This window comes from Eucyclogobius newberryi, unplaced genomic scaffold, assembly GCF_026437365.1.
Source record: "Eucyclogobius newberryi isolate DKJ021-1_F unplaced genomic scaffold, fEucNew1.0.hap1 SCAF_15, whole genome shotgun sequence".
Classification (NCBI taxonomy): Eukaryota; Metazoa; Chordata; class Actinopteri; order Gobiiformes; family Gobiidae; genus Eucyclogobius; species Eucyclogobius newberryi.
Window position 1 is genome coordinate 8,323,595 of NW_027315779.1, and position 144,179 is coordinate 8,467,773.

Genomic DNA, 144,179 nt, shown 5'->3' on the forward strand with positions numbered 1-144,179 from the left:
ACAGCTGCGTGGTTCAAACTCTTCACTCTAAAGGTCACGCTCAGTGTAATCCATGAGAAGTTGTGAATTTCAGACCAAAGGTAGAACCAGGAATGTCAAACCATTCGCCTCCAGAGAATACTCAAGTGGATGAGCGTATGCAGGATAACTGTTAATTCAAAAGTAAAAAAAATACTACACCCACTTCCAACGGTTTTGACATGTCACGTTCTAGGGCTGCGAGCGGAGAAACCCTCACGTTTACTACGGCAGTAAAAACGGTTCAACATTGGAACAAACATTCAATTCAAACTGAAAATTTCAAGTTCATTTCCTCAAAAGTTTATTTTTTGATTATGTTTTTACATGATCCCAACTGAGATTAGCACAGTGTTCTTTGTATATTACATCCTGTACTTCTGATGCATGTTCCTGCTGAATATACAGTACTGTGAATGGTTGAAAATAAATGTGAATGTACTTAACACCATCACATTTTGAACCTTCAGGCGAGAAAAGAAATGTTAAATGTCGCACGATGGAGAAAAAAAAGAATCAATTGTTCAGCGTGCAATTTCCAGAGCGAGTTGAATTAAAGTTCATCGAATGCTTCTGCTCAGAAAAATGTAAAGATTTAAATCTTCTGCTCTGTACGGACTTGTTTTCCTGTTGTAGACAAATATAACTGTGCATACATTTATGGATACAGTAATATAACATAAAAACAATGCCTAATGTGACACTGGATAAACAAGAATGATCAAGCAAGTTTAAATGACAGTAATATATTGTCAAAAAATCATAAAAAAGGCATAACAATTAAAAGGAACTTAATCAATTCCTTAATGATGCACTGTGTAACTTCTGCAGACTGTTTTTCTGCATGAAAATGTTATTGGACTCGTTTCAGTGTGGCATTAAAATGTATCTATCTCCATGGAGACGAGCAGGAGCACCAGGTCAGGGTCTCATTTATTTACACAAGTTTCCACGTAGTTTTTTTTAATCTATAAAAAAAGGACAATTTGACACGGGAATGAGTCAAAAAATTGTTAAAAAAAATGGTCCAAAAGCTGTTGATTTGTCACGTGAGGGTTTCAGGAACGGAGTTTGTTATAAATGAGACCAGATCTGTGGAGAGGCGACCCCTGCTCACGGTAAGAATACAAGTTTAAGGGTATTCCAGCAATAAAAACACCTGTAATTTAATAAATGCAAAAGTCTGCTCCCAATGGCAAAAGTCACACAGTGAATGGAAGAACAAAAACTATTGTGCAAATGTCTCGTCGAGAGGAGAGCTTTATTCATTATTATGCCGCGGAAATGTCAGAAAAGGTCAATAATGGGTCAACGCGCGAGAAAGTGATTAATGGTGGTAATACAAGTTTGAGAGAAGAACTCCTGCTCCGCTGGGGCAAAGAGCGACGCTAAGTAGATGCCACCGCTCGACTCGTACAAGTGTTTTATCCCATCGAGTGCCTTTTGAAAAATACATACTTTATAAAAACAACATTGAAAGTTGGTCCAAACACTGAAGTGCTGAGGAGCAGAGGTCAAAAACTGAACGGAAAAGGTTTCGACTTGTGGAAAGGTGAAACGTGGACCAACAAGGTTTTGTATCTAGCTGAAAAACAAATGTACAGACACGTTTTGCAGTCATTTCAACTTTCGTCTTCATCCTCGTCGTCCTCGTCGCTTTCCGCCCGCTTCTTCTCCTCTGTGTTTTTGGGTGCGGCGGGAGGCGGGAGGTCCAGGCGAGCCCAGGACATCGGCTCGGACTTTTTCATGGCGATTTCGATCTTGGACGCCATCATGTTAACCTGACTCTTGCTGACGTCGATCACCTTAAGACGCATAAACGGAGGGTGAGCGTGTGATTTATTAACCTTGTTTACAACAGTTACAGTTACAGTCACATGACTTACTCCCCAGAGGCTGATTTTCTGCTTGAATTCCTTCTCTCCTTCAAATATAATATGGATATTGAGCTGTGGGGAAAAAAAGACATTATATAATCTTTATTTCTGGATAATACACTGAAATGGACAAGAAAAAACACACACACAAAAAATATGAATATAAATATGAATTTTAAGCTTTTTTATTTTGTTAAAATTGGAAAAAAAAAAAAAAAAAGGTTGTGTTTGGCCTTTACAAGTCAGACTTTCATGTGCTCAAGACAAACATTATTATCATCTGTATTTTAGTACGGCTTGTGTTGTAATACTAAAGATTTGCTCTTTTATCCATGCGAAAAAGAAAAACACAATCCAGTTAATCCAGTTCTGTGCAGTGTAAATGTGTTCAACAATGAAACAGTTTACAGAAAAATGTCCTTGATCTTAAGACAGTTTTCAAACTCACTGAAATAAACCGTACGTACAGTGGTGCTGTTGGCGTCCACGTAGCTCTCTTCTGGAATGGCGTTCTTGGCGTAGATGGAGATGATGACCTGCGCTCCCGTTTGGTGCCAGTCGAACCGGCACGGGACGACTTTCAGACCCTACGAAAAGTACACAATACTATCAGCCGTAACGCAAACTCACAGCCTCAGTTTAACCAGTGCTTTGTGTCAACGAGTAACTGTACAAATTAAATATATCGTACGTGGAACACTATTTTTGCACAAATGAATCGGAATATCGTTTCATAACCAGCGTGTGGCTTTTCCAGAATATTTCTCGACTACACGCGCCTGTACTTCACACGCCACTAGATGGAGTTCCTGAGGTTTGCCAGCCACATTTGGACTGACACTACAAACAGATGTCTAGCGGCGTTGCCCACCGTCTCCTTCTTCTTCCATAGATGTGTCCCCTTGGCACAGCCCTCCTGGGAGAGGAAGGTGTTAAAATCGGAGGTTTTCCGCTTGCAGCAGCTCCAGTATTTCATCCTGTCCAAAAAGCAGCAACAGGAACACGCTGTCAATAACGTGCTATTTCAGACAAGCGGTAAACAACAGACGCAGAAAGAACACAAGCGTTTCCACTAAATTGTTTTGCTGCCAACAGAATTACTACTCGAAACATGTCAGCGCGAGAAGGAGAAAATCTGTTTGAGTGTAAGACTGACCCTTCGTGGAAGATTGGGCATCCGGAGTGGTACATGCAAGTCTCCGAGTCGCTTGCAGGGCCTTCAAAACTCTACCAGCAACAAATGTACTTGGTTAAAACAACTCCAAACACTTCTATAAAACAACATGTTCCAGAATCAAATGAGCCATTGTATTTGGGACAAAACCATGTAACGAGAGCAGACTAATTAATGGCTCGTTTCCAGTTTGAGGCCTCGTTGTAACTGATTGGAAAAGCTGCTCTTGAGAGAATACGGCATGATTTTCAAATTGGTTGATGAACAATTATGGAAATAATGAAATCCCCACTTCAGCGTGTATTATAACCCGTTTCTGTAAATCGACTTCAGAAATGTTCTAGGCTTTTTGCTGCTCATCGATTCAGGAGAAATGTGTATATACGGATAGACAAGGCTTTAAACACTTTAAACCTTTAAAAAGCAGCTCTGTCATATTTTACAGGCTGAACACAAATCTATAAACAGAGTTACACCATCTCTCAGTAGAGTTTAGGACATTCACTTAATGTATTTTAAGCTTTTTAAAGTACATTTTCTGGCATTTAAAACCAATTTTTTTACACCTTAAAATGAATACAATAAACTCAAATGTATCCGGTGTGATATTCAAAGGTTTTGTTTGCAACAATGTGCTAATTATGATGAAATTCTAAATATTTAATTGAATTCAATTATCTTTCAAGTTCATTCACTTATTACTAATTTAGGCCATTCAAAAGTGGATTTACAGGTAAGTTTAAAACACATCTGCATTTGACCTTGAATAACGCTGAACAGACTGGCCAGGAGCAGTGGGACTGATCTCCAGCTCTTAATGTTTACACAAAAGAGTAAAGCTCAAGTTTTGAATGCGTTTCCAAGAATACACAACATGAAGCGCTGTTGAAACTCTATTTGGCCCTGAACAAACTGTCAACAAAGCCCCTCCGCACGAGACCCTAGAGTGAATGTGTATTACAACGTGACATGTCGACCTACTTTGGTGCATCCTCCATTTTTACAGGATGTTCCGATCCTGATCTCGTCGCCGTCTTCCTCTGCAGAGACACAGAAAGACGCTGTCAAAGACTTGACACTTAAAAGCTCTGAAGAGCCTCTCAGAGATTCTGACGTGTGGGCCCGTCCCGTCAACTCCTCATCAAAACTATAATGTGAATGACACTAGTGATGACATATTCCCCATCGCAAAACCATCCCAACCCCGCTGTCAAACTGTCCTTCCCGTCTGCTCGAGATGCATGGCAGCTTCAGAAGAGGAGGACAAAAGTTACACGGCTGCACCGGCGTTTTAAAGAAGAGAGGGAGAGTGCATGAATAACGTATGCCCACCTTTCTTTTCAGCGGTGTTCTCCGACAGCTTCAACTTTTCTAGAGCCGTTTTTAGAGACGAGGCGACTTTATGCTGCAATCTCAGCGCGGGCTCGTCGGGGCTGTGGGAGACAGATACGGGCCGTCAGCCGTCATTGTAGCAGCCGAGCGCTCCGAAAACCTGCGCTACTTCTATCCAAGAACCGGTACTCGAGTCGTTTTTAGTATCTGGACGATGAGCATTGCAATGTCTTGGTTACGGCCTTTGTACATCAAGTGCGAGCTCGGTCTTTAAGGTTCACTCGAGCCCACGCGCCTCCATAGCGGCTCGATAGCTTCACATGCATTAAACACCTCTTGAATCCGTGCTTCATTATCATACATTAACACAATATCCACCGTTATATCCACTACTGTTCGGCTGACATTATAACTCACACATTATAACGAACATTCGGGAAAATGGCTTCAAACAAAACTGATTCTTTACTTTAGTAGTGATATTTTTTGGGGGGAGAAATGTTCAGTTGAATGGTAAAGAAACATGTACTTAGTTATGTATTTAGTAGTTTATTCATTACCATGTGGCCTTATAGTTCTGTTATAGATCAAGACTTTTCTAATACTACTCAGGAAAAGTGCAGTTTTGTCTTGTTTATGTGATTTATTTCAGTATCTAAACCTTAGTATGTTACCAAACTTGTGTCTACTGTACTTTAACCTTCAAAGTACAATGTTTTCCCAGGGACTTCTCATACCTCGGTCTGTTGATAGCGTCTATGGGCTTTGGTGCAGAGATGATGTACTCATTAAACTTTGGCTTTAGTTCCTCTCCCTCTTTCTTCTCTCCAGACGACTTCACGTCTGGCTTGACCGGCTCCGGGGGCTTCTCTTTGTTGTGGGGTCCTTTTGTGCAGCCCTGTTAAGCCCAACGCCAATGTCTTAAGGTCAGTGCGACGGCGGACAACAATGGACAATGGGAACCAAGAAAGCAACGTATGGATTTGAAGTGAACTTACGGCGATGCTGAGGAAGTCTGAGAAGTCCGTGGTCCTTCTCTTGCAGCAGGACCATCCCTGGGGAAAGCACACGCACACTTTATGTTGACTGAAGAGGAACTCAGACTAGCAGATGCCTCCGCTTGCACTGCATTTTTGCCGTTTACCTTTAATGCATCGTGGAACACTGGGACTCCTGGATGATACGTACATCCATCTGTGAAAAAACAGATTTGATTTAATTAAGATGAAATGATGTTTAGTGAAGTGGGCCACATGAGTAATCTAAAAGCTCTCGGATGTGACCGTCGTGTCGCTTACGTACAACAAACAATGCAGATCAATTATTCACTCGCGTCGTTTGGGTTATTTCCGTTTTAGACCGTGGTTAATGGGACACATTTCAACTTAAACAATAACACAAAATCAGAACATATATATTGAAATATGCGACACAAATGTATTTCAGACTAAAACCTCCCGCACTACAGAGACATGATTTGGAGGACATCTGCTTAACATGTATGAAATAAAACACCAGAAACGCACTCGACAGTGAAGTGCTTAAACCCTTTTTCAGTCGCTCTCAGAAGCAAAACATTGACGTTAATGTAGAGATTTAAATAACTCATCAACACTATAAATCAACTATATTCTTGGTGGTCTTAGTCGTGTTCCTGCCGCAGCCGTGTCCGTGACCAAGAAATCCCTTACGCCAGATAATAATATGCTCCATTTGATATGAAAGTGGCATCCTATTAAAATGGAAATTAGATAGACCTGACGGAGTGTTTGTTATAATACTTGGAGAATAAGGAGGACAGTTCTAAAAAGGATGTGAAGAGTGAATAAAAGACTCATTTGAGGCTTTCGCTGTGTGGGCAACGTGGACACTTTGAAGTTCAATTATTTTTTTTTTTAGATAAAAGGGGTTCAAATAAACACAAGAGCAGCAGGTTTTTTGTTCTTTGTCGGATCAGATTTCGTTAGTATTTAACACTTGAATATGTGTGAGATGAAGGAGGTCATTTCGCTTTTAAAATGTGCGTCATAAATAAAATGCATTATTATTATTATGATCAAATGAATGGGGGCTTCGTCTATGGATCCTGGAATGGTCAAAATAGGTTCCATTTAGGGCTGCAAATAAGTCTATTAGTTCACTATTCAATCATTTTTTTCTTCTGTACGAAGGAGACATTTTAAATACATTATCAACCAAATAAAGGTTTAAATAGACATATAATTTATTACATTTTGATTTGAAAATGCAGCTGTGATCATTATAAAAAAGGTATTTTCTTATATGACTTATATTTTTTTTATAGTCGACTCTAATAGATTCAACACAACACATAAATAACCTTTATAGAACTTGTTGCGTTCAGATGGAGAGCAGGGCCCAATGTAGAACTGATATGGAAAGAAATATTGAACCATTGGTGTGCGATCGCGTCCACAAACGTGCCACATTCATCTTAAGCCTCCACTTCTCTCTCATACACACTTTGACTTCTACTACAGCTTTTATTTAGTTGCTCGTCCCAACATTGTAGCAGGATTTGGGGAAAATGTCAAATTGCAATTCTAAATTATAGGATTATTTTGTTCACATTTTAAAACATATCCAGGTGAATTGACAAGAAGAAGCTGTGTACTGACAAATAATGAAAAAAAAAAAACATGTTTGTACAATCTAAACGGGGAAAGCGTTTTTACGCAGAATAAAACGGGATATTTTGTAGTTTGTGGAGGAATTATGGTAGTTGTGTCCATCCATTACTGAATGCAAGTGCAGAGAAATATATATATAAAAAAATACATTAAATTAGTTTATTGTTGCAAAAGGCTCAGTTGTAGTTATTAGATAAAGTCAAAGTGTGACTTAAAATAGTGTCTGAAAAAGAAACAGCACTGACAGAACGGTGCAAACTGCAAAGTCGCAGCGCAACGAGATGAAGTAATGTTGAAGTGACTAATTAAGAGCGACAGCTGTAATCTGCTGTTAATTGAGTGTTCAAAGGCAGACGAGAAGAAAATGTTCTTGTGGTGGAATGTTCTGGTCAGAAACTGTACCCTCATTATTATTATTATTATTATTATTATTATTATTATTATTATTATTATTATTATTATTATTATTATTATTATTATTATTATTATTATTATTATTATTATTATTATTATTATTATTATTATTATTATTATTATTATTATTATAGATTTATTTTGCTGTAGGTGTGGAAAGAGATAGACCCAAACTTATGTCAGAAATATAAGTTTGGGTCTTTATTTTATCTATGCAAGATCATGCAAGACAGTTTAAGTAACAGTAGAAGTAGTAAAAGTGGGTTTAGTCTTTTACAAGTTTAGGATTATGAATAAAGGACTGGAGTAACATATGTTGCTATAGTAACAGCAACTCATTAAATATGCCAAATGACACAAAGAAGTGAAAGGACCAGGTTACACTATAAATGTTTCAAGAATGAAGTCTAGGGGGTAATAAAGTCTAAAGAATAAAGTCTTGAAGTATAGGCGGTCTAGAAGTAGAAGTGTATAATAACACACCGAAAGTATAGTTTTAAAGTAGGTTTTTACATGCAATCTAACTCTTTTAGCCCACACGGTGTAAAAAAAAGCTCAAGGGGGGAAAAAACAGCAATTCAAAATATACTTTGTGCTTGAAGTATAGTCATAAAGCTATATGTAATCGCGTATAGTCCAAAATATATGATTCATAACTTCATTCAGATATGGCTCTTCACAGTTGCTTCAGTGTACTGTACACCCATGAGAACACTGAACGTGACTCCAAAGACTGTAGACTTATCATTTAGCTTCTACTTCAGTCACTTTCAGCTCAGTTTAATCAAAATGACTCGAGATACACTTTGATCACGTTTGATTGTTCACGAAATGGCGTTAATGTGTGCGGTCTTTACGTGAACGAACGCAGCGGATGGTGTGGAATATTCCAGATAACATGAGGCTAGCATTAGCATGAGATGAAACTTAGCTTGCAACTCACCTTCAGGGTTATTTTCTGGCTCAAATCGCTGTCCGCAGCCCTTATTGTAACACAACGTAGACATGATGGACGTCGAAATGCTTCAGACGACTCGTTAAAAGAGGTCGGAAGCGATGAAAAGAGGGCGATGCACTCACACACTGCCCGAAACGCTCCGCTCCGCTGTGCTGTGTGTGGACCCAACGGTCTCACTTCCGGGTTTGCTTTCCGGAAAACCTTCGGAGACGCTCGGTAAACTCCGGCGCTGTCGAGCCGAGCCACACTCCCTCCATCCGGCGAGAGGAGCGCACCGGAGCCCATTATAAGCGAAAACTGATGCTGTCGGGCTTCCAAACTCGCGGTATTCACGAATGCCATTTGTACCGACTCGCGTCTCCGACTTTAATAAGTGCAGGACATAGATTTATCAGTGTTTGCATCAGTTTGACGCGTCTCCCATTAGTTCGTGGCTGAACATCCCATGCTGGCGGGCGCTGGGTTGGAGTCAGGTGCACGAAACTGGGGCAATAGCTGTTTAGTTTGGATGCACCCAGCGTGTCACTCGCCCGCCGGGATCTGTACGTATGTTTTCGTCCGTGACATCTGGGTCCCGTATTTGGCAACTGGCGAGAGGACGGGACAGACTTCCACTGAGGGTCGTGTGGACAAGGTAAGATTTGGGAATCACAGAAGCGACGGAGCGACCGATTGCAACGCGTTTAACTCGCGCGTGCTGTCGAGTTATCTGAGCAGAAATGAAGATTTAAGCCCCCCACGGGACAGTAACTCCAGCAGGAGACGTTCAGTCTGTGAATAATGGTGCTCAATATCCACCGGCTACTTTTATGTATCACCGTCTATAGATAACCGGGGCTGTCAATTTATCCCGCCTATGTTAAATGAAAGAGATGAGCATATGCCTCATATCACATGATTTAGTGACAGCATCATTGTCACTTATAGAGAAGTAATGGGGACAGTTTTTCAAGAGGCTCTGTAACTAGGCTATAACAAAATGAAAATGATTGTAGGCTGTTCAGTGACATGCATAATAAATTGCTCTAACCTATATTAAATGCACTGACAAATGTATGCTGCATTCAGTTTTCAATTCACTATTACACAGTATCCATCAACTATTGAGACTCATTATTTACAGTAGGCCTATTATTACATGACTGGCCTATATTTAGAGTATGCAACACCGATATAATTTGATCATTAATGTACTTGCTTTGTTTGCTTTGAAAATAGGCTTTTGAAAATACATTTTAAGAAAGTAACTTTTATTTTTTTTCTCAACGCAAGAAAGCAAGTTGAAACATTCACTTAGGAACAATGAAAGATTATATTGTACAGGAGAATCAACTGTGTTTGTTCACGATCTCCTTTGAAACTAACACTAGAACAGTCATTTTGACTGCTCCTAGATTAGGAAGTCTTTTTACACTGCTTAGTTAGGTTTTTAGTATTCCTCACTTTTGGACTTTTACTGTATCTGTATATATTTAATTTTTATGTTATGATTTTGAGAACATTTTCAAATTTAAGTGAGATTTGAGAAGTTCTACCTTTAACTCAGTCAATCAGTCATTTTGACGGCTCCATTCATTTCAATGTCATTCAATGTAAATGCAACAGTTTTCCAACAAACATTCTTTTATTTTTCAGGATTTTTCATTCTTCATTAGACAGGACATTTTAGTGTGAAATGGGGATTAGAGAGAAGGGAGGACATGCAGTAAATTGTCCGAGCAGGGATTCGAACACACAACACGTGCCAGCTGCATGTGGAGGCTGGTCTATGTGGTATATGTGCAGTATATGTGCTGCCACTTGGCCACCGTAGAGCACAGCAACAAACATTCTATGGCAGTAACTCTCCACAGAATTCCTTTGGTTTGAATGGGAGCAGTCATTATCTGGGAGTTCTAGTAGCTTCAAATCTCTGGGAGTCCTAGTGCTAGTGGCACTGTGCAGTGCAAGTGTTATGCTTTGATTTGGTATTGTTTTAAGACTTGCTTTTCTCATGCTTTTTGTTCAGTTTTGTGCTTCTGTAATGCTCTGTCTCAAAACAAACTGTTAGAGCCCAACATTGAGTATGCTGTCACAGTAGTCATAAGCAGTTTCCCTGAAATGTGTTTGCAACCTCTATTCTTGAGTTCTCTATCTCTTAGCATGCAGAGTGCCTGTTTCCTTCACTTTATCAACTGACTGTGCATCTTGGTTTTTTTTTCTCTTCTTTTCAAATGCAGAGTAAACTGGGTAATGGAATAGCAATGAAGAAATGACTTCTCGTCATCGGGGAATTATGCATATTTTTTCCAGACTTTCACATTATTTCCACCTCATCTTATTTTTCCTCCATATAGCTTTACCCTATGCAAATCTTCAGTTTCTCCTCGAACCAAGGTCAGGACAGGCCCTGCTGCTTTTTACTCAGCCGGCTTACAATGCGTCTATCTTTGAAAACTCTGCTGCCAGAACGTATACGTGGAGTGATGTTAAGATGGGTATTGTGCTCAACCCCCCGTATTCCTTGGACATCAAATATACCATCCAGTCTGGAGACAATGACGGCATCTTTCAAGCGGATGATTTTACATTCGGAGACTTTTGCTTTCTTCGATTACGCACTAATGGTGGAAGTGGTGCCATTTTGAACCGAGAAGTTCAAGATAATTACACCCTGACTGTAAAAGCATCTGCCCAAGGAGGTCTAGAGGCCTTAACCACTGTTTATATCACAGTTTTGGACACTAACGACCTTCGCCCGCTCTTTTCCCCCACCTCCTACTCATTTGTTGTTGCAGAGTCTGCCCCCATAGGCACCAGCATTGGCCGAGTTACTGCCACAGATGCGGATGTTGGCTCAAATGGAGAATTTTACTATTTCTTCAAAACCAGAGTGGACCTTTTTGCCGTTCATCCAACCAGTGGGGTCATCACTCTCACACGACGGCCTAGAATAGACAAGCAGGATCGCTATGAAATTGAGGTGCAAGTGATGGACAGGGGAATGAAGTTGTATGGAAGTAGTGGAATTAGCAGCACGGCTAAACTGGTGCTAACTGTGCAGCGAGTGAATGTGTTTGCGCCTGTTCTCAATGCTGTTACAATTGAGCCTTCGTGGGATGACAAGGATCCCATCTATGCAGCTATAACTGTGGACGATAAAGATGAAGGGGTTTCTGGTGATGTAGAATGGGTTTCTATCACTGACGGAGACCCCTTTGAACAGTTTATAGTAGAACGCTCCTCATCTGGGAAAGAGTACAGAGTCAAAGCTTTAGACTTGATAGACTGGGACAAATTTCCCTTTGGTCTCAACTTGACAGTTCAAGCTAAAGACCGGGGTGTCCCTGCCAAGTTTTCTGAGAGTAAAGTTGTTAAGTTGCTGGTTACAAAGCCTCTTCCAGTAGCAGTCAATTTTGAACGAGATGTTTACGTAGTCAAACTGAGTGAAATCGCTCCCCCAAGCACTTTTATTGAGGTGGTGAGAATCTCCCCAGCTCCTACGAGTTACAATTACAGCTTCACCAGGCTCCCAGATCCAACGTTCTTTGATATAAACCCTTTGACTGGAGTTATTATGACCACAAGGCAACTGAAAGGGATATCACAGGATTTCATAGAGATGGAGGTAGCTGATATTGTCAGCCAGCAACGCGCACGAGTCAGAGTAATTATAGAGGATGCAAATGATAACAGCCCAGTATTCGGCAGGTTGGCATATGATGTTGCTGTGAATGAGAGCTCACCTGTGGGCACAGTGGTTATTACTATCTCAGCCACAGATTCTGATAAAGGTGAGAATGGATACATTACCCACGCAATCAGTAATGATCAGGACTTGCCATTCAGCATCGACCAGGCCACTGGGGAGGTGAGAGTCACTAAGGAGTTGGATTTTGAATCTGCAGAGGATTTTTATACCTTTGCTGTGCGGGCCTCCGATTGGGGCACTCCATACAGAAGAGAAAGTGAGGTTAATGTTACAATTCGTTTGATCAACATCAATGACAACCCTCCTCTGTTTGAGAAAGTGTCTTGTAGAGGGATGATAAGTCGCGATTTCCCCCTCAACCAAACTATCGTCACAATGTCTGCTGTTGACATGGATGAGCTGGGATTAGTCAGGTACCGAATAGTGTCTGGTAATGAGTTAGACTACTTTACTCTGCACCCTGTTTCTGGTGCTCTGTCATTGAAAAAACCATTAGCCATACTTAATATAAAAAATGGCATATTCAACCTGAAAATAGTCGCAACAGATGGTGAATTGATATCAGAGCCTACATTTGTCAATGTTTCTGTGGTGAGGGGTAGAATGCCACCCGGGGGGTTTAATTGCAGGGAGACCAAGGTTGCCCAGATGTTGGCTGAGAAAATGCTCTCCAAAGCCTCAGCAATGGCAAAGCCGAGTTATTCTGAAAGGTACACAGCCGACCTTTACTCTGCAAACACACAGGCACCGCAATTTGAAGCTTTACCCATGAGCATTTTAGTGCGGGAGGACCTGCCTGTTGGTGGCAGTGTCTTCCAAGTGAGAGCGAGGGACGGCGATATAGGCTTCAATGGACGCGTGCTATTTTCAATATCTGAAGGAAATAAAGAAAACTGCTTTAAAATCGACATGGACAGCGGACTGATAAGTGTGTTACTGCCACTTGACCGAGAAAGAACAGATCGCTACTTCCTCAACATCACCATCTACGACCAGGGCGATCCCCAAATGTCAAGTTGGCGCTTACTGACAGTGATCATAGAGGATGCAAATGACAATGACCCACTGTTCTTACAAGAAAGCTACGCCGCTATTGTGTCGGAAAATGCAGTTATCGGATTGGAAGTCATCACTATTATGGCGTTTGACAGCGATATGGGTCCAAATGGACAGCTCGTTTACATCATGCTGACCAGTGTCCCTCAGTTTGGTATAGACAGCGAAACTGGGAGCGTGTTTGTGGCCAGCAACTTGGATAGAGAGAGCTCCCCCACATTTACGCTGAAAATTGAAGTGCGGGACAAGGCAGAGCGAGGCACCCGAAGGTCATCTGTGACTACATTAAGTATTATAGTGGACGATGTTAATGATTGCGCCCCGGCTTTTATACCGAGAAGTTTTAGTGCCAAAGTCCTGGAGGACCTTCCCCCTGGAGCTGTCATTAGCTGGGTCCAAGCACAAGACCCAGATGTTGGACCTGGTGGACAAGTCTGGTACTCTCTGATTAACGACTTTGATGGCACTTTTGAGGTATGTATTTGTGAAGTAAAGTATTATGTAAGTTCAGATTGCTGTAGCTTTTCCCCTTATAGGCAATATAAACCTAATTCCTCACCCCTAATTTAAAGTATGCAACAACAACAACATCTCTGAATTGCACTACATGTAAAAGTTGTGCATGATTATTAGACAGTAAGATTCCAAAGTTCTTGCAAGTTTAAGGCCCCACAGCCAAACTGGAAGCTTGTGGATTTGAATTTCTTACGGTTTTCAGTAAGACTTTCCTGGTTCCATTTTAAAAACACTGATCCCCGTGGAGTGACTGGAACAGCAAATAATCCCTAGAGACAGTTCAGAATAACCCACTGCTACTTTGTTAAGGTAGGCATTGCAGTCTAGCTGACTTTTTCACTGTGTTTTAGTAGATGTGTGTAAAGAGGCACTTAACAGCCGTTATTAGTTGTTTCTAATACATGAGCTTGTAATGTTTTGTTCAGATCGATGCTGTAAGTGGATCCTTGAGAATAAGGATGGAGCTGGATTTTGAAAAACAACAGTTTTACAACTTGAGTGTTTTGGCTGAAGACCGGGGAGCACCAAGTCTGAGTGCACAGACGTTTGTGGAGGTGGAGGTGAGTAACACACACGCTGTTTACTAATGAGCAGTTTCATCAATTAACAACCACTACTGTAGTCTGTAGCTGTGCCTTGTTTATTGATTCCATTGTACTGCACTAAGTACTGTGCTAACGCCGCTGCAGAATTGGAAAAAGTGACATATCACTTTTTCCCTATTGTTCACCTATTTTTAATCAAAATAATAAATACTAGTTTGTGAAAGATATTTATGCAGATGTTGAAGACAAATTTAAAAATATATCTGTTAATATACTTTACAACCCATTTCATACTCAGTATCACTAAAATGGAGTGACTGATATGTCAGAATGTACAATACTTCATGACGCATCAAATTATTATGCTTTTCGAAAACATCTTACCCACATTTTAATGCCTCATTCTCTTTAGAATGTCAACATTTTATTAGATGTTGACTAAAAGGATTTCACAAACAAAAAATCTTATCCTCAAAGGGACTGAAGATGGAATCGGAATCAGAAATCGGAAATGAGCGACTTTGGCTATAATCTTTAATAATAAGTGTTGTGCCTTTATAAATAAATACAAATACAAAATAGTTTGCCTATATTATAATACAATATGTCACCTAATTGATATTCATTTAATCCACTATTCCAGAGTAAATTGTGTTTGGTCAGATTAGAATTTATAATGCGCTGAACATGGACTTGGAATGAGTATAATTTTCATGCCACTGAGCCAATATGTACTCTGTCAAATGATGTTTAACTGCATCTCTTGCGTTTAGGTGGTGGACGTGAATGAAAATCTGTACGCGCCCTACTTTCCCGAGTTTGCTGTGAGAGGCTTGGTGAAGGAGAACAGTCGCATGGGCACCAGTGTCCTGACAGTCAGCGCTCAGGACGAAGACCGCGGACGTGACGGGCAGCTGAGGTACTCTGTCAGAGGAGGCAGTGGGCTCGGCACTTTCACCATCGATGAAGACACAGGTGAGACACAAGATCAATTCCAAAGACCATTTATGTAAAGTAAAAACCAATAATGCAAAGAGCAATGCTTGCAATGTTAACCATGCCACTCGCTCAAATTATTTTTGTCAATTTTTACACGTTAAACTAAAAAGTTGATACAATATGTACAATATTACAAAATTGAATGGTTTTCCAACCTTCAGGCATAAATCATCAGGCACTTAAAAATAATAATAAAATAAAAAATAAAACAAGAAGTTTTACAATACATAGACATCACAGACAACCATTCACTCCCACATTCATTCACTAATTTAGAGAGAACCCACAGTAACACGGGGAGAACATGCAGACTCCACCCAGAGAGATCATGTGATGTCTGTCTGGTCCGGGAATCGAACCCTTGATCTCCTTCTTGGGAGGCAAGAGTGCTAACCGCCTTTGCCACCGTGCACTCATACAATTCATTAAAACATTAAATTAAAAAAATAATGTCAGTAAAAAAGTTACAGCTAAAAAAAAAATCAATTAAGAAAAACAATCCAATATTGCTACTAAATATCGCATCCATTCTGTATAACTACAGGAAATAACCAAATTCATTACAGCATATAACTTCAACAGCCTTTTCTGATTACATTTTTTTTATTAATGTAACTTTAATGAGGAATATGTTCAATTGTTGCACTCCGTGGTGCCCTGACCTCTGCATGTCTCTGGTGGGTCTGTTTGGTGGACACAGGGAGACACAGGGTGGTGTATTTTAGTGCTGGTGCAGGGATGGGCCTCACGTGGGAGATCATTACTGTAATGAGGCCAGCGTGGCAGCTACACTGGCACAGGCCCCAGGCAGCTTTGTACAATACGTTCAATGCCGTGCAGATAACATTGATCAAGGATTCCTCTCCAGTGCACTCCTGTCTTTCCTAAAATGTAAACTGTGTGACTTCTTTAAAGAGTCTGACCCACAAAAGGTGTCTCTGAGTGTCCTGCAGTGTCTTAGAAGAAAACAACATTCCCAGAGTTAACTTTCACAGTTTCAGCCACATAAAAAGAGTTTATGTCTGTTAGATTCAACTTTGCTCTTTTTCTGAGTCCTTCACTAGTTTATTAGCCTCAAAGAATGTAGAATATATAATATAAGAAATATAGTATATAGCCTTGACTCTTTGCACCAATCTCCTTTGAACAAATTGAATAATCCAATTCTTGATGGATTTGCTTTTTTTCCACAAAATTCACAAAATTCATTGAATGAAAACCCACAATGCTTTATATATATATTGTCCAGTAATGTGAACAGTGGACACTATAGCACTCAGCTAGTTTAATAGTAAGTCGCTTTCCAATCAGCCCTTACGTGACTTTCCTATTCCCCTGTGTCAGGGGACAAAACACTGAGGGGTCAGATGAGGGGCAACTACAGGGGAAAACTACTGTAGACTAGGTCAATAGTTGATCCACCACAAGAAAAAAATAAAACCTTTTTACAATCCATTAAAGCAATCTATTTAAAACATGTTGCCATACAAAACTATGAATATCCAACTTTTTTTGTTTTATTTTGCCTTTGTCTAACAATAAGCAATTGTTTCACAAAGTCAAAATCTCAAGTGACATTATGTATTTGGGAAAAGAGGGACAGTTTACACTAACACAACACAATTGCTCAAATCTGTGTTTGGTGTTAATCCTTAATCTTGACTCTGTATGCCTCTCTCCATGGTGCTGAAAAACTCACACTGCATGCATCCCAAACAGTTTTGCCATTCACTCTCTCCCTTTCTGTTCTCTGCATGATAGACTTTGTTATAGTGAGCAGTTCATTTAGATTTTTGACACTTCTCAATCAACGTATAATTACATCCAGTGATTATTAAAGTGTCAGCGGCGGCACGTCTCTTATAATAAATGGGAATAGCGTTCGTTTGAAGCTGGTCCCTACTGTACTGTACAAGGCGTTTGCACTGGAGGCCTTTTTCGACCTTTAACTAGGCTAATTAGTATTGACTGCAGTTCTGAGAGAGCACTAGCAATACAGTGCACAATGGACCTGCTATACACATGGATCATTTTAATCATTGTGTACTCAACTGCAAGAACTAGGAGCGATTGTCAAGCTTTTCAAATGAATCACCATTTCAGGAGATAAACATATTCCCAAGAACTTTTTTGTAATAAAACGTGTACGAACTACTAAATAAGGATCAAAAGAGGAACATGATTTATTGGTCTTATGAAAGTGGATCATTTTCTATCAGGGACAATTTCTGGTTGTCTTGAAACCAGAAGTTAAGCTCCTGTATAGGACAAAGAGAGGAGTTGTTTATTGGGCACAAATGTCTCTGTTAAATTGGTGTGATGGAACTTTTTGTTGACTCCCTAGAAAACCTCCAAGTAAACTCAACTAGTTAATAACCAATTTATCTGATACTAGGGCTGCAACTAATAATCATTTTAGTAATAGAATGGTCAGCAGTGCTGCCCGGTGGTCGAGTGGTTCAGGCACAGACCACGAAGGCCGGGTTCCAGACAATTTGCTGGATGTCCTCCCTTCTCTCTCATCCCCCATTTCACACTCTCCTTTCCTGTCTAAAAAAGCTTTTGGGCAACAAAATCTAAAAAAAGAAACAGAAAAAAGAATTGTCAGATTAGTAGATTTTTTTCTGTTTTAAGTATATTATCAACCAAAATACATTTGAACAAATAATGTATATTTCATCAAGGTGTTTTTTAACATTTTGATTTAATAAAAGGTTATGGTACACTTTATTAATCTCTCATGAGGGAAATCATTCTCTGCTTTTGACCCATCCTTCAATGCCACTGGGGCTGCTTCAGGGGCAGTGAGCAGCTGCAGTGCAGCACCTGGGACCATCCCCAGATCATGAGCTCAGCTTGGTCAGGACCATAGCTGGAGGATTCCTATTGTGCATATTATTAGGTTCATGGGGAAAACAGGATTACCCAGAGAAAACCAACCCAGACACAGAGAGAAACATGCAAACTCTGCACAGAAAGGCCCAGGAGTTGAACGTCTTGCTGTGAGGCATGAGGGCTAGCCACTCTTTGTTGTAAAAAGGTATTTTTTAATGTTTGTATAGTCCAGATAAATAATACAATGATCAAAATAAGACAACAATTATTTTATAGTCGACTAGTCACCATTAGTTGATTAAATGTTACAGCCTTAACTGAAACTCATGCTTGTGTTAGTTTATCTGGGAAGTTCAGCCAGCTTCGTTGTCTAAAACAAACCCGAATGATAGAAAAACCTGGAATAAACTCAAAATTACTGTCCATGAAGTACTACCTTTTAAATGTATTTCAAATGAATACCCATCCATTACAGGACCGACATGTTACTACCTTTAAAATAAAGACGTTTGAGAACCATTCCTAATAACAATTTATCTTGATCTTAAAAGATGGCTACATTATTTACTTTTCTATTAAAACTCCAGTTACCACCAAGAAACTTTAACAGATTTTTCAGGGGAAATCAGAGTGCTTGTTAGAGCAGAAAGCAGAGTGTGGGAGTGGAAGTGATGCGGGAGAGGAAGGGAAAGTGTGCAGGGGGAGTTGAGTACATAAAAAGTGTTGAAAGAAAATATAGTGTCTTTTCCCTCCCTAGACTTTTATCACCATTTCTTCAAAGTTGCAGCTATTGTTTTTTATCTGTGCTAAAATAAAGAAAGGGGAAAAAATGAAAGACATGATATATACTGTTATATATTGTATATATTGGATGATGTTTTCAAAAGAATGAACCAAAACAAAGTAAAACATAAATATCAAATATGACAATACGCAGACACTAATCAATACTAAAACTTGTACAAAAACTAGATACTCATTTAAACAGATATTGTTACAAATAAAAAAATACATACAGGACAAAGTTGGACCTAAGAATGGTCCTACACCAGACTTTTCAAACTGGTATGTAAGACCACATCATGAAGAAACTGCTGTTATTTTGTGTTTACAAAAATACTCTATTATTCAAATAGACAGTCTTGAAATGATCACAGTAGTACAAAGTAATACAGTTACTTATTTATCTTTTATCTATTGTTTTCAGTAAGTTAAAACAATGTTAAATAATGTAATATGTATCACAACAGATCAAATATTAAACAAAAGTTAAAATTTTAATATTTAACTGCCAATTCTCATTGTCAATCACAACACTGTTGGCCTTTACAAGTTTATGACAGCATCTGGAAACAGCCCATGGTGCTGTGCTATTATGTATTGAGGTGTAATACGTAGTTGTCAGGTGCATCACTGATCTGTCCTCCTCCTACATTTGCCCCTTCTTGCCAGCAGTAAGTGCATGTAAGAGTGCTGTGTGGAAGCCGGGAGGGATTGTAAAAAGGGCAGAAATAAGAGAAAGGGTGGGAAATCCATTTAGTTTTAACTTATGCACGGCCTTGCTCTGTGGATATGATATGCTGCTGTGGTCAGCAGATTGTGAGAGTCCGGTGACACTGCCGCTGTATGTCATGTACGCCTCCAACAAACGCCCTTCTTTCTCACGTTTGATAGTTAGATGTTTCAGATGACTCACTTTAATGCAGGTGGGAAGTGCAGAGGGTATCAATCAAATGATAAGTGGGATCTTTTCAGGCTTAAAATCTTAGCACTCCAGAGCTTTGAACAAAAATTTGTATTCTTGTCATTGGGAAGGGTAGAAGCAAACCCTGCAATTTCTCATGGGCCAATGACAGAAGCCACAGCTCTGCTATTAGTGCTTTTGCAAGGTCCTGGATTTGTCACAGCAGGATGAAGCTTTCTTTAAGTCTTAGACTAACTTGCCTTTTATAAAGAAATTCATTTCGGTTTTCTGTTTCCCTCTTCTCCCCTGCATTCTCACCATAAAACTATACATCATATTTTCCATCCATCTTGTGACTGATTATTCAGTGTTGTGGCATAATTCGAGAGCTGGTCCAAAAATGCGTTTTTGAGACTCTCAAGTGATGGAACGCTGTGACAAATGTAAACTTGAGGGGACCAGGCACTCCTACACTGGAAAACATTCCGTGACCCTCCAATTTTTAGTTCAGTCTTTGAAGTGTGTTATTTATGGTGAGAATGGATGCTGTCAAGACAGATTTATATTGAATTCAGTGAATGGTGTCTGTCGGTCTTAAAGTTCAAAGAGCTTTCGAAACAGCCAGCTCTGTTTTCTACGTCTCTCTGACGGAGATGAGATGTGGCTTGAAAAGGACATGGTCAAGGACAAGGGAGCAAGGATGAGTTTGAGCACGTTATGCACAAAGCCTGGTGTCTGGAACTATAGTGTCATAATCAGAGACTATTTGTACTGATAAGGACATAGGACACGCAGCTGAGGAACCAGGACATCTCACACCTCCTGTCACAGAGCACTCAACTATTAGCTCCAGGGAAATATATATGGGACATTTCAAGTTCACGCTGGAGGAAGTATATACAAATGATGAATTAGCATTGTGTCTACTGTAAACGTACATTTGACCACAAAATCAGGCCATTATCTGATTTGTATATCAGAAAAATGCAAGTTAATACTTAGTTTTCTATTTATCAATGTTATTTTGGTTGGATCAACTGCAATGTTTGAATAAATTCAGTTCTAACAACGATTTATCTTTCTACAGAAGTCTTTAATTCTTTTCCAAATCAAGCTTTTGAAAGATGGAACTTTTAAAGCATAACCTGATATTTTACTCATAGATACATAGGTAACAATCACAACAAAAGAGTAGTTATCTTCATCTTAAGAAAAGCAGGTCAGTCTTTCCAAACGGGAGGTGTAATTGGTACGGCTGCACCACATAGCAAATGTATTTTTATAATTTATTTGCGGTACACTGAATCCAAATCAAATTACCGGAACGTTTCGACTGCTATTTTGACAACATCTTAGCATTGTAATGTTTTTTCCTGTTTAATCCAGCTGTTCAGACACGTTTCTCTGCCCATTCCTCTTGGTCAACTTTAGGTCAACAGGTGCTTTAATCATTTAATTGTGATAAAAATGTAAATGTTTAATCCAGGCTGTTAAATGTTTATTTCTTTTTTTCCTCATCTGTAACTGAATGTATATTGTTGTATATCTTTATTGCTGTCTCTTCTTGTATTGCTTTGTACTGTAACTGTGGGTGACTCCTGAATCTTAGAGTGAACTTTCACTAGCCCTTGTCATTTCTTGTATGCACATTGACAGCTCTGCAAAACCTATTGTTTGTGAGCCTCAAGAGGTCACTGTGCCGACAGCTCCTCGTCAGCCACTTTGTGTGTGTGTGTGTGTGTGTGTGTGTGTGTGTGTGTGTGCGTGCGTGCGTGTGTGTGTGTGTGTGCGTGTGCGTGCGCGTGCGTGTGTGTGTCGTGTGCGTGCGTGTGTGAGGTTATTGGCGTAAGGTCAATGCCTATTCCGTTTAGCGCCATGCCAATAACAGCAAGAGCCGTTTGGTCAGCAGTGATTAACCAGAAAAAAAGCTGAGGCACTGAAGGTGACTAAACATAATGCCTGTGAAAGTCAGTGAAGCGAGCCAGGACACAAAGTTTTCTCTGAATTTGTCCCTTGCGCCTTTTGAAACTTAAGTGTTCCTTGGCCTCTGGAGATGTTTTCTTGATGTGCTTCGCCGACGACACCCACCACAGCCCAGGACCTAATAGATATGTATTCTCAAGCCTGCCTAACAAGTGCATTTATCTTTGTGTCTGGCTGAACAGGGGTGATTTACACAGCTGCTATCCTGGACTGTGAGAGCAAAGACTCCTATTGGCTTACAGTGGACGCCACAGACAGGGGGGTCACGCCTCTGTCTGCCGCCATCGAAGTCTTTATTCAGGTAAGCGCACGCTGCATTTCAATATCATACACTACTCGAGAATGCTTCATAGTGCATAAGAAAGTACCCCACGCCTTTGATGCCGGTTCTTTTTATAACCTGAGAATTAAATAACGACTGAATTACTGTATCATGTTTAAATGAGTATAGTCAGTGCATCACAAATAGCCAGGATTTCTGCATAGGAATACTAATAAGACACGACTTCTTTGCAAATTCCCTAGCTAGCAATACGCCGGCATTGGGAAGAAGTGTATTGCTAATAGCTTGACAATTTATGGATGTCAAATGTGGATTAATTAGGCTGTGATGGACCCGGAAATTGGTTTTAGTTTAATTATCTGTATGTAATGATGTAATGATTTATGATGTAGAATGTTTCTTCTGTGGAGAACCAGAAATTTAGACAATATCCTGAATATCGTTATTTTAGGAGATATCAGATTATTGACCATCTCCTCCCGTGTAGTTGCTCACCTTCCTATCATCATTGAGACCCCACAAAGGGAGAACATGCCTGGAGCCCCAGTCAGAGAGAGATTGACAGTCATCTTTAACTTCTTCCAGTTTTTAACAATTGATCTTTTTTCACCAAACCTCTTGCCAATTGCCCCGTAGCCCTTTCCAGCCTTGTGGAGCTCTTCAATTTGGTCTGTGGTGTATTTTGACAGCTCTTTGCCTTGCCCATGGTAGTAGTTCGAGTCTGACTGTATGTGGGGTGGACTGGTGTTTTTATGCAGCTAACAAGCTCAAACAGATTCGAGGTGGACTTTTTAAAGAAAGACTAACAGGTCTTTGAGGGTCTTTGAGAGCCAGATTCTTACTGATTGGCAGATGTTCAAATACTTATTTGCAGCAACAACATACAAATAAATTATTTAAAAATCATCATGTATATGAAAAAATGTTGCTTTTGAGATAATTTTACCGACATTTCACAACTGTTTTATAATTAAACCTCAACTAACACGTTTAAATATTCTTTTTTACCACATTTTTGTTGGGTTGACATAATATTGTCAATATCGCCCATCCTTTTTGAAGGTTTGTTTCTTCATCTGCCTCCAACGTCCACCAGAAATGGAAAGAAATGCATTTTTAGTCAAATTGTTGCCTCTTTTTTGCTCCGAAAATGCTGAGTAATCAAATGGGTATTTGATCATGTTCTTGTTCCTTTTATCCACTTAATCATTATAAATAAGAAATCTTTGCTTTTTAGATTTCTCACTGGATATGCACTTAGTATCATTGTAAGTGATAAATTAACAATGTGCTGGACAAGGAGTGATTGAATTGCTTCATATAAAAGGATCAAAGCAAAGCGGCATAAAAGAGGAAACAGCACATTTCTGCTCCATTATTTACATACTAAGTGTACTTACCACTGTAAAAATAGCAAAGCATATTTTTCATAAGTACCATGCTACATGCTTATACATATTGCAGACAGACTCGTGGTAAATGCATTTATACAAGTGGAAGAAAGATTTTCAGATTGTTCATTGTTCATATACAAGATGGTTTTAGGGGTTTAGTCATTGTGCTACAATTAAGTTGTAAACACTTCATACAACTATAACACAACATTGCCAGAATATAGTGTATAGTAGTAATTATTCAGATCCCAATATAATCATAAGAACTAAAAAAAATTATTACAATGTTAGCAAATAGCTTTTTATCAGTCTGTTTTTGAAAGTTTGATTTAAAAAAGCAGGTCACATAAATGAGAAATGGTATTAGACCCTCAGATTTCACAATGGGATAATGTTTTCAACTATGTTAAATCGTGATGTTTCTTCTCACAATAATCAGAACACTGAATTATGATTTTGTCACATCCCTAAATTAAGTAATATTACATTATCAGTGACCAACATCTGGGCTTTAGGTCACAGGAGACACCACAGATATCGGGACATTGCATGAGGACGCTCACTGCTCCTGACAGGTTTCCCAGAGGCACTGGTTAAAGGACGGGTCAAACACAGAGGACCAATTTCCTCATGTGGACAATGAAACTAAATCAACACTGTTACTGTCAGGCAGGTGTTAAAAGTCCCAATGGCCCATAAGAACTTATGAAATACATGATTCTTTCCAAATGGCATTGCCTCACTGAACAACATTTATAAGTATTAGTACTTCGTTACTGTACTTAAGTAGATTTTTCTGGTATCTTTACTGTAAATTAACGTTACTGCCGACTTTTTACTTCAATCCCTTAGTTTTTAACCCTAGTATTTATGCTTTCTAAATCTGCGCCTTTTATTTTTCCTTTTACGAAGCCAATGTGCGCCTGAGTCATGGCCTTTTTTCCTTTTACTGTTGAAGAAATATAAGCCAATTGGACTTAAGGCCAAGGGGCTGGGGCGAGCGAGGCACGGAGGTAAAAGAGGCGGGGCCCGGTTAATGCATAAACAAACTGACTGATCATCTGGATCATATTTTCGTGGTGTTTGACTGCAGTGTTGCTGAGAACTTGTGAGATCATAAACACAGAGCAGGCTTCAGCTCCTCTGCTAAAGAAGGAACAGGCCAGTCAGTAACTGTCAGAGGCTTTTCCTTTTATTTAGCCTTCATCATCCTGATGTGTCTTATCTGATTTAAAACCCATCATTCAATTGATTCAATTTGAACCCAATGGTGTTTGTACTTTTACTCAGGTAAAGGAGTTTCAGCTGTACCTTGACATTTTTATAATTCTACTTTTACGTTTATGCCACCTGTGCATAACTGATGATAACCAATGAGCTCAGACCACGTAGCTGCTGCTGTCGTCATAGTGAGATGTGCTTTTAACGTCTCACAATGATGAATGTGTTGAGCCTTGTCAAAGAAGAATCAGCTGCTGGGACAAACAATACACTTTATCTAACACAAAATGATTGCTTTGTCTGAAATTTTCTGCAGCTTCTCTGGCATTTACTCAATTGCCGGTGTTTTTATTGGTTAAATGCACATTGAAAAACATGCATTCTTACTGTGTGCAGGGTCCCCCTCCACAGATCTGACCTGTAACTTTACCTGTCATTGGACCTGGTCACGTTGGCTGCTTGTTTCCATAGAGATAAACGTGAATGCCATGTCAAATTGAGATATGCAGTGTATCTTTAAGATCTTCCATAGTTGAATGCTTTGGTCCAAATGAGATCTTTGTATAAATGACTTCAGTAGTTGCTGATAACACTTCCCATTGTTTGTCTTTGAGTTAAAAGTCTGTATATTCAGCCCAGAGATCAGCAGTGTATGAAAACACAGACCAAGTGCCGCTTGGGGGAATTCAGCTGTGGCGTAGTGGGAATCTTGGCCTCTTTCCCTTGAACAAAACTAAAGAGATTAATCAGACGCTGGTGCTGTTGCTCAAGTGCACCGGCGCTCACGGCTCCTGGCAAACAATCCATCAATGCTGCGTTTTTGCCATAAATATCGTAGATCTATGTGGTATAAAATAGATTAATTTGGAGTGCATTTAACGCTCAACGTCTGTGGCATTTTCTGCTAAATAAACTTCCATTTTGTGATTGATAGCCAAACAAGCGCCCGAACTGGAGCTGGAGTTAGTCTACAAACTGCAGATTAAAATAGACACAGCACAAAATATGTAATTACAGTTCATAGAGCCGAGATTAAAGTGATTTTTGGCTAGAACTTTCCACAGAGGAAATAGTCAAACTAGCGATAGCAGCAGTAACTGTAGTGTATAGAAACTAATGCTGTCAATTAATTAAAACAAAATCAGATTAATCTTACTTTTGAACCTCTTAAGTTTGACTAAAATGAGCCCTAATTCAAACTGAAGCTGTTCATGAACTCTTTGGAGTACAAATAATTGGCTGAACCGTGTGAAGTGGAGATTCTGTAATTTATGGCCCCGGTTGTCTGAAGTTCTGCACAGAACATTTTCCTTGTTAAATATATGAATGATTGAACACTAGTTTGGATATTTATTGAATATATATAAAAAAATATCAGCATTTTGTCAAAACGACACCACATTATTTGATTTATCTTATATTTTGCCGACTCACCAACCATTTTTTCCCCTAAAGTGCCGTGTAGAATAAAGTTATGGCGCTGGTCAACTTATATTTCATCCCAAGGGATAAATAACACATTGCACGACGCATATACAATATCATTTTCAGTCATTCATTTGCTTCTGTATTGAACAGTCCATTTAGGATTGAACCTGTATTTCCTTTTATTTTGAGAGTTTGGCTCTGTCCGTCCACTGGTATTACCACCGCTCACGTCGTTCTGCATCATGGTGTCGCTTCATATTAAATTTGACCTGCGCTTTGCATTCTGTTGAGGCCTGACTCCTGGACTGTTGAGGCCTGACTCTTGGACTGTTGAGGCCTGACCCCTGGACTGTTGAGGCCTGACCCCTGGACTGTTGAGGCCTGACCCCTGGAGTGTTGAAGCCTGACCCCTGGACTGTTGAGGCCTGACCCCTGGACTGTTGAGGCCTGACCCCTGGACTGTTGAAGCCTGACCCCTGGAGTGTTGAAGCCTGACTCCTGGACTGTTGAGGCCTGACCCCTGGACTGTTGAATGATGAATTGAAAAATGGCGACGATTTGGATCTTTTTTTTTGCCTTCAAAGTAAAAAAAAAATTGAATTTACCTACTTAGCCACCCAGTGGTCAACTCCCTCTTGTGAGGAGGACTCCCACTGTACGCCGATTTTTAGGTCAATATTTGAATTGAATATAACACAAAGCATTCTAATTAGACATTTTTATTTTGTATTTTATTATTTCACAAATCAAAATAAACTGGCTATGATTTATGTTTTAATTTTGTATTTGATCTTCTTTTACCACGTCACCTTGGACAGCCCTAATAGTCTAACATTTACAACAAACATTATCTTTGCTATAATTATCTATAGCTATTATTATTATTATTATTATTATTATTATTATTAGTCTTTCACGATTATGCCCGTTGTTATCTCCACTCTGTTCCTATTAAATCGTCGTATTGCTTCCAATCCAGATATCTATCAATCTAATTTACATATAGACCTCTAATATCATTATACACTTCCTCTCTAAGGTTGAAGATGTTAATGACAATGCCCCACTGACGTCAGACCCCATCTACCATCCCGTTGTCATGGAGAACTCCCCCAAAGATGTGTCTGTGATCCGGATCCAGGCGCAGGACCCTGACCTCACAGCGATGCCCAACCGTCTCTCCTACCGCATCAGCGCCGGCAACCCACAGAACTTCTTCACTGTCAACGCCAAAACTGGTGAGGAAGAACTTCATAATGAACGTTTCATTCAAAGATCCTTTAAATGACAAAGAGTGGTTCAAGTCATTAGAGGCTGCAGCAGGCTGTCATTGTGTCCTTGGGCAAGACATTTCCCACATCTTTCCTGTGTATGAATGTGTGTGTGTGTGTGTATGTGTGTGTGTAGTCTCTGTTTGTAGTGTGTGTGTGTGTGTGTGTGTGTGTGTGTGTATGTGTGTGTGTAGTCTCTGTTTGTAGTGTGTGTGTGTGTGTGTGTGTGTGTGTGTGTGTATGTGTGTAGTCTCTGTTTGTAGTGTGTGTGTGTGTAGTCTCTGTTTGTAGTGTGTGTGTGTGTGTGTGTGTGTGTGTGTGTGTGTGAATGTGTGTGTGTTTGTGCGTGTGTGTAGTCTCTGTTTGTAGTGTGTGTGTGTGTGTGTGTGTGTGTGTATATATGTGTGTGTGTGTGTGTGTAGTCTCTGTTTGTAGTGTGTGTGTGTGTGTGTGTGTGTGTGTGTGTAGTCTCTGTTTGTAGTGTGTGTGTGGGTGTGTGTGGGTGTGTGTGTGTGATTGTAAGCTGATGGTGCTGATTGGCTTAATAGCGTCAGTCTACCTCAGCGAGGCGTGTTGACCACAGTGTTGACCACAGTGTTGACCACAGTGTTGACCACAGGGAGAGGCTTGTAAAGCGCATGAAGGTATTATTTTGTATTGGACCCTCAATATATCAAAGCGCAGTTCATTTTTTAAATTCTATTGTAGGGCTGAGCAAAATAATGTCTGTTTGCCGTAACCCGACCGACCCGGTGTGAAACTAGCCGACTGAATTTTTTCCAGCATTTTGTTGAAAAAACGTCATATTCCAACCGGCTTCACTCCAGGGAGACTGTTGGTCTCTGAAACAACAACAACTATTCTAGTCACAAAGACATATCATGACCTCATGGGCTTTGTAACACCAAAGCAATGGAAGGAGTACTTTTACGGACTACGACAGAGTCTGAGGACTACGAAAAGTCTGAGGAATAAAGTCTGGCGGTAATGCAACAATTGGATGCCAACCGCCATAAAACAACAACAACAACAACAACAACAACCGGCTTTATTCCAGGGAGACTCTTCTTCATCTTCCTCTCCTTCTTTGACGTTCGGTGCTTCCACCGTACAGCTTTATTCTTTAGGCTTCATTCTATAGGCTTTAATATTTCCACTGATGTCGCTGCTTGGTAGCCGTGCGTCTACGAGACTGGGCGAGGACAGGAGACCACCCCCACCCCCATCTCATCACTCTGATCACTCTGACTCCCCACAAGCAGACCCCCATCACTCCGACTGCCATTTAGCGCCTTTAGCCTGTTTTCTATATCTGCCCAATCAAGCTCCTTTGTTCCAAGGAATCTCCCTGCAGCTTTAGCAATGATCCTGATCCTTTCAGTTCTGCTTTGAGTCTGAGCAGCACAGTTTACAACATCCACCATAAAGAGTACAAAATCCTCTCTATCCACAACCAGGGTATTCTCATTAATTCTGGAACCTGCACACTTGGGACCTCCACTCTTGAAACCTTCACACTTCTTGGGAGCCACGCTGGCCTTTCTCATTTCGCCCTGGCTGGGAGCAGCACTGGCTCCTCTCTCTGTATTTACTCTAAACTTGTTACTTGAAACTTTCTTGACTGCATCTGCATAGGATATACCTTGAGAGACCTTTATTTTCTGCACCTCAGCAGCTCTTTTGCTAAACCTGCATCCCCCGTAGGCAGAGCTATGTTCTTCCCCACAGTTACAGCACTTCAGTTTTGCTCCCACGTCACACCTCCCATACTCGTGATCTCCTGCACATTTACCACATCCTTGCCTCCCTCTACAGCCCGCTGCAATATGCCTAAAGCGCTGGCACTTAAAGCAACGCAGGGGCGGTGGAACATATGGCCTAACGTTATGGCACATGAACCCAATGAACACCTTACTAGGCAGGCACCTCCCTTCAAGTGTTACCATTACCGACAAGCTGTCACACCTTACCCCAGACCGGGTCACCATCAACCGCCTAGCGTCCAGCACCTTAGCTCCAGTCAAATTCTCCTTAACTTCATCCACAGACGTCGCCGTAGGGACACCTACGATAACTCCTCTGACCGTGTTTCTTTCAGCATCAGACACAAGAATGTCCTTTCCACCCAGACGTTTAGTTCCAATCGCCTTCCGTTGCTGAGCCGCGTCCTTGCACACGACCAGCAGCGAGCCATCTCTAAGGACACTCGCACTCTTGATCACTCCCACAGCTACAGTTAGGCTCTTTGACAATGCCACTGAATTCCACTCCTTAAAGGATGCACTATCCTGTGCTAGCTTTATGATCACCTTACAGTCTCTGCTCTCACCCCGGATATCAATAGCTTCAGCCTCATCCTGCTGCTCATTCCCAGAACCCTCGGACGAGCTAAGGGACTTTTTACGTTTCCGGGCACGTGCAGCCAGAAAAGACTGCTCCTCCATGCCGTCCAGAACGTCTTCGACCACCGATCCACTCTCCTCCGGTCTCTCCAGACCGGAGTTGCAGTGTCTCGTTGTTGTTGTTGTTGTTGTTGTTGTTTTATGGCGGTTGGCATCCAATTGTTGCATTACCGCCAGACTTTATTCCTCAGACTTTTCGTAGTTGCAGTGTCTCTGTCGGCGCCACTGAAGTTTCCATAGGACATGCCAGGCTCTGTCAGGGTGTTTTACGCAATGCATTCTGGGATTGACACACGCCCAGTAGCGTCATCACAGCCCAGTAGTGTCATCACAACAAACATGGCGGCGCCCGTGTCCCCCGCATGTTCCCCCCGCTCGCCGGCGTACAAAAGGTCGATTGAAATGTCTTAAAATCGTGAGATTTAGTCTCCTGATCGGGTTGATAGAGACGTTTTCCGTCATTGACTGTTGAAGCCTGACCCCTGGTGGTCACTCCGACTCAAAAAATGGCAAAATTTGGATCTTTTTTTTTTGCCTTCAAAGTAAAAAAAAATAAGAATTTGCTTACCGTCCGAGCCACTTGAAAAATGTTGACTCTCAACTTGTGCTAGTCTCTATAGCGTGGTTAAAGTGCAAATAACAGTATAATAACAATAATCTATAGAGAACATTATTATATAAGATTTCACTGAACCTGTTACTTCCTGATTGGACATGAGCAGCAGATGAGACATAATAATGCCTAGTTTAGTTTATAAACCATTCTATTGTAGAGTCAGATTGCAGATTTGTAAACCTGGTTTATGGTTCATACCTCTGTAATTACTGAGCCTATTCACATTTGATCTCATCTCGTTTAGAGTATTGTAATGCACCTTGTTCTCGCATTAGCCACCATGTCACTTATAGTGTGTCCAAACATCTGCAGCACGCCTTTTAACTGGACCCAGAAAACAAGAGCACATTACTCTGAGCCTTTTTGCACTGGCTTCCAGTTGATTTTAAAATGTCATTGTTTGTTTTAAACACTTTGAATGTACTGGCCCCACAATGCACCTCAGAGCTCATCCAGACGCACACGCTCTGAAGTCCAAGGACCAGCTCCAGCTCGTGGTGCCCAGGATGAGACTTAAAGGTCCCATAACATGCAAAATCGACTTTTCAGAGCGTTTAACCTTCTTACATTGCTATGTGTGCTTCATATATGTACCCAGAGTGTTTTTTTTTTTATTGATTCCCGCAGTTTTTAGCTATATCTCCTTTTCGCGAATCTCCAAACTGACGGGCGGCCGCCTCCCGCCTGCCTCCTCCCGGCCCCTTCCCCCCGGCTCCGCGCTGTACCAGGCTGCCGTGTCTCACCATACAAGCCCATTCCGGAGTTTTTCTGCTTCGATTTACGACGAAACACGGTTCAAAGAGGCCCAAAACTTCATTAATGATATCGCACTCTTTACTATTATCACAATGGTGAAGGTTTATGTGGCAGTTGATGCAGCAACCAGGAAAATAAACGGAGAGAAGTTCTATCCGATACCGAAAAACCCGGAAATAAGAGCGCGATGGACATAAGACTTTTATATATATTTACATATATATATATATATATCTATAGATCTGTAGATCTATAGATATATCTGTTCTGTGCACGCTGTAGAATTAACACCAGTTTTATTTAGGCTCAAAGTAGACTCGTTGATCTGAAGTTCTATCGTTTGTCACTCACTCGTGCGGCGGGAGCGGCGCACGGCGGAGCAGACAGCTGTGGGGCTACGTCACGGGTGGGCGGGGCACACACGCGCTCTGAGACTACGTCACAGGTTGGGCGGGGGAGCCAGATCGCTCTTCGCAAGGGTGGGGGCGAATATCAAACCAAGCCGTCTGCATTTCCGGGTTGGTGAGGGGGTCCAAGGTCTGGGTGATATTTCTTAACTATTATGTTAAGGGTGTTGCACAACCCTTATTATTATTATCAATTATACACTTAGGATAGACTACGAAATGTGAAAAAAAGCATGTTATGCCACCTTTAACCCCAGGGGGTCAGGTCTCTTCAGTCGGGCTTTAAGCTCTGGAACACTCTTTCTCTTCTTACTTATCTAATGCTGTTGTTTTCATGATTTTGCTTTGATTAGATTTGTCTGTTTTAGGATTACTGAAGTTCTTATCTTAGTAATTGAGCATTTGTTAGACCTTTTGTTTTCTGTTGTAGGTTTTGTGTCTGTGCAGCACTTATATAAATACAGTAGATATGGATTAAGCAAAAACTAGCATAAAGTTCAACGTCTACTTTCTCAGTTTAAATAAACAAACCTAAAATAGTTTATAAAATAGCCTCAGAAAGTGTCATTATTCAATACCAAAGATTGAACTCTGTTCCCTTAACTGGAGAAGGGTAAACTATGCTATAAAGTAGATTTGTGTAAAATGTCCAATGTTCATGTGACCTATAAATCAACAATGCACTGATTCCCTGGGCCTGAAAACGACTTTTTAGTCTGTGTAGAACTTATTTCCTCTGGAGGTTGTCAGCCCTATGTTTACTGATACAACTGGAGGAGGATTATGTGGAACGGTGGCGCCCAGACGGGCTTTTGGAATAAGGTCAACAGAAGAACAAGCCTGGAGGGTTTTGGGGATCTTCAAGTGCACTTCACATGGTTAATGCTGTTGCATCATTCACACACATTTGGTATAACAAAAGACCGCCCACTCCACAAATAAAGTTGACATCCGTCCCCACACACAGACTATCCCTACAGACCCAACTGTAACTAATATTTCTGTCCGACTATTGTTGGTGTGTAAGCACTTTGTGGTTGATGAAATGATTGCACTCGGTTCTTTATTAAAATGGCGAGTTTTTTCTAATCAGACCGGAAACTTTTCCACTGTATTAAGACTCTGTATTTGCCAAAGCGATTTTCTTTTTTTAATTCCTTTTTTGTCCCTAGAGTCCAGCCGTGGTGTTACTCATTCCTGTTACAAATGATGTATTGCAAGAGAAAATCCACACTTTTCTTAGTGAGATAAAAATGTAAAAAGTGCAAAGCTAAAGTTGGTTAAAGGTTTTCCGTAGTATTAGAGGGGATTTGAAATACTTTTGAGTCCAAAGTTGTGCCAACTGCTCCTGGGTTTACCATAAGCCCGTGACTATAGGATCAAGCTGACTTAAGGAGTCTGAGCATGTAATGTGATGTTCACACAGCCCAGGGGAAAGCATCATTTAAACTGACACTGTTGAAGCACATGTGGATTCAGACCACATACAAGGTGTTTATTTACACATTCAATTACTTTCTTCCAGCACAAAACATACCTCTTTTTACACTAAGATACCTTTTATCATTGATTAAAAACAAAATAAAGTTTTTAAAATGCTAGTTGTGATAGATGTAGTTACCATGGTGACAGTGTTTGCAGTTGAAGATACAATTGGAGCTGTGGTCTTTTATTTTCATCTTATTCTGGAGATTATGCATAAGCCACAATACTTGTATCATAGATGGAACTATTTTTCAAACAAAACTAGAAGCAATTACAGTAAGGATGATGATGATTAGTAATAGTGATGTGGGAATGCAGGATTGTGGGACTATAATATGTCAAATAATAATGTATATTGATTACCTCATTGATGTGAAATTTAGCTTTTTTTTTTATTAGTATTGAGGCGACAGTTGTGGGCCAGCTTCGGGGATAAGAAGTAATTGTAGTAGTAAAAGTAGTAGATTTTTAGCATTTTATGCACAATGCTGGTGCTCAGTAAAATCCTGACGTCTACGCTGTGTGCGCTCTGCTTGAAGGCGCCATGAAATAATTATTGAAGAGGTATAATGTTTTATTCAACTATAGGAAAAAAGGAGAACAATGTGAGAACTCTGCTCCAGATAGTTGTGTGAGAGTTTGGGGAAACATATTGTATTTGTATCTGCGTCGTTACTGGGGCCTGTTTTCTGATTTAAAGAGACATCAGTGTCAGATCAAAACGCCTGGTCCACACGCCCCGCGCTTTAAAATAGTGCTCCAACTCCAAGTTACTCCAACTAAAATAAAGCGGACAGCAATTAGTCCCATTCATTTAAGTACATTCATTTAAGTTTGCATGAAAGGTCTATTTTAATGAAACATTTTCAAACTCAAATGGTCCAACTTTGCAAAGTAGTTGACGTTGTAGACACTGACAAGAAGAAAAAAGCTTATTTTTTTAAATGACATTTTTCAGAAACTTTAAAAGACAAAGATCCGGCAATTACTAACAGTTGAAATAATGAATCTCTTTTGTTTTGGGGAATGCCACATTGAACCAGTGGCTCAATGGTTTGCAGAGTTTTTTCAACTGATGCGCTTTGTTGCTATAGCTACGGCGGACAAGGCTTGGTGGGTCGGTAAACTATCCTTAACTCACTTTCTCATTGTCGCTATAGTTAAAATGAAATGTTCTTAAGCCTGATTTATTACTTTACATGTTGTAATTAAGGTCAGATCAATAACATCCTCGCTAAAGCTGGAGTGGGTAGTACTTATATTTACTCAGTTATACTAACAAAGGTTTTAAATCAATCAGTCAATCTTTTTTTTTTCTTTATTTATCGAGCCCTTTACAACACTCAATGTGACCAAAGTGCTTCACATTCAAAATTAAGGCAATACAAAACATAAAAACTAAGTAAAAACAATCAAAATAACAAAAATAAAGTGTCACTACATTACAGAGTGTTAAAATCCAGTCTGAATAAATACATTTTAAGCCTGGATTTAAAAAGAAAGAAACTGTACTTCTTTGAGTATTTTTGGTCTTCTTTTGTTTCTTGCTCAAGCATGTTTGCTCTACTCTTCTTTTACATTACTGTACCAACAGCTGCACTAGAGTCTCTACAGCTCAGATTTAATAAAAACATCTTTATTGAGTGGCAGTTTTGTTTCTGCAGCGTACATGACTGGCTCTGAGCACTTTCCCTGCTGCGTTGTGTGCATATACACTGTTTTTATTAAGGCTTTTCAGACATTCTATTTGATATGTAGCGGGGCGGAGTGGCACAGGGTGAAAAGGCTAATATTGATCTAAATCGGGGCAGACTGCTGTTCCCTTACAGTTATTAATGTGTGTGAGAGCAGAGAACATGCAGAAGCTGGTGACTGGCATTTGAATCAGGAAATTAACTATGATTCAACCTCTGTTAAATAGCTTCTTAGCAGCTCATGTTCAACCATGTGGACCATATTTCCCGTATCTTTCCTGTGAAAGTATCTGTTGCATAGTACTGCATCTGTATCGATATATAGGTATTTTAAAGTGTGTCGAGTTGAGATTTAAGCCGTCTGCGCCTGCACCGTTATCTACATTATTTTGCAATTGTTTTTGCTCATTTTATTCACATTAGCAATAATACATGTTGGAAAAAATAAACCAATTATTTATAAAATGCAAATGAAGATCATTCTTATAGGCATCTTTCCAACGCCCACTGACATAACTTGGTATACTTGCAGAGGTTTTAAAAGAGTAGTGCTCTCAATTTGAATAATAATTAACATAATTTTCACACCAAAGTGACTGACGGTGCCACTCAATTAGTGAGTAATAACACATGCATGAGTGAGGGAGGGGAGATGCATTTAAAGTGATTAATACCACACTCTTCACAGAGGTGTTGAACTTTGCAGACAGTTTGTGGCTTGAGAAAAAAAAAAAAAGTACATTGATTTATGTTTACAATCTGACAGCATGGAGTGGTGCCCCCAAAAGACTTCCAAATGTCACACTCATTCTCCAAGTGTCAGTGTGATGGTGAGATATATATTTCAAGGGATAGTTCTGATGAACAACTTTTGAAGTTTAAGCTATAGTTGCACAATTTTTAGTGTAACTCTAGTCTACAATTTTCACTTACCTTTTTTATTGTGCTGGCAGCTGATCAGTTGAGGCCTAGTTCTGAACTTGAACCATTTTTATTTGTGATTTGTTATCAGTCTCAGCAATTGCTTAAAGCGAGACATAACAGGCAAAGGTTTTTATTTATTGGTAAATTTAGCCTCTCAACATGTTTGCCTTAAGCAAAGTTGTTCAAACTGCACTTAAAATGTTTTATTATTTAATTTAACACACTTGCGTCCATAGATTTTTATGGGACATTGTAACTCCAAATGCATTTCCCCCCAAAGTAGCACCTAAACACATCAAACTTTAGAATATTTTACTTCACCAGATTTTAATGGATTGCACAGAAAAATGTGTTGATATATAAATCTAAAACTGTGTGCAGAAGCTCTCTGCTTTTTCTCTTTCCGTCTCCCTTTTTACTGTAAGCGTAAAACACTTTGGAGACGAACAACTACAGTAGGTGGCAGTAAATGCACCTTTTAGGTGGCTGCTAACTGCCATTACAAGCACCATCAACACTACCACCACCACCACCACCACCACCACAACAACAACAACAACAACAACAACAACAACAACAACAACAACAACATCAAGTCTAAAACTGATTTATCAAGTTAAGTTAACTCCAAAAACGGAGGCAAATGTATTTATTTATTTTATACCACATTTCAGAAAGATATAATTTAAGTACATAATGAAATATCCAACAAAATTAAGCTAAATATTTAAACTTGACTCCAGCCATTTTTCAGATTTATATGTCCCAAATATGCTCTCTTGATATGCAAATAGTACATGGTGAAAGCAGTTTAAAAAAATGTCTTACATTTATTGTAGAAGTTTGAAATTGATTATGTTCCTACTCAAGTCCATATGAAGGGTCTCTGGATTTTCTAGTTTGGTGGAATAGCGCCTGTGGTAAATATATTTCATAGGTCCACTTCCATTAAGTTGCGGTCTGTGAAGACATTTTGAAGATTAAAAAGACAGAAAGTAGTGCTGAGTTCTAAAACTGTGTCATCAAAAGGCGACGTGCCATTGAAAACACAGACAATTTACACTTACAGGAACTGACCATTTCTGACCATTGAGATGTAAGAGGCCCATATAGTTAGAAGGATCATTGAACAAAATAAAGGCGATATCATGTTATATTTATTGTCAAATCATAAACTATTGTTTTCAGTAGTTGCTTGGTAACAGTTGTGGAATTACATATTTGCTGTTCATGTCCAACCAGGAATTACAATTATAAACTTCAAACTGGGAACAAAAAGGCAAAATGTTTGGTGATATCTAATCAGTTCCCTACATTTTAACTGTAAATGAACTGGAGCTTGTTGGTGATATAGAAAATATCCCATTAATCATAATCAAGGCTGTGTCAGTTACACATGTGTGCCCACACTGAAGATACTCATGATGTAAGTCTTAACCACGGTGCCTTGAATGCAGTGTTGTTATTTAGCAGTGTTTGCTGATTCACTCTGTGGCTGAGTGACCTTTGCAAACACCCCTTTATTTGACTCTATTGGTGATGTACCAACAACAAATCAATGCTGCATAGTTAAGATGGTTTTACGAGCAAGGCCAACGCTTTTAAACAGGTGATTTATACTTACACACTGCAACGAAGAACTGTGTTACAGATTATTAGGGCAATTTATAATATTAATGTTCGCATAAAAAGCTCTACTTATTTAAAGCGAACCACCAGTGCATTTCATAAATTCTCTACACTATATTTTAAGTATGGGGTTTCTTAAATAAAATGTTCTGATGTCTAATTACACTGGATGCAGTTCTGTAGAACGTACTTCATAGATTTCTTATATCAGAGAAGTAACTTGCACTCTTCATGTACTGCTCCATAGGCCCCGCCCCTGCTCATGACTCCTGATTTACTCCTAATTTGCCTAATTGAAGTTAGCCCCCATAACAGGCTGAAGGTGACATTCAGATCCGCCTCTGTGTGTGTGATGCTGACTGTGCATGTGCGAGACTCTCCACATATTTAACATCCAAAAATAATCATATCATCTCTTAATCTCATCCCTAAAGGTTTCTAAAAATGCAAAGACGCGGGGAGTGTCCTTTGTGCCTCTAAAACCATGTTCAAGAGTAAATGATTTGCATAACATGTAGATATTTTTATGATGGATAAAAGTTTATTGATCTTGTGCTAAAGCTAGAGCTATGAAACGTTTATATTGTGTGGTTTATGGGGTTATAAAAATAAAGTGGAATATGAATTATGTTCATGCTTATACAATAATTACACAGTAATTAGTCAGTGTAGCTCATTGTGTCATTCCATCTGTACAGCTGTAAGTGTTCAATAAAAACAGTTATGGATTTTACCAAGAATGAATAGAATTGTTCAAAAAGGTTCAGGAAAAATTGCCTCAATTGATAGAGCATTTACCCCTGAATTAGAATATTTAAAATGGGTATTATCAGTTGTGTGTTTACCATGAGGGGATTCAATTAAATGTTGTTCAACATAAATTAAATGATTGTTCAATAGAGTGTACACTTTGAATATGCGCTGTATACTGATGAATGCAGCTGGGAGATACTAACTTCCATTATTTAAATACATAGATTAAAGCTTACCGTACATGTATTTGACAATGATATAGGCTAATGTATTTGCAAGTCATTCCATCTGAATAATCTAGTTCTGTTATAACATTATCAATACTGTTCCTCTGAACTTGTCTGAACTGTCCTGGTGGCACAAGTGACCCCAGTGACCGCCAATGTCCCACACAAACAAGGGTCAAATGTCAGCGCTGCTACAGTCGCCCCGGGCTGTGCTTTCTACAGCAATATGAACTTACAACCAGAGGCGGGTGAAGTTTTCCAAACGTGTAAGAGTAATGTAGTGGTCCAAGTAAGAAGAGTAACTACCAAGATATTACATCTGATCTTTAAGTTGATTTACCTTATTAAAAGGAGAAAACCTTAAATACTGAACAAAATCAGGTTTCAAATGATGGACCAAAAAATTTGAAAAATCAAATCAAATCTGTAGAAGCAGCGCAAGAAACGCAAAATAGTAACATCGTCAAAAATAAAACGTACTTTACTCAATTAAAAAGTATAAGTACAAGTATGCAGTCCATAAACTACAAGTACTCGAGTAAGTTTGTTATGTGCGCACTCTTTAAACCTGAATAAAGCCTGTCTCAGTCTAATTTGTAAATGAGTAAATATAACTGAGTACAGCCCTCTCTGGTTAAAACCAACACAATAAAATAGCAGATTCCAGCTATTATTCTTAATCTTGTATAATCTAAAGCCTTATTGTTTTCAGGTTTGATTACTACAACGGCGAGGAAACTGGATCGGGAACAACAGGCAGAGCACTTTTTAGAGGTACAGTTTAAAAAAAATGTGTTCTGTGGCTCTTTATGATGTTATTATTTATGCGGCTCTGACACCTGCCACAGCCCACTATTAACAGAGACAGGGTGGAGGACATTCGTGGCAGGCCCTGAAGGCTCCATAAACTGTGATGAATAGCTGTAGTTTGGAGCCCCCTGGTTTAGGATTTTCTAAATGTAATCATTTATCATTTGGTTATCTGCTCCGCTCAGGATGGGGAACAGGGCAGGGAAGGAGTCGCTCTTGCCCAGGCGTTTGATAAGCACAGACACTGGGCATACAGATAGCCGGGTGATTACCATTTTCGGTCGCTCTCTCCGCTCTGAATGCAGATGAACGAGATAATCACACATTCAACACTTGAGAGGCAAACTTTTATACATCCTTTCTCGCCTCATACGACTTAATAAATGTTGAGCTCTATGCCCTTCGACAAAATGGGCTGAAATAGCCCAAAGTTGACTCATGGTAATTCTCTCACTCGCTGTAGTTGCCATGGAAGACTGGACTTAATAACTTTTGTTCTGCACCGTACATACAGTGTGATGGCAACAAAAGTACAAATCCTTGAAGAACAATAGGACTACATAGTACGCAAAAAGAGACAAATATATAAACATATTACTCATGTACTTAAAATAACATATTTTACATATTTAAGAAAGGTTTAAAAGTTAGTTGATATTACAGTCTTATCCTGTCTTATTTAAGTAGCTACACCAGCCATAGCTTGCCACGCACCACTCAGGCTGCCAGTCTGTGCTGTAATTAATAGTCTAGTGAGCAGGCCGGCCGGCAGCGGGGGCGTTCACCCTTATTTGATCCAATTGATCAGTGATCAGACCTTTGCCGCCGCCTCCAGGGGATCAATAATACACAGATTACTCGTGAGCGCTGGTCCACGTGGCACAAAACTCTGTGACCACAGTAAAAGCAGCGATATTAGATAGTATTAATGGGAGGTATTGACAAATCCATGTGCGTTTGATATGATTTCATGACACAGTTCTGCCAGGAAATCAGACAAGGAGGACAGGAAATATATAAGACTAAAATGTATACTCATTTTTTCCAAGACAGTCATTCTTCATTTGTCTGAACTAATAGCTGATAGATATGAATTGTTACAACAGAGTAAAAAGTAAAGTTTTCATAATCACAATAATTAGGGGAAAATTGTATATATTTACTATATATGTATTATAGTATTATTAAATCCTGATAATTACTCCTTAATCCTGATATAACTTTATTTATTGTTTGGATTGGCTATTTTTCACCTATTTTCACCAGGTCACAATCATAGACGGTCCGGCGACGACTCGACAGTCCACAGTCTGGGTCATAGTCCACATTGCGGATGAGAATGACAACCCGCCCACCTTCCCAGAGCTCATGTACCGTATCCGACTGCCAGAGCGAGATAGAAACAAACGCGGAGAGGCAGTCTACCGCGTCTTTGCTTACGACCGAGATCTGGGCGGGAATAGCAACATCACCTACAGTATTGTTGCCGGAAACGAGGAGGACAAGTTCACCATCGACCCTCGCACTGCCACGGTTTCATCCAAGAAGATGATGGCGGCAGGCAGCTTCGACGTCCTCACGGTGAGACACCAAAACATCCATCAATCAACCAACCAACCTTTATTTATAGAGCCCTTTGCAACACTCAAAGTGACCAAAGTGCTTAGAATAGAATAGAAATAGAAGGCAATCAAGGCAATACAAAAACGTAAAACAAAGTAAAAACAAAGAAAATAATGCAAAATACAAAATAAAGTGTCTCTACATTACAGAGCGTTAAACCAGTCTGAATAATATAAGCCTAGATTTAAAAAGGTTAAAATCTGTGATGGTGCGACACATAATGTGAACCTTACTGTGATCGGCGAATAAAAAACTGCTGCTTGTTATTGGTGAGCATTTCTCTCTCTCTGCGAAGCTCCATTAACTGCAAACATCAATTGAGCTCAATTCATCACTTCTTTGTGACCATTATTACAGTTCTTCCTGTGCAAGTTTATAGTTACAGACCAAGGCAGACAATAACCGACCAGCCACATAAGCTGCAGTTTAAGAGACCCTTGTCAAGTGTGTTCCAAACCTGCTACACCCAATAACAACAACAACTTCAGCGGCAACTGTGTTATTTACTTGTGTGATCATAAAGGTGTGCCTGATCCACAGTGCATCCTGCTCCAACACTTTATACCTAATGCATGTTCCTTACGTGCTGTGCTGCTGCATAGAATCCAATTAACTTAATGTAATCCCGGAGCAGAAGGTCACCTGTGCTGGGGAAACACCCTCTAAAATGAAAACAACATGGCTGACAGAGGGGCCAAGACCTGAACAGTATACGGGCCGTTCTGTGGGCCAGCTCATATTAGACTCCTCAATTTAAAGAGCATTAGAGGTGAGCCTTCAAGCAAACAAAAGAACTAGCAAACCTAATTATTTCCTCTCACTAAGTAAACGATTCCTTTTGGACTCAATTTTCAAATACTTATAGTTGTCTGTTGGGTCAAATTTCACAAATCTGTAGAATACCAAACAACAATCAAAAAGCAGGAGCTCTGTCGGTGAAGAAAGATTAAAAAAGTCTCTATTGCATCTTGGCTATCAAATATAAAAACATTCACACCAATTTTGCTCTCATCTTTCGGGGTCATTGTGGTTTCAAGTTGGAATGCTCTTTGTGCTACTCTGAAATCCTTTTTATAAGGTACCCAAACAAATGCCAAGTATAGTCGGTTTCTTATAGTCATATCACATACACATGATACAAGTGTTTCTGTTTCTAATGTTCATTTGTCTGACCCGGGCAAATGCGTAAATCTGTGCTGAATAAACACGCACTAAAGTCTCGATGGTACATTATTTGTTCCCGTGACCTCTAAAGGGACAAGCACAAAACAGAGAACTGCATCTTATATAAGGACATCTTTAGACAACCTCTTTAGTACAAATAATGTGAACGCCTAAATGAAAACATCTAGGTTTCCTCATATCTCGACAATAGTAAGACGGAGCGGTGTGATCTTGTGCAGCTGGGTTCATCCCGGCTGCAGCCATCACTTATGCAAGGGCCTCCTCCAGAACATTCCTTTTGTTTTGTTTAATGACGTTTCTATTTGTTATATGAAATAGAGAGCATGCAGCTGCCGGGGACAGCCATCCCATTATGCTGTGAGTGCTCAGATCAATTTGGAGGTTGGAAAAAATATTATTAATTGTCAAAAGCTACGGCTCAGGGCGATGCAGAGCGTAAGTGATTGTTTCTGCATTGTCAGACGCTCAAACATTTCATTAATAACTTTTTGAGAATGGATGTTAGCGGCCAGTTCCCATTTCAGCCTTTGCTATTGTGGTTACCAACTTAAAATAGCCAGAGCCTTTAATTAAATGATTGGTCCCAAGCATGGAAGAAGAGAAAGGCATCTGACGTCAAATCCGCCATATCGATATGTTACTGTGACGATGTATCCGTCTAATTGTCTAATGTCTAATTGAACTATTTAAATGTTCCACAGATTAAAGCTGAAGATAGCGGCGAGCCTCCTCTGTGGTCAACCGTCAAACTTTATGTTGAATGGATTCGTAAACCGGTGCCCTCCACTGCGCCCCCGCTGTTCACCCAGAGGTACTACAACTTCTCTGTTTCGGAGACAGCTGCTGTGGCTCAACCAGTGGGCGTCGTCGCCGTCAGCCAATCGAACGCCCCGGTCTGGTTCACCATTGTGGGTGAGAAACTACATTATACTCATAACATTGGGAAAGTTGTCTGGGTAAAACACTGGCCAAAAAATGTAATGTAGGATTCTGAATTACAATATATAGCATAAGGAGAATATGGATATTATTCAGTTTTCATGTTTGCAATGGCCTAACTGTAAATGTAACTTTGCCAAGACATTACTTTACAGCAATTTGTTCCCATTTTAAATATCTGTCTGCATTGAGATATGTTTACTGCATTTAAGAAAGCCACACCACTGAACCATGTTTAATTGCTTAGATAATTCTGTCATTTGTTCTTTCAGGCTTAAAGGTAATCACATTGAAGCCTCTATTAAAACATGTTTAGCTTGCTTAGCTTAGCTGTTTAGTATTCCTCACATCATTTTACTGCTAGTACAAGAAGGGGTGATGGTTTCTCCTCTTAAATCTCCACTACGAGCTCCGATAATAAATTAATCACATCTTCTACGCTGGGCTGGTGTATTCTGGGGAAAAAGCCAACTTCTATTACATAATAGCGGAGAGAAATGTGAAAAGTCTCAAGAGGTTGTCTTTTAAGAGTGCTTTTAACAAATGATTTGGACCTTAGATAAAACAGGTATCTGTCATTATTTAAATATTTAATTGTATTTTCCTCTCTCTGCTGCTTTGTCCATGTCAAGGAGGACGCCTTGCCAGAGAAATGTTCTACATCCCACAAAATGCATGTGGAAGGAACTGCTCACTTGATACAGGTCTGGTCAAGGCCAATTTTTACAAAACTTGAATTGCATGCTCTAGATTTGGACAAGTTGGGGAAGTTGAGGAAATTGGGAACCAAAAACTTGTAAACCCAGAGGTAGAATTCATTGATTTTGAGTTCCGTCTCCTGTATATAATTTAATAATACATGCTGCTCGCTTGAAAGGGGAAACGTATGAGGAAATAAAATTGTTCAGACCCAATGAGCTCACAAAATATATCTTCACTATAGTGGTTCATACCTAAGGCTGTCACAAGGCAAACTGATCAGGAAACTTTAGTCTGAAAACTTTTTTTCTATTCAGTATATTTTTATTGCCGCACAAACTGTATGAAAAATCCTATTTGATTGGACTGTTCAGCACCACGGACAGCGCTATCTATTTTTAATGCCATACCATGATCTTTACTACTTTGTTAGTATTCTGTCTGGGTTTTGTCATTCGACCAGACCACAAAAACAATCATGATATGTTTCGAGGCCATTTTTTCAATATACTTGCTGAACTGTTGCTTTCTCCCTGAACTCCCTCTCTACACAAATTGGGTGTTTTGAATCAATTTCCCAGAGCTCACTTTATTGCATCCGGAAATACTCAGCTTGGCTCCCTCTGCCTGGCCATGCTTAGGAAAGGCATGCAACTTATTATGTGTGACAGATCGTAAGTAAGCTGCACCACCTGAATATGCTGTGATAATTCCTATGACCGTGATTATATCCGCTTGTTTGGGATGCTACTCTGATTTGTTTGGGAGATGATAATATGAAATTACTGTGACAGTATCCTGACATCCTTATTTATGCTTCCCTAGAACGCACCATCAGGCTTGATACTTTCTATGATTTTCTGCCTAGACTCTACTGGCTAATTTGTACAGATTTATAAGCTGTGTCTACAGCTGAAAACAATTTGGATAGTCTCAAAGTAACTATGAGGCATCGTCCTGCCCCTAGAGTCCCTTGTTTCTGTCTGGCACTAAATTGGATATTTCTTCGGTTTCATTGGACAGTTTTTTTGAATACTGTGTATTGACTGTGTACAGTGTGTGTTCACTCCTAGTAATATCAACTTCCTTTCTTTAGTAAAATGTTAAAAGTAAATCCCAGTGGCTCCAACTCAACACGCATCAGTGACTCTGTGAAAAATGCCCAATCAGTATTCATACGCCGAGAAGTGCCCGAGCTCCTAGATATCTCCAGAGAGGAGCGGGAAGGAGACGAAGGATGGCACTGAATACCTAACATGTATCAATCGTCTTTCTGGCTCTAATCTAACACAGCCCCTCTAAACTACACTGGTCGCCGGTGGAAAAGACCCGGCTGTAGATTTTTGATCTCAGAGATGGTTGTGTTTGGAAGTGATAAGACTGATGTTTGTGTGGCTGTTAGCGGCTCTCAGGGCAGTGAGTGCTACATTGTGTAGCAGTGCAGTTCATTTTATTTCACAGAGCCCCCAGCCTCAGACATAGGCATCTAGCCAAAACAATTACACAGTAATAACTTAGAGCACCTGAGTTTCGCACGTAGACTGAATACTTAATGACCAAATCTCATACGTGTCTTTTTGGGTCTCGCTTGCAGGGAGCTTTGACATGCAGTTTGACCTCCAAGTGGGGGTGGGGACTCTGGTGGTGGCCAGGCCCCTGGACGCAGAGATGCAGTCGGTGTACAACATGACTATCCAGGTGACAGATGGCAGCAGCCTCGCCACGGCACAGGTATGCACACTTCTGATTTGTTATGCACTGGCACCAGTTCTTATACGCTCATGACCCACATCAAATTAAATTATTGTTAGTCCTTCCCAGGGAGAGTTGTTTACTGTCATCTGTCATCCTTCCTGTGCTTGCATTTTCTGAAATGATCTCTTGCTGACTATGAAATGTGCTTTTGTCAATCCCCGTTCTGCTCATGAAGCCTTAGCTGCCCCGCTAGGACTGACTTGAAAGGAAATCCCTGATAACAGTGGATTAATGGGATTAGCCTTGCCATAGAAAGGTTGAGTGCAACAAAGCTTGTCCACAATATTGTTTTACAGTGTAATACTCTGACCATAAATCATTTCCCAGAGTCTAGTAGTTTCACCTTGTAGCCCCAAAACATAAACAGACTTCTTTTTGATTTAGGTTTTCATCCGGATTTTGGACAGCAACGACAACCCTCCAGTATTTTCTCAGTCTGCGTACGATGTGAGTGTGTCAGAAGATGTTCCCGTGGACACTGAGCTTCTGCGTGTGCGGGCGACAGATGTGGACGAGCACGCACGTTTGAGCTTCTCCATTTACAGCTCAGTGGATCCTGCCAGTATGAGGCTGTTCAGAGTAAACCCTGGGACGGGGGTGGTTTACACTGCAGACAGGCTGGACTATGAGGCGCGGACACAGCACATTCTCACTGTCATGGTAAGATTTGTCTCGCTAAAGAAAAACAAACTCTATGACATAATAGAACAACAGACACACGTGAATATGTGGTTTACCATTACTATCATTGGGTACATTTACATAGCCAGCAATAATCAGATATCTAGAAAAATCAGATAAACCAAAAATGGTTCACAATTTTGTCACAAATGTGTTTGTATTTGAAATTTGATGATCAAAAACACTTGGTGACATGTGTCAACTGTTGTACTTGGAAGACAAAGTACTTTCAGTCTTCAACATTTTCTTATTCATTTTTGTCTTTGTCACAGTAGTTTGCCTTTTAGGGCTTTATTTGTGATTAAGTCATCAATCAAAAATAACTCAGATTGCCGATAGTCACATCAGATGTAACGTTTACATGATATTTCAATAATCTGATAACACTAGAAATCAGACAATGATCAGAGTTTGAATACATTTAAACAATTCACAAAGCAAATGCATTAAATAATACATGTTTTCTGTTATAAGCACATATGTTAATGACTTGAATATAATTGTTATTGGTTTATTGACACTCGATATATTGATATGATATATTGATAAACCATTTAGAAAGGCCTTTAAATTCCTGATAAAAAGTTCACTCATGAATTTTACTCATGATTTGTGATGAACTAATTACATTAAGCAACCACTTAACAATAAATGAATCAATATAGTACATGTTATATCATGAACATTGGTGTAATCCCTCATTTGTTCAGGAGTGATTCATCTGTCGTCATCAGGACACGGTTTTTACAAGTGAATCTTTTTCCACAATATATCATGAACTGTTTTTAATGCTACAAGCTTCAATACATTGAAAATAATGAATAAAATACATGTGTTTACATCTCAAAAACATCATATGCATTTATTTTCAATTAAGATGAAATACATTTGTAAATTAATATCTAAATAAAATAAGGTGTCATGGAGCCAAGCCTTGATAAATACATTAATGCAAGCATGTTTTAAATTACTATTAAATAATTCCATCTAATATATAAACATAAATATGATATAGTTTGCTTCTTACTTTGACCACTCTTCCTTGAAGTCACTGCACTGAGAAATGGTAGCATCACTTGCTACGGTACAAATTCTGCTTATCCTGCATTATTATCACGGGAATAACAGTCTACTCCATGTTTCATTTGGTGTATTTTTTTGTACTAAAAATAATCTTCCCCACACCTGGCTTTACTGTGTGCTGACTATCCACGTGTGTCCTTGTGCTCGCTTCCAAATCGTGAGCCCTTTGGCTGCTCCGTCTGCTGTGCTAATTTTAGCTCATTTCAGTTATTGCCCCCTACAACTTACCATATTCATCTCTGATTTTCCCTGATGTTGCCCCAGGTCAAGGATCAGGAGTTCCCATTTAACCGTGACCTGGCGCGAATCCTGGTTGCCGTGGAGGACTCCAACGATAATATCCCTTACTTTACCAGCACAGTGTATGACGGCACGGCCTACGAGTCTTTCTCTGTAGGCACCTCTGTTCTGCAGGTCACAGCTTTAGACAAAGACAATGGGATTAATGGGAAGCTTGCATACAGCATAGAAGCAGGTACAGAAGCAAAAATAAATCATTATTATTCGCATTTGTCAGCTGTTATTATCATATTTAGCCTAAAGAGAACAGATTTATGTTTGCTAATCAGCTTTTTGGATTTGTCAGTAAATAATGCGGTTGCTATTCCTCGCAGGTAACACAGGCGGTGTGTTCAGCATAGATAACGGCACAGGCCTAATATTCATTGCCCGGGAGTTGGACCTGACTGCTGTTAGCTTCTACACCCTCACTGTTCGGGTCACTGACAGTGGATTTCCTCCTCTAATGGCCACAGCCACAGTCCGCATCGCTCTGACCCTCTCAGAATTCTCCACACCCCAGTTCACTCAGAGGGAGTACCAGGCTGAGGTAAAGACTTGCTTTTGCAATCAAATCAACCATAACATTATTTCCACTCAAAGGTGGAGTAAATAGAGGGGTTTGACTGCTGCATGTGAAATTAACCTGATTTATAAGAAGTGCATGGTGGGAAAAGCACTTCACACACACACACACTGGAACTTTAAACCGCTGGAGATATATCAGCTCATACCCTTATTTGAAAGATGACAATAAAGCTTTTTTGTTGATTTTTTTAAACTATAAACGATAAACTCAATATTGAAATTTTGCAGAACAATTTATACAATATTATCTTGTTAATATTTCCCACCTCTAAAGAAGTTAAATAAATAAAAAAACAATGTTGTGGAGGGGACGCTGGTCATATCACATTATAAACACTATTAGTCCTTATATTATGCCTGATTAGTGTTAATCTCTAATATTCATGTTATAAGTAGCTTTATTTATGCTTGTGCATGTATAGATCATGGAGAACAGCACCATTGGAACCCATGTGACCACGATTAGCGCTATAAGCCGCTCCTCTCTTATTTATGACCTTGGCCGAGGCAATGAAGATAACTGCTTCGACATCAACCATCACACCGGTGTAATCATGACTCGCAAACTGCTTGACTTTGAGGTACGTAAAATCCCTTGATTTTATTCACCTTGTGCCATCAATGCTGTGAATGATTTTATCTTAATATATTCAGACAGATGTGCGAAAGCCACTTTATGCTAATGGCAATTTTGTTGTTTTTGGCAGCAAACAGCCTCTTACCTCCTCGTGGTGAACGCTTTGAGTATGTCTGGAGTAGAAGCCAGCACTTCAGTCCTCGTCCAGGTTGGAGATGTCAATGACAGCCCCCCTGTATTTCAAAAACTCACGTACGTTTCCATGGTGAAGTTACCCCAGGCTCTGATGTGTGTGTCCTTAAGACCCTCCGCATTTTGACTTATTTTCCAGGTATGTTGGTGTAATCAGTGAAGCGGCGCCGGTCAACAGTGTTGTTCTCGGAGAGGATGGAACACCGTTAGTCATCCAAGCCACTGACATGGATCGTAATCACAACGCCTTGTTAGTGTTCCAGATTATAGATGACACCGCGCGCATGTTTTTCAGCGTGGACTCCGGGACGGGGTCGATCCGGTAAGACAGCGTCAACACAGCAGCAACAGCTACGACTGATTTACCCCGACTTAACCGTAAACCCCACAGGGAAAATAGGATACAAGATACTTATTATGGAGCGTCAAATGAGTTAAAAGTTAGGTGTAATTGGCATATCCACAATATCTCAAACTTTGTCTTCCGATGGTGTATCACAAATAATTTCACTTTCAAAATCACCATATGTACTAATGAATTTAAAATGTACCTTTTCTTTAATATATTTCTTATATTTTTTGAGTGACTGCATACTTAATAGCTAATATTGACCTTTCCGATTCTTACTTTTCAGGACAATTGCCAGTTTGGACTATGAGACCTTCTCTGATTTCATATTTCGAGTCCACGTCCGAGACAGCGGCCAGCCTCCTCGAACTGCTGACAGCCCCGCCCAAGTGATCATAAAAGTTGGTTCATGTGTAATCTTTCCAAACCATAAAGACATTTTCACTTGCCTGTTTTGATTTCTTGGATAGACTTTACTGCTAAATTGTTTTGCCCTTATTAAATCTCAGTGCATTTGCTGTCTTAGGTGATCAACATCAACGATTCACCTCCAAAGTTTGCTCAGGACAGTTATGAGGCTGTCCTCCTTCTGCCGACTTATTTGGGCGTTGAAGTTTTGCAGGTTGAGGCGTTTGACCCTGATATGACCTCTGAACCCGACAGCTCCATGACATCACAGCTAATCTACTCTCTGGTCGACGCTGAATATTTCTACATTGAACGCTACACTGGCATTGTGACCGTCGTAAATCCTAACCTCAATAAAGAGCGCTACCGTTTCAATGTAAAGGTGAGTTATTGGCCCTGTACGGCTGAAAGTTCCACACCTTGGACAGAATTTCAATTAGGTTTTTTCCCCTCAAAGCTTGGATAGAAAGGAGACAATTGGTCTACAAGAGCTTATAAAAAACGATTTCCTCGGGGAGGTCAGAGAACAGCGTTAGGTGTCTCCCTGTCGACTGGTTGTCTGGCTTGTTAACAGAGTTTCTTCAATGAGCTCCTTTCATCCCGTTGCCCTTGTTGTTTTTAGTATAACGAGCAGAAAGGGCAATGTGTGAGCTGTGATTATGAATGCTCATTAGGATCCTGATTAAGGGCTACAAAAGTCTGGCAAATAGGACTTTTCAATAAGACCTCCAAAAATGAACCGACCTCCAACTTTTAACACAGCATAATGTTTAGGTATAAAGTATGATCATCATCAGACTAAAATGACCCTTAAATCAATCTAAGTAAGGTCTACTCAGGGCAATCCAGTCATTCGGGTCCATAGCAAAAGAAGGTTGAATTCTATGATCTGGTCAAAGGTTTTTAGAGTGAATACGTTTTGCCACTCATCCAAGAAGCTCCTTCAGTTCTGACACAGTTCTGGGGCCGGTTTAAATATATCTCTGAAACAAGAAGCGATCTAACACACGTAGTTGTGGACAGTAAGGAGCTTCGACGGTCCGTGCATTGCCTCAGACCCAAACCAAAATAAGGGAAACAAACTATGGTGTGTTTTTCAGACAGATATATAAATCAGTCCCTTTCCAGCGCTGCATCAGAACTGAAGAAGCCACTTGGGTGAGCAGTGAAACATATTCACTCGAAAAATGTTAGTCCAGTTTAACCATTGTTTGCGTCCTACATTGGGTAGGGCATGTAAGGGAAAATGCACTAAAGATTATGACTAAACAAAGGCAAAACAAAACCCTGAAAACTAGGATTGAAACCTAGGTTCTGTCACGACTTTCTGTATGGAGCATAGAATTTCTCCCCAAGTTCCCATACGCATAAGTCTCCCCCACCACGTCACACTCACTTTGTACACCAAACTAAAGATGTACAAAAAACAATGTCACTTGTTTTGTTTTGAAGGTTTGGGATGGCCGCTTCTCCAGCATGGCCTTAGTGACAGTGCTGGTCCGTGAGGCTCTGGACAGTGGTCTTCTTTTTACTCTTCCCATCTACTCCGCCTCCATCCGCGAGAACACGGCTAATATTAGCACGCTAACTGTGGTAAATACCATCAGCCATCGTCTGAATGAGCCACTCAAGTACTCGCTCTTGAACCCCAGTGGGCGATTCGAAATCCGGCCGACCTGTGGAGCGCTGTTGACCACAGGGAGGCCCTTCGACAGAGAAGAGACTCCAACCTACACACTGGTGGTGGAGGTGCGGAGAGAGGAGGAGGTCCTGAGGGTGGCCAGAGTCACTGTGCAAGTGCAGGTGAGTTTGTCCTTTTTGAATTAATGCAAATGCAATTATTTGACAATACATATGTATTTGAAAAAACAATGGATTATTTTCTGAGCCATATGGACGCTCTTTCTCTCTCCACACAAGGGGAAAATCATTTATTTATTCAACTGTGCCTTTTTAAACATGAATTAGGCCTATACAACATGCAAGTAACTGTAAGTGTACTAAATAAAACCATTCAAATAATCATGCTTTCCAATATAACTCACATATTTTGTTTGCCATAATCAAACCTATATGTGTGAATGTATGTGTATATGATTTCTATTGTATGGTTGTTGTTGTTGTTGTTGTTGTTGTTGTTGTTGTTGTTGTTGTTGTTGTTTTTTGATCTACCACAATTCAGGACATTTCTTCAAACTGTACATAACTTCATATTAGAATTTTTCGGCATATGTTGTAATATATTTGACGTTGCAGATCAATGCATTTTTAAACATACACACTAATTAGAAGTTTTTGGTCAAAGGTCAAATTTTTGTGAACGCTATTAAGACTTCCACACTCTCTAGACTGGACATAGGGCACGTTGGTGACATTGTGTTTTCCAAAACTCAGTTGATCTCTGACATCATGTTTTGCTCTATAAGTTTGCTTTGTAACCTATATCCACTTTTCAGAACAGCGTCATTGTGTGATTCATTACTCTGAGCACGCCTCAATAACCTTACACTGTTCTCTTCAGGTGGAGGATATGAATGACAATGCCCCTGTGTTTATGAATCTCCCATATTACGCCACAGTCCAAGTGGAGGCCGAACCCGGGTCGGCCATCTTCACTGTCTCCGCCTCAGACTTAGACAGTGGAGTGAACGGAGATGTGACCTACAGCCTGAAAGAGCAGCACAGAAACTTCCAGGTACAATGTCATTTTAAAACGGTTAAAAAGTCACTTATGTCACTCACAAATTATGCAAAACACATGTATTAATCATGTTAAAACTCAAATTCTCGTATATATTATGCCATGTATGTTTAGTGGTAAACTAGTAGCACTGGATGAAAGTGAACACAAAATGAACAATTACCAAAAAACGAACAGGGACTTTAAATTAAATTATTTGTTATTTCATGTATAATCTGTTTTATTTTTTAGTGGCATTAAAACTCAGAGGTACACTGCCCATGAAAAGAACATATGTGATGCTGTCTGCAGGTGAATCCAGTCACAGGAGAGCTCACTCTGCAGCGAGCTTTCGAATCGGATCTGTCTAACGCCGAGTATAAACTGACCGTTGTGGCCACGGACAGAGGATTTCCCCCGATGTCCAGCGAGGTCGAGGTGCCTGTAAATGTAGTGAACAAAGCCATGCCGGTGTTTGAAAAGTCCTTTTACGGCGTCACGGTCCAAGAGGACGTGTCCGTCTTCACCGCCGTCCTGGGCATCAACGCCTCCACTCCTGAGGGTCAAAATGTCATCTTCACCATCACCGACGGGGACCCTTCGCTGCAGTTCGACATCGGTTTCGATAGTGGCATCGTCTCTGTGATCTACCCGTTGGACTACGAGACCAGCCAGTATTACAGGCTGACAGTGAAGGCGACAGACATATTGACCGGCGCCAAGTCCGACGTGGACGTGGACATAGTGGTGCTGGACGCCAACGACAATCCGCCGTTGTTCCAGAATAATTCCTACTCTGCCGTTCTGTCGGAAAATGTCATGATTGGGACCACAGTTTTGCAGGTTTGCATCTCTACACTGTTGCAGTGACTACGTGCATGTACTATTAGACACGCAAGAAAGGCAGCGCATGAATAATGTACGTTTTTACATATTTCATACTATCGACTGCTTAGACATATACAATGAACTGTACATTTCTTTTATTAAGATGGTTAAAGCTTGAGTGCCTGATTTTTGAATTGCGAAAGGAAGAAGTATGTACTTAAATCTAAATAATACCTCGCTCTCACAATACTTTGCCATACCATTAACATTCATATACATTCATTTTTAGGTGCTTGCACAGCTATACTTGGGAAACTATTTTTATTCTCATTTAAGAGAATTAATCGCAGCCCTAATTGTGCAATCCCATAACAGTCATTACCAAAAGACAAACTAATTAAACTGATTAAACTCTAAAAATCCTATGATTTGCTGTGATGCTGTTGAAGAAGAACACTGCTTTTGTTATAGTTTCAAAATAATATGTATTATTTTCTATTTTAGTTTACAACATCTTAACTCTATATGTGTGAAACAAATAGTGGAGGTTTTCAGTGGAAGTGGAGAGTAAACCTGCTGTGAGAACTGTCCTCTTGCCAGAAACTGGAATACAAAACTTAATTTATTTTTTCCACTTGCTGTTGCTGTACTACTTTAAACTGCATCTAAAGAAACAAATCAACAGTTTTTGAATAATACATGAGCTGCTTTCTCGCTCGCTCAGACTCTCATATCGTGCTTGTTCTGTAGGTTCTCGCGCTGGATCAAGACACAGAGAAGAATGCTTTAGTGCGTTATCAAATCCTCTCAGACATTTACAACAGCTCAGACTACTTCCAGATCGACGGCAGCAGTGGCCTCATATACACTGCTCGTCTCCTCGACTACGAATTCATCCAACGATACAACTTTATCGTGCGCGCGACGGACAGTGGCGAGCCGGCCCTCAGCAGTGACGTCAGCATCACAGTGGCTGTAACAGACACCAATGACAACCCCCCGAACTTCAGCCAAACCCTGTACGAGGCCTTTGTGAGTGAGCTGGCGCCGAGAGGACACTTTGTGACGTGTGTCCAGGCCTCAGACGCAGACATTTGTGACGCGAATAAGCTCAGGTATTACGGTTACACTGTATTCAAGCAGATTCAAAATGAACCCAGTCCATTTCAAATCATAAGCAACAAGATTTTATTCACACAATGCTTAAAGCAACTAGTGCTGGTTTGGATCACTGGAAAACATAATGCTTATTGTGGCACTTGGGAAATGTAAATTTATTAAAAAAATAAAATAAAGTGTTTTATTTAAGTTTTAACTCAAGTGTGTGATAAATGTATTACCACACTTTTGTTTAGTTTATGACATTGTTTTGGCTAATCTCTATGGACATTTTGCACTGCTGCCAAAAACATGGCACATTAAGTAAATAACGGCCACTTTTTCCCCCTTTGATCCCGAGCCGTCCGCATACAGCCAATCCATTAAAAGAGTTTGTTTAATGCAACTCAAGCTGCAATTCTGTTGCTTACTTTTCTTGGAAGTTGTTGGATGTTTCGTGCATCAATAATGAATAGTGATGATCATGTGTTTGCACTGTTGCATTAAAATAAGGTTACGTGCTGTTTGCTACTGATGCCAGTCTGCTTTAAGTGCTGAAAGTTCACATTTTTAACTAAACTTTTTGTCTAGAGATGCACTATTGTACTTCCGACCGTTGTTTATCAGAAAGCAACATGCATTCAAACTTTTTACTGCCTGCAGGTACAGTATCCTCTCTGGAAATGAGCGCATGACTTTTCTGATGAAGGCAGATACAGGAGAGCTTACCCTGTCTAACAAGAGGAGACAAGGCATGAAACTGTCCTATCAGCTCAATGTGTCCGTGTCAGATGGAGTCTTCACTAACACGGCTCAGGTGAGAAGCCCCAATCATACTCTCATTTACTTCTGTCAGATCACAAGATGTTTACTTCATTTTGGCGCAGATACGGAGTGGCCTGTCTGTTGACCCGTGACTAAACGTTTAAAACATGGTGTGTTGTGAAGTCTGCTGCTCCACCGTTTAATGTTCCTGAGGTTAGCATATGTTTGCATCGGTGCAGATTTGTTGCAGACAAGCTGACAAAAAATGCCAAACATAAATGTGAAAAATACGCTTGCTAGCTTTACTCGATGTAAATTACAAAACAATATTTAATCGTTGCTATTACATTATTCAGTCTAATCCTCCATATCAACCGTCAATCTATTCGAAAGGCAAAAACTGGTGTTTCCCGACATTAACTACAAGATATCACAAGCGAGTGCCTCCGTGCCGGGCTAGGGCTGTCAGACTTTAGATGTTTAGTTGTTTAATTGGCCAATGGTGTTTTAGATGATATGGATTCACATTAGCAGAAGATAGAAGGCATGGAGTGAGCCAGCTGAAGATTTGTGAATCATGAGTTTTTACATCTAAATACAGTTTACTGGTACTTTTCTGTAAAAATAGTTGTTTTTTTGTGGGATTGTAGTTTTTTTGCAAGCCTTTTGGGTCAGATAAATGGTCATATAATAGATTTACTGAGAGTTTTGAGAGTTTTTACCAGTTTCATTGTCCCCTTTAGTCCACTAATCAAACAGAGCATGTCCTTTAGTTGACCAAGAATTAGTCAATTACGAAACTGTCCTTATGCCAGTTGAAATAAACCTAAATACATATAATAAAGATAATAAATAAAAGGGAAATTGGTATCCAACATATTGATTATCACCGCAGTGCAATTATTTCGACATGACAGAATTCTAATGATTTTCCATATTGACCTGATAAGGACAAACTATTATTGATTGCTATTCAGTTCTAGTTCAGTTATATTTATTGCTTGCTAGTGACAATTATATTACGGAACATTTGTAATCAAATAATTGAAGTGGAGTGAATGAAGTGTTACCATTTACTGTATTGCCATGTGTGTATTCCATTAAGCAGCTGTAAAGTGTGTATGTCAACAACATATTATGGGCCATTTAACTAGAAATTAAGTGTTTTTTCTTTTTCTTTCCAGGTCATTGTCCGTGTTTTGGGAGCTAATTTATACAGCCCTGTCTTTAGCCAGCGGTTCTATCTGGCCGAGGTTAGTGAAAACGCACCTCCAGGCTCAAGGGTCATCCAGGTACACAACTTATTTATTTTGCTCTGTACATACACTGCTGTAGGCTCAAACTCATGGTGCATGCTTTGCTTGTACTCCAGGTCCTGGCGACTGATGAGGACACGGGATTGTACGGTCAGATCACATACTCCTTTGTGAACGACTTGGGCAAAACGCAGTTCACTATTGATGCAGCTGGAGTTATAGCTTCAAATCAGAGGATGGACAGAGAAAACCCCCTGAATAAAGATCTGGTGCTGACTGTGATGGCCCTGGACGGAGGAGGTGGGACTTTAATTCTAAAAACTGCACAAAATATCTTAGAAACTGAGTGGTCTGAGGTAGAAAAAGGAGGTAGAAAAAGGAGGTAGAAAGAGGAGGTAGAAAGAGGTAGTTTCTGGCTATAACCCCTGACACTTTTTGTATAATTCAACTACAATAATTCAAAGAAAATTACAGGTCACAAATAATGACAATGACATCTGGAAGTTTTATTTTGCTGAATTTCTATGGTAAAATTCAAGACAGTTTGGTCCTGTTTTAGTCCTGGGCCTCGTCCATGTTTAGTCTGGGTTTAGTCATAGTTTAGTCACAGTTTCCATGTGGTGTACAATTAATACATGTTTACTATGCGTGATGTGAAGATGCAATATGAGATAATATAAGATTATGCTTCAGACGTGACTCAATCCCATAATAACTCCCTGCATCATATGTTGTGTCTCATTATATCATGTCTAAGCTTCATGGTATTTAATTTGTTTTATTTTGACTTTTGATGCATGAAAAATATCAAAGCTGGGTCTCACAGATAAAAACACTTCTGTGGCATATTTGAAATAATAGAACAAAGTCAGTTTAATATGTTTCATGTATATTTGAGTGCTTACTTCTCAATTCCTTTGTTCTCTGTTGCAGGCCGCGCCTCTTTCTGCACAGTCAGGGTGGTCCTCGTGGATGACAATGACAATGCCCCCCGGTTCAGGGCAGTGGAGTACAGGATGAGCATCAAATCCAACGTGGCAAAAGGCTCCCTGGTCACTCAGATCCAGGCCACAGACCCGGACGCCGGCTCTAATGGACGCGTCACCTACTCCCTGTACAGCGAGGCGCGGCTCTCACTGGTCGATGTGCTGGAGGTCAGTGCATCGGACGTTTGATGGACTTTAATATCAGACTTTTAATGGCACAGTTGCATTCGCACCGGGGCATTTGATATTATATTAGGACAGCACGTTGTGTTGCAAATCTATTGTGGCATACTCGAGCCTGTAACATGTATTTTATCTAGTCCACATGTGGAATTAGATAATACATAGATAATATAGAGATCGACCAATGGGGTTTTCAGGGTTGATGCAGATTGTTTAGATCCAGAGAAAACAGTATGTAGGCTCGATTTAGATACATTTCCCCAAATGATGACCACAAACGCATCCACCCATAAGAGTGCAGCGTAGTCCCGTTTTGTGCACTGTCGTCCCGTCCTCTCTAAAATAAAGTTTTTTTCTTCACACAGCAGGTCGTCTAAAACTAAATATTGGCCTATGTTGGAGAATTAAAACCGGGGTACCTGATTTTTTCTTTGGAAATGAGTACATTTTCCACCAAAAAAAGGTTGTAAATGCAGCTGTTTGTGAAAAAATACAACCACTATGCATTGTCTGCACAGCCTGGTCCACCCCACTTTCACTGTGTTGTCTGAATAAAGCTATTCTAAAGCTGTGCATGCAGCTGAATATTTATACATGTGGATATTACTCATGTGCCAAAGGGTTTATGGGAGTGATGTACTAGTTGGACTGATATATACCTATTTCTGGTTTCAGCTAATCTTTAAGGCCAATAGCCGACAAGATAAAAAGTGCCAAAATATATCAACCAAACAATGTATTAGAAGCTAGTACCATCACCCTGTCAAGGGACAACAGATGGGACATTACCTTGTAGCTAAAATCTTACATATTTATCAGTATGAACTAATGAATTATCTTCATGAATGTACTGTCCCTTCTAATAAAGACATAAGTGATATTTTAACACATACTTCCCCCTTTATCCAGGTTGAGGCGGACAGCGGGTGGATGATGACTAAGAGCACAGTGGACCACCTCCAGGGGACCGTCCTGTCTTTTTTTGTCAAAGCTACAGACGGTGGCTCTCCCCCAAAACACTCTCTGGTCTCGGCCTTTATCCACGTGGTCCCGCCCGATGCGTTTGTCCCTTCCTTCAGCCAGCCACAGTACTCCTTCACCATCCCAGAGGACACTGCGGTCGGGACAGCTCTGGGCTCTGTCTACATGGCCGCGGGACAGTCCGGCTTCTTCACTGCTATAGCCGGAGAGACAAAGGACAGTAACCAGGAAGGGACTTTTTTAGTGGAGAAGGATACCGGCTTGATCAGATTGGTCCTGCCTCTCGATTATGAAGAGGTCAGCAACTTTAGATTCAAGGTTTCCGCGACGACTAGAAGAAACCTGATTGAGGCTGTGTCTACTGTGGACGTGGAAGTGAAGGTTAGTTAGTGATGAAGGAGGTTAATTTTCTGTCTCAGGTAGCTCAGCCCCATAATATTACAGATCTTATCGTTAATTGTATTTATTTATACAGGGAAAACCCAATGAGTAAAGCTGTTTTCCATGGATACCGAACACAACACAGAATAAACGACAAACAAACACAGTATATCCAAATAAACACAATTAAAACATTCATTAAAATTAACAAAAACAAACTGTACATAAAAACACATTTACACATACACTATGAGATCAAATTATATAAAACAGGAAGAGAGCAAAGTTGCTGAAAGGCTTTATTCCTGTCTCTCTGTCGACACATACTAAATAAGCTTTTACAATAAAGAAATAATGTAGAAGAAGATTGATCAATTCCCTGCTCTATTGTACAAAACTGTGACAATAATAGCTGTATTCTTTTTTTTTTTCAATTTTGCATTTCCAGATTCTTGACATCAATGACAACAGACCCATTTTTGAGACAAACCCTTATGTAGCCACTGTGATGGAGGGCATGCCTGTTGGGACCAGGGTGGTGCAAGTACGAGCACTCGACCCAGACTGGGGCGCCAACGGACAGGTCTTTATTTGTTCCACCTGCCACGCAATATTCTGCAATACGACATGTTGAAACTGAATACACTGTATGTTTTGATCACAGGTGACGTACTGCATTGGGTCTATTCTAACCAATTCAGAGTTAACGAAGGAAACTGGCCCCTTCACCACCGGGGACCGAAGAGCCTCATTTGCCATCGACAGTAAAACGGGCTGGATCACCACGTTGACCCAAATGGACCACGAGTATTGCTCCAGCTATAGTTTTGAAGTTGTGGCCTCGGATTTGGGAGAGGTGCAGTCGCTGTCCTCCACCACCGTTGTGACCATCACCTTATCGGACGTCAATGACAACCCGCCCCAGTTTGAGCGGGAGTTATACCGAGGGGCGGTGAAGGAGAGCGACCCGCTGGGGGAGGTGGTGGCTGTCCTTAAAACCAGGGATCGTGACGGGACGGACCAAAACCGAATGGTCAGCTTTTACATCACCGGTAAGAAAATGACCGCACGACGCCCAGGTAATCAAGCTTGATATACTGTCGACTAAAGGCATCACTCACTGTGCAGTTAGATTAGGTTGAGCTACTTGGGAATTAAACTTTGTTCTCAATGAAAGTTTTATTAAAGGTCACTTTCTAAATTAATTCCTATATTACTAACCTTTTCCTTTTTATTGGTGGCCTAATTTCTATATTAAGTGTCACACAGCATGTTAAATCCTCCAAAGCTAAGGCAAAAATGCACTTTCTAAATTGAAAACTGTATCAACTGCCAAGACCATGCTTTTCACTGCACTTTGCAAGATCAACAAGAAAAGTATTAGTCAAAGAAATATAATAAATGTAAAGTACAATAACTACTAAGGCAAATTAAAGATGATAGATGTGGATCCAAACATTGCTTTGCATCATTGATTCTCGTCACAATTTTTAAATAATACGTTTGTCCATATTTCAATATTTATGTGTGGTCGAAATACAGAAAAGAAAAAAAAAAATACAAAAAAATACAAAAAACATACTCTTCTGTATTGTATCTGCACAAAAACTCATAGTTATCTACGTTCCTCACCTGAATTAAACTTCAGTGTAGTACTGTACAACATCAGTGTAAAACAAGGTTAAGGACATTAAAGGCAAGCTCGTCTTTTGTATTCATGTTATGTTTCTGAGCGTGGCTGTGATTTAAAACAGTGATAAAGCCGTTGTCATAAAAGGTCAATTTTTATGCTTTGATAAGCTGCTACCTCAATCTGCGATCAAACTTGTGAAGATAGATGTTTATTGATTGGGACCTGCATCGTGTTGGCAGCTGGAGAAAAGGAGTGGATGCTTTTTGAATAGACAAAACTGCCTTCTGCCAAATATAATGAAATCCCGGGTCAGACGTTGAGACACAGAATATAAATACAACCATAATGTAATTCAAATCCAAATAAGTGAATACAAAACACATAATCATGCAATACAATAGCATTTTTAATTGTCATGGAAACAAAGTTGGGATTGGAAAACTTAACCATATACTTTCAGTGTACTTTTGTGTATATCAGATCAAGCGATACGGTCTTCATATAGTAATAAAAGTGGGTGCAATCGTTAAAGGCCGCATCAATCTTAATTTAACTTTGGTATTATTAATATTAGTTTATTTTCTCAGAGTCCAAACTTTTCCATAGCATATGTTCAGACAGATTCAAGCTGTGCGTTTCTCCTCTAGGGGGGAACTTGCGAGGCGTGTTCGGTTTGGCTCTGGTGCAGGGCGAGTGGAAGGTGTACGTGAGTGGGATCCTGGACCGGGAGCAGCAGGACTGGTACCTGCTCAACATCACCGCGAGCGACGGACTCTACGTGGCTCGGAGCGCTGTGGAAGTCACTGTCATGGACGCCAACGACAACAGCCCCATCTGCAACCAGGTCCGCAGCCACGCTCAGCAAACACAGAGCAGACACAGAGCAGACGGGGCAAACAAAAGGGGAGGCAGGTGGTGATGAGGAGACACTAGAGCAAAGTCTGCGTTGGCAAATCTATGAACTGCTTTTAATCCTTTAATTGTCTCTCGCTACTTTTTTGATTTACTGATTTTATCTTTTAGGGTTTTTGTTTTTTTATTGTCTGTTTTTATTACCGTTATGTTATGTAAATTGTCTTTAAGTGTCTCGAAAAGTACCAAATAAATAAAATGTATTATTATCATTATTAATATTATTATTAAAAAAAGAACATAAACTGCTGAATTTGATATATTAAATACAAACACAATTCCAATCATACTTCAATAAATGTGACGTTATCATTTAATCCTTAACATTGATTCTTTGAGTGTTAGATTTAGTTATAAAGTTATTTTTGACAATTTTCTCTTTTTTAAAATTTGGTTTAAAATAAAATAAAATTTAATTAAAAGACGCGCTACATCAAAAAACCTAAAATAAATCACATTTTGGAATATGTAATAACATTTAAAACATGTTTAGTGCTGGGCATGGGTTGGTTTAGTCTTTGCTTCAAGGGACAATGTACAGAAACATTCATCTTAAAAAAAAGATGTTCAGCACCAGATTAAATTGCGAGTTACCATGCACAGTTTCTGATTCCATCTACTGCCGAGGCGCTCGCAATATTCATCCACTGGCAAGAGTTAAAACTATCATCCGGGGTCGATTAAATGCATCCATTTTACAAAACACAATCTAGGAATGAGTCAGCAGTTCAACTTTCCAGGTTTGAATATTAAATTTGGCTTTGCTCTTCGAGATATATGGAAGAAAAAAGAGAATTGAGCCGTGCAGCTCTCGGACTAATCCATAATGCTGCCATTTCAAATCATTATTGGAGGAAGTCTTTCGCTTTTTATTAAACTTTTACCAATTCTGTTTGAAATCCGTCATCCCTGTCTCAGCTCTTTAGTGTTTAAACTGGCCATAAAAAAAAAAAAAACAGTGGAGGAATCCATTTGGAATACTTCTACTATCAGTGTCAGTGAAGATGCAAATGAAAAGTAATGAATGATTAAGTATTTGGGAAATGACTGATAGTGGATCGATGGAGGTTGATTTTGCACCTCCAGAATGTTCGGTTTTGTGGATTATTCCTGTTTTGCATGGTTCAGTAACAGGTCATATGATAAATACATTTCCTTCACATTTGCACTTCCATTTAGGTTGACTTTTTGGGCATTTTGGCGTTGTCTAGCACAGTTTGTGGCTGTGACATAAATAATCACAACTATCGATTAACAAATACTATTGACATCCCTAAATTGTACTTAAATAGCCTCAAAGTGCACCACAGGTTACGTTTGATGCTAGATTTGAAGCAGAGGGTCGCCATGTCACGTCGTATGTGTCATCTAAAACTGCTTTGTACTGGAAATCAGCAATTAACACTTTTAGTCAAACCGTTATAGCTTTTGATCGGTCCATAGTGTTTTAGTCTACGTGGGTCAGTCAGGTCATTTTCAAAGAAGCAGAGAAGCAGAAATGGAGTCAGAGAGGGTAATTAACTGTACAGAAAAGGGCAGCATATTTCTTCCATTGAAGCTTTTGAGCAACTTATTTTTGTTCTTCTTCTGGTTTAATTTTTTATCTCGTCATATTTAATCCAGGCTGTCTACTCTGCGTCTTTTCCCGAGGACATCCCCACTAACAAGGGCATACTGATGGTGGGAGCAACAGACGCCGACTCAGGATCGAGCGCAGAGATCCAGTACTCACTGTTTGGAATCGGTGTGGAGGATTTCTACATGGACGCCAACACAGGTAATCTGAACACACCCTCCACTACCTCTCAGAGGGGCACCATGCTTTAAACTTTGGTTTTTAGTTGTAATTTTGTTGAAAACATTGATCGCACATATTTAGCAACTAAACACTTCTACTACTTGTATATGTATTTCATAGTATAATTATACTATATAATTATTCATATTTTGCTTTACGTTACGTTAAGTCTATTTAATAATTATGTATTACATACATATATGTGTGTGTGTGTGTGTGTGTTTTTATATATATATATGTATATATATATATATATATATATATATATATATATATATATATAGTACATAAAATATATATACTATATTATATGTACAAAAGTGGCTATGACTATGATTGCATACAGCGCATACCACAAAATTAATGGCAGGAAAAGTGACTTTACCATAACTATCTTTGACTATAATTATGTACAGCGCAGCAAATGTACAATATTAAATGTCAGGTAAAGTGCTTGTGAATTGTACCAGAAATAGTTCACATTATGTGACAGTATTGCACATATTACTGCAGGTGGAGGACACACGTACAGGGCCAGCAGTGTTAGCAGTGTTCACTAAAGTTATTGAAGCTTTTGTACGACAATGTCTTCCTGTTAATACTGCTGATGACCATATATACAGTAGACTAATCTTCATGTTGTTATTTGTAGGCGAGCTGCGTACAGCCACCACGATAGACCGTGAGGTGACACCCAGCTACCGACTCATCGCCCAGGCAACAGATGGAGGAGGCCTGTTCTGCCGCTCTGACATTTCCCTGAAGGTGTTGGACGTGAATGACAATGCACCGTCTTTCTCCTCCTCTCATTACATGTCAAGCGTGTACGAGAGCGCGGCGCCCAAAGCTTTGCTCACGCGCCTCCAGGCCAGTGACCCAGACGAAGGTGAGACCAGGGACTGGTGAATACTTCATCTGACAAATCATTTTCACAGAGCAATGTCGTGCCAGTCCATCTAATTGGTTGTTTTCACAATTTTGTAAAAGTCAAAAAGTCTTCTCATAACTTGCTTTAAGGGTTTTATTCCTTAACAAGTGATTTCCCAGTTGCAACGATGAAGCAATGGATCGCTCTTATTTTTTGGGGCATTATTGATTGACAAAAAGATCCACGGTTTAAGCCCCGGCCCTGCATTGAATCTAGGATAAGGAGAAACCTGGGGTCTTTTTTGGGAACTCTTTTTTGGGAACCTCGCACTATTTAACTTGACAAACTCTTTTGCTTTGCCTGGAATGATCCACAGTATAAATGTCTTGCTCATGTGTTTAATTAAGAAATACCTTCTCGGCAGGGCCGGCCCAAGCCTTCAGGGGGCCCTAAGCGAAAACATTTTTGGGGGCCCCTCACCACGTCATCAGAATCAGTTTTATTGCCATTGACAGTGAACAATTCACATATGGGAACTTTCTTCAACGCAAACAAAGCGCACCAAAACTCCAGGGCATCTGTTTGCCAGTTAGTTTATTCTCAACACCTCACAAGCTCAAATATTGATAACTTAAATCCCACAATGCAACTTGGTATTCCGCTGACATCACCTCTACTCCCTGTACAAATAACACACGTCCCAGATATGTTTTTGGGTGTATTTGTGGGCGTTAAGGGTCGACAGCCACATTAGCACATTAGTTTAAACTAATGAACAGGGGGGTCTGGGGGCCCTCCCCCAGAGATTTTCAGACCTTTTTTGGGTCTTCTGCTGCATTTTAATGTGGTCCAGCCGGCTAAAGTAAGAGTAAAATGTTGAGGTTGTAATGCTATAAAATGATGATGTGATGAAACTGGGCCAGGAGAAAATGACTAAAGCCAGTTATTAATATACAATACAATAATTGGCTATGAAAAATAATTATGGTCAAATTGATTCATTTTAACTGAAAATGTAAAATTAATAGTTATCCTATCTTTTACTGCTCCCAACTGTTCCTTCTTGCCAAAGTGACAAAACAAGTTATATTAAATTAAACAAATGGCATAAGCATTGCTTGATTAACAATTAACACTGATAAAACAGTGCAAACATGTTTTTCCCAGAGAATGAACAGAACTAGAAGTGAAGGTCCAAACCTAGCTATAGTAAAGAGACTGCGTTTCTGCAACTTTGCCACTTTTATATAAAAATGTATAGTATTATTCTATAACAGATGTCATTTTAATATGTCTGGTTATTTTTTCACTGTCAATTTATTATAATTTATAACAAATAGTCTAATGATGCTTTTTAAATAAATTTAAATGTTTTATTGCTCTATTAAAAGTTAATTACAATATAAATGTTTGTTCTAATCAGAACATCACACACTGGACTCCTGCATGAAACAATGCTGCGATGTGATTGGCTGATGGACCTTACACGCATAAACCTTTACGTTCCTCTTATTGCACTTTAAGAAGTCAAAGTAAAACAGACATCACGAGTCACGATTGATCTCACACATGGTGATGTGAGAGAGATGGAACGCAAACTCAAACCCGCTCATCTCTGACTGAGGCTGCTCAGGGCTGCACACTGTTCACTCCAAAGTCTCACGTCAGAGGTTCTGGACGAGACGGCGCTGGTCCGGACCGGATCTCCGCCTCTTAGTGACCGGGGCATAGACGCCGCCTCACCGGCCTCACCTGCAGCTAACACTCCTGGGCTGGTGTAAATGTTAAGCTTATTATCTTTCATTCACACATATTGTGCGCGGGGCAGAGCTCTCGTCGCCTCCAGCCTGATCGAACTAACGTGACAGAATCGTGTTGTTTCAAACAGCAGCATTAACCGTCTCTTTGTAAGAGAAGTTCAATACCTGGAAAGTGTTGTTGAGTTTGCAGTTTCTTTACATTGTCAAGAAGTTTCTTCTTTCGTTTTTCGACATCGGGGGATATATTCCTCTGGACATGAGGACCACGCAGGGACCACGTTCTGTTGTGTTTATGTTTTGCTCTCGTTCTGCTCGCGCACAATGAAGTTGACCAATCAGCGCAGGTTTGGTGTCTTGGTTGCCAGATTGTCATTACAAATAAATGCGGTTTGTGCGTTATATTACCGCTGTGTGCGCTGCCGCGCCAGCAGCGCTACTACACTAGTGGCTCACGCTGCGCTTGCACTTCGCATAAAACGGGTTGCCAGATTGGGGGCCCTATTAACGCCTCGGGGCCCTACGCGGCTGCTTAGTTCGCTTATAGGCTGGGCCGGCCCTGCTTCTCGAATAACTTCAGTTCATGCTGACGAGCAGGTGACACACCCGCCACAGAAAAGTTACATAGTGCACCTTTAAGTATGTGATGTAGTTACTTTTGTGCTTACATCATATTCAATCTTTTGTAAATACCCAGGTTTCAATCGCACCATCGTCTACTCTTTGGTGGATTCTGTCAGTGGTTTCTTCTCCATTGACCCTATTTCTGGAGTGGTCATTCTGGAGCGGCCTCTGGACAGAGAAAGCCGCGACTCTTACCGCATTCGAGTTCAAGCCACTGACCAGGCGGGACAACAGGGGGCGCTGTCCTCTCGGGTTAGTGGCAGTAGATGTACTTAACACTCTGATATTATGCATTGTGCTGGCGTAGTTCCTTCTGTCGAGTCATTTTAACACATCAACATCTCCATAATGTTTGTGCTGTGCAATCAAAGGTAGATTATGTAGATATCAATCCGTCTTCCTGGCCATTTGCCGTCTGTTTTTCAGTCCTTACGCATGACTAGAACACAGACCAATGAATAAAAACATGTTTGTTGACTGCTGGGATCAGATAATAAAGCTAAGATTTTAATTTAGATAAGTCCTCACAAAACGGGATGGGCCCATGAGGAAGGTTATAGAGAAGGAAACATAGCTATAGGAGAAACCTAAAAAGGGCGATAAAAGCGAAAGATAAGAGCAGCTCAGGCCTCACTCTAAGGTCATATCATGGCTTTATGGCAAGATAAATCTGTCTTTTTTTTTTGGTGCACTATGACATTACTAACTTTGTCCAGTAGAATTTTAAACAGTGCATAAGCTATAATCAGTATCATAAAACCGTCTTTCTCTCAGGACCCAGCGTGCCTGTTTTATTTCACTGAAGACGAGTTGTAATATGTAATTAAAGTGAGGAGCATAAATGTGTCTCCAAGGCAGAACTTGTACTAGCAGTGAGAAAAGAATGAAACATGCACAAAACTTGAAAGAAATGAAACATTTTTGAAACACATTTTTAAATAATTTGTTGACCTTCCACATAGTTTTGAGTTATGGTCAGCTGGAGACTTTACCAGCGACGAGTGAGGGCGTTAAGAGCGCAGCTTATTCCAGTCATTCATTGATAATAACGTCCAACTACATGTCAATGTGTCGCTTGGGAAACCCGTAGTAACAAAGACGACCTTCAGTCTCAATGATCGCACGCTGCCACACCCTCTTGTTGACTGGTCTGTGATCAGGCGTTCTTAAAAGTAATTTCAAATAAACTATTGTATTACGCTTAGAATGAGTATATGCATCTTTTTTTTTTAATTCATGTATAAATAATAGGAAAAATAGGAAAGGTTTCCCCTAAATACCAGTATTCTGTCACTCTTTTCCATTTTCCTTGTTAATGTTGAATCAAGTGACAAACTTTTCTTCGGATCAACAAGTACCGACATATTTATTTAGGCTTTTAGCATTTATTTCATGTTTCTTTTTTTGTTTTGAGCAGATGCTTCGCTTTAAAAACCCAATCCGACCCATATTGACTTTGTGAATAAAACAATCCCAGGGGGCCGCTAAAATACCTCGATTAGCGTAAAGAGAGAGCGCACCGTACGTATTGTTGAGTTATCTCGTTTTTATCGTCACTGTTGTCAGTAGCGGCGCACTCTGTCTCTGGACGGCGCCGTGACTCTTTTGGCTATCGGGCTTTTCCCCGGACACATCGCTCTATCGATTTCCCCCCGTCATTCATCTTGTTAGCAAAGTGTTCAGTAGTTGTATTAATGTTTATAGCCCTTCTGTCTCCCTGACGCTGGTGCCCCACAGCCGGCAGCAGTGACAGCAGATAGTGAGAAACTCCATTGTGCTGTGTTTTCTTTTTATCCCTCCCTCAGGTGGATTTGACCATTTTAGTGCTGGACGTGAATGACAATGCGCCGGTCTTTCAGAGGAGAGATTATTCGGTCACAGTTCCTGAAGACGTTGCCGTGGGGACCGAGGTGACGCGTGTCCTTGCGACCAGCGCCGACATCGGACCAAACGCAGAGATCACATACAGCATACGCTCCGGCAATGAGTTGGGCAAGTTCGCCATAGACAGACGATTGGGTGAGTGCTGAGGAGACTCTGGCTATTTCAAGCTCCAGTGCAAAATGACATGGGCTGTAAATTCATTAGTTATGTAGTTTGACGCCATAACATTATGACCACTGATGGGGAAAAGTGAATGTTATTATCCTATTATCTTTCCCATTTCCTGTAGAAGGGATATATTGCGTGCATGCCGTCCTTAAATGACTCTTTGGTGGTAGATAAAAGCAAAAGTAGACTCCTGCACACGTAGTTTTGCACTTTTAAAGGTGCAATATTTACGTTGCTTGAAAATGTCTTAAAAAATTCTGCAGTGTGAAATAAACAGAGCTTTCATTTATTCAAATACAGGTGTTAAATTAAACAAAAGTATTTAGTTTAGTGGAGTCACATGTTTTAAGGCCATTTTGAGGAAGTATAAAACAACAACGTCTATGGAGAAAAGAAACAAACGTATATATTCCCTCTTTAAAGATGCAGTCTGAAAAGTTTATCTAACTCACATAATCACCTTCTACTTTTAACGTCCTTTTTACCTCGATACAAATCAGGTTACAATATAATCTGAAAAACATAACAAAATTGTGATATTTTTATCTGGCTGTTCATGTAAACGTTACTTTATCATTCAGAACTGTTTATTGCATAAAGCTGGTCACATATTTGAGGGACGGTAATCTATTTGACAATGGGAATATTCATTATTATTTGGTCGAGATGTCAATCATTTCTCCTCACAATTGTAACTGACAAACTTGATCTTGTGACTTTGTTAGTCTATTTATTGACATTTTATGATAGGTCACACCACACATTACTGACTAACTAACTAATCCAACGCTTGTGTGTAATACTGTAGCTGCTATCTTAATGTTAATGTTACTTATTATCAGTTCAAACGGGTTAAATGGGTAATATGCCTTGATAATTACATTTAATTGTACAACTATTTGCATGTTGTTGTAGGCTCTGTTTCAGTGGCTGATGACCTGGATTTCGAGGTGTGTAAAGACTTCTACCTGACGGTGGAGGCCCGGGACAGTGGGAGCCCCCCTCTGAGCACGGCCCTCATGGTCACCATCGAACTCATGGACGTCAACGACAACGCTCCTGCTTTCAGCCAGGACATTTACAACGTTCTGGTCAGCGAGGACGCGGCTGTTGGACAAACTGTCACCAGGGTAAACACAATACTGAAAATAACAATTTCGGGCAATTTATTGTTATGGCCTTGTTCAGATGAGATGCCAAAGTGTAAGAATGAGAACTGTAAGTATGAGAACTGTAAGTATGAGAACTGTAAGTATGAGCACTGTAAGTATGAGAACTGTAAGTATGAGAACTGTAAGTATGAGAACTGTAAGTATGAGCACTGTAAGTATGAGAACTGTAAGTATGAGAACTGTAAGTATGAGAACTGTAAGTATGAGCACTGTAAGTATGAGAACTGTAAGTATGAGAACTGTAAGTATGAGAACTGTAAGTATGAGCACTGTAAGTATGAGCACTGAAAGTATGAGCACTGAAAGTATGAGAACTGTAAGTATGAGAACTGTAAGTATGAGAACTGTAAGTATGAGAACTGTAAGTATGAGAACAAGTATGAGAACTGTAAGTATGAGAACTATAAGAATGAGAACTGTAAGTATGAGAACTGTAAGTATAAGAACTGTAAGTATGAGGACTGTAAGTATGAGAACTTTAAGTATGAGAACTGTAAGTATGAGAACTGTAAGTATGAGAACTGTAAGTATGAGAACTGTAAGAATGAGAACTATAAGTATGAGAACTGTAAGTATGAGAACTGTAAGCATGAGAACTGTAAGTATGAGAACAAGTATGAGAACTTTAAGTATGAGAACTGTAAGTATGAGAACTGTAAGTATGAGAACTGTAAGAATGAGAACTATAAGTATGAGAACTGTAAGTATGAGAACTGTAAGTATGAGAACAAGTATGAGAACAAGTATGAGAACTTTAAGTATGAGAACTGTAAGTATGAGAACTGTAAGTATGAGAACTGTAAGAATGAGAACTGTAAGTATGAGAACTGTAAGTATGAGAACTGTAAGTATGAGCACTGTAAGTATGAGAACTGTAAGTATGAGAACTGTAAGTATGAGAACTGTAAGAATGAGAACTGTAAGTATGAGAACTGTAAGTATGAGAACTGTAAGTATGAGCACTGTAAGTATGAGAACTGTAAGTATGAGAACTGTAAGTATGAGAACTGTAAGTATGAGAACTGTAAGAATGAGAACTGTAAGTATGAGAACTGTAAGTATGAGAACTGTAAGTATGAGAACTGTAAGTATGAGAACTGTAAGTATGAGAACAACGATAGAACTGATTTGGGGCTAAGCATAGAAGATTTGCAAGTTTCAATGAAATAAAAAATATGGTAATGGGAATCGAAACGGTAAATTCTTTAGACCCAATAACTCCCAATATAAAATAAATAAATCATAATTTCAACAATATTCATTTTAGCTTGCCCCATCTGTATTAACGTTATTGGTCAAATGCAAAGGTTGTAAATATATAGAAGATCATACATCCAATGTTTCCCGTAGATTTCTTTCAGACCGTGGCAGCACAAATAGTTTAGTGAGTTATAATTTTCTCTCAAACTATTTGTGGTATATAAATGTCAATTAATGCCTTTATTTCATATTTAGACTTTTTTTTAAAGAACAGTTTAGCTATATATGTATGTATATGTTTATAACAACACAGTAACGTGAGGTTTTCTGTCTATAATATTAAATATAAATTATACCGGTGCTCAATTTGTTTGTATTTGAATAATAATATGCATCGCTTGTGAACAGAATATTTAGTTTTTCGGATGAATTGCCAAACCAGTGATTGTTAATTGTATCCCCGTGTGGGACAATAAAGGATTATCTTATCTTATCTTAAGGTTAGTTCTCTTGCACTGTTGTCTCAGTCGTGCTTCATCCACTCCTCTTATATCTCGTGCTTGTCAGTTGTTGGCGGAGGATCTGGACAGTCAGGTCAACGGTCGAATCACCTACTCCATAATGAAAGGAGACCGCAGTAACCACTTCTGGATTGACCCCGTGGCAGGCCTGCTCAAAGTCAATAAGCGCCTTGACAGAGAACTAGTAAGGATAAATCTTTGTCTGCACCGTCTCATAAACAATCAATGGCAATTTACTGGTTGATCAGCTCGAGCGAGAAGTGCTCAAGGTCACGCTCCCGTGTGATGCAACTGTGACAGGGGAGCTCGCAGTGCACGGCGCCGCAGACGATGAGTACTTTACGCTTTGTTTACTATCTCCAGGCGTCCAGGTACACCCTGTCTGTGCAGGCCTTCGACAGTGGCTCCCCTGCCATGTCGTCCACCGTCACAATTAATGTCGATGTGGCAGATGTGAATGACAACGCCCCGGTTTTCACGCCTCCCAACTCCACCGCCATCATACAGGTGATGTCCCACATGGCGTACGCTCTCCAACACCATGGACATTTCAGAACTGTTCTAAAAGTATTTTCTTCTTGTCTGGTTGAAATTGTATAGAAAAAATGGTACAAGTCAAATAAAACAATAATAATACAACACTCATTTCAATAATACCGGTAATAACAGCTGACTCGTAAACTCCTAATGTAATTATTCATTGCAGCCCAATTAAAACAATTTATTACCGTGTACTCATTTGATTTAGACAACCAAAGGATTGGAGTTGGATGAGTTCGACTTAACGCTTGTTTGCCATTTCGAAAAGACACGTATTAGCTGTGGCCAAAAGTATATATTTGATCAGTACTTATTCAAACGGAACATTTTATTGAACAACAACAGAGTTTTCGTCCTAAATGAGCCGCAACAAATGACAGAAAATTGGTTGAACAAAATGACTCCGCAATTGCAAAAATGACTTGGTCTGTGGAAGGTTGACACAGTGGAATAATAAAGAGTTTGTCTGAGCAAAACAAAACACCTCAGACTGATGGGACCAACGGTAACGTCTGTGTTTGTGTCATATTGGTTTTGACAGGTTTGATAAATATAATATAAAAAGCTACTGACTCACAATATGTACTTAATAATAAAACAATGTCCTAATATGTACTTAATATACTTTAGTCATAGAAATGTCAAAATAACTCTATACAATATTATACAATCTACAGTAGAGGCGGGCAATATATTGAAATTTAAATAATATTGTGAAGGCTGAAAATGTTTAAGATATGCAACATTTAATTATCAAGTATATATATATAGTTTATAGAAAAATGCTAGAAAACAGAGCTGTTATATATGAAAATGAAGGACGTGATGAAGGGGACATTTCTGCACGTTTATGATTCATTTGACGTGATTCATTCTTAGACATTTCACATTTGTCTGATAATTAAACCTGACACGTTTCTGTGGGATTGGGATAATATTTGTCTGCGTATCGTTATCGAGACACTCATTTGATATACTATTCCTTTTGGTCAATATCCCCCGCCCTTAATCAGCAACAGAATATACTGTTTATGGCACGTGTTGAGAAACGTCCCGACTTCTGTCTCCAGCTGAACCAACCGGCCGGCTCTGTTCTCCAGCGAGTGTCTGTCAGTGATAAGGACTCCCCCAGAAACGGCGCCCCTTTTGAGTTCGCCGTCGTTTCCGGGAACGAGGGCGACTTCTTCACGTTGGACCAGAGCGGCACCCTGAGGTCCAGCCGCGCGCTCGGACCCGACTCACCCAGAGAATTCACCTTAGAAATACAGGTCAGGCTAAAAGGATCTCCTGGGACCGCCCCGTGGAGGAACGTTTTTGTTTGTTTGTTTGGTTACACGCTGCTGTTTTAATAAGTCACATTTATTACAACTTCCGTTTTCCATCCGAGCTGTTTATGGGAATCGCGCGCTTAAATATGGTCTTGTATAATTCTGTTGGACCATTGGAATTAGAAACAAGCTCTTGTCCTTTTGCTTTTATTGCCTTTTGCCTGAGGACACAGCAGTTTTATTAGGACTCTCTTTGTGTGTTTATCTTGTCTGCACCAACTTACCTCATAAAGCAGTTTTCAGTGATGCTATTGGAGCTTTTCCAGGAGTTTGAGGTGATAATTTGTTCTGTGATTTTAACTTTAACTTTTACATGTCATGCATTCATTCATTTGACAACAATTACAGTGTTAAAAGCTTCATATTGTAAGATGTGGAACTGAGAACGGGGAAATGAAATGATTATTGTGGCCTTAGAGAGAGAGTTTGTCCTTTAGGTTTTAATGCTTTTTGCCTAAGGACACAGGTTTATATTGGGATAGACTTTTTATTTGTTTTTCTGTTTTGAGTGTTGATAGAATACTTTAAAGGAGTTAAATGTGCAAAGCTAATAGCAGATGTATCTTTGTAATGTGCCCCATTAACTTTATCTTTTGGAAAGTGTGTTTATATATTAGAGCAATGAGAATGTGTCAGACAATGCGAATGAAAGAAAATTAAGGATTTCACTGTCAATAATTGGGGGTAATAGTTCATTTGGGATCTTCTTACAACAATTGCGACATTTACATCATAATTACAGCGTCCTAACCATGTTCAATCATTCTACTTCAGGCAAGTGATTCGGGAAAGCCTCGTCTCACCACCTCCTCCTGGCTCTTCCTGAGGGTCATCGGGAACAGCCAGTACAAGCCCGCCGTCTCGCCACTGGAGATCTTTATTGTGATGGTGACGGACACGTTTCAAGGCGGCCCCATCGGACAGATCTACGCCACCGACCGGGACCCCAGTGATGTCCTGTCATTTACCCAGAAGTCACCGCCCAAAAGCATGTTCAGCGTAAACAGACAAGACGGCGGCGTCATCGCACTGCCAGGACTCGAGCCGGGCAGGTACGTGCGTCTGCAAAGTAGGTCGTACGCGTGTGCTGAATGTGCTGCGGGAAACAGAAGCCTCAGCAGTGCAGAAGTGCTCAAAATCACAAAAGAAAAATGAAACTGTAGTGGTTTACTTTAATGCTGCGTTCATGTGGTCCTTGGGAACTCTGGAAAGTGTTTTTTTTTCGTGATCACGCTCGAAATTCAGAAGAACAACTCGGGTCAAAAGCTGCCGACGTCACCTGTGAATATCTGTCTGATTTGTGCATTTACCTTAAACATTTGAGATCTTGGATAAAATTTACTGTCAGTTATTTATATCATCAAGACCCAACACTATTGTTTAAAGGCGCAATGGGCGATTTTCGGCGATTTGAGAACGCAGGCGGAAGTGCGCATGCCACTCCCCCGTGCACATGACACTCCCCCGTGCACATGCCACTCCCCCGTGCACATGCCACTCCCCCGTGCACATGCCACTCCCCCGTGCACATGCCACTCCCCCGTGCGGACTGATACAACACACACGTGCGTTTGTTTATTAGCGCGACGGATCACATCGCATCTCTCGTCTCCCGTAGATTTCAGTCTCTTCTGAGTCAGCTCGAACTGTCTTTCTCCGTCTTCATTTTGTCCCGTACACTGAGGGAACTGTATTATGATAGATCAATGCGCTTAGACACGCGGAACCGTGCTGCTCTCGGGGGACGAGCCACACGCGGCTGCAGGTGAGCGGTAGGTGCGTTTTATGATTGATACGTGGAAGGACTAATCGGCAGTCCACGCCACGAGGAAATAAGACTCAGATTTGGGTCCAAAAAAATCGTCCATTCAACCTTTAAGCAATTACAGTAAAAATACGAGGAAGTTTTCCAAAACAAATAAAGTTCAGATTTTGCGCAGGGTAAGAACAAAAAAAATATGACTGGTTAGCTCTATTAAACACTGGTAAAGAGCTTACAGTTTTTGGTCAAAATCCTGACTTTTCGAAATAAAAACCACATGAATGCAAGTCACAACCTCTACTTTTCATAAATGCTGCATAACATACATTGTAAAGTGACAGTTTTTCTTGACGGTGTGAAGGTTCTTTCAGTTGCGCTTTGTTATTTTTCCTTTTTTCCTTCATACTTTGATTGAAATATGAAAGCACATTCCATCCCCTTCACAGGTACCAGATGAACGCGACAGTGAGTGACGGTCGCTTTGCGGTGATCGCGGACGTGTCGGTCGTGGTGGAGCAGATCACAGATGTGTTGTTACGCAGCGCATTGACCCTGCGCTTCAGGACGCTCTCTCCTGAGGACTTACTCGGGCGCTACCTTGGTCAGATCAAACTAATGTTGCGTGGGATCGCCGGCTGGAAGTGGTCCCCGGGACAGCCGGACCCTCTGCACATCCTCAGTGTACAGCCCGTTATTGGGACGCCGGACGTGGATCTGCTTTGGTCCTTGGAGAAACCGGAAACAGCAGGTAAAGGAGTGTAATGAAGTCATATCATTGTAGTACTTTTGAGGACTGGAAATCAACGTGTATTTGTGTGTTATTTGATCTGTACACTCTTGTTTGTTTTTTACCCTCAGAAAATCCCTTATAATAAATAACACTGCCAGCATTCGTGCTAATTATGTCTAATTGATGGCACTTGTTCTGGTCCAAAATTTGAATCAGGAAATGCATATGATCCTTATAATCTAAATGACTATTACCGTATGTAAATAGAGGACATGAGCTGTTTAATCATCATTTCGAGCACAAACAAGCAAGTTTCTTTGTTCCCACTTGTTGCAGGCAGTGGTTTCTTCTCACAACCGGAGATGTCTGTGAAGCTGGAGGACGCGTCTTTGAAGGGGCAGATACCGGGAGTGCTGTCGGGAGCCGTGCTTTTGAGCAACGTGTGCTCTGGAGATCTGGACTGTGGAGATAAAGTGTGTGAGCCGAGTCTAGTGATGGACGGGGCGTCTCTGGTGACCTACAGCACGGAGAGAATCAGCCTGGTGGCACCACGATTTGGACGAACCGAGACATGCACCTGTTTTGGTGAGACATGAGACAATCATTACAGCAAACGAGGGATGTTGAGGTGATAGAACTGTGATTAACCAGGTCACAATCAAATAAAGAAAATGATAATAATCGTCAGAATTATAAAGGCTGGAATCTGTTTTCCAATAAAGTGAAATGCAAACCTAAATGTAAAGTATGTAAAGTATTTTTTCATTCAGAAAATGTGACTCTCAAAAGCTGCTCTAGAAGAATGGTGATCTATTCAGACAATGTGAATAAATGATTGGTCAAGATGATTATTAATATCATTAAAATGTGATATTGTAACATTCCTACTGTTTATGTTTGCACTTGTGGTTCTCCATGTCAAAGACCTTTAATGCCATTTTAGTAACGTAGTCCAATCTGTTGTCTCTTAAATCTCTTCTGTCCTCTCTAGCGCAGTCCGGTGTATTTGTATTCCCGTGGTGTTGTCAAGCGTGTTATGAATGATCAGTAAGAACTACACAGTAAATTGATGTCGTAATAGTAACACATGATTTCTTTTCCAGGAGGGATGTGTCGCGCTCCACTAGAGCTCTGTGAAGGCCAGTCCTGTCCTCCAGACATGCAGTGTGTCCGCTCTGGTCCTACAGCGCCCTCTGTCTGCCAGTGTCTGCCTGAGCGGCTGGACAACTGTGCAGGTACAATCACACACAACTTACAATCACACACAACTTACAATCACACACAACTTACAAACACACACAACTTACAAACACACACAACTTACAATCACACACAACTTACAATCACACACAACTTACAAACACACACAACTTACAAACACACACAACTTACAATCACACACAACTTAACTCTCCGTTGATTTAATACGTCTCAATGATTTAAAATGGTATCGTCACAGGTCAGACCTCCTTGAGTTTTTCTGGAAACAGTTACATCAAGTACAGAGTGACGGAGAGCGGTCAGAGTGGAGAAATGAAACTTGGTCTGAAGATACGGACTCTTCAGAGACGAGGGGTGATAATGTTCACTCGTGTTAATCCCTGTACAATGCTTAAGGTAACACTGTCCTGGATGATTGTAACTAGTCGACTATAAAGATAATCAGTCATCTTTTGATCATCGTAATCGTTATCTGGACTATATGGACTCTAAAAAAAAAACTGAAACATCTTTTAATAACAAAGGCAGTGGCATTGTTCATTCAAAATGTCAAAAAAACAGTAAACAATTCCTGATTTTCATTGATTATACACTAAATATTGGCTATCTTGAATTCAAAACCTTCAATTCAAACCTTTATTTGGTGGATAACGTATTAAAAATGTACAATAGAAATAATAATTTGACTAGTCGATGAATCAAAAGAATTATTGCTCACTTCTAAAATAGCCGATAGTCGTAATTTTGCATGCATGTGTTAGGTAAGATTGATGACTCTAAATTGGCCCTAGTGAATGAATGTGAGAGTGAAGTGTCTGTTATGTCTATGTCTCTGTGTTGGCCCTGCGACAAGTTGGCCACTGTCCAGGGTGTACCCCGCCTAAGGCCCAAAGTCACTGGGATAGGCTCCAGTCACCCGCGACCCCAAAAGGGAACAAGCGGTAGAAAATGGATGTATACTGTATTGTTTGCATTTACACTCATGGGTGGCTGACATTTTCCTCTGGTTTGACAGATTGAAGAAGGTCGATTGTGGTTCCAGCTGGATTGTGACAACACTCTAGGCATTATGGGCATTTCCGGGCGACCCATAAACGACGGTCTGTGGCACGCGGTTTCGCTGGAGTTGACCAGGAACTACACGCTTCTGTCTTTAGATGACAGCTACGTGGAGCGGCGCCGAGCTGCCAGGGCCCCTGTCCGCCTCTGGCCTTTGGCTCCAGACTCCTCCTTTTTCTTCGGAGCCCAAGTACGACCCCCAAACGGTTTAGGGGAAAGGCCAAGTGCTGGAGCGAGCAGGAGCCAGGACGAACGTGGCGATCGTGCGACAGGGGGTCCACCCAGAGCCCAGGACGGTTTCCAGGGCTGCCTCGGTTCGCTCACGCTGAACGGGAACGAGCTGCCGTTACAGAACAAGAGGAGCAGATACGCCGAGATCGCAGGAGTGAGCGAGGTCAAACTGGGATGTGTGCTGTACCCGGACCCGTGCGTCAGTCAGCCCTGCCTCAACGGCGCCGTCTGCAGCAGCCGGCCCTCCGGAGGTCTGTCACCTATTCAACCTATTCAACCTATTCTAGGGGACATTTCACAGACATTACACCATTTAACATATAGGATCATTAGAATTGAGCTGTTAATTGCTATGACAGGAGTGCTGATTTTTCATCACTCTGAAACCCATGGATTGGATACTTAAGTGTATCATTGATCATGCTAATGCAAACATTTAAAAAAGACTGAAAAATTATTGTTTCCAAAAATCGGTATTTAAATAAGTATGAATAAATAAATTCCAAACAATATAGAGAAGGATGAAACAAGGCTATTTTTATTATTTTTACTCAAAATTACGAAACAATAATTGATATTAATAAGTGTCATGGTATATTCCCCTCTGCTCTCCAGGCTTCACGTGCAGTTGCAGTGCAGGTTTCACTGGGGGTCGCTGTGGAGTTGAGCTGACGTCATGCATGCCAAACCCGTGCCAGAACAACGGCGACTGTAAGCCTTTGGGCAATACATTCTTCTGCTCCTGTCCCAAAGGACTGGGGGGTCTCATGTAAGTAAGAAGAAGACGCAGCCACAAACACATAAAACGATGCTTTAGGTTTAATTACTCACGGCACAAAGTGTAATGGCAAAAAAACTACAAGTTGCACAGAAGACACAAGGAGATGAGCTCAAGTCTCCATTTTTTCTTATTGGGAAAATCAATAAAACCCATTCATCAACACAAAAATAATAATTAAATGAGCACTTGCCCCAGCTGTGTTGTTTTCACAGTTCTTTTATTAATTGCATTGATGTTTCTAATTCAAAAGAATGTGGGTGTGCAAAGCCTATAATAATTATCTTGCTGCTGTCCTAATTATGACTCTAATTGTCTGTGTAACCTGGTGCTGTATGAAGCAGTCTCCACAAGGGGGCAGTATTAAAGAATAAAATGTTGTAAAAACATGTACATATTTATTGAAACGCATATTTCAAATTTCAAACAACTCTGTATCAAGTTTGTAATTTTATTTAACAGTAATGCAATATTGATATTTTATTTTAAAACACAATTTTACGTCTGTAGCAATAAATGGTCAAATATTTGAAAACTTAAACTCTTGTTTCTCATAAGGGAGGTGAAGTATGCAGATGTGGTCACTCTAAAGCAGGGTTTACTTATATTGGGTTTATAAAGATTTTGAAAACAGCAGTAAAAAAAGTACTGCTTTTGGTCATTTGGGCCAATTAACCAGGAAGCATGAGGTTCACGAGAAGTCTGTGTGAGGGCCTCATTAGGCCCCTGAGCCCAAGTTTGGACATGCCTGCCGTAAATAGTGCAATGATACTGATGACTCTGAAGTCAAAGTGTGTAGATGATGTACCTGGCAGAAAATGAGTCTGTATAAGTATAATACAGACTCATTAAGTATAATAACGCCAGATAACAGCGACCGTAATCTCCCTCATTCAAGCGCTCGTACACAATCCCACTACAAGAGCTCTGCTATAGGGGCTTTTACCACCTTCTGAAACCTCTGCTTTGAAACGATTCTTGCATTTGGTGTGTCCCAGCAGGGTGCATATGTGAGATGAAGAGATCGTGATGTGAAAGTGTAATCCTGCTACTCAATACAAGCTCATGTCTTACAAGAACACAACAAGTACATTCAAACATGATGAAGAAGAATAATGAATGAAAGACTTGAGTAATATCATGAGTATTGTTCTTTTACTTGTTAGATGTTGCATAATTACTCTCATGGTTCCGCCGCAGCAATAAGAACAGATGCCGTATATAACACCTTCATTTGTTTGTCTCCAAATGCTTTTCTGATGATTGTTGCTTCCTCCTGTTGCTCCATTTATTGATCTGTTTTATCTGCAGATGTGACGAAGATGTTGATGAATGTGAGGAGGAAGAGTGCGGTGAGAATGGAGAGTGTATCAACACGTTGGGGTCATTTTTCTGTAACTGCTCTGACGGCTTTGAGGGCTCGCGCTGCAGCGATGAGGCCCCGGGAGAGCTGCAGGACGACACACAGGTACAACACCACTCTAAAGTTATTTAGAGTTATTTTAGAATGTTGTCCAGGGGTGTTTTGATTGGTTGCCATCATGATCTAAAAATGATACCATAAAAGATAAAATACCATACGACAAACCCAAATAAACATCAAACTGAGCAGCTGTTTCCTAAAGTGCCTTTTAGCCTTTTAGTTATAAAATCCTGTTTCATAATCATCATTAGTGTAAAATTGCAATATTGTATACATAATGTACAATCAAGCCCATGTTTAAACGTGTCCAATTAATCAATTCAAGATTCTGAAAGGAAAAGGTTCAAAATCTTTGTCTTTAAATTTGACGTGTGAATTTAGGACATTTTTATGAGAAAACGTTCTTGCTGTGAAGTCGTTTACGCACTTCAGAAATAGTGTAGTTTCTATTTGATTAATGTTTTATCATCCAATTAACCATCAGTGAGATGAAAATTCTACCTTATGTAATCAGATGCAGCTCTGCTGGAGCTGCTGATGAATCCAATGATCATGATTGAAGTCTTAAGACTGCTGCACTTCAAAGAAACTATTCAAATGCGTGACTAAAAGACTATAGCAGTAATACGTTCTTTATAATCCAATTATATTTCTGATATTAACTAACAGTTGGGCCGCACGGGTTCGATGTCTTCTTGTGCCGTGTCTGAGTGTGTTTCTGGCACGCTTCTTTTTCATTTTGCATTCTCTTAATTGAACTTGGCAGAGTGGGTGAGGCTGAGGAGAATTTTGAGTGAGCTCTAGCCTCCCAAAAGGTCTGCACAGACTTGGGTCTCTGCGGTGGTTCAATGAGAGTGTGGAAACAGGAAAGCAGAGTTTGTTTTTGAGGTTTTTATGCAGTTATTGACTTAATATTGAATTGCACACCAACAGTGAGTCTCCTGCCACAATAGGAAAACTGTATAGGAGAGATATATGTTTTCTCTGGGAGGTACACAACAAGACACAGCAAGACACAGGCTGCAATCCTTTCCACTTTACTTTCCACTTCATACTTCTAAAAATCTTAACATACATGATCATGTGTAACATTGGTGATACATACACTTTCTCTCAAGATTAACTGATACAATTTGTTTTATGTAATTGTATTTGCTTTACTTAAACCTTTTTTTGTCTTTGTAGTTTTGGATGGTAAGTAAAGTAAATTGATTAAAAAGGAAGTGTCCTACAACACGAGATGTCAATTTATGTAGATTGTGATTGCTTTTAGATGACATTTGACATTGGGGACTTTTTCAACGTTTAAATGTTCACTAGCAAGGACCAAAACCCCAGATACGATGCAAGGTGTTTATTGGCAGGGGAGAAACATGAACAACACGAATGTACGAAGTTGATGCCGTTTTGGGTCTTCTTGCGATGAGGGCTGAAGGCTCCCGGGCCTCAATACCCCCAAAAGAAGCTTAACGAGGCAGTGCGGATTGGCAGAATGGAGGACGAGGAGGTAATGGTGTGTGTAGACCTGGAAAGTCATGGAGAACCAGTGCTCCACGATACAATGAGGCGGTCAACGACTCCTTAACTGGAGGCAGATGTGGCAGCGCCAATGTGGGAAAAGTTTGGTAGGAAATGTGGGGACCAGACTTTAAGTAAAGGATGAACCAGATCCTGAGTCCTGCTGGGAAGTGCCACTTGACGACCAGTGCACAAGGTCTGGACGGATTGCAAAGGGGCTTGGAATAGATCGTGTTACCACAGTAGTCCTGCTGTTTTAGGGGAAGACTTAAGCGTTGGTTGGAGGTCCTTGATGCCGGGGTGAGGAGAACTATTGTGGACAAGACGGCCTCTGAGCAGGGGAACGCGCCTGAAGAGACGTCGATGCCACTCGGGTAGGTTTGAGTACTTGCAATGTGACTGGTAGTCGAAGGTGAATGGGAAGTAATTAGTGAGATAAGAATAAGACTGTTAAACGTGGTGAGGGTAGAATGAAGCCATGATGGAAGGAACGTTAACTGAGCTAGATGGTCTAGGAGGACTGAAGCACCTGAAGCGGAGCTTATGTGTGAAACGTGGTAGCTGAGGTTGGAGGAACTGGGGTCTGTGATGTTCCACCTCGGTAGTAAATGTTCTGAATGTATTTGTTGATGATACAGGGTCATCGGACTGGACGGCCATGAACATGACAGGACAGGAAGACAACAATCCTTATAGCATTGGTCTTAAAGAACCCCCAAACCAGCTGATAGAACGGTGTATCAAAGTGCAGCAGCAACTTGATGGACTGGATGAGAATGACGACGCTTTGGAGTGATGAACCGAAGACGTTAGGGTCGGGAGGTGGGAGATACAGGGCTTGTCCCAAGGGAATGATCTGCAAGGTAAAGTTGGTATAACCAGCTGCTGTTTGGAGGACTCCAAAACATGGCATCCCGGTGCCCGAAGGGGGAAAAGGCGCCCTCCCGGTGCCCGAGGGGGGAAGAGGCGGCATCCCGGTGCCCGAGGGGGGAAGAGGCGGCATGAGGGAAGAGGCGGCATGAGGGAAGAGGCGGCATGAGGGAAGAGGCGGCATGAGGGAAGAGGCTGCATGAGGGAAGAGCGAAGAGGCTGCATGAACCTCACGGAAGGAGGAGACATGGCATCCCGGCGCCGGGGGAAAGGGGGAGGGGGGTTAGAGGTGGGGGGATGAAAGTAGACCTGGCATCCCGGTGCCGAGGGGGGAAGGAAATAAAGTAGACCTGGCATCCCGGTGCCGAGGGGGGAAGGGGGGGAAAGACAGTCGACCTGGCATCCTGGTGCCGAGGGGGGAAAGAAAGTAGACCTGGCATCCCGGTGCAGAGGGGGAAAAGAAAGTAGACCTGGCATCCCGGTGCCGAGGGGGGAAAGAAAGTAGACCTGGCATCCCGGTGCCGAGGAGAGAAGGGGGGAAAGAAAGTAGACCTGGCATCCCGGTGCCGAGGAGAGAAGGGGGGAAAGAAAGTAGACCTGGCATCCCGGTGCCGAAGGGGGAAAGAAAGTAGACCTGGCATCCCGGTGCCGAGGGGAGAAGGGGGGGGGGGGAAGACAGTCGACTGGCATCCTGGTGCCGAGGGGGGAAAGAAAGTAGACCTGGCATCCCGGTGCAGAGGGGGTAAAGAAAGTAGACCTGGCATCCCGGTGCCGAGGGGGGAAAGAAAGTAGACCTGGCATCCCGGTGCCGAGGGGGGAAAGACAGTAGACCTGGCATCCCGGTGCCGAGGGGGGAAAGAAAGTAGACCTGGCATCCCGGTGCCGAGGGGGGAAAGAAAGTAGACCTGGCATCCCGGTGCCGAGGAGAGAAGGGGGGGAAAGAAAGTAGACCTGGCATCCCGGTGCCGAAGGGGGAAAGAAAGTAGACCTGGCATCCCGGTGCCGAGGGGAGAAGGGGAGAAAGAAAGTCAACCTGGCCTCCCGGTGCCGAGGGGGGGGTTAGAAATGGGGGAAATAAGACCTGGCAACCCGGTGTCAGGAGAGCATGAGAGACAGGGGGGGGGATCTGGCATCCCGGTGCCGAGGGGAGGGGTTTGGAAATGGAGGGAATAGAAAGACCTGGCATCCCGGTGTCAGGGGGAGCATAAGTGAGGGCATGAGGTAGAGATGTTTAGTAAAAGGTAGTGTTCATTGTTAGGGGGAAGGGCGAAAAGGAGATCTGGCATCCCGGTGCCTGAGGGGGAGATATTTAGTAAAGGTAGAGTTCATGGTTAGGGGGAGGACGAGATCTGGCATCCCGGTGCCTGGGAGAGAGAGCATGAGGGGGTAGAGAGCGAGCATGAAAGAGGGGGCATGAAGAAGAGACATACTTGTTCGGATTTGGTTTAATTTAGAAATAAATGAGAAAGTGAGGCCTAGTGATCCAGGAAGAGAAAATTGCAACCTTTCGCTGGATAAGAGCGGGGCCTGGCATGAACCCGGCGAGAGGGAGGGAGAAGGAGGAAGGGGGAGAAAGAGAGCGCGGGTGAGCGAGAGCGAGGGTAAAGGACGGGAGGAAAAGGAATGGAAGGAATGAGGCTGGAACCTGGCGACGTAAAGCCAGAGGATAAGACGCTAGAACCTGGCGACGTAAAGCCAGAAATGAAACGCTGGAACCTGGCGACGTAAAGCCAGAGATGTTGTTGTTGTTGTTGTTTTATGGCGGTTGGCATCCAATTGTTGCATTACCGCCAGACTTTATTCCTCAGACTTTTCGTAGTCCTCAGACTGTCGTAGTCCGTAAAAGTACTCCTTCCATTGCTTTGGTGTTACAAAGCCCATGAGGTCATGATATGTCTTTGTGACTAGAATAGTTGTTGTTGTTTCAGAGACCAACCGGCTTTATTCCAGGGAGACTCTTCTTCATCTTCCTCTCCTTCTTTGACGTTCGGTGCTTCCACCGTACAGCTTTATTCTTTAGGCTTCATTCCATAGGCTTTAATATTTCCACTGATGTCGCTGCTTGGTAGCCGTGCGTCTACGAAACTGGACGAGGACAGGAGACAACCCCCACCCCCATCTCGTCACTCTGATCACCCTGACTCCCCAAAAGCAGACCCCCATCACTCCGACTCCCATTTAGCGCCTTTAGCCTGTTTTCTATATCTGCCCAATCAAGCTCCTTTGTTCCAAGGAATCTCCCTGCAGCTTTAGCAATGATCCTGATCCTTTCAGTTCCGCTTTGAGCCTGAGCAGCACAGTTTACAACATCCACCATAAAGAGTACAAAATCCTCTCTATCCACAACCAGGGTATTCTCATTAATTCTGGAACCTGCACACTTGGGACCTCCACTCTTGAAACCTTCACACTTCTTGGGAGCCACGCTGGCCTTTCTCATTTCGCCCTGGCTGGGAGCAGCGCTGGCTCCTCTCTCTGTATTTACTCTAAACTCGTTACTTGAAACTTTCTTGACTGCATCTGCATAGGATACACCTTGAGAGACCTTTATTTTATGCACCTCAGCAGCTCTTTTGCTAAACCTGCATCCCCCGTAGGCAGAGCTATGTTCTTCCCCACAGTTACAGCACTTCAGTTTTGCTCCCACGTCACACTTCCCATACTCGTGATCTCCTGCACATTTACCACATCTTTGCCTCCCTCTACAGACCGCTGCAATATGCCCAAAGCGCTGGCACTTAAAGCAACGCAGGGGCGGTGGAACATATGGCCTAACGTCATGGCACATGAACCCAATGAACACCTTACAAGGCAGGCACCTCCCTTCAAGTGTTACCATTACCGACAAGCTGTCACATCTTACCCCAGACCGGGTCACCTTCAACCGCCTAGCGTCCACCACCTTAGCTCCAGTCAAATTCTCCTTAACTTCATCCACAGACGTCGCCGTAGGGACACCTACGATAACTCCTCTGACCGTGTTTCTTTCAGCATCAGACACAAGAATGTCCTTTCCACCCAGACGTTTAGTTCCAATCGCCTTCCGTTGCTGAGCCGCGTCCTTGCACACGACCAGCAGCGAGCCATCTCTAAGGACACCCGCACTCTTGATCACTCCCACAGCTACAGTTAGGCTCTTTGACAATGCCACTGAATTCCACTCCCTAAAGGATGCACTATCTTGTGCAAGCTTTATGATCACCTTACAGTCTCTGCTCTCACTCCGGATATCAATAGCTTCAGCTTCATCCTGCTGCTCATTCCCAGAACCCTCGGACGAGCTAAGGGACTTTTTACGTTTCCGGGCACGTGCAGCCAGAAAAGGCTGCTCCTCCACGCCGTCCAGAACGTCTTCGACCACCGATCCACTCTCCTCCGCCATCTCCCGTCTCTCCAGACCCACTACTCAGGCTGTAGTCCTCAGACTCTCCATAATGATAATGACGGTTATAGAGATGACGCATAAAAGACCAGAGAATTGTTCTAAAGGTTAAAATCAGATGACCTTTCCTTTATGACAAAAACAATATCATTATAAAAAGAGCTAACTTGGCACTTGGATGCCAACTGCCATAAAAAACAACAACGACAACAGTTTGGATATTACGGCAACATAGAGGAACGCCTCGGTCCGTATGACGGGGAAGAAGAAGAGGAAGCGTGACCTGGTCGGTGACGATATGAACAGCGGGGAGGACTCCCCTGGAGCCACTGATCCTGTGCAGCGAAGGGCGTCTTCTTGCTCGTCTATGGAGGGCTCTCTCAGTGAGGAGCAGGGCAGGGGGGTTGCAGATGTCGGGGATGTGAGTTCAGAGTGTAAGGTGTTCATAAAGCTCGCGCAGGATAATGCGTCCTTTAAGGGGTGGGATCCGATGGCGTTGACAAGGAGCCTGACTGTAGCTGTGGGAGTGGTCAAGCATGCGAGTGTCCTTAGGGATGGCTCGCTGCTGGTCGTGTGCAAGGACGTGGCTCAGCAAAGGAAGGCGATTGATTGCTGTAAGAGGCACGGTCAGGGGTGTTATAGTAGGCGTCCCTACGACGACATCTGTGGATGACATAAAGGAGAATTTGACTGGAGCTAAGGTGGTGGATGCTAGGCGGTTGAAGATGACCCGGGATGGGGTAAGGTGTGACAGCCTGTCGATAATGATTAGATTTGAAGGTGGGATCCTGCCTCGTGTGGTTTGCGTTGGGTACATGCGCTATGGCGTACGCCCATATGTTCTGCCGCCCCTGCGTTGCTTCAAGTGCCAGCGCTTTGGGCATATTGCAGCGGTCTGTAGAGGGAAGCAGAAGTGTGGTAAATGTGCAGGAGACCACGAGTATGGGAAGTGTGACGACGGAGCAAAACTCAAGTGCTGTAACTGTGGGGGAGAGCATAGCTCTGCCTACGGGGGATGCGTGTTCAGCAAGAGGGCTGCTGAGGTGCAAAAAGTTAGAGCCTCTCAAGGCATATCCTACGCGGATGCGGTCAAGAAGGTGTCTGGTAGTCAGGTGACGGTGGATGCAGTGGGGGCTGCCAGTGCTGCTGGTGTCCTAGGCGACAGGGGAGGGGGCAGCGTTGCCCGCGGCCAGGGGGAGGTCCCCACTGGGATGCCTGTGAGTGTGGCTTCCACGGGCAGAGGCCCTGTGGGTGCGGAGGATGTACTGGTTGTGAAGAGGAAAGATTTCTTCCTCTTTATAGTGGAAGTGATTAACTGTACTGGGCAAACCAAGAAGAGATCCGAAAAGACTAAGATCATCGCTAAGGCTGCAGGGAAGTACTTTGGAGCTGGGGGCCCCGAGTGGACGGAGATAGAGGATGCGCTGCGGGAGGGCGCCCTGCCCCATTCTGGCAGTGGGAGTGGGGGGGCTCCCGATGCGCCGTCAGGTTCCGGGGGCTCATAATGGCGGTGGTTGTCTTGCAATGGAATGCGCGTAGTCTTCGTGCTAATGGCCAGGAATTTAAGCATTTTGTCTCTACCTTGTTGAACAAGCCTCACGTTATGTGCGTGCAGGAGACTTGGTTACGACCTAGGTGGGGTTTTGGGATACAAGGGTATGTGTGTGTTAGGAATGATAGGGTGCAGGGTAGAGGCGGAGGTTTGGCTGTGTTTGTCCGAGATGACCTAAATTACGTTGTTGTCAGTGTGAGTAAAGCGCCGGAGGCCCTGGCGGTGAGGGTCTGGCTGGGTGGTGAAGCTGTTACTGTGGTTAACCTTTATAATCCGTGTGGTGAGTTAACGTTAGAGTCCTTACATAGTATCGGTAAGGATGTTCGGGGAAAGGCCGTGTGGTGTGGGGATTTTAATGCGCATAGCGCTTTGTGGGGCGGTAGTGGTACCGATAGGTATGGGCAGGTGGTAGAGGGTTTTATCAATCAAAGGGAGTTGGTTTGTCTGAATGATGGGGGTGGGACCCGCTATGATATGGGGACCGGTGCGGAAAGTGCAATAGATCTTACACTTGTGTCCAAGGAGTTAGCTGGTGTTTGTAGTTGGGAGGTTCTTGGTAATCTTTCTTTTGGTAGCGATCACTATCTAGTCCGCACCGTGATTGGCTTTGGGAGCTGTGTGGTCAGGGGGACGAGGATCCAGAGGTGGCAGTTGGCAAGGGCGAACTGGGGGGCTTTCCTGAGGAAAGCTGATGATGGTTCTAGGGTTCTGCAGGAAGGAGGATTGACTCAGGTGGATGATCTCAATAGTGCAATTGTCTCGCTCATCACGCAGTCAGCGGTAGGCACGATTCCTAAGAGTGGTGGTAGTGGACATAGGAAGCGGGTGCCGTGGTGGACTGAAGCATGTGGTCATGCTGTTAGGGCGAGAAATGCGGCGTTTCGCCGGCTAAGGGTTGCCCACACTGAGGGTGCCCTCATTGACTACAAGAGGGCCCGCGCTGTTGTGCGGAAAACTGTGAGAACGGCCAAGAGTGCCTATTGGAGGCGGTATTGTTCCAAAATTGGGAGAGAAACGCGTCTCGGGGATGTTTGGGGGATGATTAAGCGGATGCATGGGGTTGAGCGCCGTCATGGGACCCCGGTCCTAATACTGAATGGTGTTGAAGCAGTCAGCGACGTTGACAAAGCTGAACTGTTGGCCAGCACCTTTGTGTCGGTGCACAGCTCTGACAATCTCTCACCTGCGGAAAGGCACTACAGGGAGAGTACTTTGGCCCAGAATTCTGAGCTGATTGGGCACCAGCCTTCGACTCAAGATGACCTTGACCTTCCGTTTAGTTTGTTTGAGCTAAGGAGAGCACTTTCTAAGGCGAAACAGACAGCCCCGGGTAAAGATGAGGTGTGCTATGACATGCTCTCTCATTTGACTGATGACACGCTTGGGCTAGTCCTGGGTCTTTTCAACCGTGTTTGGGATTCAGGTTGTGTTCCATCTGCGTGGAAACAGTCTACGGTGGTGCCGGTTCTGAAGCCGGGTAGGCCAGCGTCTGACCCTTCAAGTTATAGGCCGATTGCCTTGACGTCGCAGCTCGGGAAAACGATGGAGCGCATGGTTACCGAGCGGTTGGATTACTTCTTGGAGAGTCAGGGTTTGCTTCCCGCGCACCAGAGTGGTTTCCGTAGGGGCAGGAACACCATGGATTCCGTGTTGTGTTTGGAATCTGATATCCAGCTGGCCAGAGCTCAGAAAGAAAAGGTTATTGCGGTGCTCTTTGATGTGGAGAAGGCGTACGATATGGTTTGGAAGGATGGGCTCCTCATTAAGCTGCGGAAGTGTGGTGTGAAGGGTAAACTGTTTAACTGGGTCCGGAGCTTTCTGTCTGGCCGGCGTATCCAAACCAGAGTGGGCGCTGCTTACTCTGGGGTCTATGGGGTGGAGAATGGGATCCCGCAGGGGAGTGTGTGTAGCCCTATCTTGTTCAATGTTATGATTAAGGACATCTTTGACGACGTGGATGGGTCTGTTGGGAGGAGCCTTTATGCTGACGATGGCGCTCTATGGGTGAGAGGGAGGAATCTCCGGTTTTACGAGGCGAAACTGCAAAGGGCGATAGAGCAGGTGGAGCAGTGGACCCTGAAGTTGGGGTTTAAACTGTCCGTACGGAAGTCTCAAGTGATCTGTTTCTTCAATGGGCATAGGGACGTCTCCCTTCGACTGCATGGGCAGGTGCTCGAACAGGTCAGGGAGGTGAGGTTCTTGGGGGTCACCTTTGACGAGAGGCTTAGTTGGCGTTGGCACATTGATGAGGTCAGTGGTAAATGCAAAAGGGTGAATAACTTGCTTCGTTGTCTATCCGGCCAGGACTGGGGGGCCAGCAGAAGGTCGCTCCTGGGTATTTATCGGGCCGTCATGAGGGCGGCTATTGATTATGGCTGTATAGCCTACATGTCTGCGGCTGAGACTAACTTAAAGAAGCTTGATGTGGAGCAAGCCCAGGCCTTGCGCATCTGCTGTAGGGCTTTTAGGACCTCCCCTGTCTCGGCGCTGCAGGTTGAGTTGGGGGAATTGCCGTTACGGCTCCGGAGGCTAGAACTTCTGTTGGCTTACTGGGTGAATGTGCAAGGTCATACGAGCTCTCACCCGGTGAGGGACTTTCTCAGGGTTGATGGGGGGCAGAGTGAGGCTGGCGGTATGGTTTTCAGCCAGGTAGGAAATGCGAAGGCGCGGCTTGCGGGGGTTGGTGATCTGCGTGTGAGCCCGTCGGTGGCTTTGTCTGCTATAGCTCCGTGGAAGTTTGTCCCGGCTCCTGTTGATGTTAGCTTGCATGGCAAGCTTAGAGGAGTCACTGGGAGGGCACCGCAGTTTGCCGTTCAAGCGCTCATCGATAAGCACTCAGGTGATGTGTTTATTTATACCGACGGGTCTAGGGATCCTGAGAGTGGGCGTACTGGCGCCGCTTATTTTGTGCCTGACCTGGGGCTAGCGGTCAAGAAGAGGTTGACAGATCGCCTTTCTGTTTTCACGTCGGAACTTATAGCGATACGGTTGGCGTTGGAATGGGCGGAATCTGCTTTGCAGTGTTGCGGCATTGTGGTGGCCTCTGACAGCCTTTCTGCATTGCAAAGCATTAAATCTGGGAAATCGGATTGCAGACAGGATGTGTTGAATGGCATCTTCTGTCTGATGCTCTCCCTGTCCAGGAAGGATGTGAGGGTTTCCTTCATTTGGGTCCCTGCGCATGTGGGGGTGGATGGTAACGAAATGGCTGATGCACTGGCTAAACGTTCCCTTCGGCGGCCATCAATTGATGTGGCGGTTGAGTTGGGCAAGTCTGAAATCAAGCCCGTTATCAAGAGTCATGTGGTCGGCCTTTGGCAGGAATTTTGGAGCCACTGTGTTACTGGACGGCATCTCTATCACATACAGGGTAGTGTGGGTCCTTGCGGGTCTATGGGCAGGAACGCGTGGGAGGAAAGGGCCTTCGCCCGCATGAGGATTGGCCATACTGGACTCAATTGGTCACTGAGTAGGATAGGCAAACATCCGACCGGTCTGTGTGGTCACTGTCGGGTGCCAGAGACTGTCGAGCATGTGCTGATTGGCTGTGAGGCTTATGATAGGGAAAGGGCCGGGTTGGCCTTGTGGTTTCGGAATAATGGGCGGGAGTTCAATCTGCGGAACGTTCTGGCGATCCAGTCACAGGGTTTGTGTCAGGCTGTGGTTGCTTACTTATGTAGCACAGGGCTGGGTAAACGTTTATAGAGGTGGGGGGTGTTGGAGACTGAGCCGAGGATGAGGAGCAAGAGGATGTTCTAACGCGCTTGGACTTCATGGGCCTAGAAACGCCAAAGTGATGGAAGAAGGACTTCTAAAGGATAAAACGACAAAGACGTCCCATGACCTCATGGGCTTTGTACTTCCAAAGCACCGAACGTCAAAGAGGGCGAGGAAGGTGAAGAAGAGTCTCCCTGGAATAAAGCCGGTTGGTCTCACACACCAACAACAACCTTGCTCAACACCCGGTCTGGAGAGACGGGAGATGGCGGAGGAGAGTGGATCGGGGATGGAAGACGTTCTGGACGGCGTGGAGGAGCAGCCTTTTCTGCCTGCACGTGCCCGGAAACGTGGAGGGTCCCTTGGCTCGTCCGGGGGTTCTGGGAATGAGCGGCGGGATGAGGCTGAGGCTATTGATGTCCGGGGTGAGAGCAGAGACTGTGGGGTGATCATGGAGCTTGCACAGGATGGTGCATCCTTTGGGGAGTGGAATTCAGTGGCATTGTCGGGGAGCCTGGCTGTGGCTGTGGGAGTGATCGAGAGTGCGAGTGTCCTTGGAGATGGCTCGCTGCTGGTCGTGTGCAAGGACGCGGCTCAGCAACGGAGGGCGATTGGAACTGGACGTCTGGGTGGAAGGGACATTCTTGTGTCTAATGCTGAAAGAAACACGGTCGGAGGAGTTATCGTGGGTGTCCCTGCGGCTATGTCTGTGGATGAAGTTAAGGAGAATTTGACGGGAGTTCAAACTGGTGGACGCTGGGCGTTTGAAGGTGACCCGGTTTGGGGTGGGATGTGGCAGCTTGTCGGTGATGGTGACATTTGAGGGGAGGTGCCTGCCTAGTGGGGTGTTCGTTGGGTACATGTGCTATAGCGTCAGGCCATATGTTCCGCCGCCCCTGCGTTGCTTTGGGTGCCAGCGCTTTGGGCATATTGCAGTGGTCTGTGGAGGGAGGCAAAGGTGTGGTGGATGTGCAGGAGATCATGAGTATGGGAAGTGTGACGTGGGTGCAAAACCGAAGTGCTGTGACTGTGGGGAGGAACATGGCTCTGCCTACGGGGGATGCAGGTTTGACAGGGGAGCTGCTGAGGTGCAGAAAATAAGGGTCTCTCAAGGTATATCCTATGCAGATGCAGTCAAGAAGGTTTCGGGTGGCGAGTTTAGAGTAAATACAGAGAGAGGAGCCAGCGCTGCTCCCAGCCAGGGCGAAATGAGAGAGGCCAGCGTGGCTCCCAAGAAGTGTGAGGGTTTCAAGAGTGGAGGTCCCAAGTGTGCAGGTTCCAGAATTAATGAGAGTGCCCTGGTTGTGGATGGAGAGGGTTTTGTGCTCTTTATGGTGGATGTTGTGGGCTGTGCTGCTCAGACTCAGGGCAGAACTGAGGGGATCAGGATCATTGCTAGAGCTGCAGGGAGATTCCTTGGAACAAGGGGGCTTGATTGGGCGGATGTAGAGAACAGGCTTGGGGCGCTGGGTGGGGGTCAGAGTGATGGGGGTCTGCTTGTGGGGAGTCAGGGTGATCGGAGTGACGAGATGGGGGTGGGGGTGGTCTCCTGTCCTCGCCCAGTCTCGTGGACGCACGGCTACCAAGCGGCGACATCGGTGGACATGTTGGAGCCTATAGAATGAAGCCTGAGGAATGGAGCTGTGCGGTGGAGGCACCGAGCGTCAAAGAAGGAGAGGAAGGTGAAGAGGAGTCTCCCTGGAATAAAGCCGGTCACAAAGACATATCATGACCTCATGGGCTTTGTAACACCAAAGCAATGGAAGGAGTACTTTTACGGACTACGACAGAGTCTGAGGACTACGACAAAGTCTGAGGGATAAGTCAAGAAAGTTTCAAGTAACGAGTTTAGAGTAAATACAGAGAGGGGAGCCAGCGCTGCTCCCAGCCAGGGCGAAATGAGAAAGGCCAGCGTGGCTCCCAAGAAGTGTGAAGGTTTCAAGAGTGGAGGTCCCAAGTGTGCAGGTTCCAGAATTAATGAGAATACCCTGGTTGTGGATAGAGAGGATTTTGTACTCTTTATGGTGGATGTTGTAAACTGTGCTGCTCAGACTCAAAGCAGAACTGAAAGGATCAGGATCATTGCTAAAGCTGCAGGGAGATTCCTTGGAACAAAGGAGCTTGATTGGGCAGATATAGAAAACAGGCTAAAGGCGCTAAATGGGAGTCGGAGTGATGGGGGTCTGCTTGTGGGGAGTCAGAGTGATCAGAGTGACGAGATGGGGGTGGGGGTGGTCTCAGGTCCTCGCCCAGTCTCGTAGACGCACGGCTACCAAGCAGCGACATCAGTGGACATATTAAAGCCTATAGAATGAAGCCTAAAGAATAAAGCTGTACGGTGGAAGCACCGAACGTCAAAGAAGGAGAGGAAGATGAAGAAGAGTCTCCCTGGAATAAAGCCGGTTGGTCTCTGAAACAACAACAACTATTCTAGTCACAAAGACATATCATGACCTCATGGGCTTTGTAACACCAAAGCAATGGAAGGAGTACTTTTACGGACTACGACAGAGTCTGAGGACTACGACAAAGTCTGAGGAATAAAGTCTGGCGGTAATGCAACACTTGGATGCCAACCGCCATAAAACAACAACAACAACAACAATAAAGTCTGGCGGTAATGCAACACTTGGAAGCCAACCGCCATAAAACAACAACAACAACAACAACAACAAAGACGTCCCATGACCTCATGGGCTTTGTACTTCCAAAGCACCGAACGTCAAAGAGGGCGAGGAAGGTGAAGAAGAGTCTCCCTGGAATAAAGCCGGTTGGTCTCTGACACAACAACTATTCTAGTCACAAAAACACATCATGACCTCATGGGCTTTGTAACGCCAAAGCAATGGGAGGAGTACTTTTACGGACTACGACAGAGTCTGAGGACTACGAAACGTCTGAGGAATAAAGTCTGGCGGTAATGCAACACTCGGATGCCAACCGCCATAAAACAACAACAACAACAACAACAACAACAATAAATCCACATTTATTCAAGAGTTTCAGCTTCCTGTTATGCACCATTTTGAGTGTTTTTTTTTCCCATTCAAAGACATCTTTTCTTTTAAATTGTTAATTGCAGTGGCAACTGTTCTAATTTCTCATCATTCTGACCCCCACGGATGCTTCTGCTGTGTAAAAAAAATACTTTATATTTCAAACTATATTTCTGTCTGTTTTTCAGGCTGAGCCTTTGTCGTACGTGGGACCAGGAGAGATCATTGGCATCGGGGTGCTCGCTTTTGTCATCCTCCTCCTCCTCATTCTCTTCATCATATTTCGCAAAAAGATAAAATTTAGGAAAGATTCCGACTCGGGACCTTCACATACCATCTTGGGGGTCTCTGCCATCTCCACGGAAACGAGCTACATGTTGCACAAGACCGGGACGGGCGCCGAGGGCATTGAGTTCAAAGCAGTGCGAGTGTCTGGTTCTCCTGGGACGAGTACCTATGGGGAGGTCGGAGGAAGCACAGGGGGTCCTCCTCAAGTCATGGTCCGCCCCAACGCCCACTCGCCCCTGCCTGGATCTCTGGGAGGTCCCACCCTGAGGGGAGATAAGACAGCATCCAGTGACAGCAGCCAGGTACGCCAGACCAAAGACACCTTAACAATAAACACATTTTTTTTTTTTTATTGAAACCAACATGCAAAAACAGCCATACAGAAGTGGCAATAGGCAACAACAGAAAGTAAATACAAATAAATACATACAAAGTCTAATGTATGACTACAAAATGACAGAACATGGCAATAGCAGAATAATAGATAAAATGAATGGATTAATCAGTAAAACAAAACTAACATTCTTTAGTCTGTAAATTTTGTGTTTTGAATCAAGGCAAGTTTATTTGTAGAGCACAATTCATACACAAGGCAATTCAAAGTGATTCACACAACAGGAAGAAATGCATTAAAATGATAGAAAAAAATAAAGAATGAATTGACTCTTAACAACTGCAAGTATTGACTTGGTGCTGCTCTTATATTACGCATTCTGACAGAACCTAGTCAGTGTTTTTGTCAATGAAAAGAGAACATGCTTTAAAAGACCATTCACCACACAGGGAGTTATAAAACTATTTTAAAACCGTAGTGCTATTCATATGGTATTCATGGTTAAGAATAATGAAGCAACTTCCTTGTCTATACATACATTATAACTGATTACTGATTCACTAAATACTAATTAACAGTTGGTCCATTATTTGACATACTAAACTGCATACATCTCCACACTATTAAGCTGCATTAAAAAGTAACATTTATCCAGCCACAGTCCCAGCTGGTGCACTCTTTAGTTTGGTCCCGTGGGCTTGTGTAAAGTGCATTCAAATGTACAGATCTTTTACACATATATATTACAAAGTAAAAATGAGAGAGAGAAAAAACACAGGAGAGACAAAAAAGAAAGAAAAAAAAAATTAAATATAAAAGAAAAATAAGACGTGGCATGATGGGGCTGGACAAAAGACAGATTGATTCAAATTGAAAATGCAAATGTAGGAAAAGTAAGAAAAATTTTTTATTACCCGTAATTTATTGCCCGTCTCTGTGCCAGCTCAATATTTAAATCACTGCAGTCGAGTCGCACCAAAGAAAAAGGTGTGAAACCAGGACTAAAGCTGAAATAAAGTTATAGCACTAAAGAAATGTTTTTTATTTAATTTTTTAGGAATACAAGCTAGGCGGTGTAGCTGCTAATGAACACAAACACCCTCTCTTGACATGCAGAGAACATGCAAATTCCACACACAATGCGCTACCAGTGTAAATGATCCAAATTAACTCGTGATCTAGGTTATGGATAAGTCGTTATATGTTTGTCTTGTTCCGTTGCAGATGAGCAGTTTCCTGTCTGACATGTCCAACATCAGCCGGGGGACAAACAGACGGGGTATTGCGGTGTGCAGCGTGGCCCCGAACCTGCCCCTGTCGTCCCCGCGCTGTCCGGAGCTCAGCCCCGTCCATAAAGTGTCCTGGGACGTGCCACAGCCCCAGCAGGACGCTTCAGAGTCCGGTCCTCCTGACAGGGACCAGAGGGAGGAGCAGTGGAGCCAGAGAGCGTTCGAGATGGAGCGAACGCACAGAGCGCCCAGTCCACAGGGTGAGACGCGCTGAGCAAGCACCTGATTATTACACACAAGAAAATGTATCTGTGATTAAAATATTCAAGTAAAAAGGACAGAATTGTTATGAATTGTTATTATGTTAATTTGTGAATGACAGGATAACATTGTGCATCTACAATTGAAGTCTGATCAGCACAAGAATATATGGAAATTGCTTTTGCTCAATTCAATTTATTAAAACAAATATTAGATTGCACTTAAATTTTAGGCAAGGCAAGTTTATTTGCACAGCACAATTCGTACACAAAGCAATTCAAAGTGCTTCACACAGCAGGAAAAAAATGCATTAAAATCACAAAGACAGAAATCACAAAACCTATTTTACAATCCATTCGTCAAATCATCATTATCATTCTTGAACGAATTACAAATACATATCATTTTTGTAATTTTGCCCAACTCTAATTCAGACCAAATCAGATTAGTACAGCTCTAAGATTTAATGTGAAAGTGAACGATGAAAAAGTTTTTTTTCATCCACGAAGCAGAAGTAGTACTGATGCACTTATCATACTTGTTATCATACTTGTTATCATACTTGTTGTGAGCAGTGCAGTGAGGCCCAAACTCTGGCCCCTGAAAGTTGTGAATGGCCCTCTCCTCCCTCAACACTGTGGGGCTCCAGCCACTCGCGTCACTGACATTGTCACTGCGTAAAAACAACAGTTCCTTCATATGAATGTAAAATACGACTAAATCATGACTCCTTTCTTACATCGCATCTTGTGGCGTGACGTGCTGTACTCGTCCCACTCATCTGTCCTTCATATCCTCTCTCGCTTTCATTTATTACCCAAAATAATGCAGCACGGGCTATTGTCTTTCATATTGTTCAGTTCTTGAAACCTACTGCTCTGTGCACTAAACACTAAAATCCTGCCTGGTAAGGCCAAAAGTGCTGTGGCTCAGGCTGCTGTCCCCTACAGGCCCTTGTAACAATGACACTGAACTTAAACTTAAGCTTACAAAACACAATGTTTTGCCTCCGTGACATATTTAGTCAATTGCAATAATGCATTTTATTATATCTAGTAATCTATACTAAAAATCTATATAAAATTGAGAAACTTACATTGTGCTACCTTTTTATATAATACAAGAAGTTAGTGAGTCTTGTTATTATCATCAGATTAACCATTTGTGAATTTGCCTTAGATATTTCATAGCAGGTTTGTATGAGTAGAAATAATACTGGCAAAATAATAGTTGTAGGTTTTATCGTCTTCTTTACCATCTTTTTCACTTGAGATCATTCTGGATTGCTTGTTTTAGGTGACATGAACATTGATTGGTTGTCCAAAACATCTGATTGTCTGAAAACGATTGTAATGAATTAAACCTGACACAACACCTGACCTGACCCTAAAGACCCACTTAAAGCAACATTACTGGACATTATCTTAAGCAACAAGCCTCAAAACTACCAATACAACTGTGTTTCTGTTTGACCTGTTCTATAGTGACATTGGTTTTACCACTAGAACAACACAGCACTGGACTTTTTCATTAAAACATTTAATGCTATTACTGACAAACACGCCCCTCTTAAAAGAATAATTCCTGGTTTTGTCCCGACATGGCAGCATTAGCTTGAGAGCGAGTCAAAGCCTGGGCAACAGAATCAGCTGCAGATTGGCAGCAGTTTTGTGATAACCGCGTTTCTACTTTTTGTAAAGCCAAAGCATCTTACCCCCTCAATACTTTTCACCGAATCACAGGGCAATTCTGCAAATTTTGGCAAACACTTAAAACCTTATCGCAAAAAAGATGTTTGTGATGCGTTTGACCAGCACTTTGTTGACACTGGGAATGTCTTTGATGCTGCTCCACCTGGTGATGTTTCCCCAACACATGTGAATACACCTGATGAACAAGTATTCTCTCTTAAGCCCTTTACACAGTACAATTCAAAATGAAAGTATCCCATTACTATTGAAAACTCATTTTGTTCTCCCTTTGCATAAAGGATGTCAGAAAAATGATCTGAAAAATGTCCGTCCAATCTCAAATCTATCCTGCCTAGAAAAACTCTTGGAGAAACTAGTGCTTTCATTTGCATCCACTCATATGCAAATGATGTGGCTGTGTGGGGCGCCTTCTGCAGCACAGGTTAGTCAAAGTATTCAAGAGGATGTTCTCTTCCTTCAACAAAACCGTTTTAATTTAAAACTGGTAATGAATTCAAGTAAATCAAAATGTCTGCTGTTCCCTAAATTGCACTCTAGTGACTCAAAACATGTATGTATTCTTATGCTTGATGGTAAATGTGACTGAACAAGTCCCCTACTACAAATGCATCTGGATCAATGATAAACTCTCCTTCAACAAACATACAAGAGCTGACAAATATTCTAAGACAGATTGTCATTTTTCTTCAGAAATAAAAAGTGCATTCCTCTTAATAATTGTTGACACTGTAGATTCTACAGGAACATATTTAAACCCCCATTCCTGTCAAACATGCTGAATAGAGTAAATAGTCTCACTTCATCGATCATTTCATATTACAAAATTAGCACTCTATGTTGTTAAATGACTGTATTTCTAACAAACCTCTAATTATTAGAAACATGAACAGAGTCTTAACTACAAAGACTTGTCTCTAAAAGATAGTTTTTAAGTCCGTTTATTAAAACTTGGTGCTGCTGTTGCTTCTCTTGTCCTTGGTCCATGAGCTGCCACGGCAAGATAACCCATGATCTTTCTAGTATGCATAACATAACCCATGATCTCTCTAGTATGCATGATAACATAACCCATGATCTCTCTAGTATGCATGATAACATAATCCATGATCTCTCTAGTATGCATGATAACATAACCCATGATCTCTCTAGTATGCATGATAACATAACCCATGATCTCTCTAGTATGCATGCTAACATAACCCATGATCTCTCTAGTATGCATGATAACATAACCCATGATCTCTCTAGTATGCATGGTAACATAACCCATGATCTCTCTAGTATGCATGATAACATAACCCATGATCTCTCTAGTATGCATGATAACATAACCCATGATCTCTCTAGTTTGCATGATAACATAACCCATGATCTCTCTAGTATGCATGATAACATAACCCATGATCTCTCTAGTATGCATGATAACATAACCCATGATCTCTCTAGTATGCATGCTAACATAACCCATGATCTCTCTAGTATGCATGATAACATAACCCATGATCTCTCTAGTATGCATGATAACATAACCCATGATCTCTCTAGTATGCATGATAACATAACCCATGATCTCTCTAGTATGCATGATAACATAACCCATGATCTCTCTAGTATGCATGCTAACATAACCCATGATCTCTCTAGTATGCATGATAACATAACCCATGATCTCTCTAGTATGCATGCTAACATAACCCATGATCTCTCTAGTATGCATGATAACATAACCCATGATCTCTCGAGTATGCACGATAACACATTGGGGAAAGGTCTTCACAAAATCCTTGAAACCAGGAAGGAATAATTTGCCATCTGAAACCCACATATAAAGAATAGTAATAGTAGTTATTAAAGGTAAAAGTAGGAATTAAGTACTGTTGCCTGGTTTTGCAATGCATGTTGTATTTTACCTACGAATTATATTAGCCAAATATATATTGCTCATCTTTTGTTAGGAAAAGTATATAAAGAGTATATATACCAATTATAGTCGACTTCCTAATCAACCGTTTCCACTATTTTACACACAAAAATAACAAAATCAGCCTACAACCAAATCAATCATAAAGCTCTGATTGGATTTTCTTTAGAATTCATAATTATATCCCATCCTATTTAGTTTGAAGCACTCGCTTGTTTTAATACCTAATTCTACATGTGTCTAATGAGTTCTGTCTGCACGTCAGCTTGAACTCTAAAGTAAGCAGTGAGGACAGAGTGAGCTGAATTCTGCCACTGCCATATTCAAACAAACATGCAGATCAACTATTCCATTTATTTTTTTCAATCAGAAAATGTACAAAATAAAACAGTTTACAACTACACACTTAAAAATGCCATCTTGAAAATGTACTAGAATTAAAATGTAATGGCCACAACAATCCCGTTATAAATCAGAACCCGTGTGCACACTTCAAACTTCAGATCATAAAAGGCCCAGAGTACAGTCATTGTGCTCCACCATCTCCCTCCACTTTCAGCCTATTTCACACTGATCTATGCTTTTTGATCACACACATCAAAGAAAATGGCCTAAAGTAAGAAGCAACTCTATGGTAGTTAAAAAGTCCTATATTTATATTTGCCTTTCCATTTCAAATTCATCTTCATACCTCTTCGAAAGTACTACATTTTCCTAACCAGTGACAAAATTGGCAATTATGTCCCTGTCGTTTCCCCAAAGTGAGTTTCCTCCGTCCGCGGTGCACTTCTGTCCGAATGGTCAGGGTAATCAGCCAGCACTGATGCCCTATGTTCTTGTCCTACTTTTTGCCTCCCCTCCCAAAAAAAGTTATAAAAATCAAAGTAGTCCAAGCTCGTCCACTTAAAGAAGAGTTTTTGCACTGCTCTTTCACCACAACAAACAGACGGAAAGTGGTTGAAAATGACGCTTTAAAGTTCACAAAAGAGTTGGAGTGCAAGTGGGCACAAGGTCTTCTTCTTCTTGTCTTTTCACGAAGTTTAAGGCACATATTAACCTTTATGTTATTATGAGTTCTTCTCTGCTCTTGTGATTTCTAACAAAGAGTACAAACAATGTTATGTCAATCACAAAGTTCACAATGTAATTGAGCAAGACGGAAGGATGTTGACACGTTTGCTGTTGACACGTTCTTTTCACCCTATTTTATTAAGAACTGTTTTTTATTGTACTTTGTTGACCTACTGCGTCAAAGTAATTTCCCTTGTGGACCAATGAAGTTTGTCTAAGTCTGAGCCAGGCAAAACATTACATAAATAATGACAAATCCATGTACCGGTTTTGCCACTTCCAGGGCTGCAACTGATGATTATTTCAAGTCAAACGTTAACATCTGTTGTGCCTCGGAGATTTTTTTTTAAATTATGAAAATATGCCAAATGAAGGCTTTTTGATTGACAATATTCACAAATAAAATCACAAAATATATGGTCTTCTTGTCTCATTTTGATTTAATAATGGGGCTACCATAAACGCTTATTAAAGTAGTCACACAATAATCATTTCAGTCGACAGTTTGTACTTGTTGCAGTCCCAGAGCCACTACTCACCACTGTTATTATTCATACAAAAAATGTCAATATGTTTTTCTCCTGCTGCTCAAAATATTTTACTTGAAATGAAAAGTAAATTATAAGTTGTGCTTTGCAATTACAGAGCACAAAAATAACTAACTTTAACTTTAATACGTTTGTTTTGCTTGAATAACTATGTGTCCACTAATGAGCACGAGACCAAGTGTGTCATTATCTTATGAATTAATGAACACCGATTGACCAGATATCTGAATCAATACAAAGCACTTATTTAGCCCAGACATAAACAAGTGTATTATTAATAAGCGATGCTAACAGACCTGGATACCAGTTGGTCGTTATTCTGTCACTACCTGCTGCAGCATGAATAAATCAAACACTCTGAATAATTAAATGTGTGGAAAACACTTTAAAAGCAAATCAGGTTGGCATATCATCGTTCTGGTTTTGGGAACAGCGCAGTAGAAAATAGGTTAACTCCGAATTAGACCGGTTGTGTTAATGCTATGGATTAAAGATGATTTTTGAATAGTTATGTGCCACAAAAAGAAGAAAAATAATGTTGATTGCTGCCAAATGGAAAAACATGAATTGACACTTTCTGTTAACGTCATCATACTCACATTGACTTGAAAGGTGCTCTATGTAACATTACTGTCATTACTGCTCGTCTCCATGGAGATGTAACCGCTTTTTTTGCTTTGAATGTCTCAGTTTGGCATTTTACTTATCCATCTTATCCAGTCACCTTGAAATATGTACAATACATTCTTACTGGGCGGCCTCTCCACAGATCTGACCTGTAACTTTGCCTAGTAGCACCACCTGCTTGTCTCCATGGAGATAGATACAATGAATGTTAAGAATTTCTATTGTAAATGGATTGTTTACACAGCTTTTTTTACTACATTACTTTTCTTCAGGTTCAACTAGGGATGCGTACCGCTACGATGGACCGGATCTGGACTTGTAAAAACGTTTCGGTTCAGGTCCAAAAAAAACGAAACCCGGGTGATTCGGTTCTGGACTCATATAAAATATAACACTGACATACTATTTCCTTTTCGTTCTAGAATCTAAACCATCTTAAACTTTCCATTGATCGCGAAATTCGCGCTGGAAAACACGTAAACACTGCCATGCGCCGCTGTCACTAGCGCACACGGACGCTAATTAGCGACGCACGCGTCTTCCGGGCATAAGTTGAAGCCGGCGAAATACGTTTAAAGATGCGAGAGACAGCGCGGAACCGTGTCTCCACATGTGAACATTGAAGTGAACCGTGTCTCTACATGTGAACACTGAAGTGAATCGTGTCTCCACATGTGAACATTGAAGTGAACCGTGTCTCCACATGTGAACATTGAAGTGAACCGTGTCTCTACATGTGAACACTGAAGTGAACCGTGTCTCCACATGTGAACATTGAAGTGAACCGTGTCTCCACGTGTGAACACTGAAGTGAACCGTGTCTCCACATGTGAACATTGAAGTGAACCGTGTCTCCACGTGTGAACACTGAAGTGAACCGTGTCTCCACATGTGAACATTGAAGTGAACCGTGTCTCCACGTGTGAACACTGAAGTGAACCATGTCTCCACATGTGAACATTGAAGTGAACCGTGTCTCCACGTGTGAACACTGAAGTAAACCGTGTCTCCACATGTGAACACTGAAGTGAACCGTGTCTCTACATGTGAACACTGAAGTGAACCGTGTCTCTACATGTGAACATTGAAGTGAACCGTGTCTCCACGTGTGAACACTGAAGTGAACCGTGTCTCCACATGTGAACACTGAAGTGAACCGTGTCTCTACATGTGAACACTGAAGTGAACCGTGTCTCCACATGTGAACATTGAAGTGAACCGTGTCTCCACGTGTGAACACTGAAGTGAACCGTGTCTCCACATGTGAACATTGAAGTGAACCGTGTCTCCACGTGTGAACACTGAAGTGAACCGTGTCTCCACGTGTGAACACTGAAGTGAACCGTGTATCCACGTGTGAACACTGAAGTGAACCATGTCTCTACTTGTGAACATTGAAGTGAACCGTGTCTCCACTTGTGAACATTGAAGCTAACCGTGTCTCTACATGTGAACACTGAAGTGAACCGTGTCTCTACATGTGAACATTGAAGTGAACCGTGTCTCCACGTGTGAACATTGAAGTGAACCGTGTCTCTACATGTGAACACTGAAGTGAACCGTGTCTCTACATGTGAACACTGAAGTGAACCGTGTCTCTACATGTGAACACTGAAGTGAACCGTGTCTCTACATGTGAACATTGAAGTGAACCGTGTCTCTACATGTGAACACTGAAGTGAACCGTGTCTCTACATGTGAACACTGAAGTGAACCGTGTCTCTACATGTGAACACTGAAGTGAACCGTGTCTCTACATGTGAACACTGAAGTGAACCGTGTCTCTACATGTGAACACTGAAGTGAACCGTGTCTCTACATGTGAACACTGAAGTGAACCGTGTCTCTACATGTGAACACTGAAGTGAACCGTGTCTCTACATGTGAACACTGAAGTGAACCGTGTCTCTACATGTGAACACTGAAGTGAACCGTGTCTCTACATGTGAACACTGAAGTGAACCGTGTCTCTACATGTGAACACTGAAGTGAACCGTGTCTCTACATGTGAACACTGAAGTGAACCGTGTCTCTACATGTGAACATTGAAGTGAACCGTGTATCCACGTGTGAACATTGAAGTGAACCGTGTCTCTACATGTGAACATTGAAGTGAACCGTGTCTCTACATGTGAACACTGAAGTGAACCGTGTCTCTACATGTGAACACTGAAGTGAACCGTGTATCCAAACGTGAACATTGAAGTGAACCGTGTCTCCCCATGTGAACATTGAAGCGGGAGCCGGAAGATCACTGGCTTTTTTTAAACTGTTTTAAGCTGTGGCCGCCGCGTGTGATGTTGTGATGGTTAACGTGCTACGTGCGTCCTCGCGTGTTAAAGGGGCGGGGTCAGCGTGGTTTCTTGTCTGAGTCTTTGGTCTGGATGTAAATGTGAATGAAATAACTTAAGTGTTATGTTTTGGTGTGATGTATTTACAAAGTAATATTGCTTAATTGCTGCATTCATTAATTGAAGTTTATATTTTGTAATAGTATTTTGTATTTGTATTCTACAGTTATTAAATATGGTCTGGTGTTTAATGCTGCTAATATGATGTATTTATTTGTTGTGTAAAATATTTTCATATTCTACTTTTGATACTGCTAAGTTGATTGCTTTGTAGTGATTTAAGTTGACTTTTATGCTAGTTTTTGTAACTCTGTTATTTTACACTGTGACTTAATTACTTACACTGGTGTTTTGTCTCTTTGAAGGTTTTTACCTGACTTTTGATGCTAATGGATCTGAACATTAAAATGGAGTGGAAATGTGTCTAAAGGCAAAACATTGTATCAGATGAAACAGCTGCTTTGACCCTTGACCCAGACTGACTCTTGTCAACAATACTCAACATGCTCTTGTTGTTGAGTTGAGTCTTAGCTAGTAACTTGTGATTTGTAAGTTGTAACTTCTGTTAAAAACTGTGAATAAAGTTGAAGACAAGTTGAGTTTATTTCAGTCTGCAGTTAAGCCTTGTGTTTGATAGTCGTCCTTGTTCAAGTGTCTTCAACTTAATTGAGCGAAGTAGCTTGTGTTACGCTGTTGTAACATTATGCAAATATGGTATGGTTTAGGTCCGGACCTAATGAGTCCGGACCTGAACCTAAACCTCTGGATTCGAATCCGGACTTGAACCTGAACGCGGGTTTATGTATGCATCCCTAGGTTCAACGACTCGTTGTTGCCAAGACGCCACTGAAAGTTATGTTTGGATTTTGGGGCAATTTTCATTTCAGAAATGGCCCTGGAAACAAATGACGTTTTTGTTGGAGGTTTGGATTCTTGTATGATTTGCGATTTCTTTCAAAAAATTCTTCTCCATGGTGAGATATGGTCTGAGTCATTATAGTCATAATGCCGTGCCTTTTACATGCTTTTAGTTTGTCAACACATCTACATTTTATTCTCATCATATGATAAGTTGTGGAGAGAGTAATTGGACTATACTTGCATACACTTTTACTCACTCCTAGTCCTTGTTTGTATCTGGAAAAGTCACTGAGCTTAGATCACTGAGCTTAGGTTGTGCCAAAAGTGAGCATTTCTTTACTTGTACCTGTGAGACTTGTCACACGTTGACAAGGAGAATCCAAGAAAAAAAGTGATTTTTCGACAGCTTTTACAACCCCCAAAAGTAGAGCGGATTTACACACAAATAAGAAAGTTTGGGGGATTAAGATGTGGTTTGGCTCAGTGCTTGTGATTAGTGCAATGAGGTTGTCAAATGTTGGCAACTTGAGAAAATTAAGAAAGCAAAACAAAGACGACGCTGTAAAAAACCTGTTTTAACGTTATTCTTGATTGAATGACGGTTTTTATCTTGTTGCTCTTCCCACTGTGAGTGAGTCTGCGACAAAATGTTTGCTAGTTTTTCCCATTTTGTGGTCTGTCCTTTGAAAACACCTGCTTTTGTGCATTATTTAATCTTGTGTCCGCCTTACATTAACTTCCAATTGTAAATCAGTCGTTAAGTCCAGACAGTTACTTCTACAATTACACTAGTAGTAGCTTCCCCAAATATTTACTCTTACTTGACTCTTTCTGAAACCAGATGTTTAACAATTGTAGTAGTTCAAGAAAGTAAAGAAAATTCTTGTTTTTGATACTTTCCTGAACAAAGTTTCTTACACTGGTCATACATTTGTTTCGTTGTTTTGCGCCAATGACATTCCCATCTTTACTTAAGTGCTGTACGAGTATTTCCACTTTAACTTGGAGATTTTGTGACCCACCCCAGCTTCCCACATAAAGCCCGTTCCCTCGCCACGTGCCCACAGGGGACAGGAGCACTGAGCGCGAGTGATGGACGAGGAAAAGAAGGACAGACAGTGACCGCTCCACTACAGCAGAATCTTAAAAAGAGAAAAACACTTTAGCTATGAGCTCTGTTGATTAGATTGTTTTTGGGACAGTGATTTGCAAGGATAGAAGATTGTCGACTTTCCCCCACGGTTCAAGGAGAAGACACCGCGTCAAGAGGTTAATAATGGCTCATTTCATTTGGCAGCACCTTCTGAATTTACAATAGATTCTTAAAAAAACAAACCAAGGAGATTCCTCGACAATGCCACGGCGATGTAAGGATCAGTTGTGTGACTCACGCTGCCGGAGCGTCTGTCAGCCAAGGAAGTGGTTTAAATCATTTCTAATATTAATTCATTGACTTATATTGTGCTTTTGGGATGCGGCTTGGCGCATTCATCAAATCACAAATGCAGCAATTATCAGGTTAAGAGAATGTCCTCTGTGTATAGAATAATCTTGCCGTACCTGTAGTTTAGGCTTCAACAAACTGCTACTTTTTAAACACTTTGCACATCTAATAGCGTTTGCAATATCACATTATACTATTCATTTAAGTCTCCACTCCTGGTGATGATAGGCTTTTCTGTAGCCACAGCCGCCCTGTACACTGACAGAAGCGAGGCTGCCAATGTGCGCCATCTGCCTCGTCGTCTATCGCCAACTACACACACGCACCACACACACACACACACACACAGACACACACACACACACGCACGCACGCACACAACACACACACACACAACACACACACACTCACACACGCACACAACACACACACGCACACAACACACACTCGCACACGCACACAACACACTCACACGCACACAACACACACACGCAAACACACACACATGCACGCACACACAACACACACACAAAAACACACGCACACACACACACACACGCGCACACACAACACACACACAAAAACACACGCACACACACACACACACACACACACGCACACCAGTTGGAGCTGGTTCCAACTTTTTTCCATGGTGTGCAAACGTTTTAACCAATGACCCACTGCCGCCGTGCACTTTTTAAATGCTGTTACTTCAGAACAGTATATTTAATTAAGGGAGTTAATTCCTAATCTGCTGTCCACAGTTTGAAAGTGTAAGCCTTAATGAAAAACTATCCTATAACCGCTAAAGAGAGGCCCAGGAAACAAGGTGATTAAAATGAATAAACAAAAGGAAGCTGGATGGAGTTTACCTACTTATTCCTACCTTTCCTTCTTCAGACCCAAAGGCTCTTCAGCTTTTTCCAGACTAACTTTTAATCACATTATAAAACCTGCCAATCCCTTTTCTAAGCTCTTTTATTTCACAGATAAGACTTTTTTATGCCCCCATCAATAATTTCTGCTTTATTTGCGGCAGTTCACGTTCATTTGAGTTCACTCTGGTCCACTTCAGCACTTTCACATCTTTCACATCTTCCCATATGAAGTCCATAATGAGTGAGTGTAGGTTTGGGCCTCGTGTGACCGCTGCAGCTGCTAAATCCTTTTTAAGTGGGTGGACTGGGACCACCTCACTCCAAAACTCCAAAACTTAAACAGACACAAGGTTATTTTGTAAAGGCATAAATGTTTCAGTTTACTTACTTTTCCTTATTTTACTCATAAGGAGTCAAATGACTTCTTAAATGAGAGTTAATTCACCAACATCCAGATTCAAACACCATGAAGATGCTCTGGTCATGGACAGGAGAGTGACGGATTACAACAGCTATAACAGGGTTATAACAGTTAGTGTTATAACAGGGTTATAACAGTGTTATAACAGTGGCCCACACAGAGGGCACTGGGGCTGGGACTGACGGATTGTGACTATTAAAAAGACACAGAAGACTTTTCCAATTTGTCTGTGCTTTATCACCTTTGTATTTAAGAGGATTTTATTATAAATCCTTCGACAAAATATAACTTACAGTCTTGCAAAACTTATGAACAAGACCCTGAGATAAGTTAGATTTGAAATTGCATAGTACCTGGCCGGTTACCTCTTTGGTGAACATAGGTTTAATAAGTAGTCCACAGAAAACGTTGTGATAGTCGTATATTGTAATGTACAACACTACAATCATTTTCCATCAGTAGATCAAAGCCTTATCTTTTACTGGTGATTTTATTTACCTGAAAGCCATTTGTTTTTTCTGTATTTTTCAATTTGTTATACTTGCACGCTGATTTGATTAATTTCTGGTAAATCATTGTGTATGTCTTTTACAGATGTGCCAGAGTTGGTGAGGGAAGGGACTTGTCTCTCAGACTCCACCTCAGAGGATCAATCTCTCAGTTCTTACACGTCCGAGTCCTTTGAAGACAATGGTACGCTCTCAACATGTTTGTTGTTGTTAGTGTTAGCGCAGCTCAGTGATTTTATGATTAAGCTCAACAGAAATAGCAATAATCAATACTACAGTAAGTAAGCCTTTTTAAAAAACAAAATACCATGCAATAACTTACCTGTTTATTCAATACAGAAGATATCGCTGTCTGGTCAGTATCTGAACTTAGAGAAATAAATAGGGATAGTATCGGTTATCGGATATTGGTAATATCGGAGGGTATACCCAGATATTGGTATCAGCCGATACTGAACATTGAGCTGATATTTAGCACCAGTATTTTTTGCGTCATTCCCAGTTTGTACCAGTGAATCAGATTTGACTTTTTGAACAAACTCATCATTAATTGTTATAACAATAGAAATAGGAATCCAATTAGGCTAAAATATGTCTGCATGTTGAGATTGTTTCATATCCCAAATAAATACATCTACATTCATATAAACATATTCCACAGGTTAGTTAATTAGGATATTAATAAAGTAGTTACAAAGCCTGAATCATTCTTAATAAACCTCCGTGTGTAGCAAATACCTTTCAGTACTGTACATGAACAACATCTAATTCAACATTCGACTCCTGTGAAGACACGCATTTGTATTCAGAATGTGTCTATTTCAACTCCTTTCCCGAATGCTATAGCTTGTTTTCCACTTCATAACTCACTGCCATTGATCTCTGGCTAAATATAACGGGTCACACGGTAACGAGCTCCATGTTGTTTCTGTCCGTTAATAATCAGAAGGATGTCGCTGTCGGTGGCACATTTGCATCTATAGGGCTCGTATATATAGTGTGTCATGGCTGTTAACCTTGACATGTTGTTTTCCTGTGGGCAAAAATAGCATGTCTCATCCCAGTCAGGGCACATGCAAGAAGCACATGTTGGCTACAATATGAGAGCTGTTCTGTAAAAAATAATAAAAAACCTGTTTTAAATCCGATAACAAACTAAATCTAGAACTAAAATGGGATCGATAATGAAATATTAGTTAATATAACCTTTACATGTGGCTTTTGGTCTGAAAATAACTGTGAAATGGACATTAGTTACCACATAGCTGCCCCTTTTAACTCTTATTATTTCATTTTGTCTATATTCCCATGATGCAATGTTATGAGAAATGTACTTCCAGAACCACGACGGGACTGTAGAGCGCCATAATACTCCATGGAGACCGGACATTTGACTGGAAAAATAACATAACATATTGAAACTTTTTTCATTTCCTAATCAAGCAATTTTGATTCAACTTCAATTGTTCTAACCCAGACCTAGAGCGGCTCTGAACCCCGACTTATTTTTGAAACTTTGTTCAAATACGACTTTAAAGCGCCAATTGGAAATATGTCAGATGAAATGTTGTAAGATGATCAATTATTTAACCGTGTTTATACAGATATTACAATAGAGAACATATTCTTCCGACTCGTTCTCACTGATTCCTCTGCTCTCCACAGCCTCCATAGTAACAGTCATACGCCTCGTCAACGATGCCGTCAACAACATCGAAAATGAAGGTACTCAGACTTCCCCTTTCTAAACTTTCTACTGCACCCACTGCCAGCTTTTGTACAGTTTTTTTGTCCACATTGACGAAACAAGCTCCTTAGATACCAATATTTTTGTCAGTAGTCATGGCTGTAGATCTCTCTGTGCTTCCGCTCTCCTCCCTTTGGTCTGTCGCTCTGTTGTTTTGCACCGCCTCTAACGCTCGTCTCTCGCTCCCTTTGTAGTGTCAAACATGGACAAAGAACCACGGAGGAACAGCTCTGGTGAGTGAAATGCAAACTCAACCAAAAAACATGGTGATGACCGAGCGTCTCTATCGGGCCCATGTTGTTCAAGTCACAAACCTCTGAACCCTTTGTACGCTCCTGCTTTGTGATACACTCTCCATGCAGATGAGATTGCCATTCATGCCTCTATTCTTTTCTTTAACTGAAAATGTCTAGTCTCTGGTTGTTTACTGACCTTTTACTACTCGTCCCCGGCCAGGCACCTCCTAAATAACATTATTACAAAGCCTGGAATACGTCCTTCAGTGTTAACAGTCCACTACAGCCGAAACAAAAAAGTGATACAAAATGTTCTGGAGTTTGTGGAACTCAATATTAACAAAAAGCAATCAGGTTTGAAAGATTGAAGATTGTGGATTTACCATGAAATGTCGTGTTGAAGATAGATGCACATCCAAAGCGTTGCATTGACCATTTCCCTCCAGATTTTTACATCATAAAATTGTTTGACATGAACCCAACCTATTTTCCAGATTTAATGATTATCTGTCAGAGAATGTCCAAGTTTGTCGACCGAAGACTCAACAGAAAATGATCAAGTTCTAGATTTATGGTCACTTTAAGGATATTTCTTTTTCACGACAGCACCTCGTCCTCAAACCATTGTTGGCCTTTGCCCTCCTTTGTCTGAGATTTGGACAGAGACAATTTTTATAACATGAACCCACCTGATTTCCAGAGTGAATGATGGTCTGCCTTTCCATCAGCCCCCCACAGCGCCCCGGGGCACGTATACTGCAAAGTCTGGAAGAAAGACTAAGAAATTGGAGGCACTAAAGAAAAAAAATGTCCAAAACACAAACAAAACACAGAGCATTTCGGAGCAGTCTGAGAGACGTTTGTCAGTCCCAAATCAAGGACAAAGCAGAGACATTAATAAACAACATCAAACATTCTCTGTTCAGGGAGTTTGAGCTGCTTCTTTCAGGTCAAACTCGAGAGTAGCGCTGAGTACACAAAGACACCGCGCCCCAAAGACCTCAACAGCTTCAGGCCAGTGGCTCTCACTTCCCACCTGATGAAGACACTGGAGCGGCTAGTCCTGGACCACCTCCGCTCCACCGTGAGCTCAGCCATGGACCCGCTGCAGTTTGCATATCGGTCTGCATTCGGAGTGGAGGACGCCGTCATCTCCCTGCTGCACCGCTCTCTCTCTCACCTGGAAAAGCCTGGCAGCTCTGTGAGGATTCTGTTCTTCGATCTTTCCAGCGCCTTCAACACCATCCAGCCGCTGCTCCTGAGGGACAAGCTGGAGACGGCTGGTGTGGAGTATGGCCTGGCAGAGTGGATCCTGGACTACCTCACAGACCGACCCCAGTTTGTGAGAGCACGGGACTGTGTGTCTGACACTCGGACCTGCAGTGTGGGGGGCGCCCCAGGGCACTGTCCTCGCGCCCTTTCTCTTCACCCTTTACACTGCAGACTTCAGACATGACACGGACAGCTGTGTCCTGCAGAAGTTCTCTGATGACTCTGCCATCATCGGACTCATCACGGACGACGATGACGAGGAGTACAGAGGACTGGCGCAGGACTTTGTGGACTGGTGTCAGCGGAACCACCTCCTCATCAACGCGGGGAAGACCAAGGAGATGGTGGTGGATTTCCGCAGACGCCACCCCACTGCCCCCTCACCAGTGAACATCCAGGGATGGGACATTGAGAGAGTGGACTCATACAAGTACCTGGGCGTTCATCTGAACCACAAACTGGACTGGACTCATAACACAGACGCACTGTACAGGAAGAGCTAGAGTCGGCTCTACCTCCTGAGGAGACTCAGGTCTTTTGGAGTGACAGGGCCACTCCTGAAGACCTTCTACGACTCTGTGGTGGCATCAGCTCCTGTACGGTGTGGCCTGCTGGAGCAGCAGCATCACAGAGAGGGAGAGGAAGAGGCTGGACAGAGTCATCAAGAAGTCCAGCTCCGTCCTGGGCTGTGCTCTGGACTCGGTGCAGGAGGTGGGGGACAGGAGGGTCCTGGCTAGATTCACATCTATGCTGGACCATGAGTGTCACCCCCTGCAGGACACTCTCTCCGCTCTGGAGAGCAGCTTCAGTGAGAGACTGATCCACCCTCGATGTGTGAAGGAAAGGTTCCGTAGGTCTTTCCTTCCTGCTGCTGTCAGACTTTATAACAAAAACTGTTAGTACTGAACACTCGCAATACAGACCTAACCTAATACTGATGTGCAATTCTGTCATATGTGCAATTGCTGTTGGAATTCATGTGCAATTACTGTGCAATTTTACTGTGAAATTCATGTGCAATCTATGTGCTGTCGTGACACATATTCATGTGCAATTACTGTCGTGATCACATGCAATGGTATTCATGTATTTATGTATTTATTTATTTGTCTATGGGAGATTTTATTTATAGGAGATCTTCTACTGAAAGTGTTTTTCAGACTTCCTATAAGTGATCTGTTCTTTTCTTCTGTATCTACCTCTGTATCTGCCTGCGTTGCACCAATGAAATTTCCCCATGTGGGACAATAAAGGAATATCTTATCTTATCTTATCTTACTCAAATCTGTAATTATCCCACTTTAAGTATACTCTGTAGGTTCATTTAGACCAGGGGTAATAATAATAATAATAATAATAACTTTTATTTATATAGCGCTTTTCAGTGACCCAAAGACGCTGAACATAATAAAAAAGGGGGGGGGGGGGGTATTTACAGACAGGGGGGACAACATGTACAGAACACATTAATATACAGATAAAATGAACAAGACAAAAGAAGTAGAGAGAAAAAGATGGGGATGTAACAGGGGGTAGAAGTGTAGGCAATGGGGTAGAGGAGGCTAGGGGTAGGGGAGGTCATAGGCTTGGGTGAAGAGGTATGTTTTTAGGCGGGATTTGAATGTTGTGAGTGAGGGAGAGTGGCGGACAGGTTGGGGGAGGGAGTTCCAGAGTCGAGGTGCTGTTCGGGAGAATGCTCTGTCACCAAAAGTTTTGAGTCGGGATGTTGGTGCAGTCAGGGTGAGAGAGGAGGAGGATCGGAGAGCTCGGGAGGGGCGGTGGGGGATGAGGAGGTCAGACAGGTAGGGGGGGGCAAGGTGGTGAAGAGCTTTAAAGGTGAGGAGGAGTATTTTAAAGTTTATGCGCTGCTTGATGGGGAGCCAGTGGAGAGAGCGGAGAACGGGAGTGATGTGATCACGGGGTGTCCAAACTTTTTTCTCCGAAGGCCGCATTTTGAAACTTCTATGGAGCAGAGGGCCACAAACAACCCCACAATGTTGAATGTGAAAGTGAATACTTAAAAATGTTGCATTTGGCATTGTTCGATGAGCATCCACACCTTTAATAATACTTGTAACATTAATAATAGGTTGTTATCACATACATATTATTGAATTTTTCCAATTTTACAGTAAAAAGTACTACTTTTGTTATTTGGACCAACTTAGCAGGAAGTCGGAGGGCCAACAAAAATTGGTCTGCGGGCCGCATTTGGCCCCCGGGCCGTAGTTTGGACATGCCTGATTTAGACCATTGAGTTGATACACAGTAGGTAAAGCACGAATACAAATATACACTGCTGTTAAGCATAAAGCTCCTGGTCAAGTGTGGTGCAGCGGTGGACAATTTTAAAAAGAGCTTTCAGCCGCCCTCAGCGTCCCTCTGGAGTCCAGGCCACTTTGAGCCTTGTCCCAAAACGCACAAAATGTCACAAATGAAGGCAGTTCTCTCGCTTTAAATGTCACACTTAAAGAATCAGAATGTACAAGTGTCTCGGCTGTGACAACACAACACAGTCTGTTTGTACCAAAGATGCCAAACACTTTAGATTATATTTATTAGCATGTAATTACAAACTCTTTGTTGAAAGTGAGGGCTATTTAACTTCTGTTTGTGTTTGATGACATAATTACACGCTGTAGAATTGTAGGGCTGAAGAATATGTGTAAAAATAACAACATGCTCTTGTAAATCTATTTTTGTCAAATCTTTTAAAATGACAACTTAAAAAAGGACAACAACAAAAGTGAGTAAAATATTCAAATGTAGGGTTTCTAATTAGTTATATTTGGCTTGAGTTACAGTGATTGTCTAAATGTTACCAAATGTTACCATGTTTTGTATTTATAGGATGATGTTAACACTAGCATATGGTCCATAATGATGAGATTCTTCAAGAAATAGAGTCCCAAAGTCCCTCAGCATTGTGGGTTTTCCAAATATGACTTTACATAGTTATTTAAATGTGTTTCACTAATATAGAGCATCACGCCTTGTTTGAATGCTTTATTGCTAAACTAATAGCTGCCTTCCAGCTCACCTTTCCTCTCCCATTGTCATTCTCCTTTGTGTATGTCTGTGTGGTGAGCGTATCATCATCAAAGCTTTGGCTCCATCACATCATTTGCTTTGCACTTCCCTGACAGTGAGCCACCACCAGCCCAGCAACAATGAGATTTGCTTAAAGTTTGTCGAAGAATACTTGCTAGATTGTAAGCATAATTCATCCATATTGTACCCCGCGGAACCACCAACGCTTAACCAGAACCAGGCTTATTCCAGCCTCTGGGCATGTGCGCTTTGGTGCTGTGAGTCGCAGGTGAAATACATTATACATTTTTTACCAAGAGCTGGCGAAGCTAATGCAGAGTAAGCACCGTCCCACACAAGGCAAACCCTCTGGGCCTCCACGCTCCACTCCACTCATTCATTTAAGCATGAATTATGCAACCTGCATGCTGTGATTTGTCAAGTGCTAGATTAGTGTATAATGTCCACCAGTTCCACTTCTTTTTTTAAACACTTCTGTTATTTATTTTTCTAATAGCAGAAATATGAAAAAGATGTTAATTGCGCAGCGTAAAATAGTCCCACAGATGCAGCTCTACTGTAAATATTGACACAGAAATCAGTGCAGACAATTATGAGCTTGTTTTCACACAAGGCATAAATTACCCTGGAGATAGTTTGAAGTGGGGTTATGTGAGGTTCTCATTCATAGTTCATGTTTGATCTCACATAGCAACACATTGTGTGCGCTGGGGGATGTTTCCATCTGGAGGTCACGGTGTAGAGGAACCTGTTCCCACTGACCCAGGGCAAAAGTAATCAGCTCCCAGGACAATCACCACCGTACCACTTGGTTGGGGGTTGGTGTCTTCTTCTCATCTTTTTGTGTAATTGAAATCCCGCAGCACACCTGTAAAGCCTTTCTCCGTGGAGACCGGCCTCACTAGGAAACGTGCCATTTCCATTTCCAATCACACCACATAGGACCACTACTGGTCTCAGAATGTATTTGGGAATAAGCAAGTCAATCTGAGAAGTGGTATAAATTAATGTAATTAGTTGGTTCTGTAACAAGTGGAAAACATTTGAACTGACATGAAATGTTTTCTTTGAGGTTTTACCATCAATATTGTTACCTTGATGTTATTTTTTTAAACACAATACTTATTTGTTTTAGTATCCTAATTGTATGAACGATTAAAAGTCATAAATATGGTAAATGTAATGATATTTACAAAATCTTCCTTTAGTTAAATTACTGGTGTTTTTTTTGATAAATATTTAAATAAAAACACATGCGTTCTCCCTCACCATGGACCTGAGTGTATAATTTTGCCTTTTGATAAAACTTTAATGTCATACTGTGTAGCAGAAAAAGCACATCTATAATCTCCAGAAGTGTGACGTCTTTTAAAAAATGGGTTACCTTTTCATTCCTTTCACCTAAATTGTTCAGAACACTTTCAAATGAGATAATCGGAGCGCCTGACGTGAGCGCACAGATGTCACAGTCATTTTGAACATTCCCCTGAGTCATGTCAGCCACTTTTCCTCAATCTTAATACATTAGGACAGTGACGCTGTTGTTTTAAATTGATTTATTGACACCTCCTAATGGGACATAAAGTCATTTCTGGGCGGAAAACCAGTTAGTGACACAAGACACAAATTGAGTTGTATATTCAGAGGCTTGGTAGGTCGTCCAGAGAGCCTTTTTGACTAAAGGTGGATATTAGGTGTAAGGCTAGTGTTAGAAAATGCTACCTGACAAGCCTGATGGACCCATTATATGACTTTGCAATTACATTTTGATTATTATTTGTTTGTCTCGTTAGCCTCTCACTGGGAGTCATCCAGCCAGTCGGCGAGTTGGTTATCGCCCTCACGTTTGCGTCCGTCTGAAATGGAGTCCCACTATGACCTGGAAGACGCCGGACAGAGTATCGGAAGAGGGGGCAGCACGAGGTCCCTTCAACTGGATTATAGAGTCATGAGTTTTGGGAGCAGTGGAGATAGAGGAAGAGCAAGAGGAAGTTGTAAGACACATTCTTTTCTTCAGGTTTAATCATTTCTGTTGTATTGTTACATAGTGTTGTTCGATTTGTGATTCATCCTTTGAAATGTCTTATGATTATTGGCCAATTTCTGCGACATTTGTTGTTAAATTAAAGTCTGGTAGGACAACCGTTTGCTGTCTTTCTTCTTCTTAAAAACATGTCAAGTGTGAGACAACAGGCTCTTGCATATTTTGTGGCATGGGCTAAGTGCAAATAACAGAGTTTGACTATATATTACAGTGTTTGCTATAAATAAACTGGCAAACTAGGACAGCTCAAGTGAAAAACAAAACAGACATGAACATCTAACTTGTGAATTTCCCCAGGTTAAGATAACGTAAGTTTAATATCCTCTTAATATATTGTGGTAGACCGTTTTTCTGGACAGAATTGATTCACGCTTGCCTGACCAGCCAGTCCCTCTTACATTCTGTTCAAATGCCGAAGGGTCTGGAATCGGACCATTAGGGGGCGTCAAAAAAACTCTCCAAGCGTGAACCGGTCCAACCACCGCCGCTAATGTGTCACGTGTCTCTCTAATGCAGAAGACTTTGTCACGTGTCTCTTTAATGCAGAAGACTTTGTCACGTGTCTCTTTAATGCAGAAGACTTTGTCACGTGTCTCTTTAATGCAGAAGACTTTGTCACGTGTCTCTTTAATGCAGAAGACTTTGTCACGTGTCTCTTTAATGCAGAAGACTTTGTCACGTGTCTCTTTAATGCAGAAGACTTTGTCACGTGTCTCTTTAATGCAGAAGACTTTGTCACGTGTCTCTTTAATGCAGAAGACATCCCTCAAATATTTCCGGAACATTCAGAACAAAACATATAACTTCATTTACCTCAGATTTCTCAGAGTTTATCAGCAGAAGTGTCTAAACAAACATGGCGGCTTACGAGGATCAAATAGAAATAATACAGACTGAGAAACGTTGCAGAGAAACTGATTGGTTAATCCGCCTGTCAATCACTCCCTTTGGAAATTGGAGCGACTGGGTTGGATTTCAGACCCTTCTGCATTTGAACAGAATGTAGGAGGGACTGGCTGGTCAGGCAGGGCAACAGAAAAATAATTTCAAGATCTAAGACAATAGTTTTCATCTACTGTGTTAAATAAAAAAAACTGATAAATGTGTTTTTGTCTTCTTAAGGTAAAAGGATGTTCCAGTGGGAGAAGAACCAGTCGGGTGAATGGGAGCGACGGCGAGTCCTGGATCACGGGACAAATAACAGAGAACATGACAGAGACATGGCACCGTGCGCTGACCCTCCCGTTTATGAAGAATACAGAACATCTACACCAGGAGACACTGAGGGCCTCTACGATACTTTACCCCCGACACGTCCCGCCTACGAGGGGTACCCATCTAGCCCTCCAGGCCTCAACCTCCACCCTGCCCAGCTCCTGCCCCCCCTGCGGGCCTGGGACCTACAGACTGGGGAGTGGAGCCAGAGCTCAGAGGAGGAACATGTGGAGGTTACTGCTGCCACGCTGTCCGGACCAAGGGACGAACTAGAAAGGCTTTTGAACCTTGTGTCCCTACGCGCCAGAAGGGCCACCCGGATAAACCGCGCCTCCACGGCATCAGAGCCAACCAGTGGATGGGACTCCTGCCACTGAGCGCCTCTGTTGTATTAATCCTATGAAATAACATAGGCAGTGACCCAAGATTTATTACATTTCACATTACTCATATGACTCCGTGAAAAAGGATTAAAATATTACTTTTCATTATGTGTAATTATCCCACTTTAATCAAGCTCTAATCCACTGCAGATCCAGGCCGAGGACAATAAGCTGCAATAGTCGCTGACAACTTTTGCCACTTCGATGTGAGCTGAATAGTCTGGATAATGAAAAGCATTTTAAAAGTACTTTTTATTAACAATGGACTACAAAGGATCAATATTTATTTTCCAAGCTCTACCACTCACATCTGCCAAACCATCTCGTCCAATGTTCAATTGTACTTCATTATTCATCAGCCTGACCCGTGCCAGACTGATCTGTTTCGCTCTGAATTGAGTTCTTCACATGATACAATTTGGGAAGGCTCTCGCTGAAAGCTGTTGGGACGTTAACAAAATTCTTCCCGCTGATTGGGCGAAATATGACAACAGCAGAAGAAGCAGAAAAATCTAAATTGTGTTAAATCCAGTGTTCATCTTTCTCAAACAAAATAGTCCGTATTTCTCCTAAAATAGGCCGAAGTACGGCCGTCGGCCCCAAACCACAATGCTGCTCTGTGATTGGCTCCAGTTCTGCCTGTGGGCCATAAATGCCATGTGATTGGCCCGTTAAACCACTGGTGCAAACTAATCAGCTGGAGCCCAAGAAGTTGGATTCTCAAGAGTCTGTGAACTCCCAAAAATCACAAGAATTCATTTTGCTGCTAAGGTTAACGTCAACTTATTTATACGAAAAGTATTGGGACTGGCACAAAAAGTACACTAACTTGTATCTATCTAACTATCCATAATCAATCAGCCGCAGGTCGACTGCTGTGTCAAAAACATGACAAAGAATTAAAGATCCAAATAAAGAGGATCAGGGACAATAAGGTTTTTGTTTGTTTTAAGTCGAATTTGCACCTTTCTGAAGACTGGGTGCAAACAGACTGTTACTGTATTTATCATTGTGAATGTGGACATTTATGATTTATTGCTTTTGTATTCTATAGCCTTTATTTTTATGTCGAGTGACCACCATTTTGCAATATAAAATTATAATGGTATATTTTACGCACAGGATTTACAGTAGTTATGGATTAGTGAGCTCTGGGAGGTCATTTATTATATGCACTGTATATCCTTAATATAGTTACAATTAAGTTCAATTGGACAGTTGGATTTACATTTATTTGGCGTATTTTTTAAGTGTATGTACTTTCATAAAAAGTTTGAACAATTTGTATTTATTGAATAAAGTACAGTAAAATGCCATGCTAGCACAATCCTGTGTTGTTTTGATAGTGTTGCCAAGACGAGTTTAAGTATATCTTGTAAAAGTGAAATACAGTTATATCTGGTTGAGTTAAGAGCACAGATTCACTGGTTCATGAAGACACCAGCTTGTGCTGGTTTCAAAGCTCTAAGCGCTCACTTGGAAAAGCACTCCTCTAAAGTCCTCCAATTTAGATGTTTTAATTACATTTTAAACATTGCTCCTTGGTGTGAAACAAGCAGATACAACTATGATAGTGGGCCATGGGGTTTTAAACATGTTTGTCCTGCTATGGTTTGGAAAACATTTGATGCTTCACTGCCATTTTGTGATTGTGTTGTTTGTTTTTTTAGTTTTAGTCTAAATTTTGTTCTGCTTTAGACCCATTTAAGCATGTAATATATCTGATTACATTTTGGTTTAGCATGAATTTAGTACTGCATTTGCCCTAAGCTTGCGTTCATGTGACGCCACAACATTTTAAACTGTTTATTATTATTATTGAGGGGAAGAGAAGCTAAGAAATGTATCCTAGAATTTGCCTTTTATTTAATATTTTGTCCTGCTTTATGGTTAACATATCTTATGGCTTATCCACACGGCACAAAGATGAATATGTCTCTTCTTACATCATAAAGTTTAAATAATTTCATATTAACTAAATTAATATACCAATACCTAATAAATAATGATGATCCCTACAATTGTGCAGTGATGAACACAACATATTGTGATATAACGATAGGGACTTATTTCTACTAATATTTCAGTTTTGTCATTGTAGTCAATGAAAATTTATATAAACTCTTCCCAATATATTACCCAATCCTTTTCAATCAGTTATTTTATTGCATGTTGTATACATATTAAGTCCAATGCAGCTTTACCCACAAACCCACTGTGATTGACTTCTTCCCACCTGGGACTATGTGCTTAAAGGCTTTAGACGTTAACGCGCTCGTGCAGTTCAGGCGCTCGTGCAGTTCAGGCGCTCGTGCAGTTCAGGCGCTCGTGCAGTTCAGGCGCTCGTGCAGTTCAGGCGCTTGTGCAGTTCAGGCGCTCGTGCAGTTCAGGCGCTCGTGCAGTTCAGGCGCTCGTGCAGTTCAGGCGCTCGTGCAGTTCAGGCGCTCGTGCTCAGAGAGACACACGGCTCATCGATGCTCAAATCTTTAGTAAGAAGTATTTTGTCAAATGGCAGTTAAAAGAATAACATGTAAACAAGATTGTACTTGCTCAAAATGTACTGAATACCTAAAATAAGTACTGTAGTAGTATAATGATTATTATCCAAGTGTCTTCTTTAAAATAAAACATGAATGATGCTGATGCTGCCATGTTTAATTGACCAATGGTTTATTAATAATGTTGTAAAATATATAAGGGGAAGTTATCCAAGCTTTTATATAAATAAATTATACCATACTATTTTCAAATAACAATTCTGCTAAGACTAAAGTTACCAAATTATGTACCATTTAATTTATATCTATTTTATATTGTCCAGTTACAATAATAATGTGTGAGAAGTGGAACATAGTAAACTCGGATTAACGACAAAAATCAAGATATTTATTTTTATATTTGTATTTTACTTTTTGTTCATTCATTTACTTTATGATACTTTTCTGATTATGATACTTTTCTGTTTACTGAACAAACACTTACGGAAATGTTGAACACAAAATAGCTTTATCTTCTGGAAAATAAAAATGTAGCTTTGTTGTTATAAAATGATTATCATTTAGATCTGATGTATATGTTTGACTTCACATTGCCTCCAGACGCCTTCACTCTGCAATTTGAACATCCTCATGACAGTATTTTAAAAGGTATATTAGGACCAAATGGAATCAGAAGGAGAGGATTTGGTATGAATGTAGCAAACTTTTTTACAAACATATTTAAATGTTTCTGCAAGACCTAAAAGTGTTGGTTCCATTGACGATAAAGAAAACAACTTTGGTGGGAATTTGAAACACATATTTAAAGACAAAAGTGTAGATGGAGGATCGGAGCCATTACTCACAAACGAAATGACTGGGATCTGTTTATTCTTACCAAAATGAGACTTTGAATCATTTACCAAAACCAACTCCACATTGAAATCATGACATGTCGTTGACTAATAGAACATTTATTGTCTGTTTATTTCATTGCTTCCCACAGCCACACGAGCTCATGTCTGCCCCCTGTGGGTGAAGCAGAGATGTTGAAGCCGTGGTTACACCTGTGGGGCCTCTGCACTTTCCACTTGACCTGTGTCTGTGGCCTCAGGACGGGACAGGGGCCCAAAACAACAAACAAACAGTCAAAGATTAACGTTAATTAAGATTAGATCGCTGATAAACACAGGTTTCAACCACAGATATTTGACTTTCTGCAACACAATGAACAAAGGTGATGTCGCTGTAATGCCAGAGATCATCACAAAACTCTGTATCTAAATCACGGTCTTTCCTTCTCATAATGGTACATTAAAATGCATTGGGAAAATTTAAACTTGAGAAAACACTGAGATCCTTTTTCTTTCTTGTTTCCATGGAGATGTTATTGCTTCGCCTTAAATGTTCCACAGTGTGGTATTAAATATCTTGGACTTATTCCTTCATGGTCACACTGTGGACCATTTAAGGCAAAGTAATGACATCTCCATAGCAACACACAGGTGGCATTCCCGCCACCAAAAAACGTTTATACACCTTAAAACTAGGAATCAGTTTTATTTTATGTTCTATTTTATCAAGACGGTGCTCCGCACATCAGGTTCTGTGCCAGGTGCGTAGGAAAAGGCGTACGTGACGCTAAACTGTAAAGGGGAAAGAAATCCCGCACACTGTCTTACTTGCAAAATAAAGGTTTAATAGTGAAGAGGCAACGTTTCGGCAACTGGGCCTGACGAAGGCATTTGCCTGATTCTATATTCTATTTTATAAAATAAAAATCTCCCCAGAGCCAAAAAAGATGACTAATAACCAAAAATATGCAACTTTTAATAAAGTGTGTTGACCAGATGTGATGATGTTCAGACCTAATCAGAGCCAGTAAAGGAAACTGTTTGACTCATACATAGTTTTACAATAAAATAAAATACAATTTGCCTGGTTATTAACAGTAGACACATTATTACATCACTATCTAACTCTAGTCTATGTAATAGACTAGACATCACTTTGATTTGGGGGGATGTGCATTAAAGAGCAGGTAATCCTGGCATGCCAGTCTGATCATTCATATTTTTCTTTTATAGCTGCAGACTGTAATCTGACAGACTAATTTTCTTAATCCAGGGTTTTGCCAAAAAAGAAAGCACACACCCATCATTCCTACTACTGGGAATGTACTGAATGTTTTTGAACGAGGTATATTTGTGTGTAATGTAAGATTATAAAATTGGCTGCAGGCGCTATGACTATTTTTCCACATATTGATCAATCAGTAAATATTATCATCACTATCAATTTCTTGAACTCTAAAGAAGACAGAATTTAATCATTGCCATTCAACACACATGTAGTGATATTTCCCCCTCCAAAGCACACTCTTTAGGCTTACTACACACTTTCATCCGTTAAACACAAAATGCGTAATCCTTTTACGGGCCTTTCTTTTTGATTCCCCCTCTGTGTCTGTGACAGAGCGCCCTGATCGAATTATGCACTGCGGATGGTGCACAGTTAAAGGGATGTTTTTTGCCATTACGTACAAAGTTTGATGAGTCTGCTTGACCGACAGATGAAACTTCCATTGAAATCCATGTTATTGTAAGGGAGAGAGAACATTGCAACCTTTAAATAAAATGAGGTTTGGCCATTGGTGAGACGAGGTAATAAAAATTATGTTAAAATTACAAAATTAGTTTGCAGGTTGAATTGAAAAATAATTATACTGGTTACATACGTTTATGTCAGACATTATGTCGGTGTAAAAGTGTTTTTGTCTCTTTTTTTTAGCAAAGACTATTTTTACTTTAGTTGTATAGCAGCACTTCTTACTATTTCTTAATATTTAATTAGTAGTTTTACTAATTGTTCTGAGAAAATAGGGATCAAATAAATGTTTAAAACTGTAATTCGTTGCCTTTTTTCTTTTCTTTTATCAGTTATTATCATAAATAGCTGCCACGCATGATTTATTCTGTGTATGTTCAAGCTGACAAAAGTAAAGGGTTTTTTTTCATGGTCCATATCTTCAACTAGCACATTCTGCAAAAAAACGAAAATCACAAATTTGGGGAAAAAAAAGTAAAATGCTGTTTTTCTCAGTTTCACCGAGGCCGACATGGTCCGACAATTCCGGTGGCGAGTCACATATTTTACCTCTGACATTTGAACGGTCCAGCTTCCTGTGGACAATCGATCATTAATTTGAGCTAATTCTGCACCACAGTAATTGTTTGTCAAGATTGTGATAGATTTGACTGGTGATAATGATCTCAATAAAAGTCACAGAGAAGGAAAAAGCAGAAATTAGTATGAAAAAAAGTGTGATCTGGACGCTTTGGCATTTGCTAACCGCTTGATTGGGGAAGAAAGACTGACTCATGCATTTATGGCACCGTTCACGGTTATTTTGTCTTAAAAAATCATGTCAATAGTGTTTTTTAATAATTATTTTAGTAGCAAAATTGGAATCTTCAAGGCTTTTCCGTAATACTGAAATTGAGTTTGAAATTTTGATAAGGTACCAAGGAAGAATATGAGCTGTGGAACAAAGTATATATATAGTAGAGTATTCACGGTTAACAAAAATAAAGTACCTCATGTAATTGACCAAGGGACAACACAGTTTGTATTTAGTATTTAGTTTTCAGTCTTATGGACTCATAGACCGCTCTAAGAGTTGACTTAAGCCCATGTTCTTGTTACTATGTCACAGTCCATTTCTATAAACAGAATGAACTTAAGCACCATGGCAACCAGACATTCCTATGGCATTTTCCTTTTTGTCAAATTTGCTCATTTCTCAAAACATCTCCTTCAGCTCCCTTCAGCACAGTATAGTATTTTGTGACATTTGATTACAGAAGTCCTCCTATGGTGACTGTGATACTATTTCATGGAAATGATACACTTTGAAAATGCCTCATGTTCTAAAATTGATGATTAATTATATCTAATGTTTTGAATGTTCTGGAAAACAGTTGCCCCTATGAATGTCAAAAGAGTAAAAAAACAAAAGGTAATATTACAAATCTTTATATATGTAGAGCGTTTCTGAACAAGTTCCAAAGATAAGATAAGATAAGATAAGATATTCCTTTATTGTCCCACATGGGGAAATTTCATTGGTGCAACGCAGGTAGATACAGAGGTAGATACAGAAGAACAGATCACTTATAGGAAGTCTGAAAAACACTTTCAGTAGAAGATCTCCTATAAATAAATAAAAACTCCCATAGACAAATAAATAAATAAATACCATTGCATGTGATCACGACAGTAATTGCACATGAATATGTGTCACGACAGCACATAGATTGCACATGAATTTCACAGTAATTGCACAGTAATTGCACATGAATTCCAACAGCAATTGCACATATGACAGAATTGCACATCAGTATTAGGTCAGGTCAGTATTGCGAGTGTTCAGTACTAACAGTTTTGTTATAAAGTCTGACAGCAGCAGGAAGGAAAGACCTACAGAACCTTTCCTTCACACAGCGAGGGTGGATCAGTCTCTCACTGAAGCTGCTCTCCAGAGCGGACAGAGTGTCCTGCAGAGGGTGAGACTCATGGTCCAGCATAGATGTGAATCTAGCCAGGACCCTCCTGTCCCCCACCTCCTGCACCGAGTCCAGAGCGCAGCCCAGGACGGAGCTGGACTTCTTGATGACTTTATCCAGTATCTTCCTCTCCCTCTCTGTGATGCTGCTGCTCCAGCAGGCCACACCATACAGGAAGGAGGGCTGATGCCACCACAGAGTCATAGAAGGTCTTCAGGAGTGGCCCTGTCACTCCAAAAGACCTGAGTCTCCTCAGGAGGTAGAGCCGACTCTGGCTCTTCCTGTACAGTGCGTCTGTGTTATGAGTCCAGTCCAGTTTGTGGTTCAGATGAACACCCAGGTACTTGTATGAGTCCACTCTCTCAATGTCCCGTCCCTGGATGTTCACTGTTGAGGGGGCAGTGGGGTGGCGTCTGCGGAAATCCACCACCATCTCCTTGGTCTTCCCCGCGTTGATGAGGAGGTGGTTCCGCTGACACCAGTCCACAAAGTCCTGCGCCAGTCCTCTGTACTCCGCGTCATCGTCGTCCGTGATGAGTCCGATGATGGCAGAGTTGTCAGAGAACTTCTGCAGGACACAGCTGTCCGTGTCATGTCTGAAGTCTGCAGTGTAAAGGGTGAAGAGAAAGGGCGCGAGGACAGTGCCCTGGGGCGCCCCCCGAGTGTCAGACACACAGTTCCGGGCTCTCACAAACTGGGGTCGGTCTGTGAGGTAGTCCAGGATCCACTCTGCCAGGTCATACTCCACACCAGCCGTCTCCAGCTTGTCCCTCAGGAGCAGCGGCTGGATGGTGTTGAAGGCGCTGGAGAGATCGAAGAACAGAATCCTCACAGAGCTGCCAGGCTTTTCCAGGTGAGAGAGAGAGCGGTGCAGCAGGGAGATGACGGCATCCTCCACTCCGATGCCAGACCGATATGCAAACTGCAGCGGGTCCATGGCTGAGCTCACGGTGGAGCGGAGGTGGTCCAGGACTACCCGCTCCAGTGTCTTCATCAGGTGGGACGTGAGAGCCACTGGCCTGAAGCTGTTGAGGTCTTTGGGGCGCGGTGTCTTAGGCACAGGTACCAGACAGGAGGTCTTCCAGACCTGTGGTACCACCCTCAGCTTCAGGCTCATGTTGAAGACATGCTCCATAACTCCACACAGTTCATCTGCGCAGGACTTAAGGAGCCTGGGGCTGATGCCATCAGGTCCTGCTGCCTTCCTCACTTTAATCCTCTTCAGCTCACTCCTCACCTGTGCTGTTGTGACAGTCAGTGGTTGGCAGGGGGACCGTGTGCTGGGGGGATGGGTGAGTCCAGGCGAAGTGGGGAGCTGATGGTCCGGGGCAGATAAGCGAAGAGGAACAGATGCAGGGCATTGTCCAGCTGTGGAAGAGGGAGCATGCAGCTGTGCAGGGGGAGGGGCGGGTGACCGATCAAACCTCAAGAAGTGAGCATTTAAATCACTCACCCACTGTAGATCCCCCTCTGTCTGGGCAGGGGGGATTTTGAAGCCCAATATGGTTTTCAGGCTCCTCCACACTCCCTGAATGTTCTTTTGCTGCAGCTGCTCCTCCATCCTCCTCTTGTAGCCGGCCTCAGCCTGCCTGATCTTCCTCCTCAACTCCTTCTGCACAGTCCTCAGCTCCTCCTTGTTCCCTGACCTGAAGGCTCTCTTCTTCTCCTTCAGCAGAGCCTTCAGTTCACGGTTAATCCATGGCTTGTTGTTTGGAAAACACCGCACCGTCCGGGAGGGAACAATGTTCTCAAAACAGAAGTTGATGTAGTCCGTGATGCACTCTGTGATGGTGTTGATGTCCTCCCCATGTGGGTCATAAAGCTCAGTCCAGACAGTGGTGCTGAAGCAGTCCCTCAGAGCCTCCTCGCTCTCAGCAGACCACATCCTCACCTCACGGGACACCACAGGCTGCCTGCGCACGATGGGTTCATACACAGGCCTCAGATGTACAAGGTTGTGGTCCGAGCTGCCCAGGGGAGGGAGGGGGGAAGAAGAATAAGCCTCCTTGGTGTTGGCAAAAAACAAGTCCAATGGTGGGGCAGGTAACATACTGGGTGTATGTTGGTAGAACAGAAGAGGGAGAAGCGTGGTTAAAGTCACCAGAGACGAGGAAGAGAGCCTGTGGATGCTGTGTTTGCAGCCTACAAGTGCAGGAGAGCAGTGCTTCACAAGCATTTTCAGCATTGGCAGACGGGGCCACATAGATTGCGATCAAAATCACATGTGAGAACTCCCGGGGCAGATAATATGGCCTCATGCCAATAGCCAATAGTTCAATATCCTTGTTACATAGCTGCTCCCTCACTGTGCAGTGTTCGGGTTTGGACCAGCTCATGTTCACATACACCGCCAGACCTCCACCTCTTTTCTTCCCGGATTCTCTCGTTCTGTCCGCCCGCAGCAGATGAAAATTGTCCAAACCTACAATAGAGTCTGGCATTTCTGCTGTTAACCAGGTCTCTGTGAAAATCAAGACGCTGCTGTCCCTATACATCCTCTGGGACCGCATGAGGCTCGCTATTTCCGTCATTTTATTTTGAAGGGACCTCACGTTACCTATGACTACGGCGGGAACCGACTTCCTGTTTGTCCCTCTCTTCTCTCGGAGTTTACATCCAGCCCGTCTGCCTCGTTGCGTTTTCCTTAGGATGTCCGCCGGGATAACGTGACGATCTCCGGGTAAGACGACTGTTCTCCGCAGTTTCATGAGTTCCTCCTTTGTGTAAACGCGGTACGGCGCCGGGCGGGGGGCGGGGCCGGAGCCGGGGGACTCAGAGCCAAGGCACATCGCAACGACACGACGAAAACACTCAATCCAGCCGAATAAAGTCAAAACAAGTTAATTTAAAGCGATTCCAGTGCGTGTCCCGATCGTTCGTGAAGTTCCTCTTTCATATAAACGTGTATATAAACGTGTACCGACGACACGCCGTACTTTAGCGCGGCCGGAGGGCGCGGGGAGGGGCTGGTGGGCTCACTCGGAGCTAGCTCACGTCACAACAACACAACGAACGCAACGAAAAACGCTCAAATCCAGCCGAAAAAAGTCAAAAACAGTTGAATTAAAAAACTATTCCAGCGCGTGTCCCTATCGTACAGTAAAATAGAAAAAATATACTAACTATATTTACAAAATATAGGAGATAAAGCACAATGAGTGTGAGAAAGAAGAGAGAGCGTTTACACCAGGCTGCCAGCTGTACAGCGCCTTATAAAGATCGTCACTGTCATGACAGAAAAACAAACAAACGCAGATTTAAAAATTGTTCAAACCCTTTTTAAATAGAAGTTTTAAAATGCTTCTTAAAAGTCAAAACGCATTTCATTTTCCTATTGTTGAGGAGGAGAGTTCCAGAGGGAGGGGCACGAACATAGAAGGCGTAGTCTCCTTTAGTGACTCGCTGAGTCCTGGGGAGTCAACAGGGCTCCATCCCAGAGCGAAGGGCTTTACAGGGGACGTAAAGGGTTTAAAATGAAGTAACATTATTTTAAAATCAATTCCAACATTTATTGGGAGCCAGAGCAGGGATGTAAGAATATGAACCAATAAAAAGGCAATTCTGTACAATTTGGAGCTGATGAGTGGAATTTATACCTACATATAGGGTTACAATAATTGAGACAAGAATAGCAAAAAGCACAGAAAACAATTTGCAGGTCTAGAAGAGATCAGAACAATTTAATTTTGGAAATACCTTTAAGATGATTTGAAACTATTGAAAATTGCAGTAACAAGTCAAGTAATTGGTTGCAAAAGTAAACAGATGGACAAACCCTTCAGTTCAGCTGCCACCAGAAGTCTGTTGTTGTTGTTGTTGTTGTTGTTTTATGGTGGTTGGCATCCAAGTGTTGCATTACCGCCAGACTTTATTCCTCAGACTTTGTCGTAGTCCCCAGACTCCATTGCTTTGGTGTTACAAAGCCCACATATCATGATATGTCTTTGTGACTTGTCGTAGAATAGTTGTTGTTTCAGAGACCAACCGGCTTTATTCCAGGGAGACTCTTCTTCATTTTCCTCTCCTTCTTTGACGTTCGGTGCTTCCACCGTACAGCTTTATTCTTTAGGCTTCATTCTATAGGCTTTAATATTTCCACTGATGTCGCTGCTTGGTAGCTGTGAGTCTACGAGACTGGGCGAGGACAGGAGACCACCCCCACCCCCATCTCGTCACTCTGATCACTCTGACTCCCCAAAAGCAGATCCCCATCACTCCGACTCCCATTTAGCGTCTTTAGCCTGTTTTCTATATCTGCCCAATCAAGCTCTTTTGTTCCAAGGAATCTCCCTGCAGCTTTAGCAATGATCCTGATCCTTTCAGTTCTGCTTTGAGTCTGAGCAGCACAGTTTACAACATCCACCATAAAGAGTACAAAATCCTCTCTATCCACAACCAGGGTATTCTCATTAATTCTGGAACCTGCACACTTGGGACCTCCACTCTTGAAACCTTCACACTTCTTGGGAGCCACGCTGGCCTTTCTCATTTCGCCCTGGCTGGGAGCAGCGCTGGCTCCTCTCTCTGTATTTACTCTAAACTCGTTACTTGAAGCTTTCTTGACTGCATCTGCATAGGATATACCTTGAGAGACCTTTATTTTATGCACCTCAGCAACTCTTTTGCTAAACTTGCATCCCCGTAGGCAGAGCTATGTTCTTCCCCACAGTTACAGCACTTCAGTTTTGCTCCCACGTCACACTTCCCATACTCGTGATCTCCTGCACATTTAGCACATCTTTGCCTCCCTCTACAGACCGCTGCAATATGCCCAAAGCGCTGGTCTGTGCACCACTCACTCACATAGTTAACATGTCGCTTCATTCTGGAACATTCCAAAGGGCTTTGAAAACTGCGGTCATAAAGCCTCTCCTAAAGAAGAGCAGTCTTGATGCTGCAGTACTGAGTCATGACCGGCCCATTTCTAATCTACCATTTTGGGGCAAAGTCCTTGAAAAGGTTGTTTACAACAGCTCACTGACTTCCTCATACAACTCATTTGATGTTTTCCAGTCAGGTTTTAGACCTCATCACAGCACTGAGACTGCTCTTGTCAAGGTGACAAATAACAAGATAAACTCAACCACAAAAAAACTAAATGAGAAAATGTCAGCAGTTACCTATAGTCTCTCAGACTAAAACCTATGAATCAAGTTTTGGAGATAATGATGGACTCAGACTTGAACTTTAAAGGAATAATAGAGGATTTTTCGCCAATTTGAGAACTCAAGTGACTTTTAATCCCTTTTTTAAAATGTGCACACTCACCACACTCACCCCCCACCCTCCTGTTCTATCCAAGAGGCCGCCTACCATCAAACCTCGTGCGGAAGAACGCAACTACAACTTCCGCTGCTACACGTGCAATTGTTTATTAGCGCAACGGATCGCATCGCATCTCTCGTCTCCACAGATTTCCGTCTCTTCTGAGCTTGAACACAGTCTTTCTCTGTGTCATTTTTGTACTTTACACTGAAGGAACTCGCTAAACACACACCGGCATATCAATCATGCATGCGCAGCCAGGGAGACTTGCTGCTATCCTGAGAACGAGGCTGCAGGCGTGCAGTAGCACGCAGGGAATGATTGACATGTGGGAGAACTACTCGGCTGTCCACGCCACGGGGAAATGAGACTCAGATTGCTCGCCAAAAATCCTCTATTAATCCCTTTAACAGCCACAAATCAAAGCAACATTTTACCAAAAAACATGGTAAAATGAAAAACCAGACTTGGTAACGGCCTGCTCACCGGCCTCTCCAAACGAGCTGTAAAACAGCTGCAGTACATGCAGAACGCTGCTGCTCGGGTCCTGACTAGAACCAGGAAGTACCATCACATTAGTCCTGTTCTCAGGTCTCTGCACTGGCTCCTGTGGCTCAGAGAAGAGACTTTAAAGCAGCTCTGATTTTGTACAAGTCTTTCCATGGCCTAGCACCAAAGTAGACCTCGGATATGTTAGTGGCATATGAACCATTTCAGACTCTGAGGACCTCAGGGACCTGCCTCCTGCTGGTGCCAGAGTCAGGAGTCAGGACTAAACATGGACCGGCCTCCTGTTGGTGCCAGAGTCAGGACTAAACATGGACCGGCCTCCTGTTGGTGCCAGAGTCAGGACTAAACATGGACCGGCCTCCTGCTGGTGCCAGAGTCAGGACTAAACATGGACCGGCCTCCTGCTGGTGCCAGAGTCAGGACTAAACATGGACCGGCCTCCTGCTGGTGCCAGAGTCAGGACTAAACATGGACCGGCCTCCTGCTGGTGCCCAGAGTCAGGACTAAACATTGACCGGCCTCCTGCTGGTGCCAGAGTCAGGACTAAACATGGACCGGCCTCCTGCTGGTGCCCAGAGTCAGGACTAAACATGGACCGGCCTCCTGCTGGTGCCAGAGTCAGGACTAAACATGGACCGGCCTCCTGCTGGTGCCAGAGTCAGGACTAAACATGGACCTGACTCCTGCTGGTGCCAGAGTCAGGACTAAACATGGACCGGCCTCCTGCTGGTGCCAGAGTCAGGACTAAACATGGACTGGCCTCCTGCTGGTGCCAGAGTCAGGACTAAACATGGGCTGGCCTCCTGCTGGTGCCCAGAGTCAGGACTAAACATGGACCGGCCTCCTGCTGGTGCCAGAGTCAGGACTAAACATGGACCGGCCTCCTGCTGGTGCCCAGAGTCAGGACTAAACATGGACTGGCCTCCTGCTGGTGCCAGAGTCAGGACTAAACATGGACCGGCCTCCTGCTGGTGCCAGAGTCAGGACTAAACATGGACCGGCCTCCTGCTGGTGCCAGAGTCAGGACTAAACATGGGGAATCTGCGTTTAAGTTTTATGCAGCTAAAATCTGGAACAGTCTTCCTGAAGTTGTGGGACAGGCCGGTCCCTGAGGTCCTCAGAGTCCGAGACGGTTCATATGGCACTAACATGCCCAAGATGTACTTTGGTGCTAGGCCATGGAGAGACTTGTACACAAGCAGAGCAGCTTTAAAGTTTATTCTCTGAGCCACAGGAGCCAGTGCAGAGACCTGAGAACAGGACTAATGTGATCGTACTTCCTGGTTCCAGTCAGGACCCGAGCAGCAGCGTTCTGCAGCTGTTTTACATCTCGTTTGGAGAGGCCAGTGAGCAGGCCGTTACAGTAGTCTTATCTACTGGAGACAAACGCATGGATAAGTCTCTCTAAATCTGGTTTAGAGACTATATTTTTGAGAGCGAGACTCTGGAGGTGACGCTTTCTCTTTGTTTCTGTGGGACAAAAACGATTATTTCAGTCTTTTATGAGTTCATCTGCAGAAAGTTGTTTTGCATCCACACACTGATCTGTTGGATGCAGTGCCGTCACCTGCCGTCAGTGAAACATAGATCTGAGTCGTCTGCATAATTGTGATAGGACACAATTTCAGTGTTTATCAACTGACCTAACGGCAACATGTAGAGGTTGAACAGAAGGGGACCCAGGACTGACCCTTGGGGCACTCCACAGGTCAGGGGCATGTGGTCTGAGACACAAAGTACTTCCTGTCTTCCAGATAGGACTTTAACCAGTTTAGGGCACTGCCAGTGATGCCCACCCAGTCCTCTAGTCTCTGTAGGAGGGTTCCAGATAGGACTTTAACCAGTTTAGGGCACTGCCAGTGATGCCCACCCAGTCCTCTAGTCTCTGTAAGAGGGTCCCATGATCGACAGTGTCAAAAGCAGCACTCAGAACCTAAGCCTAGATTAGACTATGACTATTGCTCAAATACTACGAGCACTATAAGGAGAACTAGTTTGTTATATATAGTCACAACTGTCAGAAGCTAAAAATCCCTGTGTGCTCGTTGTGTTATATTTCGCACACCTGCATTTCACTAAACTGACCCAACATAAAACAGCATCTGGTCATTTAGCATAATGAGCTAAACACATTTGGTGCCACATTTGTTTTGCGCCACTGAATGTTTTACCCTCGTTTTGTGATGACTTGTGCCCGGTTCGTCAGGTCTTAAAAGAGAGGAAGAGGGAGTTTGGTTTTTTGCTCACAGAAATGGAGCATCCTAAGCTTCCTCCGAGGCACATCTTACATAAGCTTGTATAACTGCCAGTGTGTGACTCCTCGAGAAAGCCAAAATGCAAACAGCACACCACAGGTAGACAAGTCCCGCAGTGCAGCCAGGCAATATACTGACTTATTCAATAATTACAAAATGCATGTTCCTATTAGGTAATTTTCCATTAAGCTCTTCATGTTGATTCTATTGTTGTTGTTGTTGTTGTTGTTGTTGTTTTATGGCGGTTGGCATCCGAGTGTTGCATTACCGCCAGACTTTATTCCTTAGACTGTTGTTGCTGTTGTTATTGTTTTATGGCAGTCAACAGCCGAGTGTCGCATTACCACCAGACTTTATTCCACAGACTTTGTCGTAGTCCTAAAAGTTGTTCTTCCAGTGCTTTGACTTCCAGTGCTTTGACAAAGCCCAAGAGGTCATGAGATGCCTTTGTCATTGTATCCTATAGAAGTTCTTAACAACAACAACTATTCTAGTCACAAAGACATATCATGACCTCATGGGCTTTGTAACACCAAAGCAATGGAAGGAGTTCTTTTACGGACTACGACAGTCTGAGGACTACGAAAAGTCTGAGGAATAAAGTCTGGCGGTAATGCAACAATTGGATGCCAACCGCCATAAAACAACAACAACAACAACAACATCATGTAGGACTACGTCTGAGGAATAAAGTCTGGCGGTAATGCAACACTCGGATGCCAACCGCCATAAAACAACAACAACAACAACAACAACACAGGGTTTGTGTCAGGCTGTGGTTGCTTACTTATGTAGCACAGGGCTGGGTAAACGTTTATAGAGGTGGGGGGTGTTGGAGACTGAGCCGAGGATGAGGAGCGAGCAAGAGGATGTTCTAACGCGCTTTGACTTCATGGGCCTAGAAACACCAAAGTGATGGAAGAAGGACTTCTAAAGGATAAAACGACAAAGACGTCCCATGACCTCATGGGCTTTGTAAAACAACAAAGACGTCCCATGACCTCATGGGCTTTGTACTTCCAAAGCACTGGGCGTCGAAGAGGGAGAGGAAGATGAAGAAGAGTCTCCCTGGAATAAAGCCGGTTGGTCTCTGACACAACAACTATTCTAGTCACAAAGACATATCATGACCTCATGGGCTTTGTAACACCAAAGCAATGGGAGGAGTACTTTTACGGACTACGACAGAGTCTGAGGACTACGAAACGTCTGAGGAATAAAGTCTGGCGGTAATGCAACACTCGGATGCCAACCGCCATAAAACAACAACAACAACAACAACAACAACATTGTATCCTATAGAAGTTCTTCCTCCCCTCAGACTTTGTCGTAGTCCTTAAAAAATCTTATTCCATTGCTTTGGAAGTACAAAGCCCATGAGGTCATGGGACGTCTTTGTTGTTTTACAAAGCCCATGAGGTCATGGGACGTCTTTGTCGTTTTATCCTTTAGAAGTCCTTCTTCCATCACTTTGGCGTTTCTAGGCCCATGAAGTCAAAGCGCGTTAGAACATCCTCTTGCTCCTCATCCTCGGCTCAGTCTCCAACACCCCCCAACTCTATAAACGTTTACCCAGCCCTGTGCTACATAAGTAAGCAACCACAGCCTGACACAAACCCTGTGACTGGATCGCCAGAACGTTCCGCAGATTGAACTCTCGCCCATTATTCCGAAACCACAAGGCCAACCCGGCCCTTTCTCTATCATAAGCCTCACAGCAAATCAGCACATGCTCGACAGTCTCTGGCACCCGACAGCGACCACACAGACCGGTCGGATGCTTGCCTATCCTACTCAGTGACCAATTGAGTCCAGCATGGCCAATCCTCATGCGGGCGAAAGCCCTTTCCTCCCACGCGTTCCTGCCCATAGACCCGCAAGGACCCACACTACCCTGTATGTGATAGAGATGCCGTCCAGTAACACAGTGGCTCCAAAATTCCTGCCAAAGGCCGACCACATGACTCTTGATAACGGGCTTGATTTCAGACTTGCCCAACTCAACCGCCACATCAATTGATGGCCGCCGAAGGGAACGTTTAGCCAGTGCATCAGCCATTTCGTTACCATCCACCCCCACATGCGCAGGGACCCAAATGAAGGAAACCCTCACATCCTTCCTGGACAGGGAGAGCAGCAGACAGAAGATGCCATTCAACTATGTTGTTGTTGTTGTTGTTGTTTTATGGCGGTTGGCATCCGAGTGTTGCATTACCGCCAGACTTTATTCCTCAGACGTTTCGTAGTCCTCAGACTCTGTCGTAGTCCGTAAAAGTACTCCTCCCATTGCTTTGGCGTTACAAAGCCCATGAGGTCATGATGTGTTTTTGTGACTAGAATAGTTGTGTCAGAGACCAACCGGCTTTATTCCAGGGAGACTCATCTTCACCTTCCTCGCCCTCTTTGACGTTCGGTGCTTTGGAAGTACAAAGCCCATGAGATCATGGGACGTCTTTGTTGTTTTACAAAGCCCATGAGGTCATGGGACGTCTTTGTCGTTTTATCCTTTAGAAGTCCTTCTTCCATCACTTTGGCGTTTCTAGGCCCATGAAGTCCAAGCGCGTTAGAACATCCTCTTGCTCCTCATCCTCGGCTCAGTCTCCAACACCCCCCACCTCTATAAACGTTTACCCAGCCCTGTGCTACATAAGTAAGCAACCACAGCCTGACACAAACCCTGTGACTGGATCGCCAGAACGTTCCGCAGATTGAACTCCCGCCCATTATTCCGAAACCACAAGGCCAACCCGGCCCTTTCCCTATCATAAGCCTCACAGCAAATCAGCACATGCTCGACAGTCTCTGGCACCCGACAGTGACCACACAGACCGGTCGGATGTTTGCCTATCCTACTCAGTGACCAATTGAGTCCAGTATGGCCAATCCTCATGCGGGCGAAGGCCCTTTCCTCCCACGCGTTCCTGCCCATAGACCCGCAAGGACCCACACTACCCTGTATGTGATAGAGATGCCGTCCAGTAACACAGTGGCTCCAAAATTCCTGCCAAAGGCCGACCACATGACTCTTGACAACAGGCTTGATTTCAGATTTGCTTAACTCAACCGCCACATCAATTGATGGCCGCCGAAGGGAACATTTAGCCAGTGCATCAGCCATTTCGTTACCATCCACCCCCACATGCGCAGGGACCCAAATGAAGGAAACCCTCACATCCTTCCTGGACAGGGAGAGCATCAGACAGAAGATGCCATTCAACACATCCTGTCTGCAATCCGATTTCCCAGATTTAATGCTTTGCAATGCAGAAAGGCTGTCAGAGGCCACCACAATGCCGCAACACTGCAAAGCAGATTCCGCCCATTCCAACGCCAACCGTATCGCTATAAGTTCCGACGTGAAAACAGAAAGGCGATCTGTCAACCTCTTCTTGACCGCTAGCCCCAGGTCAGGCACAAAATAAGCGGCGCCAGTACGCCCACTCTCAGGATCCCTAGACCCGTCGGTATAAATAAACACATCACCTGAGTGCTTATCGATGAGCGCTTGAACGGCAAACTGCGGTGCCCTCCCAGCGACTCCTCTAAGCTTGCCATGCAAGCTAACATCAACAGGAGCCGGGACAAACTTCCACGGAGCTATAGCAGACAAAGCCACCGACGGGCTCACACGCAGATCACCAACCCCCGCAAGCCGCGCCTTCGCATTTCCTACCTGGCTGAAAATCATACCGCCAGCCTCACTCTGCCCCCCATCAACCCTGAGAAAGTCCCTCACCGGGTGAGAGCTCGTATGACCTTGCACATTCACCCAGTAAGCCAACAGAAGTTCTAGCCTCCGGAGCCGTAACGGCAATTCCCCCAACTCAACCTGCAGCGCCGAGACAGGGGAGGTCCTAAAAGCCCTACAGCAGATGCGCAAGGCCTGGGCTTGCTCCACATCAAGCTTCTTTAAGTTAGTCTCAGCCGCAGACATGTAGGCTATACAGCCATAATCAATAGCCGCCCTCATGACGGCCCGATAAATACCCAGGAGCGACCTTCTGCTGGCCCCCCAGTCCTGGCCGGATAGACAACGAAGCAAGTTATTCACCCTTTTGCATTTACCACTGACCTCATCAATGTGCCGACGCCAACTAAGCCTCTCGTCAAAGGTGACCCCCAAGAACCTCATCTCCCTGACCTGTTCGAGCACCTGCCCATGCAGTCGAAGGGAGACGTCCCTATGTCCATTGAAGAAACAGATCACTTGAGACTTCCGTACGGACAGTTTAAACCCCCACTTCAGGGTCCACTGCTCCACCTGCTGTATTGCCCTTTGCAGTTTCGCCTCGTAAAACCGGAGATTCCTCCCTCTCACCCATAGAGCGCCATCGTCAGCATAAAGGCTCCTCCCAACAGACCCATCCACGTCGTCAAAGATGTCCTTAATCATAACATTGAACAAGATAGGGCTACACACACTCCCCTGCGGGATCCCATTCTCCACCCCATAGACCCCAGAGTAAGCAGCGCCCACTCTGGTTTGGATACGCCGGCCAGACAGAAAGCTCCGGACCCAGTTAAACAGTTTACCCTTCACACCACACTTCCGCAGCTTAATGAGGAGCCCATCCTTCCAAACCATATCGTACGCCTTCTCCACATCAAAGAGCACCGCAATAACCTTTTCTTTCTGAGCCCTGGCCAGCTGGATATCAGATTCCAAACACAACACGGAATCCATGGTGTTCCTGCCCCTACGGAAACCACTCTGGTGCGCGGGAAGCAAACCCTGACTCTCCAAGAAGTAATCCAACCGCTCGGTAACCATGCGCTCCATCGTTTTCCCGAGCTGCGACGTCAAGGCAATCAGCCTATAACTTGAAGGGTCAGACGCTGGCCTACCCGGCTTCAGAACCGGCACCACCGTAGACTGTTTCCACGCAGATGGAACACAACCTGAATCCCAAACACGGTTGAAAAGACCCAGGACTAGCCCAAGCGTGTCATCAGTCAAATGAGAGAGCATGTCATAGCACACCTCATCTTTACCCGGGGCTGTCTGTTTCGCCTTAGAAAGTGCTCTCCTTAGCTCAAACAAACTAAACGGAAGGTCAAGGTCATCTTGAGTCGAAGGCTGGTGCCCAATCAGCTCAGAATTCTGGGCCAAAGTACTCTCCCTGTAGTGCCTTTCCGCAGGTGAGAGATTGTCAGAGCTGTGCACCGACACAAAGGTGCTGGCCAACAGTTCAGCTTTGTCAACGTCGCTGACTGCTTCAACACCATTCAGTATTAGGACCGGGGTCCCATGACGGCGCTCAACCCCATGCATCCGCTTAATCATCCCCCAAACATCCCCGAGACGCGTTTCTCTCCCAATTTTGGAACAATACCGCCTCCAATAGGCACTCTTGGCCGTTCTCACAGTTTTCCGCACAACAGCGCGGGCCCTCTTGTAGTCAATGAGGGCACCCTCAGTGTGGGCAACCCTTAGCCGGCGAAACGCCGCATTTCTCGCCCTAACAGCATGACCACATGCTTCAGTCCACCACGGCACCCGCTTCCTATGTCCACTACCACCACTCTTAGGAATCGTGCCTACCGCTGACTGCGTGATGAGCGAGACAATTGCACTATTGAGATCATCCACCTGAGTCAATCCTCCTTCCTGCAGAACCCTAGAACCATCATCAGCTTTCCTCAGGAAAGCCCCCCAGTTCGCCCTTGCCAACTGCCACCTCTGGATCCTCGTCCCCCTGACCACACAGCTCCCAAAGCCAATCACGGTGCGGACTAGATAGTGATCGCTACCAAAAGAAAGATTACCAAGAACCTCCCAACTACAAACACCAGCTAACTCCTTGGACACAAGTGTAAGATCTATTGCACTTTCCGCACCGGTCCCCATATCATAGCGGGTCCCACCCCCATCATTCAGACAAACCAACTCCCTTTGATTGATAAAACCCTCTACCACCTGCCCATACCTATCGGTACCACTACCGCCCCACAAAGCACTATGCGCATTAAAATCCCCACACCACACGGCCTTTCCCCGAACATCCTTACCGATACTATGTAAGGACTCTAGCGTTAACTCACCACACGGATTATAAAGGTTAACCACAGTAACAGCTTCATCACCCAGCCAGACCCTCACCGCCAGGGCCTCCGGCGCTTTACTCACACTGACAACAACGTAATTTAGGTCATCTCGGACAAACACAGCCACACCTCCGCCTCTACCCTGCTCCCTATCATTCCTAACACACACATACCCTTGTATCCCAAAACCCCACCTAGGTCGTAACCAAGTCTCCTGCACGCACATAACGTGAGGCTTGTTCAACAAGGTAGAGACAAAATGCTTAAATTCCTGGCCATTAGCACGAAGACTACGCGCATTCCATTGCAAGACAACCACCGCCATTATGAGCCCCCGGAACCTGACGGCGCATCGGGAGCCCCCCCACTCCCACTGCCAGAATGGGGCAGGGCGCCCTCCCGCAGCGCATCCTCTATCTCCGTCCACTCGGGGCCCCCAGCTCCAAAGTACTTCCCTGCAGCCTTAGCGATGATCTTAGTCTTTTCGGATCTCTTCTTGGTTTGCCCAGTACAGTTAATCACTTCCACTATAAAGAGGAAGAAATCTTTCCTCTTCACAACCAGTACATCCTCCGCACCCACAGGGCCTCTGCCCGTGGAAGCCACACTCACGGGCATTCCAGTGGGGACCTCCCCCTGGCTGCGGGCAACGCTGCCCCCTCCCCTGTCGCCTAGGACACCAGCAGCACTGGCAGCCCCCACTGCATCCACCGTCACCTGACTACCAGACACCTTCTTGACCGCATCCGCGTAGGATATGCCTTGAGAGGCTCTAACTTTTTGCACCTCAGCAGCCCTCTTGCTGAACACGCATCCCCCGTAGGCAGAGCTATGCTCTCCCCCACAGTTACAGCACTTGAGTTTTGCTCCGTCGTCACACTTCCCATACTCGTGGTCTCCTGCACATTTACCACACTTCTGCTTCCCTCTACAGACCGCTGCAATATGCCCAAAGCGCTGGCACTTGAAGCAACGCAGGGGCGGCAGAACATATGGGCGTACGCCATAGCGCATGTACCCAACGCACACCACACGAGGCAGGATCCCACCTTCAAATCTAATCATTATCGACAGGCTGTCACACCTTACCCCATCCCGGGTCATCTTCAACCGCCTAGCATCCACCACCTTAGCTCCAGTCAAATTCTCCTTTATGTCATCCACAGATGTCGTCGTAGGGACGCCTACTATAACTCCCCTGACCGTGCCTCTTACAGCATCAGACACAAGAATGTCCTTCCCACCCAGACACTTAGCTTCAATCGCCTTCCTTTGCTGAGCCACGTCCTTGCACACAACCAGCAGCGAGCCATCCCTAAGGACACTCGCATGCTTGACCACTCCCACAGCTACAGTCAGGCTCCTTGTCAACGCCATCGGATCCCACCCCTTAAAGGACGCATTATCCTGCGCGAGCTTTATGAACACCTTACACTCTGAACTCACATCCCCGACATCTGCAACCCCCCCGCCCTGCTCCTCACTGAGAGAGCCCTCCATAGACGAGCAAGAAGACGCCCTACGCTGCACAGGATCAGTGGCTCCAGGGGAGTCCTCCCCGCTGTTCATATCGTCACCGACCAGGTCACGCTTCCTCTTCTTCTTCCCCGTCATACGGACCGAGGCGTTCCTCTATGTTGCCGTAATATCCAAACTGTTGTCGTTGTTGTTTTTTATGGCAGTTGGCATCCAAGTGCACGAGGTATTGTTCGTTGTTGTTTCAGCAGTCCGTAAAAGTACTCCTCCCATTCAACTATTGAGTTGATCCAATGATACTTCAAGAGAAAATGTTCTAACCTTTGTGTCACGACTTTATTACATAACACAAAACATAGTTCTTGTGCGTGCTTTGCCCTCAGATATGCAGCACCTAATTCCATTGTTGTTGTTGTTGTTGTTGTTGTTTTATGGCGGTTGGCATCCGAGTGTTGCATTACCGCCAGACTTTATTCCTCAGACCATTGTGATGGATGTGGATCCGACAGCTCCACAAAAGAAAAGAACATTTCATATGTAGCACAAGTTTTTAATCATGTAATGGTTTCATATAAATAAGACATCTCATGTGTGAATTTGCCAAAATTGCTCATATCTGGGACATATAGATCTGAAAAATACATAGTCAGGTTTCAATATATCTGTGTTGACATGTTAGATAGAAAAACATGGGGGATTTTGCATATCTTTATTTAGTATTTGAGTCAACTACAGCTTACTGAAAAAAAAAAAAATCTTCTGTAAAATCTGTTTACCATTTACCGTATTTTGCTCTGGAGTACAAGTTGCACCAGCCAAAAATGCATAATAGAGAAGAAAAAAATCATACATAAGTCACACTGCAGTATAAGTCACATCTTTTGGGGAAATGTGTTTGATCAAATCCATGACCAAGATCTGACATTTCATCTTGAAATGCAATTTAAAATAATAAGATTAGAGAACATCATGGAGAATAGGTGTACGTATGCTAACGTAGCACCTTCAGCTACATGATATTAAGAGTTATATGTTATCAGTTATCAGATAACTATAGCATAGAGAACATGCTAACATGTTTACCAAAGCATCAGTTTTACCCCAAATCACTAAATCCATTGAATTCTTCTTCCTCTGTGTCACTTCTAAACAACTCCACAAACTCCAGAGGAAGAGGAAGTGCAGATTCTTCTTCTGCGTCGCTTAGAGCCTAGAGCGCCCTCTTGCAGTTGTCAGTGTACTGTAAGTATGAATGCAAGCTGTATAAATTAATAGATAAAACATCTTTAGGTGCAGATAGGCAATGTAAGTTGAACCTTATACTGACCAAAATATATTTTTTTGAATGTAAAAAAAATATTGTTTTTGTAGTGTCTCGCCTTAAATATTAATGTGTTATTCATTCACTCCAGAGTCACAATTGCCCTGGGACAGACTGTTGGAGACTGGAAAACCAATCTGCGCCGACAGCCTCTCCGACTGAACACAAGCACATTTATACATAGACTACATAAGTACAAAAGGTGAGTGAATTTCTTTTGTGGTTATTATCATATAAGTAATGGTTATCAATATCTTGTGCAGTCATTAGCTAAATGATGAGGATAGCAAAGGTTTTACAAACTCTTTCAATAAATGCAAGAAAGATGTGTTTCATGTCATGTAGTTGGACATTCCGTGAAAGCTATGACATCTCAATGAAGAAAAATTAAGGCTCTGCAAACTATCTTTCCATTAACATATGTATTGCCTTTTACCCTGGCAGTACCATATTTGTTACAGTGTAGCTTCCGAGGTGTCCACTTGTCTAAAGAGAGACAGCGGCTGGGTCAAACCAAAGGCAAACTAGTAACGATCAATAAACCAAGTGTCTTCAGTGTTTGCACCAAAGCGATGTCAACCTGCTCGTGTTCCACGTATGCTCACCTTCCATCTGGCACTACAACACAGACCGCCTAAAATGCACCACTAACACTTCACTAAACCACACATTACAATATTCACCCTGAATAATGCAAAGACCTTGACTTGAAAATCATTCTTTTATCCTTCCTCAGGCATGTTTGGGAAGAAGTGTGTGAGGGGCACAGAGGCAGATGTGTGAGGGGCACAGAGGCAGACGTGTGTGTGAGGGGCACAGAGGCAGACGTTTGTGAGGGGCACAGAGTTAGACGTGTGAGGGGCACAGAGGCAGACGTGTGAGGGGCAAAGAGGCAGACGTGTGTATGAGGGGCACAGAGGCAGACATGTGTGAGGGGCAGAGAGGCAGACGTGTGTGAGGGGCACAGAGGCAGACGTGTGTGAGGGGCACAGAGGTAGACATGTGTGAGGGGCACAGAGGCAGACGTGTGTGAGGGGCACAGAGGCAGGCGTATGTGAGAGGCACAGAGGCAGACGTGTGTGAGGGGCACAGAGGCAGACATGTGTGGGGCACAGAGGCAGACGTGTGTGAGGGGCACAGAGGCAGACGTGTGTGAGGGGCACAGAGGCAGACATGTGTGAGGGGCACAGAGGCAGACGTGTGTGACGGGCACAGAGGCAGACATGTGTGTGAGGGGCACAGAGGCAGACGTTTGTGAGGGGCACAGAGTTAGACGTGTGAGGGGCACAGAGGCAGACGTGTGAGGGGCAAAGAGGCAGACGTGTGTATGAGGGGCACAGAGGCAGACGTGTGTGAGGGGCACAGAGGCAGACGTGTGTGAGGGGCACAAAGGCAGACGTGTGTGGAACACAGAGGCAGACGTGTGGGAAAGGGGCACAGAGGCAGACGTGTGTGAGGGGCACGGAGGCAGACATGTGTGAGGGGCACAGAGGCAGACATGTGTGAGGGGCACAGAGGCAGACGTGTGAGGGGCACAGAGGCAGACATGTGTATGAGGGGCACAGAGGCAGAAGTTTGTGAGGGGCACAGAGGCAGACGTGTGTAAGGGGCACAGAGGCAAACGTGTGAGAGGGACAGAGGCAGACGTGTGAGGGGCACAGAGGCAGAC

The 144,179-nt window shown here is 42.4% G+C and overlaps 2 protein-coding genes across 2 annotated transcripts; one reads left to right on the forward strand and one right to left on the reverse strand.

The window, feature by feature from the left end:
* Window positions 1-346: 346 nt before the first annotated feature.
* Window positions 347-8,529, reverse strand: chordc1b (cysteine and histidine-rich domain (CHORD) containing 1b). Its single transcript, XM_072445957.1, has 11 exons — window positions 8,410-8,529; window positions 5,546-5,595; window positions 5,400-5,456; window positions 5,139-5,299; window positions 4,402-4,502; window positions 4,051-4,109; window positions 3,052-3,122; window positions 2,767-2,872; window positions 2,363-2,482; window positions 1,905-1,967; window positions 347-1,823 (listed from the first exon to the last, which is right to left on the reverse strand). Exons 1-11 carry the CDS (start codon window positions 8,471-8,473, stop codon window positions 1,641-1,643), a joined length of 1,035 nt encoding a protein of 344 aa, XP_072302058.1. The 5' UTR covers window positions 8,474-8,529; the 3' UTR covers window positions 347-1,640.
* fat3b (FAT atypical cadherin 3b) lies at window positions 8,523-118,831 on the forward strand. The gene is made up of 56 exons (XM_072445647.1): window positions 8,523-8,684; window positions 8,852-9,058; window positions 10,784-13,645; window positions 14,113-14,247; window positions 15,006-15,207; window positions 21,916-22,034; window positions 27,099-27,297; window positions 38,936-38,997; window positions 40,300-40,614; window positions 42,543-42,753; window positions 43,413-43,484; window positions 45,074-45,210; window positions 45,619-45,894; window positions 47,263-47,473; window positions 47,613-47,827; window positions 48,288-48,446; window positions 48,573-48,694; window positions 48,774-48,956; window positions 49,270-49,384; window positions 49,510-49,773; window positions 50,844-51,194; window positions 51,913-52,086; window positions 52,384-52,914; window positions 53,650-54,014; window positions 54,661-54,814; window positions 55,947-56,054; window positions 56,135-56,318; window positions 56,952-57,172; window positions 58,097-58,549; window positions 58,998-59,132; window positions 59,214-59,601; window positions 60,830-61,026; window positions 62,718-62,871; window positions 63,545-63,778; window positions 66,215-66,393; window positions 67,947-68,160; window positions 69,109-69,323; window positions 71,133-71,270; window positions 71,450-71,593; window positions 72,697-72,894; window positions 73,729-74,006; window positions 75,163-75,464; window positions 75,783-76,031; window positions 76,550-76,681; window positions 76,906-77,063; window positions 77,683-78,208; window positions 78,573-78,726; window positions 80,047-80,203; window positions 94,382-94,783; window positions 96,040-96,304; window positions 108,734-108,832; window positions 110,314-110,373; window positions 110,590-110,628; window positions 115,050-115,115; window positions 116,748-116,948; window positions 118,121-118,831. The coding sequence occupies exons 1-56, from the start codon at window positions 8,523-8,525 to the stop codon at window positions 118,588-118,590; spliced, it is 14,523 nt and encodes a 4,840-aa protein (XP_072301748.1). The 3' UTR covers window positions 118,591-118,831.
* Window positions 118,832-144,179: the final 25,348 nt, after the last annotated feature.

Excerpts from the sequence above, each read along its gene's own strand:
- fat3b (XM_072445647.1), top strand. The coding sequence starts at position 8,523 with ATGAAAAGAGGGCGATGCACTCACACACTGCCCGAAACGCTCCGCTCC. Across the intron at positions 54,015-54,660 it reads TGTGACGCGAATAAGCTCAG|GTACAGTATCCTCTCTGGAA; the intron begins GTATTACGGTTA and ends TACTGCCTGCAG. Across the intron at positions 78,727-80,046 it reads AAAGGACTGGGGGGTCTCAT|ATGTGACGAAGATGTTGATG; the intron begins GTAAGTAAGAAG and ends TTTTATCTGCAG.
- chordc1b (XM_072445957.1), bottom strand. The coding sequence starts at position 8,473 with ATGTCTACGTTGTGTTACAATAAGGGCTGCGGACAGCGATTTGAGCCA. Across the intron at positions 5,596-8,409 it reads GCCAGAAAATAACCCTGAAG|ATGGATGTACGTATCATCCA; the intron begins GTGAGTTGCAAG and ends GTTTTTTCACAG. Across the intron at positions 5,457-5,545 it reads TGTTCCACGATGCATTAAAG|GGATGGTCCTGCTGCAAGAG; the intron begins GTAAACGGCAAA and ends TGCTTTCCCCAG.